This window comes from Rhinolophus hipposideros (assembly GCF_964194185.1).
Source record: "Rhinolophus hipposideros genome assembly, chromosome: 21".
NCBI lineage: Eukaryota > Metazoa > Chordata > Mammalia > Chiroptera > Rhinolophidae > Rhinolophus > Rhinolophus hipposideros.
In genome coordinates, this window is record NC_138067.1 from 44,614,634 (window position 1) to 44,733,546 (window position 118,913).

Sequence of the window (118,913 nt, forward strand, 5' to 3'; positions counted from 1 at the left end):
ATATAATTGCTGAATGGCTAGATCACCCCCTCCCACCCTTTTGAAGGTGGGAACAAGCCCAGAGAGGTTGAGAGACTTGCCCAAGGACACACAGCTACTAAGAAGTTGAACCCACACAGACTGGCTTCAGAGTCAGCGATACAGGGCATGCAGCCCTCAGCCCGAGTGCACACTAGGGACCCAGGTCCACTCCTTCCCTGGGGACTAGTCACCCTAACCGAGGAGTTCACATCACCCAGGTGCCCTCAGACTTTCCAGCGAGGGGTGTAGACAGGTACTCACCCCAAATCAAGGGGATGTTCATACCCTTGCCACTTTAATTCAACCCCTCTTGCCACTTTAATTTACCCCCAAAGCTCTCCTGCCCCAATTGGGAGACCTTCCCATCAGACAAACAGGAGGCAACTTTTAAATGAAAAGGAAACTTTAATTTTGGTGGGGAATGAGAGGGTGGGTGGGAAGGGGGCATGACACTGTTTCTTTGGGGAGAGGGGGTGACATGCGGCAGCTTCTGCATTGGGCAGTTCATGCACCCAGGGTGGGCGTGGGGGAGGCTTGGGGGAGGGATGGTGTCGACCCCTCCCTCCCTGCCCTGGGGGTGGGCTGAGAAGACCCGCCGTTAGCACCAGAGTTGGACGATTTGCAGACCTCCCCTCCCCACACTGACTCCGGACACCCGCCCCCATCCCTGAGAGCGCCCCCTTGCCACCCCCCACCCCCCACGTCGACAGGCCAGGCCCGTCCCGCCCACATTTGAGTGAGAGAAACTTATTGCTGTGTATGTGTGTTGGGGAGGGGGAGCCGCTGAGCTCAGGAAGACCCCCACCATTCATTCCTCCCCTATCGCCCCGCCCCCTGCCCCCGTGTCCATGCGTCCGGGAACGCGGGGGGGCACGACATGCGTGTGGGGAGCGCGTCATGCAGCGCATGCGTGTAGTTGCGGGCACCCGGGCGGTTGGGGGAGTGGAGGGAGGGGAGCCGGACTTGAAAGTCGTCCCTGGAGCTCCCTCTCTCTCCCTCCTGGAATTCCCACACTTTGTTGATTTGGGGGATGAGAATCACGTTTTGTAGAGGCTTATAATGATTGTGGTTATTTTTTAAAGCTGAACTAAAAAGCTGGGTACGTGTGGCAGACTGGCGAGCAGGGCGGAGACGTTGGGAAGAAGTCTGTACCCTTTGGAAAAGATCCTCACCCCCTTTCCCTGCACCATTCGGCTTCCGTGAGGGTCAGGGGAATCTGGGGTGTGGTGTTGTTTTTTTAAGAAGTTAAACCCTTTGGCAATATAATCGATCCCCACCCCCATACCCTGGTGTCTGGAGCCCCTAGCCCTTTGCCCCACCCCACCCCGCCCCCACAGAACCCACCCCATCCCTCACCCGATTCGCCAGGGTTTAGGGTCCGAGGGAAGGATGGGGGGGACTCAAAATGCCCCTTGCATAGGAATCGTTGCATCAAGAATCGTGCTCGGTGACACCCCCCCCCAACCCTTGGGTGGGGGTGGGGGCGTTCCTGAGGCTGTGGGAGCAGAGGGGGGAAGGTTGCTAATTCTGTGGACCCCCAGCTCCAAAAGGGGGGTTCTCTAAGGATTCTGGGACCGGTGTGGTCTCCGGGCTTGGGGGAGGTAGCGCACCCTTGAGCCAGGATGGGGTATGAAAGTGATTTCCCACCCGCAAGCGCGGCGGGGCTTGGAGCCGGGGAAAGGCGGGCTGAAGACCCAGCCCAGGTGCTTAGGTCATCGTTTCCCAGTGTCCCTTTATTCGGGCACAGCCTCTACTTTAAATGGAGACGGGAGACACTTCTAAATAAAGGGTGTCCTGGCCAAGCAGCAGTATGTGGCCTTACCGGCTTAGGTGCGAAGTGCCGTGAAAGACTGAACTTTAAAAATCAGTGTCCTTGTACTGCCCACAACCTCATCACATCACCAGGGGCACAATATGACCCTCTGGGAAACACTGGTGTCCATGAAGAGGGTACCTTTTGGGCACCATTTAAGGGAAGGGTCTCTTTGGGGGGTCAGGGTTGGGCATAAGAAAGGGGGTGCCCTGGGAAGGTCTGGTTCCCTGGAATTACAGACAGGTTGAGCCCATCTTGGAAATTCTAGCGGCAGGAGAACCTGAGGTGGATGTCTGATGTCAGAGATTTGGGGATGTCTGGGGAGTTGAGGCCTGAGGATTTGGGGGTATCCGGGAAGTGTCCATGTTTGGGAAGGATTTGGAGCATCCCAAAGGCTAAAAGTGAGCTGCAGGGCTGGGTCAAGTCTTGGAGGATTGAGAGGTGCTGGGATGCACGCTAGGGAGTGGGTGAGGGTGGGGCTCGAGAGGCGGCATCTGTGTGCAGAGGTTAAGTCCCTGGAGCGTGTGGAGATTTGGAGAACGCGGGGTGCCACGGTCAGTGTCTGGAAATTCTGGGTGCAGGTCTCATGTCCTGGGAATCTGGAGGGGGTGCTGGGAATTTTGTGTGCTAGGGTCAGACCATCCCAGTTCTGGGATGGGAGGCCTGAGTCCATGCAGCAAGAACAGAGGCGAGCAGATGGGGGAGGGGTGGGAGGGTGCAATTCACCTAAGGGATCCTCCTAAAAGCTGAGGGAGCAGCTGTCGCAGTCGCCACCACTCCTACCATCTGAGCTCAGCTCGAGTTTTTGGCTTGGGTGACTGTTCCTTCTTCCCCCACATTACCGGTAATTATTATTTTAAATCAATGCGTGATGGGTTGCCCTCCTGGGGTGAAGGGTAGGTGGCTAGGAGACCTTCCTGTGGCTTAAAGGCCAGCCTGACCCCCGTTGAGGTCCCCGCCCCTTCCCAGAGTGCCCCTTCCCTCAGTCGCGTGGCATGCAGCCCCTGGCGCTTATTGCTGAGGTGAAGTGGGGGGGGGCCGTCCAGATTGGGGGAGGCATGCAGAGTAGGGGAAGGTACCCCAAATGTAATTGGCGTAATTTGGACTTATTTACACGAGTTGATGGGAGGGGGTGTCCTATGGCTCATGGAGACCTGAGAAGGCTTTATTTGGGGGTGGGCGGAGAGTTGGGGGGCAGGGCTTTGGACCCTACCCCTCCATCCTGGGGGCCCAGGTGGGGTTGAGGGGCCCGGGGGTGTCTGCTGGCGTCGTCGTCTCTGTTGCATATTATTAATGACTTTGATTTTTTAAAAAACCCTTTCCCCACCCCCCACCCCCAGCTCTTTTGACCTTCTTCCCTGTCACCCCCGAGTCCCCCCACGGGGGGGAGGGGAGCGCTAGAGGATGGAGGGCAGGGTTGGGGGAGCACGGCGGGTTGCCCTGGGAGAGCCAGGGGGAGTGGCAAGGGGCGCGAGGCGCAGGGACACCCCGCTGAGGCCCGCGATGCTGCTCAGGCTGCGGGATTTCTCGTAACCTGGGGGAGGGGGGCAGAAACACGGGGAGGAAGCGCGGAGGAGGGATGCAGAGGGAGGTCCAACAGACGGACCCCAAGACAGAAGGAGGGAAGCAGGAGAGAAACAAACACAAAGGATAGGAGATGGAGAAAGAGACAGGGCCAGGAAAAGCAAGAGACGGAGAGAGGACAGAGGTCAGGGAGACAGAGAGAGACAGTCAGACACCAGGACACAAAAACGACAAAAGGCAAGAGGCAGAGAAATGGACAGAGGCGGACCAAGGAGATGGAGAGAGAAGTGAACAAATCGGACAGTCAGTCGCATCAAGGAGAAAGGTTCAGACATGGGGAGGGGGGAGAGACTCAGGGTTAGGAGGCAAGGTGGCGCCCACCGAGCCTCCCCCACCCTGTCCCCACACAGCCCATCCCCCTTCCCTCCCCCCATTGACCCCCTCATCTGAGGCAAAAAGGTAGGGGGCAGCAAGGCAGATGGTGGCAGCAGGGGCATGGGAGGGAGCTCGGGTGGAAGGCATGTAGGGGGAGCAGCCGTGAGGAAAACTTGGTAGGGAGTTGGCAGGGCTGCAGATGGGGGCTAACCTAGATGTAGAGAAAGGAGTAAGGGGGGGCTGTCAGGGGCTGAGTGGATGGAGCAAAAATCAGCAGTGCCCCTGGGGCGCCACAGAATAGCTCCAACAGCAGTCTGAGGGGCAAGGCTCACCTGAAGGTTGTAGCGGGGTACCTTTACGGGGTCAGGAAGCTTTCCAATGGGAGCCTTCTGATGGGAAGTCTAAGATCGAGGAGCATGCTTGTGGTTTCCTGAAAGCTTGGCAATGTCTTAAGAGTTATGCCAGTGTCTGGGGCTTTTCTAAGTGGTGGCAAGGGGTCTGTCTGGACGAGGGCGTCTTGACCACAGGAGAAAGAACCTGGGAGTATTGGAAGCCCACTGTCTTGGGGACACCCCTTCCCAGCCATTCCCCAATGCTAACCTGGGGGGAAAGGGCAAGGGGGGACCGAGGGTCTCTCGAGGTCTCAGGCGGTGACAAGAGCTGGGGACAGAAATACACAGAGTCATGAGGGGTGGGGGTGGCCAGAGAGAACCCCCCAATACAGCCTGACTGTTGGGGGTCAAAGAAACGCCAGGATCTCTTCTTCCTCTCTGGGGTTTTCCGGGGGAGGGGAGCAGTGAAATGGGGGCAGCGGCCAGAGACATCAAATATGGAAGGAGCTTCCGAGGTGGCTGGGGTTGGGAGGGAGGATGAAGGGAACAGGGAGAGGGCTGGGGAGGAAAGGGGAACATGTGTCAGGTGTTGGACTCAGGTGGTTGGCAAGGAAAGATGGAGAAGGGAGAGGTCATGGGGCAGGTGGGGGACAAGTCAGGAGGAAAGGTACTGGGAGGAGGGCAGGGTGTGGCAATAGTGGAGGGAGGGCCATGGAGGAGGTGGGGGGAACCCAGGACTCAGTCAGCCCCATCAGCTCCAGCCATTATTTGAGTTCAATGAATGGATTTTGGCATCAGAGGCAAGAGAAGCAGAGACCTCACATACCCACCCCACCCAGACTCCTCCCTCACCCACATTTCCAAATCCTCCCCACTCCCTCTGCCCCTCAATTCCAAGGGGCCCATCCAGACTTGGGGTTGGGGGACAACGGGTGGTAACAGGACTGGAAGCAAGCAAGGAGAGGGGTGAGATGGAGGCAGGGGTTGGGGGGGGTTGGTAATGAGATGGAAATGATGATGTGGGGGTGGTTCCAACAAGGAGAGGTGGAGGGTTAGAACAAGAGCCCGACAGTCCCCTCTGGCTTCTGTCTGAACCCAGAAGCCTGGGTTCTTGCCCCCTCTGCTGTGTGGCCTGGGGTCAGTCATGGCCCTCCTGAACTTCTGTGAAACAAGGGGCTTAGATGAGAGAGTCCCTGAAGGCTCCCCAAATCCTCCTGTAGTATCTTGGGATGTGGGCTAGGATTTAGGATGTATCTGTGTATTTCTAAGGAAGATTCCACAAATGTGTATTGAATGAGTAAGTGATGGATCACATTCCTTCAGGCGGGTTCTCATCACTTTAAAAATCAAATCCAGCCTCTCACTATGGCCAAAAATACCCTTCTGATCATTTTCCACAGATTCTGTCTGGCACCCCTCTCCCCTTGGCTGCTTGGCTCCAGCCACACTTCCCTCGTGGCTATTCCTTTAATAAACCAAGCTTATCCGACTACCTCAGTACCTCAGGGCCTTTGCACTTGCTGTTCCTTTTGCCTGGCGGGCCTTTTTTACCTTCACATCTCATGTCACCTCCTCAAAAAGGTCTTCTGCAGACCCTTATCTGAAGTGGCCAGAGTATTTTTTTTCCACTTGTTTATTGTCTGCTTCTCCAATCAAGGGTTGTCAAACTTTTCCTGTAAAGGGCCAAATAGTAAATATTTTTGGCTCTGTGGGCCACATGGTCTCTGTTGCAACTATTCCACTCTACTGTTGTAATATGACAATGTCTGCGGTCCAATAAAGGTTTATGTACAAAACAGCCAGCTGACAGATTTGGCCCACGGGCTGTAGTGTGCCGACGCATGCTCCAGAGTGTAAACCCTGTGATGGCAGATTCTTGCTTTGTGCAAAGCCAAATTTCCAGTGCCTGGTACAGTGTCCTCAGTAATTAGTTGCCGAATGAATGAATGGATGAATGGAGCTACGGGTTAGCTAGGGTGGTTTTGAGGACTACATTCCTGGCATGTGGTTAAATTCCTGGTCTGTGGTAGGTGCTGGGTTATACTCACTGAATGCTCCATTGACTAACAACTTCCTTTTCACCCCACCGCTGTCACTTCCCCAGGGCCAGTCCCCAGGCCTGTCCCTCCTGACCCCTTCTTTTCGCTCCATCCCCATAGCCCTGACCCCAGCTCAGGCCTTGTCCCCTGGCCCCTTGTCCCAACCTCCTACCAGGCTTCCTGACCTCCAGTCCATGCCCAGGGCTGACCTCTCCCCAGGTCCCTGGACAAGGTCCCAGCCCCTCAGCCCAGCTGCGCTTCCTGACTCATGGCTATCTCCCAGTCCCCAGGCTCCTGACTTTGTTTATGCTGGTGGTTCTGGTCACTATTGTCCAATGGGATCACTTCCTCACTGGCGCTCGGGATAATTATGTTATCAACTCCTTCTGAAGGCCTTCTTCCTACCCTAGGAGTTTGGCGTGTTCCGCTAATGGCATGACCCTATGCCACCTCCATGACCCAATATACTGCATATATTGCCTCAGATAGCCACTTTCCGTCTGTGTCTACCTCTCCCACCAAACGGAAAGCTCCTGGGGGCGGGGGCAGGGCGGGGAGTGTGGATTTTGTTCACTGTTGAATTCCCTGCGTGGGGGACAAGTGGGTGCTTTATAAGCCGGCCAATTCACAAGTGCTCATCCCATCTTGCACTCCCAAGAGTGTCCTGGGAGTGTACCCTCTTTTCTTGAGTTTTTAAAAAACCAAAAGGGAAGGCAGGGAGAGAGATGTCAATGGGGGTGAGGATGGGGGGTCAGTCGTGAGGGCAGGGAGGGAGGTCAGGCACATGGTGGGGATGGTTAAGGTTAGTTCTAGGGGGTTAGTGAGGGGCAGGCCAAGTCCTGGGCAGGTGGGTGTGGGCGCATTGTCAGGGCTGGAGAGTAATTTGATGGAGTTCTTCACTGTGAGAGGGAGGGAGTCTCGGTCAGTGGTGGCTGCATGTTCTCAGAGGGGTTAGTCAGGAGGGCGGGGGTGAGGGGTCCAGAAGATGGGGGCTACTTACCCCGGGGGGAGGGGTTTCGTCCACTAGGGGGATATCCAGGCTGCAGCGTTGGCGTTGAGGTCGGGCAAGAAGCTTGGGGGGCCTGGCTTACGCCAGTCTGGGGGGGGGAGTGGGGGAGCACCGGTGGCTGGGGGTGGGGGAAGAGGCCAGAGGATCAGAGGTGGGGTGGGGGAGATGGAGATGGAATAAAGACATGTGACGGATCAGTGATGAGGAAACTTGGGGATGGGGGTCTGGGAGAGAGGAGATTTGGGGCCAGTGGATGGGGGAAGGGAAGTCCAGCACCTCCTCCCCCACTCCCTCTCCCCCCTCCCCTGGGGGAGGGGAGAGAGAGAAAGAGAGGGAGGGCCCCAGGGGGCCAGTGGAAGGGGCCTCACCTTTCCGGATGGAGCCATCAGGGGAAGGGGCGAAGTCGGTGAGGAGGAAGCAGGCTCGGTCCCGGCTGTAGCGGCCCCGGCTCCCAGGGGTGATGGGGCTCTTGTCTTCGGGGGACACGGCAGGCTGGTCGATGGCTGGGCAGTCTTCATGGGCAAGCGCGGCTGCTGCAGGGTCCCCGTTAGGGCGGGGATCTGCGTCCCCAGGATCAGACAGGCACAAAGAAGAGAGTGAGGTTTGGGAACTCATGGGGCGGCGAGAACAAAGGAGAGAGTGTTGGCATACTTGGGCGCTGGAAGTAGGTGTCTGAAGGGCAGGGTGTTAGAAGGGGGCTCAAGGGTCTCAGCTGGGAGCATGATATTAGGGGTGTGGCTGGTGGGTCTGGGGAGTGGGTCACTGGGGAAGGTTGTTAAGTGTTGGAAAAGACAACAGGGTAGGGAAGGATGGTCAGGAGACGGTCGGATGGAAGTGGGTGAAGGGAGGACGTCGTCGTGTTAGGAAGTGGTGGTCAGGCTTGGTGTTGGGTGCTGGGAAGGGCATAGCTGGGGTAGGGTGTGGGGCATTTGGAGGCAGGACATGGGGAAGGGGTGTCTGGGAAACAAGCTGGCTGCTAGGAAGGAGGCTGGGACACAGCAATGGAAGGGGTGTTGGATGAAGTGAACTGAGTAGGGCAGGGCTGGGGTGGGGTGTTGGGTGGGTAGGATATTGGGTTCAGGTAGATGACTGCGGGGGTGTAGGGAATGGGAGGTAGTTGTTCGGGGAGGGGTGTTGGGTGCTGGAAAGGACACAGTAGGAAAGGGTTAGGAAGGTGACAGATGAGGGAGGGGGAAGTGGGGGTCCCCCAGGCTCTGACTCGAGCTATTTTTAATTGGTGTGAAACTGGGTCAGTGGCTGAGGGAGCAAGATGGGGGCCTGGGCGGCCCAGCTCCCTTTCTTGACCTACTTAAGACATGGGGGTGGGGCCCACCAGCCTCTCCTGCCTCCCAGACTGGTGCCCCAATCTCTGCCTCTAAGGCACAGATTCCCCTGGGGGTCACGTGGGCAGTCAGCTCTATCTCCATCTCTCTCGCTTCACCTCTTTCTCTTGGCAATATCTCTCTGCATTTTTGTCAGACCCCTCTGCAGAGCCAGAGACTGGGCCCTGAGTCCCAAGTCACTGTCCTGTCACGTGGCCATTCCACCCTCTGAGCCTCTCCGACTCTGGCTTTTTAGTTTGAAGTCTTGTCTCCTCTCTTGGTCTCACTGTTACTCAAACCTGAACTTTCTGCTGCTGATCTCCCGCCTCTCCCTCCATCTCTGTCCCCTCTCCCTTCTCAGTGACAATCTCTCAGTTCCAGACTATTGCCTTCAGACTTGCTTAGAGTCATCTCCAGGAGACTCATGCTGCAATTGTCCCTTGGCTTCTTGTCTTTGGCAGGCCCGTGAGACCCTTAGGCCTGTGTGTGTCCCTCGAGTCCCTCTCACCACTGACGGATTACTCTGCCTCCCTGGTCTCCCTGATACCTTGGCTGCAAGTCTGTCTTTCCCCAAAACTGTCTTTTACACAAAATCTGTCACGGTTATTTCTGTGCCATTTCTCTGGCCTCCGCAATTGCTGTTCCCTTTTCTCTCTCCCTTCTCTGTTGCCCTCAGCATCCATGCCCTGCCCCCCTCCTCCCATGGGTCTCCCGACCTGCACCCGCCCCCCTCCCCCAGCGTCCCCTCCTCACCTGCCCTGTTGATCTCAATCACTTCTTCCTGAGCCAATGGGCAAGGCTCCCCAGGGGCTGGCAGAGGAGGCAGCCCCATGATTCCCAGCCCACCCGCTCCCCCCCTGAGCAGCCCAGGGTGGGTGTGGGGCCCCGACGGGTAGGCCCCGGCCACAGTCACCCCCATGGAGGGCGGGGTGATAGGTGGTGGGGGGCTGATGCCACCGCTGCCATGGTGAGGGTGGGGTGGGGGCGGTGGGGGCGGGTCTGGCTTGCAGTAGTTAGGTGAGCCGGGCTGCGGGGGCCGGGGGATGTGTTTGTTTTTCTTCTTGGGCAGCTTCTGCTTGGCCATGGCCAGCGAGTAGTACATGCCAAAGTTGTTGACGATGACGGGCACGGGCATGGCGATGGTGAGCACCCCCGCCAGGGCACACAGCGCCCCGACCAGCATCCCCGACCACGTCTTAGGGTACATGTCTCCATAGCCCAGGGTCGTCATGGTGACCACAGCCCACCAGAAGCCGATGGGGATGTTCTTGAAGTAGGTGTGGTTGGAGCCCAGGATGTCATCGGGGTCGGCGCCAATGCGCTCCGCGTAGTAGATCATGGTGGCGAAGATGAGCACCCCCAGGGCCAGGAAGATGATGAGCAGCAGGAACTCGTTGGTGCTGGCGCGGAGCGTGTGGCCCAGCACGCGCAGCCCCACAAAGTGGCGCGTGAGCTTGAAGATGCGCAGGATACGCACGAAACGGACCACACGCAGGAAGCCCAGCACGTCCTTCGCTGCCTTGGAGCTGAGGCCCGAGAGGCCCACCTCGAGATAGAAGGGCAGGATGGCCACGCAGTCTATGATATTGAGGCTGCTCTTGAGAAATTCCACCTTGTCAGGGCAGAAGGTGATACGCATGAGGAACTCGAAGGTGAACCAGACCACGCACACGCCCTCCACGTAGGTCAGGAAGGGCTCCGTCTCCACCTCCACGTTGGTGATGTTCTCCGGCGGGGCCCCGGGGATCGGGGAGGCTTGCGTTACCGTCTTGTTGCTGATGTGAATAAAGCCCTCGTGGGTCTCCAGGCAGAAGGTGGTGATGGAGATGAGGATGAAGAAGAGGGAGGCGAAGGCCACATACTGCGGGGGAGCCAGAGAGAGAGGGTGAAAGGTGACCCTGGTCGACTGGCCGTCTCCACAAGACCCTCCCAGTGGCCCTTTTCCCATCCCTGAACTCTTCCCTCTGATCCTCTCCCCTCTAAAGCTCACGAAAGGGAAGGTAGGCGCTCAGAGGCAGCTCTCGCCCCGCTCCAGAGAGAAGCTGGCCCCAGTAGCTGAAGGGGCAACTTCTTTCCTGGAAAAAAACAAATTCTGGCCCCACGCTCTGTCTCCCAGACGACCTCTGTGCACCCTCCTGTTCCCTGTGTCCTATCCCCGGGCTCCCCAGCAGGGCCCAGGGGTTATGCTATGGGATCCTGGTCGTGGGGGGGGGGGGAGACTAAGATCACACACCCTCTGTGTCTCGGAGGGTTTGGAGCTGGGCTTGGAGCTGAGGGAAGGAGAAAGGAAGAAGGTGGGCAGGGAGGCGGAATCACGAGATGGCTAAGAGTAAGAAAGCTTGGATCTGAATCCAGCTTTTCCCCTGCCTAACTTGGTCAAGGCTTGGTTAAACTTTCCGAATCTCAAGCTTTTTATAGGACTATTGTGAGGATTATACTGGATGAGTAGACAAAAACAGTGCTTGGCCCAGTGTCTGGAACTCAGTACAAAGTATGAGCACTTATTAGGGTGTAGAGGCCTCAGAAAGGGGCCAGGGTCTTAGGACCTTGGTGCCAATTTCCAGGCCCCAGAAAAGGCAAAAGCCTGGGTGAGGCCCTTACCCAGAGAGGACAGAGCAGGGGTGGAACCGCAGAGGGGAGGAGCGGTGTTAGAGCCCTGAAGGGGTAAGGAAGTGAAGTATCAAGTCTGCAAAAAGGGAAAGGGATAGAGATGAGGAGAGTGGGCTTTAAGGCTCTCAAGAGGAAGAGTCAGGGGCCCAGACCTGGGTGAACAGGGCAGGACTAGGCGTGGGGGCTTGTTAGAGGTGCAGAGAGTTCGGGGTGGGAGCTTGCCTGGGTAATTTCAGGATAGGGAATCACCGGTCTTGTGGCATAATGGTGTGGGTTTTGATGAAAGCCTTGAAAAGGTGAGAGGGCGAAGTCAAGATCTTGGAGAAAGAAGGGAATGGATCAGGCCCCTGGAGATGATAGTGGGCTTTATCAAATACTAGAGGTGAGGAGGAAAGAGTGGGGTTAGTCCTTGGAAACGTGGGTTTTAATCAGATGGACAGAAGGAGGCGGAAGGGCCCGTGGTGCAGGGGAGAGGGGGGCCGGGGTCAGGCTTCAGAGAGGACCCTAGACCTTAGGGTGGGCCGGGGGCCAGCACAGTCCCTCTATGAACTCCCCTGACTCCACAGGAGTGGGGGACAGGGTCTGGACTTGACTTGAATCTGAGGTGCAGAGCAGAGAGGCGGGCCAGAGTCCACCACAGAGAGGACTCCTGAACCTTGGGAAATGCTGGGGTCAGAGCGGGCCCTCTCTGCCCCGCCCCCCTCTTCCCTTCTCCGCAGTGGTTTGAGGCCAGAGGCCGCTGCAGAGCGCATGCCCGGCGCTCCCCCGCCTGCTCAGAGCCCGGCGCGCGGCGCAGGCTGCGGCACCGCAGTGGGGGCGGGCCGGCCGGGAAGGGGGGGCGGGGCAGCGGCGCCCAGCACCACGGACAGCTCCCCCGCCGCAGTGCGCAGCCGCAGTGTTCGGGAACTGCCTTAACCCTTTCGGGGCTGGAACCGAGCCGGCAGTGCGCAGCCGCACTGCCGCTGCTTCGCCGCGGGAGGCCGCGAGCGGAAAGCTCGATTAACTCCTTCCCTCCCAGGGCACAGAAAGGAAGGTGGGCACCGCCGCAGTGCGCAGCTGTAGAGGCTGGACAGCGTCATCAGGACTGGTTTACCCCTTGCCCCGAAATGGTTCAAAAGCAGAAGGGATAGGAGGGCATGAAGTCCCTGTAAGAAGGAAAGGAGAGATTACGGGGAAAGGGGGGGGGGGCAGGTAGGTACCGCCGGACCCTTCATTTTGCATTGACCTCAGCTCCCAACTCTATCAAGCTATCTCCCTTGAAGGCTGGAAAGTGCTTGGCACAGCATGGATACTCAAAAAACATTTGTGGAGTAAATGAGTGACCCCGGTAGCTGTCCGGGACCTCTAGCCTCACTACAGCACCCTTCAATGGGGTCACAAGAAAGGGCGCCCCAGGCCATGGGGGGAGGGGGCCACTCAGAGACCTGAGGGGTCATCTACGGCCTTGTCCCTTCTGCACCTCGTCCTCCCCGCCTCCCCCCACCCAACCCGAAATCTCGTCAACTCAGCGCTTCCCGAGGACTAAACTTTATGCGGTGCCTCCGGCCCCCCTCCCCCTCACTCCCCCCCTCCCCCCCGCGTGAATGCGGCACTGCGGCTCCTCCGCGTCCTTCCTGGCTCAGGACACGGCACTGTGGGGGGAGGGGGCTAGACCGGCTCCTTAGGGTGTTTGGGTCCCCAGGAAGCTAGGAGGGGTCCCCGGAGTCGCTACTCTTTCCCCTTCTTTCTAATTCCCCCCATTTTGAACTGCCCACCTCTCTTCCAACATGGGAAGGAAGTTAGGAGGAGGAAGAGATTCAGGAGAGAACTAGGGGGAAGGGTAACTGTTTAGCCTGGGAAGTTACAAATGTTTGAGAAAAGTTTTGAGAGGGAGATGAAGGGGACTTTGGGAAAATTTTGGGATTTCGAGGGAGATAAGGCTGGGGTGTAGGCTCTTTGGTTCACTTTGGGCAGAGGAGGAAGCTGAGGAGCCTCCTGGGCTTTGGGACTGAGTGTGGGGAAAGGGGGAGCAAACGGGGGGGGGGGGAGCAGCGGGTAGAAAGATACCAAGGCAGGATAGAAAGAACTGGGAACTATTTTGAGAAGAAAGTTTTGGGGCTGATAACTTGAGTGAGGTCCCAAGGACTGAGGTTAGGTGAAGTTCTGGAGCAGGAGGGAAAGTCATTTATCCACTAGGAAAGGGGCTGGGAAGCAGGGGCGGGGTGTCCCAGAGAACGGGAGTGGGCTATAATACAGTTTAAATAATGGAAGGGAGAAACTGGAAGAATCTATGGGTGAGGAGGAAGCAATTCTGGAGAGCATATAGCTGGTTCTGGAAAGGACAAGCATATTATGGGGGCTGAGTAGTTTTGGAGACAACGAAGAGGAGAGTGAAAGGTTTTCGGGAAGACTGGAGCTCTATGGGGCAAGTCCTTGGGATGGGAGTTGGTGTGAAGGATGCAGGAAAAGATACGAAAACAGAGGGGTCTGGAGGAGCCCAGGAGGAAAGATGTTCCAAAACTCATTGTAGCAGTGAGGGGGTGATAGAAGTTTCGTAGCCAGAGCAAGTGGTTTGGAGGTTCTGGGGATCCAGGAGGCTCTGAGATTGGGATGAGGGAGTCTTCTGAGACTATGAGGACAGAAGAAGCGGGGTTTCAAAAATAGCCTCAATTAGGAGACTCAAACTTGGGGGGAGGGGGCAAAAACAGCAGCAAACGGTGAATCAGGGAGGTGTTGTGAGAGCCTTAAAGGGGTTAAGGGCTGGTGAGGGGGCTTTGGAGGGTCTGCAGGGGGCAGGGAAAGATAGGGTAGTATTCACAGGACCCGGGACACTTTGAGGATTAGGAAAGGATGTCTTCTGAGGGCCTGGGGCTGGTCCCCCCCACACAAAAAAAATGAAGGCCTATAGGGGACTTCTGAGGGTTTGAAGGGTGGCCCAGAGAGGTAAGAAGGGATTTAGAGGGGTTGGGATGATTCTGAGGGCTGGAGAAAGGTCTTCTGAGGGTCCTTGAAGGGTACAGAAAAGGCGGGGATGAAGTTTTTCAGAGGAGCCCAGGAAGAAGTTTCTAAGGGTCTAGTGTGGCCTAGAGAAGCGGAGTAGGGTATGGAGGGATTTGGGGGATTCTGAAAGTTGTGGAAACGTCTTCTGAGGATCTGGGGATGGCCAGGAGAGGGGGGCGTGTTCAGAGGAGTACAGGAGACTCAGGGTTAGGGTTAACGGGAGGCCGAGAGAGACCAGGAAAGGCTGGAAGCGGCCATGGGATTCTGAGGATTGGGATGGGGCGCTCCTGGGGGTCTGGGAGCGCGTGGGGAGGGGAGAGGGATGGGGGCTCCGACAGCTCGCTCACCCTGGCGGCCCGCGACGAGTAGGGGTCCTCGAACAGCGCCCACACGCGGGGCTGCCAGCGGCGCCACCACGTGCCGCCCGCGCCGCCCGCGCCCCCTGGCGGCCCTCCGGCGCCGCCGCCCGCGTCCTGGAAGCAGAGACGCTTGAGCTCTCCTCCCGCGCCGTCCAGGCCGCCGCCGCCTGCGCCTGCCTCGTCGTCCAGGACCGCGTCGTGGGCGCCCGCGGCGTTGGCAGCGTTGGCGGCGCCCGCGGAGTCGGGCGCCTCGAAGGAGTCGAGCGCCTCCTCAGCATCGCGGTGCTGCCGGTAGGTCATCCAGCAGCAGGCCTCCACGTCGGTCTCGTCGATGCCCCAGAAGCCGAGCTCCTCCTCGAAAAGGGGCCCGCACACGTCGGCCGGGCAGTGCAGCTTGCCCGTGCGGTAGTAGTTGAGCACGTAGGCGAAGACGCCCGGGTGTCGGTCGAAGAAGAACTCGTCGGCTCCCGGGTCGTAATCGAAGCGCGCCGCCGCCTCGGGCTCGGTCAGGCCGGCCAGCCGCGTCCCCGGCAGGGTGCGCAGCGTCGAGCGGTACGTCTCATGGCGCACGCCGCCCACGTTGATCACGATCTTGCCGCTGTCGCCACCGCCGCCGCCGTGCCGCCCCATGGCCGCCGCTGGCAGCCCGGGGCATGGCTCGGCGCGCCGGTCCCCGGGCCCGCGGGATGCCGGGGGGCCCGCCGGGGACGCGGCGGGGCCGGGCTGCGCAGACTGCTGCTGCTGCTGCAGCGGCGGCGGTGGCAGCGGCGGAGACAGCGCCGGAGGGGACTCAGGCGGCTGCGGCGGCGGCGGCTGCTTGCTGGCCCCCTGGCGCCCGCGGAAGGACGAGACGCAGACTGAGCTCAGCATTGGACGGGGGGCGGGGCTGGAGGGGCGGGGCCTCGAGGGCGGGATCTCAGCGGAAGAGGCAGACGTGATTGGGTAGGAAGAAACGATAAATGAGGAGGCGGGGCCGAAGTAGGGAGGAATCGAAGTGATTGGTCTAGGTGATAGGGGTGGGGCTGAAGCCTAGAGTGGGACTGGGACTCTTAACACCGCCTAGGTGGACGGGGCGGGGCAGTATTTGAAACACACCGATTGGATCTTTCCAAAGGAAGGAGAGGGGGGAGGTGTTAAAAAAGGCTGGACGCACGGCTAACGTCTGTCGGCCTGGCAGCACTAAGAGAGCGGAGGAGGCGGGACTAGATGAGAAAGAAATCTGATTAAACTGAAAAAAAGAGGGTGCCGGGCAGAGAAAACGGACAAGTTCAAGCTATTTAAAAAGGCCGTGAGGAGCGGAGCGATGGGCGGGGCTACAATGCGGGCCGGACCTAAAGAATAGACCAGTAGAACCTGATGCAGAAGGACAGATGGAGATGGTGGGGTTGCGCTTCTACCATTGCTCGGACAGGGCAGGGCGGATCTTAAGAAGAGGCGGGGTCGAAAAAAGTAGTTAGAAACAGCCTTGATTGGGCTGGGAGAGTGAGGGCGGGACTGAACGAGGGCTGGTACTGAAAATGGAGAGTAGAGTACTTTCACGCGAAATGGCAGTAAACTGGACTGAAGGTTTACAGGGACTGAGACCCAGTGAGAAGGGTCTGAGAATAGCGAATCTTGGAAACCTGAGAGCGTCTGGCTAGGCTTACGGGAGTGGGCGAGGCACTGAAGGAGCGAGGCCAGGGCTGCAAGTTTAGGCTGATGAGACGGGGCTGGACCGGGAAAATAAGTCAGGTTGGATGGGGCGGGATTGAGGAAAGTGGGTGGGGTCTACGAATGGTAGAAAAGTCTTGAATGGGCTGTGGGAAGGCGAGATTAAGGGAGGAGCGGGGTTTTAAGGGACTTGAAAGCAACCAAGCTAGGCGGGGGCGGGGCAGGGGTAAGAAAGGGTCAAGAAGGTAGATGGGAGTGCTAAGGGAATGGTGAGACCTGCAAAGAGTACAAAGCTACCAGGTTGGACGGGGCTGCGGGGGGAGGACGGGACCTAGAATGAAGAGTCCTGGGGACCAGAGAACCTGGGGAGAGTTCTAAGTGTCAGTCGGGACTTAGAGGGCGTGGCGAGAACTTCCAACTGATGAGGGAAAGGGAACGAGGTCTGGATAACAGCGGACTGCAGACAGGAGAACAAAAGGATGGGTTGAGAACTGGCGAAGAGGGAGCCCTAAGGAAGGCAGAGGGGGAAAACCAAAGCGCCAGGAAGCACAATCTAGGCTGAAGCAATAGGCGGGGCCAATAGGAAATAGGGCGGGGCTAGATGTCAGTCTTGGTGGGAGTGGAGAGACGGAGAGTAGCGCAGGGCTAAGAGAGGGGCGGGGCCAGAACTAGGCGGACTGCCCTGGGGCGTTCCTGCCTCGCCCGGTAGGCTGGCCGAGACGCCGGGAGGCAGGGGCCAAGGCGGGGCTAGCGGCTGCGGCGGGAGGAGGCGGTACCTGTGGGAGCGGAGGGGGCGGGTCAGGGGCTGCGGTCCTTTTCCCGCTGCTCAGTTCCTGGCCCGCTGCCTCCCTCTGCAGGTGCGGCGGCTGGTTCGTATCGCCTCCCCACCTACCCCTGATCCCGTCTCTGTGTCTCTTGGTGTCTCTTTTTCTCCCCTTTCTCTGAATATTTGTCCTTCCGCCTCTGCCCTGACTCCTCTGAGACTGGCCCTTTTCTAAGTCTCCACCCTCCCTCTGGGTCGCTGTGCCTTTGTTCTCCGAATCTGTCACCCTCCTGAGTCTTTGCCCCATCTTGTAAGCCTCAGTGTCTTTTTCCCCCCGACCATGTCTGGGTCCTTCCACCCTCTCTTGCTCTTGGTCTCTACCTTTTTGATTTGCTGCTCTTTCTGGGCCTCTGTCCCCCTCTCCCTGGGTCTCAGTACGCACCAGGTCTCTGTCCCTCCTCTTTGCGTGTCTGTCCTATACTCCCCAGGGTATAGAGGCTTTGTTCCCTCTTTCTCTAGATCTCTGCCCATTCATCTGGGTCTCTGTCTCCTCCCTCCCTGTACCTTCCCCCCTCCTTTGTCTCTTCCCTCCTCTCCCCCGTCACTGCCTTTCCTCTTTCTGCCCTTTCTCTTTCTCTTTGCCCCCGTCACGGGTCTTTGTTTCCCCCACACACTGTCTCTTTCACCCCCTTCTGAGTCTCTGTCCCCCTCTTTCTGGGTCTCTGTCGGACTTCTTTGAGATTCTGTCCCGCTGTCCTTCGGTCCGACCCTGTGTCTGGATCTCTGTCCCTTTCTCTCAGGCTCCCCCCTCGCAGCATCACCCATCACTCCCCTGAATCCCCCATCCTGGCCAGGACTCCAGGCTGCGTCACTGCAGAGAGTTGCAGAAGTGGGGCCTGTCCTGCGGACTAGGGACGTAGTATCCCTCACCCCCCAGGCCCCGGGCTTCCCGCTGCCTTTCCACTGCCTTTGATCCACTATCCTCGGGCAGTCCTCAAGCCCCCGATAGGACCCAGGAGGGCAGAGGAAAGACATGGGGGCTTCCAACTCCTGTCTGCCTGAATTCTGGTGTACCCCCAGGCAGAAGTCGTGAATCCTGAGGTGAGGGACTGGGCTTGAGTTGAGTGAGGCTCTGGGCAAGTCTGGGATGGAGGCTGGAGCAAGGGTTGGGTAGACACTAGGAGCAGGGAGTAGGAGCTAGGGTAAGGACCCAAGTCAGCCATCCTCCCTTACCCCCATCCCCAGCCCAACTATTCTTTTCTGCTTTTGACAGCAGCATCCAGGCACGAGATAAAGTTACCAAATGAGCATTTTTGCAGAGGTCAGAAGGTGTAGGAGAAAGTGTGGGCTGGGAGGGCAGAAAGGGTGAGCAGGGCTGGATAGGGGAGAATAAGGGATGAAATCTGGGATTAGAGACAATGGGAGGCGGAAGGAGGCTGGAGGCAAGGAGTAACAGGATGGTTCAGACTTCATCAGGCCCTGGGAAATTGGATGCCGTCACTCCCTCAAGGCTCTTCCCAGGCCCCACCAAGGTATGTGGCGGATTTATGAACTTGAATTCTCCACCCTTGTGGCGCGGGGGGAGGGGGAGGGGGTACCAGGGGCGGCCTCTGGAAGCATAATGAGGGCTCGGGTTACAGGACACCCAACCCTTCCCCCCCACACACCCAACCCTTTAAACAGGGGGAAGTAGACTCGATTTTTGCCAAGAGACACCAGGAGGGGGAAGCCAATGTCTATCCATGTCTTAAGATCCTTACCCCCATCCCTCCTATTTCGCATATGTCCTTTTCCAGGTCCTCAACCACAAAATTTCTGAAAGTCCCAGACTCCCACCTCATCATCCTCCGCGCCCCCTCCTAACTCTCCCTTCCCCGTTCCCCAACCCGGGGTCTTTTCTTTTCCTGAATTCTAGGCTCTTGTTCCTCCGCTCCATTCCTAGCAGTCCAAATCCAGCAAAGAGAGTCTCCCGGACACTAAAGCTGAAAGTGTAGGGACTCTGCCTACGATCCTTGATCCCCCGAGACCCTCCAAATACCTTGGCCCCAAAAAATCATTATTGAGGGGAATCTCTCCGCTGTAATCTCTCTCCCTCGTCCCCCGCCTCCAAAATCGGGATTTGGGCTGTCTTACCGCCCCCAGACCCTGAGCCTTCTCCCCCTCCCCTGTACTCACCCCACGTCGAGACGGGGCGGGGATGGGGGAATCCGGGGCTGGCGATAGGGGGAGGGGTGACCCAGCCCCGGCTGCTCTGGGCAGCAAAAGGCTGCGGAGGGGGAGTGACATCATCGTCGGAGGAGGGACAGCACAGCTTCCCCCAAACCGGGGGCTTCAGGCCCCGCCTTTATGGCGAACCCAGGGGTCCCGGAATCCCAAAAGGAGAGAGGAGGAACAGATGAAGTCTACGGGAATGGTATCCCCTCCTCTTAGAACAAGGGATGGAAAACCCTTTACGATTTCAGCCACCCCCCACTGCCACCTGTCGCTGCTGTCGCGACCTGTCGCCTCCCACGCATGTTGTGGCTGCGCCCGCCTCCAGCAGGCCGTAAACACAACCTGAACTACAATGTCCGTGATGCTCCGCAGTGCCTGGCGCCTTTGATGAGAGGAAATATAGACGAGGGGTTTCATGGGATATGTGGTATAAGACCATCGCACCAGTGTGAGCCCTGGAAAAAAGGAGCGATACCTTTCTCCTTCCTTTCCTTAACTCCAGATGCCGGACATTAATTTTTCTCCAAAAATCACGCGTTTGAAAAAAAAAATCGGCCCAGGTAGGTTAAATGGAAATAGTGAATCTTTACTGAGTAGAGGGGCCTCAGTTACCCTCCGGTGCGCAGGCGTCTAACCGAGGCGTCAATCAGAAAACTGCGCCTGCGTGGACCACCTCAGTGTCCTGCTCCGCGAGAACGAGTGCGCGCCAGCCCCACTCGGGCACCTTCTTTTATGTTCCCTCGGTCGAAGACCGCCACATAGCTACGCAAGAAGACATCGCCGAGGATCCAGAAGGGCCCTTCGGGTGGAGGTATATCCAGGGCCCTGAAGCCAGACAAGCAGAGGCGGACGCCACCCCGAGAAATCTGCAAAGTGACAAGCCAGGCCACTGGGTGTCACGCCAGGCCACTGGGTGTCACGCCCACCGACCCCGCCTCTTCCCTGGGAGCCAAAGCTTTGCCCCGCCCACTACCCCGGTACGAGCAACTTTTCTGTTGCAGCTACTCGGTCCTTCTGAGGTCTCACTCCTAGCTCCATCTTCTCAAACCCCAACTTACCGCGTCCCTCTGACGTCATTGTTACGGCTACCTACCTGGATGACGTAGTCCTGGGCCGTCAGGTTAAACCAGACGCCTCCAAGGTTGAAGGAGACTGGGGGAAGCGTTTGGATTATCGAGCACTGGATGAAATACTGAGGCAGAAAAGGAACAAGTGGAGATGAGGGATTCCTGCTCTGCTCAAATTCCTTCCGTGGCTGCCCAGTTCCATACATATACTGGGCAGTTACGTATTCAGAGCCTTATGTGGTCAGGCCCTGCTGCCTTCTCTAGCCTTACCATCTCTTCCTTCACACTGTATAATTGTTGCCACTTACCCTAGGCTCCCATTTGAACAAACCTTCTCTTCCTCTAATTGTACACCCACAGGTGTATTTAATTTGTCTTACACTGTGTCTAAAATGTTTTAAAAATTAGTTACCAACTGTATATCATGGTGGTACTGGTTGTGTCCTGGGGCGTTTGCTGCCGTGCAACCTTATAAAGTTACTTAACCTCTGTGTGCCTTCGTTTCCAATCTGAAAATATAGATGATAATAATACCTCAGGAAGGTTGTGTGAGAAAGAAATTAGCTTAGAAGAATGCCTGACACATAGTGCTATTATTATTTACAAACAGGAGCTTTCAAATAATGTTTTCAGGTTTCTCCAACAAACCTGGCTTTCCTCACATGACAATACTTGGCTGGAACTGAGTAGTTGAGAGCTGCTCTTTTTAGATTAATGAGGCATGTGCTCTCCAGTTTACCTCAACTCCCACCACTCCCAAGTACCTAACAATGTATTAGGTTGATGCAAAAGTAATTGAGGTTTAAAAATTTAAAAATAATTGCAAAAAACACAATTACTTTTGCACCAACCTAGTAATGTAAGGCCATTAGTCATAGCCCAAGAAGTTTATCTTCTTTAAAAACCAGTATTAATAACCTTGTTGGGAAGGAAAGGAATGGTGAGGACAAGGTTGAATGAGTGTATATCACTTGACAGGAGAGATAACAGCAACAACAGGCATCAAAGCATTGTTCTAAGCATCTTAAGTGAATTGTTTCAGTCCTCACAACATGCCTAAGAGGTGAGTGTCAGTAACCCTATCTTGAGGCCAAGGAATGCTAAGTGACTTGTCCAGGACAACACAGCCAGTAAATGGCAGACCCGGATTCTAACCTGAGTAACCCATGCCCATAACCACTATGCTCTACCTGGTTTCCTTGGCTCCTACAAGGCTACATAAAAGTCCTAGGCACTTGACTTGGAACCTCAGGAACTGAGTGTCCTCCACCCTCTCAAGTGCCAAAGTGCACAATGATGGAGTCGCAGAAATTCAGATCCAGAAGGACCTTGCCCCTGCCTGGACACTGCAGGACCTCCTGAGGTGGAAGTGGGTGGGCAGCTCTTAGTGCACTGCACCCCACTCCATGCTTGAAATACGCTTGTGTGGCTTCTGTGAGCCTGCACTCTCCAGGTGCTCCTCCCTGCCTCTGGCTGTGCCTGCCCCGTCTCCAGTTTCAGTCCATGGGGGTGTTCCCCAAAGCTGTTCCTGGGACCTCCTCTCTCCCAGGGAGGGCTCCCTCCTCCATGGCTGTGATTACTGTCTTAAGGGCTGACAGCCCCTAAATATGATGTCTGAGCTTCTCCCACGCCTCCCCAGACATCCCCAGGTCTCCTAGCCTCACTCCCATCCAGTCCTGAATAAACCTGCGTCATCATCTCCTCCCGTCCACTGAGTCATTTAGACTAGACACTTGGGAGATGTCCTCGCTTCCTTCCACTTGCCCCCCCCCCCCGCCACAGCCTGTCACTCACAAGGTACAGTACCTTGTGCCCTGGGATACCTCCTGGCCACCTGATTCCCAGCCTCGGGCCCCAGCGTCCTGCTCAGTGTCTACCATTAAATCCCAATCAGTCTGCCCGGCCCACACCCACCAGACACCGGGTCCTCACCTCCCCCAGCAGCAGGGGGAATGCCCCAATGGCTGCCTGCAGGGCCTGGATCTCCTCAGTGGGTCCCGTGATGAGAGATGTGCCTGTGTCCAGAATGGCAGCACAGCCCTGAGCACAAACAGTCAGCCCTGTGCCCACCTTTACACTGTGAGGTGGAATGGGATGGTCATTAGAGCCAAGAGTCCAGATCCCCAGTTCCCTTCCCCTGAGAAAACGCTGGAGGTCACTCTCCAGCCCACTCCTCCCAGACCTAGGAGGCCAGGTCCCTCACCGTTCCATGCGGATCTGCCAGTAGGCAGGGACGGTGACTGGCACGTAGGTGAGGGGCGGGATGTAGTGTGCTGGGTCTGAGCCACCCAGAATCAGCTCTCCTCCATCAACCACTTCAGGGTCCCTGTAGAGATAGAGTGCTGTCAGTGTCACCAGAGTTTCCCCTGCCAGCCCAGGAGTGACCCAGGAAGGGACTTCCTGCCAGTGCGGTGGTTTCTGTGTTCTAGATGGAGTAGTGAGATGCAGGCAGGACACAGATGTTGGGACTGGAAGCAAGGCAAGAAGTAAAGAAATGAAGCTTTCCTGGTGGGATTAGGAGTTTAGGGTCTTGAGGACTTTCTGGAGTGGGGGTGGGACTTCCTGATTTGGCTGTGGAAGTTAGAACTTCTCCTGGGGGAGATTTTCAAGTGGAGCACTGGGGTTCCTGAATTGGCTCTGGAAGGTGTGATAGTATGGAAGCGGGGTGACTTCCTGGTGGATGGGGAGACATTTTGAATTACATGTCTTGAGATTCAGAGGCAATAGACTTCCTGAGTTGGCTGAGAGTGATGGAAACGGGGTGGGACTTCCTGCGTAGGTTAGACATCAGAGTAACTGAATGGGCATAGGATTTTCTGTTTGTGGGGAATGGGCCTCCGGGAGGGGAGGTGGACACTTCCTGGAAAGCGCTGGGACTTTCTGAGCATAAGGCTGAGCTTCCTAAAAGGAAAGTGGAACTTCTTGGATTAAAATGGGCAATTCCTGACTTCCTGTGTGCGTTCTAAAATGGAATTTGGGCTTTCTTTATGTGAAGAGGGGGTACTTAAATTGAGTATTTGATTGGATAGGGCATTGAATTTCCTGGTTTGAGTTGAAAACATGGAGCATTTTAACTGATGGTGAATTTAGTATATCTTAAGGTGTTGCTTAGTGAGTGGGACTTCTGAATAGGGTTCAGGTGTTTCTTATATTGGATAGGTGAACTTCCTGTGTTGTGTGGATGACTTCCTAACTGGAGAGTAGCTCAGTGACTTCCTGAATGGAGGGTGGAATTTCCTTTATTGGGGCTTCCTGAAGGCAGGCAGAACTTCCTCCTTGTGGCTAGGACTCATAGGAAGGTAGACCCTCCCCATTACCTGCTGAGATAGAAGGAGAAGACAGGTTTATCCAGTAGACCCTGGTCAACCAGTGCATCCAGTGGGGGCCGCACTTCTTCCACAGCCAGAGTGGGAAAACCGAGGCCCAATATCCCATCGAAGTGAGCAAAAATGAAGACCAGGCTGGGCTCCCACAGAGCCTCCCCGAAAGTCACTGATGCACCCGTGATTCCCCCAATCTAGGGGGAGATTCAAATGGGGCAAGTTACTACTGGGAGGACACTTCCTACATATCCCTGAGAACTCCCCAATCAAGGCATGAATCCCAGATCTGGGAACATCTGGAAACAACTCCAAGTGCCTAGGAAGCTTTGCCTCCCCGCTTAAGCCCGCCCCTTTACCTAGGAAGCCTGCCTTCAAGCTTGGGAAACCCCGCCTCTGTTTCGGAAGCCCTGCCTCTTTACCCATGAAGCCCCTCCTCCCCACTTAAGCCCCACCCACTTGCCCATGAAGTCCCACCTCCTCAGGACCCTCCCTAAGCCAGATTATCTTAGACATTGGGGTTCTCTCAGGGTCAAGCCTTCCTGGGGCCGAAGGTTACTTACAGTCAGCTTGTCCTCACTCAGGATGCCGCTTAGCCGCCCAGTTCCATATTGAATAGCAAACTTAGTCCCATTGGGCTTGAAGGAACTAGAAACTTTGGGGTTGAAGCGGTGGTGGAACCCTAGGTCAGAAGGTCAGGAAGGGGTCATTAGGGGAGCCGAGTCTCCCATGTGAGGGCATGTCAGAAGAGAAGGATGCCTCAAAATCCCTTGGGAAACTGAGGCCCAGCCTCCCTTCTTCCTCCACCCCCAATTCAGCCTTATTCTCCCACATGAGAGCTCACAGCAGGGCAGACTGAGGAAGTAGCATCTCTTGGACGGGACCCAGAGATTGGAGGAACCAGTGTCAAAGACGACAGAGAAGTTTTGTGGGGGCGTTCCCAGCCCTATTTCCCCATAATACTGGACCTGGTGGCAAAATAAAAACAAAACACGAGAGAGTGTATGTAAATGAAGAGCTTGACTTGAGGCCAGGAGGGTGGAGGCTGTGGGGCTGTGACTCACATTCATGAACGTGGAGAGAGGTACAAAGGTGGGCTTGCCTCCAGGGGGTGGGGTCCCCCATGCCCTCAGTGGATTCAGGGTCCTGTGTCCAGTGTAGACTCGGCGAAGAGGGATCCTGTGGGGAGGAAGATACTGACAGCTAGGAAGCTACCCTTCTGGAGACACTATCAGACTTTCCCAAATAGAATGGAATGACAAAGCAAATATCCTTATGGCCCTACGTGCAATAACAGTCATTACCGGAAAACCTACAATAACAAGCTTCCAGGAAACGCTACAAAACACCATGATGATAAATTTCCCCAAGACTGTACAAGAGCAAACCATCTGAAACAGACTTTCCCCAAAACCTTTCAATAAGAGATATTCCAAAGAACATAAAATGAGCCATTCCTAGAGAATGGACACTCACAAAGTGTTCTAAAGACCCTAACATAAAACCAGCCTTTGCAAAAACCCTTGCATGCTTCAATTCACGATTTTGGAGACTATTTCTCCCACCATTGGGGGGGGGGGAATGTAAGCACCATATCCTAAGTTCACTATACTAAAATACATTCCAGATATATTAATGACTTCATGTGAAAATAAAATTGTAAGAGCACGGGAAGGAAATGAAGTGTTTAAATACCTCTGAGAAGAGGAAGCCTTTTCTAAGCATGATACCAAGATTAGAAATCATGGGGGGCATATTGATGAGTGTGACTCTCAAATTTTAAACCTCAAAAGAAAAAAAAGCTAGGGGAAAAATTACTAGCTGTATGTCAGAGTTAATATCTCTTATGTACAAAGAGCTTCTACAGATAAATAAGAATAAGACAATAACAGCATCGGGAGACAATTCTCCATGGGTCTCTTGCATTTCTGCAGAGACACTGACTGCCTGTGTCCAGATGGTCTTGTCAAGGATTTCGTTTAGTGAACAGCCCTGAGAGATAGTGTCCCCCCACCCCAGGCCAAAGGGCAGGCAGGGTTATGATCTATTATTAAAGATTCAAGTTCCCCAAGCTTACAGTTCCTCTCCTGTAATGCACCTCACTCATGTGGAGCTATCAGGCAGCCCTCTTCATTTCACCCTATGGGAACTGAGGGTTCAGAAAAATGACACAAATGGTAATAGTCTGGCTACTACTAATTGCTTGAAGTAGAAAACTATCTTTTGTCTCTGACCTGGGAGTCTTGTGTCTTCTAACTGCCATGAAATTGGGGCAGGCTAACTTCACAGTTCTTGACATTCGGTAGGAAAATGGGCAAAGGACATAAGCAAGTAATTTGCGAAAGAAGTATAAGCAGCTTCTAAACACATGGAAGGGTGATCACCTCAATAGTAATCAACAAAATACAAATGCCAAGAGTGAGAAACCCTGCAGACTGGCAAAAAACTATGAATACTCACTATTAGCTGGGGGGTGTAGGCTTGTAGAAACTTTGTGGAGGACTGTTTGGTAACAATATGTATCATGGGCCTTAAAATTGTACACACTTTTTAACCCAATTCAATTTCAGTTCTTGAAATTTCATCTACAGGAAATCATGGGACAAGCACGCAAAGATATGTGTCTAATTTTGAAAACTGAAGACCACCTAATGTCCTGCATGGGTACAGTTTGGCTCTGCTGTAGAACATGTATAGAATGGATTCCATTCAACCACTAACAAAGAGAAAGTAACTCTCTGTCAGTGGTTCTGAAACTTTAGCATGAAGCAGATCACCTAGAGCAGGGGAGATGGCAAACTTTTTTGTAAAGGCTTTTCAGGTGGTCTGTCTCTCATGCAGCTGCTCAACTCTGTCAGCTTCGCATGAAAGTAGCCATAGACAACATGTAAATGAATAAACATGGCTGGGTTTGTTCCATTCAACTTTAGTTGCAAAAACAGGTGTCAGGCTGGATTTCACCCAAGACTGAGTGTTAAAATTCAGGAGGCTTAGCTTCTGATTGAGTAGGTCTGGAAGGGAGCCTGAGAATGTACATTTCTAACAAGTTCCCTGGTCCTGCAGATGTTGGTCCCAGGGCAACACTCAGAAAATCACTGCTCTTTGCACTGACTTGGGAAATGGCTGTGACCTATTCTGTTCAAACACCAGGCTAGCAAACGTCATGTGCAGTAACACTTTCCTACCAGCCTGTAGTCACTGCTTGGAGCCCTGCCTCCCACTCACATCTTTGCTCCTTCCCCCCCTCCTGAGTCTTTGAGAGCCCCAGGAATGTGAAGTGGGGAAAAGGTTTCCTGGAAGAGTGTGCCCCTTTCCCCCATGGAGAGTTTCAGTAGGTGTGGAGAGGAGAGGAGAGGAAGGGAGAGATTAGGGGGAAGAACAGAGGCCAGATGGGGGGTCATTGAGGTTCCCCAAACTGGACTTCTTGAGACCTAAACAGTTTGGAAGATGCGAATCTGGGGGAGTCTTAGTTTAACTATTATAGACCTAGGTCTCCAACCTCTGTGAAGGTGTGTGTGGGGGTCACATGTCTGGAGACCCCAGTACCAGATCATCAGAGCTCTGGGTGGGATCCACAGGGACCTCCCAAAAACACATACCGAGAGGAGGGAGAGGGGTCCCCAGTCAAGGCTCTTGGGGCTGGAGGATCTGGGACTAAAAAGGCTGGGGTCCTAGGAGATATCAGAGTGGGGCCCTCAGGGGTGAGAACCCAGTATGGAGATGCCAGAACCCAAGAGATAGCAGTCCGGGGCGCCAGGCTTGGGAGTCACTGAGCTGGGGCGCCCCAGACTTGAAGGGCAAGAAGGGGAGAGTCTGTCCCAGGTTTAGGGGTGGTGGGGGTCCCCAGTACCGGATCAGCGTGGCCCCGGTGGGCTCCACCGTCAGCAGCGGCAGCAGCAACAGCAGCGGTGACAGAAACATTTCTGGGGACCTGTGTGTGGCCCCAGGCTTCCTGCAGCTTCGTTTTCTTCCCCTGAGACTCCACCCTGCACCCTGTTCACCGCCCATCTCCTGGTTTCGGAGGTGACCAGGACCTGAAGTCTCTCAGCGGATGACATGGGGGGGGGGCGAGGGGGGGGGAATGGGGAGTATTTTTGGAGGGTTGCAAAGTGTCATTATCGCGCCTCACTCCCAACCTCGGTGGTCGTGGTGGGGGTGGGGGTCTTCTGCGCCCCTGCCCCCATCCTTTTACTTGTAACTTTCACTTCACTTTTCTGAGACTCATTCACCACAAGGGTTTTCTTGGGCAAGCGAAGAGATGGGCTGGGTGTTGGTGAAGGAGTGGGGGAAGGGAGAGAGGGTCAGACAAACGCCTTGCGTCCCATATTCAGTGGGACCTCGAGGAAAGGACCCAAGTCTTAGTGTTTTATTTGGAAAACACTGAAGCACACACACAGATAAAAATTGCCCAGAGCCCCACTATCATCGAAAAAGCATAAAAATAATTCAGTGTTCGTGTCTTCACCTGCCCCGTCCCGCCCCTCGTCCCCATTAAGCTTCCCAATCATTAACAAGCATCAGAAAACCTAGTTAAAATGCAGATTCCTGGGCACCACCTCAGAGATTCTGATTCCAAAGGCCTGAGATGGAGCCCAAAAAACTGCATTTTTCAACAAATCCACTGAACATTGGGCCACAAGCATTTCTGAGACACTCTATTCTGTCCTTTTGGTTTTCTAGCTTAGATTTACATACCAACATCAGCAGGCACATTTTTTTTTAATTGGGGAATATTGGGGAGCAGTGTGTTTTTCCAGGACCCATCAGCTCCAAGTCAAGTCGTTTTCAATCTAGTTATGGAGGGCACAGCTCACTGGCCCATGTGGGACTTCAACCAGCGACCTTGGTTATGAGCGACACGCTCTAACCACTGACCCAACCAGCCGCTCACTGGCGACTCAGCTCCAAGCTCAAGCTGTTGTTTTCAATCCAGCTGTGGAAGGTGCAGTTCACTGGCCTATTAGGGAATCCACCCCGCAAACTTGTTGTTAAAAGTTCGCGCTCTAACAAACTGAGCCATCTGGCCGCCCCTAGCAGGCACATTTTTTAAAGTAAATAAAAGCTGACTTGATTTATTGATTAGCAACTTTTTTCCCCACTTAACCGTATACCTTGGACTTTTTAAAAAAACTATATAACTTCCATATAGTAAAACGCACAAATCTTAAGTGCAGAGCACTATGGCTTTATTTTCCCTGACATTATGATTTTTCAAGCATATAGCAAAATTGGAAGAATTATATAGTGAACCCCATGACCCACCACCTCGATTCTGCAATTAATGTATTTTCCTGGGCTCTCTTCATTACACATCTATCTAGTTGTCTGTCCCGCTATCCATCTAGCAACCCATTTTTATTATATTTACCAGGGATGCCAAAAAAGTGTATACAAGTGGATACTTTGGTCAACGTTGCTCAAGCAGTAGTTCGCCGTAATCAGAAGTGTCTGGACGCTGATGGGAACCACTTTGAGCACCTCTTTTAATTGCAGAAGTCAAACGTGACTTGTATTCATCTTTTGTTATCGGTATATATTGAGTATTGCAATTTTAATGCAGTTTTCCTTTCTGAAAATGTGTATACAGTTTTTTGGCACTCTCTGTATTTAGAATAAGTTGCCTCTAAACACTTGCTCATTTAAAGGTGGCCGGTTAGCTCAGCTGGTTAGAGCATGGTGCTAATAACACCAAGGTTGCCTGTTGGAGCATTTAAGGGTGAGCTGCACCCTCCTTAAAATCAAACAAACAACAACAAAAAAAACCACTTGAGCATTTACATAATCAGCTTCATGGATTTGTACATATGCATATACCTGAGTAATTACCATCCATATCAAAATACAGGATATTGCCAGCTCCCTAGAAGGTTCTGTCACTGTCCCCAGTCAATGTCCCCTTGACTAATACCCTGATTTCCATGACCACAGCTTAGTTGTGCCTGTTCTTGAATGTCACATAAAATGGTTCGCTTGAATTCCTTGGTGTGATTTTTATCACTTAACATTATGTTTTTGCATGTCTTTAAAAATCAGAGCATATAAATTTACCTCATTCTTTTTTCTCAAACATTTAGTTATGAAATATTTCAAACATACTGCAAAATTGAAAGAATTTTACTATGAACACTTATATACCACCTAAATTTTACAATAGCATTTTGCTATATTTATGTTATCACATTTTTAGCCATCTCTCCGTCTCTTTATCCCAGTGGTCCTCCACTGAGCAGCTCTTTTCTCTCCAGGGGATTTTTGGCTGTCACAACTGGGGTGGGTGCTACTGGCATCTAGTGGGTAGTAGCTAAGGAAGTTGCTAAACATCCTACTATGCAGAGGACATCCCCCCACAACAGAGAATTACCTGACCCCAAATGTCAATAGTGCCAAGTTTGAGACACACTGCTCTGTCCGTTCCTCCATGCACCTCATTTTCTTAATTCCCAATTAAGTTGCAGACATCAGTGTCCTTCACACCTTATACTTACATATTCCTCACTCTTTAAACAGCTGTATAGTATCCCAGAATAGAAATGTAACATCGTATAACCCACACCCCGTGTAAATTGTTCCCTCTTTTCAATATTACAAACAACAGTGTACGTATGTATTTTTTTGTGTACTTGCTCAATAATATCTGCATGTCAGTTTCTAGAACTATAATGCAACCACCAGATGTAAGTTGTGGATCTTGACACATATTGCTTAATTCCTTCCCAGAGAGCTCTTAATGATGTAAGTTTCCAACAGCAGGGACATTAATAACCCGTTTCCCCACAACCTCACCAATGCTCCATGTTATTTGATGCGTGAGAATGAAAAATACTTTTTCATTGTTGTTGAAATGTTCATTTCCCTGATTAATGCTATTGAGCATCTCTCTCTCTCTCTTTTTCGTCACTTGTATTTTCTTCCTTCAGGAATTTCTTTTATCTTTTGTATACACACATACAAAGAACCACACACACAAACACACTTTGAGACTTAAAACTCAAATAATTATACAAGATAAAGCAATCCTGTACCATTCCTTTCCCCATTTTTCCCCTCCCAAGAGGCAACCACTTGCATTTCTTTTAGTTGATAATTTTGGCATTATCTCCATTTCTCTAGGGAACACATTTGTATTACTACTTCTTGATCTATCAATTTTACACATTATCCTCTGTCTTCCCACTACAGAAAATAAGGATTTAACTCTCTTTCCTCCCTTTTTCCACACTTCTTACACACATTCTTCCCCTTTCTTCTTTTGTATACATATGTAATAATTTTGGTAAGATCAATACTCAGCATTTATTATCATTTCTCATCAGGGAAATGCATATTAAAATCACAATGCGATACCACTACACTCTCACTAGAATGGCTAACATTAAAAAAACTGACAATGACAAGTGTTGGTGAGGATGTGGAGCAACTGGAACTCTGATACATTACAGGTGGGAATATGAAAGTATAATGATTTTGGGAAAATGCTAGCAGAATCAACTATAGCTGAACATAGGGATTCTGCTCCTGGGTACACCCAAGAGAAATGAGTTTTTATGTCACCAAAAGCTAGGCAGAAAGATGCTTATAGCATATTATTCATGACAACCCCAAACTGGAAACAACCTGTATGTCCATTACCATGAGAATAAACATACCATGGTGTGTGTTCATATGGATTAATACTTAGCAATAAGAAGGAATAATTCACAGAGTAACATGAGAAACTCTCACAGACATAACAATAAGTGGAGAATACAAACACAAAAGAATATATGCTGTTGCTATGGACTGAATATTTGTGTCCTTCCGCCCCTCTCCCCATTCATATGTTGGAACCCATTCCCCAGTGTGATGGTATTTGGAGGTGGGGCTTTAGGAGGTGACTGATCATGAAGGCGGAGCCCTCATGAATGGGATTTGTGCCCATTGTGCCCATAAAATTGACCCCAAAGAACCCCCTCACCCTTTCCTCCATGTAAAGACACAGTGCAGACGGCCATATATTAACCAAGAAGCAGGCTCTCACTAGACACCTAATTGGCCAGAAAAAAAGTGTTTACATTATTACAACTATGTAAATGCTATTCCCATTTACAAGGATTGGAAAGACCTAGAGATAAGCAGTCTTGGGATGGTGTACTAGTCAGCTAGTACTTTGTAACAAATCACCCCAAAACTGATCTTGGACTTCCAAGCTCTTGAAACCGTGAGAAGTAAACTTCTATTATTTATAAGCTGTCCAGCCTGTCATATTTTGTTATAGCAGCCCAAACAGACTAAAACACTGTATGATTCCATTCATGCTACGTTCAAGAACAAGCAAAATGAACCTATAGTTACAGAAGTTGGAATTGTGGTCATCCTTTCGGTAGGGTATTAACTAGAAGGGGACACCAGGGAGTCTTCACGGGCGCTGAAGAAGTTCTGTACCTCAATCTGAGTGGTGGTTATTTGAGTGGATATATCAGTAAAAAAGTTACTGAGCTGTACGTTTAAGATCTTGCAATTTAGGTAAGTTTTACCACCAAAAAACTTAAAAAATAAATATAGAGATAGTTGCCAGAAAAAAAGTGTTTACATTATTACAACTATGTAAATGCTATTCCCATTTACAAGGCTTGGAAAAACCTAGAGATAAGCAGTCTTGGGAGGGTGTACTAGTCAGCTAGTACCATGTAACAAATCACCCCAAAACTGAGTGGCTTACAACAGAAATAATCACTTGTTATTTTTTGTGGTCTCTCTGTGTTAGAAACTTGAAAGCAGCTTGGCCATGCACTTGTGGCTCATGGGGCTGCAGATTGATGTCAGCTGAGGCTGCCATTATCCAAAGGCTTCATTAAGGCTGGAGGATCTGCTTTCCAGATGGTTGGAGCCCCAACGCTTGAACTTCAGTTTCTTTTAAGATGCTGTAACAAGAAAGTCCCTTAGGGGGATGCCGGAGGAAAGGGATCTTCAAGGATGGAGTTACAAGGGGGCAGTGCCCAGGCAGAGGGACAGATCTAAAACCCACAAGTTTCAGGAAGCATCCTCAGCAGCACCGTGAGGAATTGTGGGCATTCAGTAAAGGGGAATCCTAAAGGAACAAAGGGTCACAGGTTGTGCAAATAATGATGCAAGAGAGAAAAGGAAGTACTGCAAGAGGGAAGTTTTGAGTAGGGAGAGAAGTAAGTGGAGGGGTTGGCCTCCTTCAGATTGTCCAAACATGGGAGGGGCAGCAGTAGATGTATCCCTCTGCAGGTGGGCTAGTAGTATCCCTGGGGTAAACATAGAGAAGTGTCTTTCTGATTGCTTCTGTTTTTTTTCAGCAAAAGAAGAAATGAGAATGAAGTGGGGGGGTTGCCCTGAGGTTTAGAGAGAGAAAGTGAGAAAATGATTTCTTAGACTGGAGAAGAAAACTGTGGATTGGTTCTGAGTGTCCACTCAAATTTTGCAGTCACACATCTGAAGTGTGTCCACTCACAAGCTCTGCTGGGTGAGAGCAGGCACAGAGAAGGTTGGGTTCATTTTAACCAGGGTTGGGGTTTTGCCAGGGAAGTATAATTGAGGGAGAAAGAGCAAGGGAGTTAATATTACATGTGCAAGGACGCGATTATCATGGTTGACCATAGAATCTATGCTTCTAAAGAAGGAAGAGAGGACATGACAGGAGGTGAAGGAAATTGAGAAAAATGGATAGGATCAAAGAATCAGAGGTACCAATGGCATTACAGAATTGAAAGGCTTATATGATTTGGCATCATTCCCTCTCTGACTTCATTTTTTCCCTGTCCACCTTGCTCACTCCAATCTAGACACATTGTCCGCCTTGCAGTTCCTGAAATACTCCAGGCATGCTCCTGGCTCAGGGTCTTTGCACGGGCTGTTCTGCCTGAGTATTTTCCCTCCAGAAAACTTTACTTTCTCCCTCTCTTCCTTCAAATCTTTGCTTAAATATCACCTTCTTAGAGAACTCTACCGTGACCACCCTATCGAAAACATGGCAACTATTTCCCCCCAGAATTTCCAATCTCCTCTACCCGGATCTATTTTTTTCATAGACTCAACACTTTCTTAACATTTCATTAATTATAAGATGTCACCAGTTGTAAGCCATGCGCATGTTAGAATCAGTAATACTGTGTACACCGGCAATATTACCTTTCCCCATTAGAATGTAATCTCATCGAGGGCAGGGGTCTTCATGCGTTTCATTTGCCACTGCCTGTCCAGCACCTAGCAAATAATAAATACTTTTAATAACCCCCCGTGAGCACCCATGGCTCTGGGGGATTTTCCTGACACAGCAGATGAAGAGTCAGTTTCTCTACAGTAACTCTCACTCTAACTCCCCCTCCTCTGTCTCAATGGTTGGAATCCTCAGTCTTGACTCCTCAGAATCTCCGCACCGGATTCTGCATCATCCAGTCCAGCCTGCAAATTCCAAAATGGCCACACGGTGGTGGTGTGGGCCTATTTTCCCAGTCAATATCTGTTCTTTTCCCCACGCCCCATATGAGTTTCTTTTTCTGAGTCCTAGTTTATGTTATTCAAACTTTATGAACCATGTTCCTAACAGATATAAATGTAAAGATTTGTGATTATTCGCTATTTAGTATGGGGAAAATATTTTCTGATAAGCCTGTTTTACATGAATTCTGATAATAGTTACATTTGTTTTTTCACAGAAATTTCAATATACACTTCCTGAAAATCTTGAAAAATTAGTGTAGACCCTATGAAAATGGTTGACGCTACGCACAACGTTTTTCCATTGGCAATAATGTTTGGTGAGCTTTCTTGTAACCATGAAGAACCAGTCTCTTAGTTCAACTTAATTTGCGGACATCCAACAAGTACTTTTTAAGCACCTTCTCCAGGGTAGCAATTTTTCCTGTTAATATTTCACTTTTAAACTTTACCTCCCCAGTTTCTTGAGCTGAAATCCTGGAACACTTCAGGCTCTTTCAAGCCTCCCTGCTTTTGCCCCTGAGGTTCCCACTGCCCAGAATGCTGACTCCATGGGAAGAGAAGCCAAGTAAATGCTTCCTGCCTGACTGCCACCTGCCCAAGGAGGCTGGGCGATGTCTTCTGAACACAATCAGTAAATGGGACCCGATCGTCACTATTTTGTCACAAAGTGGTTTGTGACCAGGTCGACTTCCACCACCAGACTAGAAGGCCCTCAACCTAAGGCTCAGGCCTGACTGCTTTTTGGGTCTCCAAACTCATTCAGCATAATCTCACGACTGGATAAAGATTACTAGATTTTTCAGTCCACCATTTTATTTAATTGCCTAGCAACCTTATAAGAGAGGAATTATTGTCCACATTTTATAGAAGGGGGAAACTGAGGTGTGAGGTTGGGGGAAAGAACAGCCCTGGTGTACTCCGAGTTGAACCCCGGTCTTGAGGCTCCAAATACCTTGGAATCAGCCCAGATGCCTTGCTTTCCCTCGCGGTGATCTATTGCTTTTGCTTTCCTTCCATTGGCCAGAATGCAGTCAGGGGGTTGCATGTAGCTGCAAGGGATGCTGGGAAATGTAGTCACTTGTGGCACCAAGGGAAAGGGACCGTTTTTTGTGAATGCTTAGCCAGTGTTGGTCAAGTGTGGCCTCCAAGACCTCATTGTCTAACCGTGCTCCCTCTATGATCTTATCTAGCACTCTCACCCGACCCCTCTCCACTCTAGCCACCCTAGCTTCTTTGTTGCTTTGTAAATATGCCTAAATTATTCCTGCCGAATCTTACTCATAACTTTGACTTTGCCACAATTTTGGAAAATATCACATCACCCCTGACAATGCTGTCTAAGGCATGTGAGTTCATACAACAGTCCTGTGACAGACTGCACTGTAGCTTTCAAATTCACAGTCATTCTATATTTTGAAGTAAGAGCTGGCTGCCACATTGTGTCTTTCGTGTACCTATGTTGAAGTACATATGACTTTATTACAAATTAGCTTCTATTTTTCATCTTTTGTATTGCAATTGGTGAAGTAAGATGCTATTTTGTTGTTGGGGACATAGTTCAGCTGTATTATCTCTGTATTTCACTTCAGAATAGTAAAAGCAGAATTACATGTTATAAATTATTTATGATTAAAAGAAATAGAATTGGCTATCAGAATGCAAATTAAAACCACAATGAAATATCACTTTGCACCCACTACAATAGCTATAATAAAAAATGCAGATAATAACAAGCGTTGGTAAGGATGTAGAGAAGTTGAAATCCTTGCATATTGCTGGTGAGAATGTCAAATGATGTGTGCAGTCTGGCCATTCCTCAAAAAGTTAAACATGGAGTGACCACATGACCCAGTAATTCAACTCCTAGGTATATACCCAAGAGAAATGGAAACATATATCTACACAAAAACTCGTAATTGAATGTTCATAGCAACACTTTCGGCAAGAATAGAAATAACCCAAATGTCCATCAACTGATGAATTAATAAAATGTGGTCTATCCATACAATAGAATAGCATTCAGCCACAACAGAAATGAAGTACTAATACATCCTACAATGTAGATGAACCTTGAAAACATCATGCTAAGTGAAAGAAGCCAGACACTGAAGGACATATAGTTCAAGATTCCATTTATAGGAAATGTCCAGAATAGGCAAACCCATACAGACAGAAAGTAGATTAATGGTTGCCGAGGACTCAGTGGATGGGATAAGTGAGGGTGACTGTTAGTGGGCATGGGGCTTCTTTTTGGGGGTGGTGACAAAAGTGTTACAAATTGTTGTGTTGGTTGCAACAATTCCATGAATGTACTAAAAACTATTGAATTGTACATTTAAAATGGGTGAATTGTATGGGTATGTGAACTTTCTGTCAGTAAAGCTGTTACTAAAAAAATAGGGTTATTAGGTGAGTTATAAATGAGAATACTGGTCTACAATTAGGTTCAGATAACAAAACTGACTGGATACTTAGATATGCCAGGTACTGCTCTTCCTGAATCTTCGCACCTTTCATAAGAAAGTCAAATATTTCCCCCCATTTTACAGGTAGGTAATTGAGGCTGAGAGTGACGTGACTTGCCCCCAAACTGTTGCAATTCATCTTCAGTCTATTTCAGCCTTTTGCACTGTTCTAATAAAGTTAAAAACAACTTGAACATCTGCAGGAATAAACATAGCTCCCACATGCTGGGTTCCTTGTTTGAGCCTGGCCCAGGTCATAGTTTATACTTCATTTAATCATAATAACAATGCAATGAATTGTTGTTCCCAATTTACAGATGAAGAAACTGAGGCATGGGGAGGGTAAATAGCTTGGCTCAACATCACACAGCGAGAAAGTAGCAGAGCCCCTGGTTCAGCCATCCCCCCATGCCCACGTTAACCACTCGTTTTTATTGGTAACATCCTCAGATGGAAATTCCACAGCTTCAAGGCCATGCCTGAATGGACAAAACAAGCTACAAAAAGCAAGGATCGTATATTGTATTCCCATTTTAAAACAATGTGTATATGCTGACTATAATCTGATTATCATCATCAAGATGGGAACAATTTCCATCTCTATCCATTTAAGTATTCTGAGTTTTCTTTAAAAGCTCTTAGTTGGGGTGGCTGGTTAGCTCAGTTGGTTAGACCGCAGTGCTCTTAACAAGGTTGCGGGTTCAGTCCCCACATGGGCCTCTGTGAGCTGCGCCCTCCACAACCAGATTGAAACCATTACATGACTTGGAGCTCATGGGTCCTGGAAAAACACACTTAAACACATTTTTTAAAAAGTATTTTTAAAAAGCTATTAGTTGCATCTGTTTGGTAAGGGAAGGCTACGTTTTTTAAAAATGTTCCTCCTATTACCAAGTTACTTTTAAAATATTTTTATTCTGGGTCTATGTTTGCTATTTAACTTATTTAAAACTAACAAGTAGAGCACCTCCAAAATCAGAAATCTCATAACAATCAAGAAACGACAAACATGCGTTCAATCAGCCCAATGCCAAAAGGAACTACAGCTGAGGAGATTTATGCCAAAGAAAACTTTTCCTGGGAGCCCAGAAAAGCACACAGCGCCAGGAGGGAAAGTTTGGAATTGGCCACGATAGGGTGAACGAGTCCGGAATGCTTCCGCAGGCTCCCAAGGGGGCTACACCTGATGATACACTTCCGGCGGGTACACGACTTCCGTGCGGGGCAGCCGACCTGGTTAGTCCTAGGCGGACCGGAAGTCCGTCACCCCTGAATCTCCGCCCCTTTCAGGAAGTGACGCACAGTGGGGTTGCCGGAAGAAGTGGCGAAGTTACTTTTGAGGGGAGCCGAGCGGCGGCAGCGTGCCAGGGGATACAGAGGAGGAGGAGGAGGAGCAGAGCAAAGGGACGGAGGCAGGTGCGCCCGAGTGTGAGGAGACGCGGGAGGAGCTCCGGCCCGGAGCCTCTCGGAGTTCCCCGCGCTGCTCCGCTGAGCCCCTTCTCTCCTTCTCCTCCCTCCCCTCCATAGCTCGCGTCTCCCCCGACTGTTTCCAGGGAAACGGGAGGAGACCCCGCGAGAGACAGCCCACGAGACCCTCGCGCGCAGCCATGAGCCCCGCCCCCCACTGGTGTTCGGAGAGGGGCGGGACCTGGAGCGAGGTGTGGGGGCGGAGCCTGGTGGGAGGAGGTGGAGGCGGGGCATAATGGGAGGCGATGGGGCGGGACCTGGAGGGGAGAGGTGCTGAGGGAGCAGAGCAAAGTGATGGGGAAGCGCATTGTGGGAGGAGTCAGAGTGGAACGTGGAAGCGATTGGTCGGAACCTAGGTGGACACGATGGGGGCGGAGCATAATAGTAGGAGGTGGGGTCAAAATGAGAGCTATAATAGGTTTGTTTTCGCGTAGAGGTGGGATGTAGTAAGAGTAGGTGGGATGAAGCAGTGGAAAGGAGGAAGTAAGGGTGGAGCCAGATTGAAGCAGGAGGGGCAGTACCTTGAAAGAGAAGGTGGGCGGTATCTGGATCGGATACAGCCTACAGGAGGGGCGGGGCTTGAGGTCATGCAGAAGGTTGTTTTGGATCAGAAGTGGGGGGGGGGGGAGAACCTGTTAGAATTGGAAGCTGTTGTAGACTGGCAGGGGTTTGGGGTGAGGTCTGTGTGCAGTAAGGAAGGAGCCTGAGAGATGGAAGAAACAGGTGACCCCTTCAAGACCTGTGGCTGACCTAACCTGAACTTCCCTGGCCCCACAGACTCTCAGTCCCATTGTATTTTGCAGGCTGCTCCGTGACCCCCACCATGTCCACCCCCACCACAAGTTCCCAGGATACCCCCTTGCCAGGTGAGTGACCCCCTTCCCAGCTCAGTCCTCCGCACCATCACACACTTGTCAGGAGAAACTCACTGTGCCTCCCTCTCCCAGGAAATGTCCCCCCTCAGCCCAGCGCCCCCTCTTCTAAACCCGTTGTAAAGGAGGAGCGTCCTGAGCCGTGGCCTGGGGGTCCAGATCCTGATGTCCCAGGCACTGATGGGGCCGGCTCAGCCTGCAGCGTGGGTGAGCCGGGGTCCAGAGACGGGCTGGGAGTGGGTATGAGGGGTTGGGGGAGGGATCCAGGAAGGGAGAAAGATCAGAAATAAGGACTGGAGGCCTGGTTTCTTGTTGACTTTTTTTCTCCTGTTCCTCTTTGGAGTTCACTGACATACACATCTTTCCCTCTGAATTCCTATCTCCCTGGGTCACCCTCTGTCTCTGATCTCTCATGGGCCTGTCTCTGGCTGCTGTTTCTCTCTGTGGCTCTGTGGCTCATGGCTTTTTTCCACTCACTCCAGTCATCCCAGACCCAGCAGAGGAGCCAGAGCGCAAGCGAAAGAAGGGCCCGGCTCCAAAGATGCTGGGCCACGAGCTGTGCCGTGTGTGCGGGGACAAGGCCTCTGGCTTCCACTACAACGTGCTCAGCTGCGAAGGCTGCAAGGGCTTCTTCCGACGCAGTGTGGTCCGAGGTGGGGCCGGGCGCTACACCTGCCGTGGTGGTGGAACCTGCCAGATGGACGCCTTCATGCGACGCAAGTGCCAGCAGTGCCGGCTGCGCAAGTGCAAGGAGGCCGGGATGAGGGAGCAGTGTGAGTGTCAGGGAGGGAGCAGTTCCAGCCTGGCCTTGCCCAGCTCTCGGGCCTCTGCTGAGGCCTGTGTCTCCCCAACAGGCGTCCTCTCTGAAGAACAGATCCGGAAGAAGAAGATTCGGAAGCAACAGCAACAGCAGCAGCAGCAGCCCGTAGGGCCGGGGGTCAGCAGCAGCTCAGCCTCTGGGCCTGGGGCCTCCCCTGGAGGGTCCGACGGGGGTGGCCAAGGCTCTGGGGAAGGCGAGGGTGTCCAGTTAACAGCCGCTCAGGAACTAATGATCCAGCAGTTGGTGGCGGCCCAGCTACAGTGCAACAAACGCTCCTTCTCTGATCAGCCCAAAGTCACGGTACTGCCCCTTCCTCGGCTGTGAGGGGGTGATGGGCCTGGGATGGGGAAGGAATGGGGCTCCAGAAGGCAGGGGCTTGGAGAGGAGGGTCTTGTGGGGTGCAGGCTTTGCCTCAGTGTGCCCCCATGGCCTTGGGCTTATGGGAGGAGTCCTGAGAATGATCCTGGACCCCCGTGTCCTAGCCTTGGCCCCTGGGCGCAGATCCCCAGTCTCGCGATGCTCGCCAACAGCGTTTCGCCCACTTCACGGAGCTGGCCATCATCTCGGTCCAGGAGATTGTGGACTTTGCCAAGCAGGTGCCTGGCTTTTTACAGCTGGGCCGTGAGGACCAGATTGCGCTCCTGAAGGCATCTACCATTGAGGTAACAGCCAGGCCACCCATCCTCAGCGAGGCTCTTCCCTTCTGCCCTCAAGGAACCCCAGGAATGAGCCTGAGGACGGATGCTGGTAGCACAGGGATAAGCAAGGCCTCTCCAGTCCTTGCCCTCATGGGGATGATATTCTCCAGGGGGCTGTCAAAATACTAAACAAGATAATCAGAGTCTCCCAAGGGCCAGACAGAGAAAAAAAATGGGCTGAGGCTGAGAATAACTGAGAATTGGGCTGGGAGGACACAGTTTAGAGAACGTGACAAAAAGGCTCTTTAGAGGAGTTGACATTTAAACTAAGACATTGATAATAAGGTTTGAATGAGTAGTGTGTGCCAGGCTATACTCCAAATGCTGGGCACATGACAGTGAACAAAATAGGCAAAAATACTGCCCCTGTGCCTCGTAACCACCTGGGGAGAGTGTCCCAAGTGGAGGGAGCTGTGTGTACTGAAGCTGGAGGAGAGAGAGAGCGTGCTGTTCAACCTGCAGACTGTAGGCTGGCATGGCTGAGAGAATGGGGGGCGGGGTGAGGGATGACTCTGGTGATATCAGGCGCCTGCATTCAAGCCAGGAGAGGAGGGACTGCTGGCTAAAGGGTCACAGGGATTCCTTGCGCCCCTGCTTCTGCCCACCCCTCTCCCTTCTGCCTTCAGATCATGCTGCTGGAGACGGCCAGACGCTACAACCACGAGACAGAGTGCATCACTTTCCTGAAGGACTTTACCTACAGCAAGGACGACTTTCACCGTGCGGGTATGGCCCAACAGGCTCGGGGGTGGAGGCAGGACTGGCACCCCTGATGGGCCGTGCTGCCTGGGAAACCGCGGGTTGTCTCATTCCTCTCTGAGACTCTGTTTCATCATCTCCAAAGTGGGGTGAGAGTTGAGTCAGTTTTGCAGTGAAATAAGGGCACGTTTATTGAGCACCAACTGCATGGTGGGACACAGTGCAGGATGAGACAGGGGTCTCTGCTAGCACGTAGGACATCCTGGTAGGAATTAAGAAGAGACACTCTCTCCTCCCACAACCTGATCTCACCTGAGGGAGGCTGGATCTCAGTCCATTGTGCAGTAGACAGCCTATCCAACTGTATAGGGCAGCTCTAATCTCTGCCCTCCAAAAGCACTTGCCTGGGGATGTGACCTGGGTGGTGGGCTTCTGCGGCATCACCTAGGAAAAGGGAGGTGGGGAGTAGCATTGGCCACTGGGGATCTGCATGTGCAAAGGCCCTGAGGTTGAGAAAAACGGGACAGTGTTAAGGAATGCAAGGAGACCCAGGCAGCTGGAGCACAGAGATAAGGTTGAATAAATGTTTGCTGTCATTACTCATCCCCTCACTCAGGCAAGATTTATGGCACACCTATTTCATGTCAGGCACTCCAACAGGCAGTGGGAACACAGGTGAACAGAAATGAGGAGAACACTATAATGGCTGCCATTTCCCTCACTCCGCTGATAGCGGGCATCGTCAGGGACCGGGTGGGGTCCGGTTTTGAGCTGGCGAGTTTATCGGGCAGGCCGCCCACCCCCAGGCTTGCAGGTGGAGTTTATCAATCCAATCTTTGAGTTCTCACGGGCCATGCGGCGGCTGGGCCTGGACGACGCCGAGTATGCCCTCCTCATTGCCATCAACATCTTCTCGGCTGACCGTCCCAACGTGCAGGAGCCGAGCCGTGTGGAGGCCCTGCAGCAGCCCTATGTGGAGGCACTGCTCTCCTACACACGCATCAAGAGGCCGCAGGTACCCGAGCCCAGCCCCTCCTGGGGTCAGCCTGGGGCTGGCGTCTTGCTTTTGTCTGAACCTGACTCTGTCCACCCCCCTACCCCTGCTCCCTGGTAGCACTCAGGTCTGACCGATGTCCTCTCAGCAGAGCCTGTCTTCAGGCACCTGGCCCTTCAAAAGGAGCTGGGTGCAGGTCCCTGTGCTCTGGCCAGCCGCTCCCCCCACAGGCTCTCCTGGCTCACCCGAGAGGGCTGACCAGAGCCTCACAGGGCCCGGCCAACGCCCACCTCCCTCTTGTCCCCTGCAGGACCAGCTGCGCTTCCCTCGCATGCTGATGAAGCTCGTGAGCCTGCGCACGCTGAGCTCTGTGCACTCGGAGCAGGTCTTTGCCCTGCGGCTCCAGGACAAGAAGCTGCCACCTCTGCTGTCTGAGATCTGGGATGTCCATGAGTGAGGGGCCTGGCCATTCTACCCCACAGCCCTGCACCCTCCAATGAACGGACATGGTCACCCCTTCTTTCTCCTGGATGGGAAGGGGCCAGACCTGGGGTCCCACCTTCTGGCTTAGAGCACAGGCCCTGGCCCCGCCAGCCCTTCGCCCTCAGGATAAGCCCCAGTCAGGGTCTAGGAGGCTTCTTGCCCACCAAGTCTTCCTGGGAGGTGTGGATGGGTCACAGGTCCCAACCTTTGACGTCACAAGCACTCCCAGCTGCCCTCCCTGCCCAGCTTACACCTCAAGCCCACTGCGCAATGCACCTTGAACAGAGGGAGGGGAGGGCCCATGGCACTACCCCACAGCCGAGAGACCACAGGCCCCCTCTCCCTCTGCTCTTTTTATTTAATAAAAACTTAAGAAAAAAAAAGACAAAAAAATAAAATATGAATAGAAACCTGCCCTGAGCCAGACTGAGTCCGAGTTGGACGGGATGGGCTGCTAGGGTCTTCACTGAAACTGGCCTGGACCTGGTGCTAGGCTGGTGAGGGGGTTCAGGGTGACATGACTGGGTGCTGGGGGGTTCAGGGGAGGCCCCTGATGGCCTTGGGTCCCCTCCTTGTACAAGGGGAGCTAGATCCTGCTCATGAAAGGCAAGAAGAGGATGAGGGGACCGGGGCTTTCCCACAGTCAACAAATATAAAGTAAAATCCCTCAGAGGTGGCTACCAATCAGGGCTGGCAGTTGGGGGAGATGACGGGACAGCATGTGACTGTGGGAACCGGCGGAGGGAGTGCGACAAAGCCTCCAAGATCGTGTTCCAGCTGGGACCTAAACCATGAGTGAGAATCGGGGGCCCGGGACCCCAAGATAAATAAGGGTCCTTGCGGGGTCTGTAAGGTGAGAGGCCCTGGTGAAGTCACAGTAAGGACAGGCCTTCCTCGGGGTTCTCTTCATTCCTCTCCCCCGTGCCAGGCCCTGAGGGGACACAGGTGATCCGGAAGGGTGACCCTCAGGGTGAAAGGCGTGTTGCTTGGAGGGATGGGCTGGGTACTGAAAGGTCTGTCTTTAGGACGGGGAGAGGGGACGGCAGAAATGACTTCGTTGTAAGTGACCGCCGCGTTCCAGGCAGAGTGTTCCAGCGCCCAACAGGTGTGCCCGCCCCACGCTGGGTGTACTTTACAGACGGAGAAACCTCGGCCGTGAGCCTGGCGCACAGACCGGGCTGGGACCCGAGCGCCCAGCCTCTGCAGGGAAGGGCAGACACCGTTCAGCTGATCGCCTCGGAGTGTCGTCCTCCGGCAGAAGACCAACCGGAGCGGAGATCGCACGCGCGGGCCCGAGGCCGGGAGGGCGGGCCCCACGGCTGACGCGCCAGCAGCCTGCACGTGGCAGCGACGTAGCCACCACGGCGGGGCGTGACTTTGGGCTGATACGTCATCGGGGGCGGGGTTTGTCGGGAATCTGTCCGCCAGAGCACGAGGCCACACCCAGTTGGAGGGGCGGGGCGGGGCCCAGCCAATGTTGGGCGTGACTTGCCCTACTTGGGCGGGGGGGGCGTGTCCCTGTTCGGCGCGCGGTGCTTCTGGGCCTGCGCGCGCCGGAGTCAGGGGTCACGGCGGCGTCGGCTGTGGCGGGAAACGCTGTTTGAAGCGGGTGAGTAGAGGGAGAAGGGGCCTTGCGGTGAACTTGGCCTGGCAGGGAGGGGGTCTTGAGGAGCTGGGCGCGTAGGCCTGAGAGGGTTGTGAGAGGTCGCGGGGGGCGTGGCGGCGGGAGGGACGCCCCCCTGGCTCGGGGACGCGCTGGAGAGGGTCAGGGGCCGCGGCCTGGGCGCCTGCGGCGCGGGAAGGTGACGGTGGGGGGTTGCGGTCCCTCGGCCTGCAGGCGGTGCACGCGCTGCGCGCCTCGTCCCGGGGTGGGGAAGACGACGCACCCTGGAGGGTCTTTGGGGCCACCGGATGGACCCGGGGGTATTGGGAGACGGTGGTGCACCTGGGGGCATGGTGTCATTGTTTATTCACTACATAACGAGTGCTCTGCCAAGCATTGGCGTAGGAATGGGCTACAGGCCGAACAAGTCCGAGAAGGCCCGTGCCTCGGGAAGACGGCAGACAAGTAGTGAGTAGTAACGATGAGGCTTTCAGTGCTTTCGGACTTTGGTACGTTCTCCCAAGTGAAGGGCAGCGGGGTAGCCTGCTTCCCTGGCTGGAGTGATCCGGAATCGCCTCTCAGGGGAAGTGACCTTTGAGGAGAAGTCAGCCATGTGAAGACCAAAAGGGCAGAGGGGCCATCGAGTGCAAAGGCCCTTAGGTAGTAAGGAGCTTGGCCTGTTTGTGGCTGAAGCAGAGGGAACCGGTGAGGGTGGCGATGTGGGGAAGCAGATTCTGTCGGGCCTTGTAAACCTTGGTGTGGGGTCTGGCTTCCGTGGGGAGCCGTGGGACGTTTTGAGTATTAGAGCCACATGACCTGCCCCGGCGTTTTGAAAAACTCACCTGCTGAGTGAAAGTGGAATTGTAACAGGAGCAAGAGTGGAAGGAGGGAGACCACTTAGAAGGCAAGAGGGGACGATTGTAGGTGGCTCAGCCTGCAGCGCAGGTGGAGAGGATCTGTCAGGCCCAGATGGTTTTGGGGGGTCTAAGCCAGCGGGATGTGGCGCTGTAGGAAAGAGGAGCCCTGAATGGCTGGGGTTTGTGATTTGAGCAACATGTGGGAGAGAGGGCAGGTTTGGGGGTGCCGCTCTGAGGGCAGAGCTTAGATGGAATGAGTGAGCAGGGTTTAGAGAGGGCAGGGTGACACAGTATCCCAGGTTCCTAGCCCCACCCGCTCCAGGAACGTGTTATTGCCTTGTCCCTCCCTCTCCTCCCTGCACTTCACCACCCAAGCCTCTCCTGTCCCTTCGAGAGGCTCCTTCCCCACTCGGCATGCCACGCCCGCCCGCCCTCCTTCTATGATGCTCCTCCCTCTCGAGTCCTCCAGCCAGCTGCTCTGTGGCAGGCTTTTTGATTCAAAGTGCTCTGAACTGTGATGAAGCGACACTAGTCCTCGGGGTCTCAGGGAAGACTCAGGATTGGTGACACTCTAGAGGAGTCTAAACTGACATGGTTTGAAGGGGCCTGTGTTCCAGGCACTGTGCTGGGGACCCTAACCCTGCTTTTGAGGAGCTCACAGCCTGAAGCAGTCCTGGCTTGGGGCACATACGTGCAGTAGTGGAAGTAGCACAGGGCACTGTAGGAAGCCCGGGGACAGCGGATCAGCCTGGCAGTGTTGAGCCAGAGCTGAGTCTCTGAGGATGCAGAGGAGTTACGTGGCCAAGAAAAAGGAGGATTTCATCCAGCAAACACTCCAAGGCCAGGCCCTGTGCTGGGCCACTCTGGCGACTCAGAGAAGTCCCAGACTGTGCCCTGCTGTCGAGGGGTCCCTGTCTGGTAAAGGAGTTATTAGACACAGGCCCAGATGGTCCCAGACCTTTGACAAGGACAGTGGGAGTCAGGGAGACCCAGAGGAGGGGCAAGGCCGAAGCATGGAAAGTGTGTGTGTTTCTGGGGGCAAGAGGGAATCGTTACATTTGTGATTATTTAATCATTCCCTCAGCAGATGTGTGTGAGCCAGGATACAGGGGTGAGCAAACAGACGACGTGTCCCCAGTCTGCCTGCCCCGCAGGGCAGAGGACAGCTCACCTGTGTATGTTGCCTAACACCGTCTGGAGTGCGGGTTGACAGTGGAGCTCTGGAGCCAGCCTACCTGGGTTAGAACCCTGGCGCTGCTCCTCTGAGGTCGCTGTGCCACCTGGGGCAGGTGGCTTCACCTCTCAGGGCCTCGGTGCCAGTCATTGTATTAGAAGGTAATAGCAGCACCTGCCTCAGAAGTTTTCCTAACGATTCCGTGAGTGCCTTCATTCATTCTTTCAGAAGATGTTTATTGAGTATGTCTTCTGTCCCAGGAGCTCTTCTGGGTGCATGACGTACAGCCAGAAACAAGACAAAACCCCTGCTCTCACAGAACCCCCATTCTTCTTGTTGGGATGGGCAGTAAACAAGATAAATCATCAGTATTCTTAGACTTGAGCACAGAGAGTGCTGAACCCCATCCCCAAGGGCCAGCTTCAGTGGGTCTGGGCAGCGGCCTGACAATTAGCATTCCAGCAAGTTCCCCCCTGAAGCTGAAGCTGCTGCAATCCGGGGACCACACTTGGAGAGCTCTAAGAACTGGGACTATGCACCAGACAGCGATAAGTGCCATCAAGAAAAATCAAGCAGGATGGGACAGTGGGGCTGCCATTTTAAACAGGCTTCACTGAAAAGTGACATTCGATTAAAGACCTAAAGGAGGGGCGCGAGGAAGCCATGGAGACATCTGGGGAAGAACATTTGGCAGGGCAGAGGGAACAGCCTGCGCAAAGGTCCCGAGGTAGGACCAAGCTGTTTAAAGAACAGAGAACTGGCAAGTAGCTGGAGCCGAGTGAGCGGTGGGGGAGAGGGCGGGGGGGGGGTGGTATCCGAAAGGAGACGGGTGATTTTGTAGCGTCTTGTGCAGCACAGTGAGGACTTTGCTTTAACAGAATGAGACAGGAGATGGGAGCAGGCTCTGAGCAGAGGAGGGATGGGCTGATCTGCCATGTTTGTACAAGAGCCTTCTGACTGCCATGTGGAGACTACACTGAGAGGGGCAGGGTGGAATGAGGGACACGGGGAGGCTCTTCATTAAACATTTCTTGAGTGCTCTCTACATGCCAGGCACAGCTGTAGACTCCTGCAGTGCTGCAGTGAAGAAAACAGCCAGATCATGGCCCTCGTGGAGCTCCTCTTCCAGCAGGGGGAGACAGACAAACAGCAGTGTACAAAATAAAGATGCGAATAGTGTTTGAGAGTGGAGGGCCAGGCTGGGAGCCGGGCAGGAGCTAAGAAGCGTGGGACTTGGGTCTGTTGGAAGGCAGCTGATAGGATTTGCAGATGGAGCGAGCGTGTGGTCTGAATGGAAAAAATTGGAGTGACTCCACGGTTTTTGGCCTGATGGGAGCTGCTGTTTACCAAATGGGGGGAGACCATGGAGGTGCAAGGAGCAGGTTTGCAGGGAGATCAGGAGCCCGGCTTTGGAGTCTTAGGTGCTTGAAGAGATGTCCTCACAGTGGGCAGCTGGATCTGTCAGTCTGGAGCCCGGGGAGAGGTCTGGGCTGGAGACAAAGGCAGGAGTGGTCAGCAGAGATGGCATTTAAGACGTGAGGTTGGGTGAGATGGGATGAGAACACTAAGGGTCATAGAAACCAGCACCTGACCCAGAGGGGGCCCTCAGGGTTTTCTGCTGCAGGCGCTGGTCAGTATATGCTACTGAAAGGTCGAGAAAGGAAGCGAGCACAGCGTTTGCCAAACTCCTGTGCCTGGACAGCCGAGAGGGGTCACACGGGCGTCTTGCCTTCTGATGCTGCCTCACCTGACTGCACAAGGGACGGTGCCCGAGATAGGGAACTGGCAGAGGAACCCAGATTTTACTCCCAGTAACGGCTACACTCCCACCGCACGCCGCGGCCACAGCCCATTGACCTAGGGCAGCCAGCTGGCCCTCTTGTGTCTCCCTCTGCCAGGGCAGGTCTGACTACTCCTCTGGGCTCCTGTAAGCCCCTCAGCTTCCTCTGCCCACGTTTTCTTAGATACATTTTTTTAATACAAAAGATAACAGTAAGTACACCTGCACCTTGCTGTCTCTACCTAACAATGCGTCTTTGAGAGCCCTCCATATCAGTACAGAGTGCTTCCTCATTCCTGTATCCAGCTGCATAATATTCCGTGGGACGGAGGTACTGTGATTTATTTAAATAGTCCCCCAGGGGAGGACATTTAGGTAGTTTCCAGTCTTTTGGGATTGCAAACAATGCTGCCGGAAATAACCTTGTAAAGGCAGTTTTTCATCATGTGGTAGTATAGCTGAGGCATAAACCCCTGGATGTGAATTTGCAGCCTCCTCACGTTTATATTTTTAATTGAGGTCTAATTTACATAGAGTGAAACGGACCATCTCAAGCATACAGTGGATGTACAGTACATTTGCACCACCCCAGAAAATTCCCCTGTGCCCCTTCCCAGTTAGTCTCTCCCATCTTGGAAGTAGCCACTGACCTGATTTCTAGCACCATAAATTAGTTCAGCTGACTCTAGAACTTTGTGGAAATGGCATCATACAACATACTTGTATACTCTAATGTTTAAAATTGAGGTGAAATTAACCATTTAAAGTGTAAAGTAAGTGGTGTGTAGTACATTCACAGTCTTGTGCAGCCCCACCTCTGTCTAGTTCCAGAACGTTTTCCTCACCCCGAAGGAAACCCCATGTCTCTTAGTGGTCACTCCCCATTCCCGCAGTGTGTACTTGTGTGTCTGGCTTCTTTTACACATGTTTGAGATGCGCCCACCTGTGTGTATATCAGTAGCTGCCTCCTTTTTAATGCTGCCAAGTACTCCGTTGTATACCACCTCCAAACATTTGCCATAACATATTCCAATCAGTTCAGAATTTTCTGTGCTTTATTTGTCAGGGTCTAGGCTAAGCCGCTATAACAGAGACCCCAAAGCACAGTGACCCAGGCAAGATACAAGTTTTTTTCTTCACGTGACCATCCGAAGGTAGGCGGATGTGCTCCAGAAGGTTGTCGAGGGCCCAGCAGCATCCTTCCATCTATGTGTCCCCTGCAGTGTTGGCCTTGTCCCAGGGATCCAGATGGGCTCACCACATCCACGCTCTAGCCATCCGCAAGTGGGAAAAGGCTGGAAGCAGGCTTCCTCTTAAGGCTGTCCTGGAACTTACACGCCTTACAGTCACCCTAGTCCGTGAGAGAGAACTTAGTCGTATGACTGCCCCCAGCAATGCACTCAGGGAAATGTCTCGTGCTGGGCTACCTGTGGCAGCTCCAAGGCCCAGGGCATGTTGCAGAAAGGACCAAGGGGAGACTGGGTGTGGGGGTGTAGTCAGGGTGTAGTCAGAGTGTTCCCTTGAACCTGGGACAGCTGACTCGTCCCCTCCTGTTTCTCCCAGCTGTGTCTGGGGTCTGCTCTAGGTTCCCATAATCCCCTCTTTCTCAGCTTGATTCTGGGAGACACGTCCTGTTTTAAAATTTCTTTTTCTTTTTTAATACTTTCAAACTTACAGGAAGGTGAAAAGAATAAGAATAGTACAAAGAACCTGTGTACCCTTCACCCGGATTCACCTGTTTTCACATTTTACCCTGTGTACTTTATGATTTGCATGCACGCTTTAAAAACTTTTTTTCAGATAGCTTGCACATGCTGTGGCCATTTACCCCTGAATACTTGAGTGTGTTTAGTTCATAATCTCTTACCGAACCACAGTGAATAGGCTTAACTGGAATACAGTCTTTTGTCCAGTCCACCAGAGGATATGTACTTTTATATCCATATATCTTGTCAAAATATGCCCTCAAAATAACTTCGTATAGGTTCCTACTAAGAAAACATACAAACATATATAAAAGTCTCTATTTGGTTTTTGTTTTGTTTGCTACATTGAATCTTGGACTGAGAGGAGGTTACCATAAGGGCATTTTGGGGATGACTAGAGAAATTGGAAAATGGACTCTTTATATTATTATTGAGTCGCTGTTAAATAGTCTGGATTTGATCATTGCACCGTGCTTATTTAAGAGAATGTACTTGTTCTTCAGAGTATCTGCAGTTAACTCCCAAATGGTTCAGGAAAATAAGTAATCTGATGTCTGCATGTTATATTAGAAGGTAGAGGAGGAGTGAAAGTAAAAGGGGCAATATATTGACATTTGGGGAACATGGGCGAAGGGTATACATTCAAAATAAAAAGGGCTCCTGTTTATGTTTTGTGTTGAAATAGGATGGGAAGCCTCTGAAGTCTTTTGAGCTGGGAAGGGGCCTAGTCAGTTTTGTGTTTTAGGCCATTCCCTGGCACCCAGTGCAGTGGCCGTCCTGAAGGAGGCCCTTCCTAGCTGCTTTTTGTATGAAGGCCTGGGCTGATGGGGTGATGGGTAGGTGAGGACACTGAGGACAGAGGTTTATGGGAAAGAAAGGGCTATGCTAAGGCCCAGGTCTGTGATGGGGAGAGGTGTGCAGGGCAGGACCGGGTCTGCCAGAGACAAGTAAACAGGGATAAAAGGATGTGGGGGGCTTGAGCATGTGAGGAAAGGGTTAGACAGAGGTGGGGAGTGGGATGTAATTATATTAGCTAATGATTATTGAGCGCCTGGAATGTGCTAGCACCCCGTGAGCCTGTAGGTAGCGTGCCTTTCAGGCAGTCCAGAACATTAAAAGGCTCACAGTCATGGTGGGTGCGTGGGAGGCCGTGGAGAAGACAGGAATTCTCATCTAGCCCTGACGTGCCCAGCAGGATGGATGGTAGGCGGCGGCCAGGCCCAGGCCCAGGGCCTGGGGTGCCCCCGAAGCGGGCCCGTGGGGGCCTGTGGGATGAGGATGAGGCACCTCGGCCATCTCAGTTTGAGGAAGATCTGGCATTGATGGAGGAGATGGAGGCAGAGCGCAGGCTGCAGGAACGGGAGGAGGAGGAGCAGCTGCCGCCACTCCTGGAGGGGGCTGCGGATGGTGAGACCTGGTGTGGGAACCCCCTGCGCCCCTACCTATCTTGCCTCTGAACTGACAGTCACACAGCTGACCTATGACCCCTGGCCCACTTTGAGCACCACAAAGGACTGACCTTTGACCCCTGCTAGTATGCCACCTCTGTTGCCTGCCACTTCTATTCTGACCTTGACCCTTGACTTCGCAATCTCCAGTTTCCTGTCTGATCTAGAGACCTCTACCTGACTTTCCTTTTGCAATTCGGATGCCCCCCGGGGGTTTGTGCGATTGGCTGGGAGGGCAGTTACTTATGGAGAGGACCACGACTCTAGGTAGCCCCACTTCCCCCTCCCTACCCAGGGCAGTTCTCTGCAACAGCCTTAGATGCCCGCTGGCGTCGGCCCACCCCGCCCCGCCTGGACCCCTGCACGGAACCCCTCATCTTCCAGCAGTTGGAGATTGACCATTATGTGGGTGAGACTGGGGGAGCGCCCTGCTGGGTGGGAGGAGATTGTCACAGGCAGTCCCTGCCCAGTGCCCAGGGCTGTGAGAGGGAGGGAAAGGGATGGGGAGCCCAGGACGGGCACCAAGGAGAGTGGCGGAGGGGTTGGGGCACAGGTGCCAGGCTTGGGGTGGGAGGGACGTGTGATTGCAAAGGGGCAGCTCCAGGGAGCTCTTTAGACCGACAGAATGGTCTTGTACCCTGATTTTGGTGGTGGTTACACGAATCTATACATACGTTAAAGTTCATGATACTACACGTACACCAAGTTGATTTTACTTTTTAAAAGAAATTTTTTTTGTTTTCTTTTGCAAAAGCAGGTGGGGGTTCCCTCTAGCTGTGGGGTGGAAAATGGACTGTAGGGGAACAGGGGGAAGGAGCAGGGCTGAGTGAACAGTGCAGAAGGACGATCCCGGCAGGAGTGCCCCACGCTACGGCCATGGGGCTGTGTTCCCAGCACAGGAGAGGCTGGGGAGGGGAGCCTTTGAGGAATCTGGGGGGCAGCCCTGCCTTACCGTGTGACACTCGCAGGCCCAGCGCAGCCCCTGCCTGGGGCACCGCCGCTGACCCACAGCTCTGTGCCTGTGCTCCGTGCATTTGGGGTCACTGATGAGGGCGTGTCTGTCTGCTGCCACATCCACGGCTTTGCGCCCTACTTCTACACTCCAGCGCCCCCTGGTGAGTGGCCCCCACCCAGAAGGTCCCTCCTGGCCCCTGGCCACCTGGTGGCCCCTGTGCTTCTGACCAGCCCTCCCAACCCCAGGTTTTGGGCCCCAGCACCTGAGTGAGCTGCAGCAGGAGCTGAACACAGCCATCAGCCGGGACCATCGAGGGGGGAAGGAGCTCACAGGGCCGGCCGTGCTGGCTGTGGAGCTATGCACCCGGGAGAGTAAGTATCTTCCCCGGGGGCCGAGCAGGTGGGGGTCCCTCTGGGCCGGTGCCAGCCTCCTCTGTCTGCAGGCATGTTCGGGTACCAGGGGCATGGCCCCTCCCCGTTTCTGCGCATCACCCTGGCGCTGCCCCGACTCGTGGCGCCCGCCCGCCGCCTCCTGGAGCAGGGTATCCGTGTGGCAGGCCTGGGCACACCCAGCTTTGCACCATACGAGGCCAACGTTGACTTTGAGATCCGGTACAGCCCCTGCCTCACTTGTCCACCCTCTGCCCACTCTCCCCAGGTCGGCTTCTGCCCACTGACCTCATTCCTCCCCAGGTTCATGGTAGATGCAGACATCGTGGGCTGCAATTGGCTTGAACTCCCTGCTGGGAAATACGTCCTAAGGCTGGAGAAGAAGGTACAGGGCTCCCCAGGGGTGGGGGGCGTGGATCCAGGACCCTGCAGCCACTAACACACCCTGTCCCCACAGGCCACGCTGTGTCAGCTGGAGGTAGATGTGCTGTGGTCAGACGTGGTCAGTCACCCACCAGAAGGGCAGTGGCAGCGAATCGCACCCTTGCGTGTGCTTAGCTTTGACATTGAGTGTGCTGGCCGCAAAGGTCTGTCCCTGGGGCCTGGAGAGCATTCCCCACAGACAGAACAGCAAGTGCAAAGGCCCTGAGGCAGGACCATCCCGCTCTGAGTGAGGGAGGGGAGAGGGCGGGAGATGAAGGGCGACGGGAAGCCAGGATAGGTCGTGCAGGGCCTGCAGGCAGTGGACAGGCTGAGGGAGTTTTGGAGGTTCCGCCTCCTGGTGTGTCATGAGGGAGAGGAGGCGTCAGGTCCCCTGCATTCCCTTCCTTGTGCAGGCATCTTCCCTGAGCCCGAGCGGGACCCTGTCATTCAGATCTGCTCGCTGGGCCTGCGCTGGGGCGAGCCGGAGCCCTTCCTGCGCCTGGCGCTCACCCTGAGGCCCTGCGCCCCCATCCTGGGCGCTAAGGTGCAGAGCTACGAGCGGGAGGAGGAGCTTCTCCAGGTGGTTCCCGTTCCTCGTCCCCCCATTTTCCTCAGCACTCCCCACCCTGACGCCCACATGGCAGGTGCGGAGCCGTTTTCTGAGCTCTCGTGGGCATGGCCCCTGGATCCTGAGAGCTGTGTCCGCGGGTTCAGATCTCTTCAGCGTTTCCCCTCTGGCTTCTGCATTACTCCCAGGAGCACTTGCCCGATCTTTCTGCCATGGGCAGGAGGGCTCTAGGGCTGCTCCTGGGGACTTCTGGGACATCCTAGGAGAGGGAGGGATCCATGGTGGGGGTGACGAAGATTACCAGCACGTGACCCCACGTGCTCTCCACCCCAGGCCTGGGCAGCCTTCATCCGCACCATGGACCCTGACGTGATCACCGGCTACAACATCCAGAACTTCGACCTGCCATACCTCATCTCCCGCGCCCAGACCCTCAAGGTAGGGCCAGCGGGGGCTCGGTGTGGGTGGCTGCTACTCCCTCGCCTCGCCTCGCCTACTCCCTGGTGGCTGTCCCCTCAGAGGTCCACCTGGCTGTGTACCTGCAGCCCGCCATCCCCAGAGGCATCCCCAAAAAGCCCGTTTTCCCTGTCCCGACCCTGCTCAAAGTCCAGAAAGTTACGGTGGTGTTTGCAAAAGCAGGGAGGGCATTTATGATTAAGTAAGAAAAGGCTGTCTATTCAGAGGTGCAGACTGAAGCGTGCAGGGCTGCCTGGCCTTGTGTTCTAGGCTTTAAAATATGTCAGCAAAAAATAAGGAAAGGGGGCGTTCCTCAAAGTATGTGGCAACACCCTAGTGCTTGTTGAACTTGGGCGTGAGTGTATGGAGTATGTTAGCTTGCTACTCCTGCCATGCAAAGTACCACAGACCTGTATCGTCTCACAGTCTGACGTCACGGTGCTGCAGGGTCGGTTCCTCCTGAGGCCTCTCTCCTAGCTTCTGGTAGCCTCGGGCGTCCCTGTCTCTGCTCAGATTTCCCCTTGTTCTAAGGACACAGTCATATGGGACCAGGCCCCACCCTATGACTTCATCTTAATCACCTGCAAAGACTGTTTCCAAATGAGGTCACATTCTCATTTCGGGGGTTCGGGGGTGGGTTGGGACTTCAGCATTTTTTGGGGAAAACACAATTCAACTCATAATAGGGGGTATATTGTATTATTTTCTCCATGTGTGGCCAGTTTTGTAATGAAAGAAGGAAAACCATACTTACGGCCCCTAACAGCTCCAGGGCGAGTCCTCCCGTCAGCCCAGGCCACTGCTCCCCTCCCCCCTTGCACCCCGTTGCTCCAGCCCAGCTCAGGCCTCCTCTCCAGGTCCCTCCCAGGTCCCCGTCTCCAGCACAGATCCCTCTCCTGAACCCAAACCTAGCTCTCTGTGCTGCTGCCTGGCTGTCCCCCCGGCCCCTGCCCCATGTTCCCACTGCCTCCCCACTGAGTGGGGAGTGTCCCGTCTCCTCGTCCAGCTTCCTGTCTGGGTGCAGCCCCCCAGCCACTGGGCACCATCCTTACTGCCTTCCCCCCATCGCTGTCAGACCCCCGACTTCCGGTCCCTGCCTCCTGTCCGTCCTGTCCAGTCCATTTCCCCTCAGCCCCTGAGGGTCTTTGTACCAGAGCTGCCCCCAGCAGGCAGAGGGCTGCATTGAAGCGCATGTCATGTGTGGTCTGGTCTCCGTTCCTCTGGCACAGGCCTGGGGCTTCCGGGTCAGGGCCCCCTCTGCAGCTGCCCGCGTGCTCTACCCCAGGTGCACGGGTTCCCCTTCCTGGGCCGCGTGGTCAACCTCCGCTCCACCATCCGGGACTCGTCGTTCCAGTCAAAGCAGACCGGCCGGCGGGACAGCAAGGTGGTCAGCATGGTGGGCCGCGTGCAGATGGACATGCTGCAGGTACGGCTGGTCGCGGCGGGCTGAGTGGCCTGGTCCTCGTGTGGCCGCCGCCCAGGGCGTGTACCGACCCTGCCCTCCCACTCTAGGTGCTGCTGCGGGAATACAAGCTCCGCTCTTACACGCTCAACGCCGTGAGCTTCCACTTCCTGGGCGAGCAGAAGGAGGACGTGCAGCATAGCATCATCACCGACCTGCAGGTGCCCCCAGCCCGTGACCGCTGACCCCACCTCCCGCCTCCTGTCCCAACCTCGGAGCCGCATCCGGCCCCTGCTCTCACCCTGTCACCTACTCCTCTGACCTTAGCCTTGCTCCTGTCTTCATGGCCTTGGACTTCCACTTCCCATCTGTATTCCTGACCTTCACCTTAACCGCCTGCCCCCAACCTCTGACCTCACCTTACAGATGTGACTCCGCAGTCCTGCGCACTCACGTGACCGTCATGCTGCCCACCTGCCCCCGTCTCATCCACACCAGCCCTTCAGCCTGCTCCCTCGTCCCTCTGACCCTGTCAACTCCTTAACCTCCTCCTTCCACCCGCTCCCCACCCAGACCCTTGCCCTCTCGCTGCCCTCCTGACACTATTGGTGCCTGTCCCCAGAACGGAAATGACCAGACACGCCGCCGCTTGGCAGTGTACTGCCTCAAGGACGCCTTCTTGCCGCTGCGGCTGCTGGAGCGGCTCATGGTACTGGTGAACGCCATGGAGATGGCGCGTGTCACTGGTGTACCCCTCGGCTACCTGCTCACCCGCGGCCAGCAGGTCAAAGTTGTGTCCCAGCTCCTGCGGCAGGTCAGTGGGCAGACCCCAGGGCGGCCACCGGTCACTTGTGCAGCCCCTCCCGTCTCCTCCTCCTCCCAGTCGGGGCAATCGTGACCATGCCCACACTCCATCTGCCGCCTTCGCCCTCGCAGGCCATGCGCGAGGGCCTGCTAATGCCCGTGGTAAAGACAGAGGGCGGCGAGGACTACACAGGAGCCACAGTCATTGAGCCCCTCAAAGGGTGAGGCCCTGCAGCCGGGTGTCTGGGTGGGGTCGTGATGCGGGTCTCAGCCCTCACTCCTTTCGGCCCTCGCAGCTACTACGACGTCCCCATCGCCACCCTGGACTTTTCCTCGCTGTACCCATCCATCATGATGGCCCATAACCTGTGTTATACCACTCTCCTGCGGCCTGGGGCTGCCCAGAAACTGGGGTATGGCGCCCTCCTTCAGCACGTGGAACCCTACACTGCCCAGGGGCCCACGCAGGCAGGGTGGGGCTGGGGACCCAGATATAGTGGGGAGGGAAGGGGACAGGTGAGAGGTGGGGGAAAGTGGGGAGGCCGAGCATCACCCCCCTACCGTCTTCCGACCCAGCCTGACTAAGGAACAGTTCATCAAGACACCCACCGGGGACGAGTTTGTCAAGACGTCTGTGCGGAAGGGGCTGCTGCCCCAGATCCTGGAGAACCTGCTCAGCGCCCGGAAGAGGTGGGCTCTGGAGCCCCCTGCCCACCCCTCCTCAGAGCTCAGACTACTGAGGCTACTGGTGATCCCTGTCTTTGTGGGTCACCCAGTGGCTGCCAGGCACCACTTAACTGCCACTGTGTGTGAATTAGAACAAGACGCCTCCTCTAGGCAGCTCCTGTTCATTCCCCCACTGACTTCCTCCGTGCAGCACATGGGGCGCACAACTGTACATGGCACCCCTTTACAGAAAGGCTCCCTGACCAGTGCCCAGGCCTGGGTCTCTCCCTTCCCCCTGAGTCCTGGGCCACTGCCTGAGTGACCTGTGCTAACCCCTCTTCCCAGGGCCAAGGCCGAGCTGGCCAAGGAGACAGACCCCCTGCGACGGCAGGTCCTAGATGGGCGGCAGTTGGCGCTTAAAGTGAGTGCCAACTCTGTCTATGGCTTCACCGGTGCCCAGGTGGGCAAGCTGCCGTGCCTGGAGATCTCACAGGTGAGTGCTCAGTCCCCACAGTGGGCAGGTAGGGGACAGACAGCCCCTTTCTGGGAGAACTAGGGCTCTGGTGGTGCCACGTCTGGACGTCAGGTCGCAGGTCTCTCCAGCTCGCTGCCTTTTGGACAGGGGGTGCTTGAGTGATTGGTTCATTCAGTTGTTCAGTAAACATTGGCCAAGCATCCATTCTGGGTCAGGCTTTGTGCCCTGTGGGTCCAGCAGGTGAACACAACGAATGAGAGTTCTGCCCTCGTGCAGTGCCCAGCCTAGTAGGGACATAGATGGTGACAGCAGTAAAGGTGTATAGGAAGACAGTTGTCACCAAGGGCTCTGCAGACAAATAAAGGAAAGGTGGGGAGCAGTAGGGCGGGACCAGGCAAGGCAGGCAGAGGCTAAGGGACGTATGGCAGGGCGTCAGTGTTACTCATTCTTCCACCTGCCACACAGTCACCCTGATACCCCACATCCACGGTAGTCTCGGCCCCTGGTCCCCGTGAGGCTGAGGCAGGGGAGGGCAGGATCCTTCCCTCCTGCTGATGGGAGAACAAGGCCAGTCTGCTCAGGGGGGCTGGTGTGGGGCTGGAGCTACCCAACAGCACAGTCAGGCTCCGTCACTTGATTTGCTGTGTGCCCTCAGTCACTGTCACTGTCAGGCATGGGGGTCCCTCTTCCTGCCTCGTATCGAGGACTCCAGAAAGGACGCTCGGTGGGTGCTTGGTCAGTGCTCTGGGCCAAGAAGAAAGTGGGCCCACTGCTTCCCTCCCCACCCACAGCGGTGCCTTCAACCTCTTTAGTGGAGGCATCTGTGCTGTTCGACAGGAAAGCAGATCTACAGTGAGACCACAGAGGGTCTGAGGTTCTGCCCAGCTGGGAGCTGCGCCTGAGTTCATGGCCTACAGGAGCTTTAGAAAGGTGTTCCAGTCCAGCTTCTTGCCCTGGGATTTGGGCCCTGGCACATCCCAGACTTGGTTACCTCCAGGCATGGGGAGCTCCCTTCCTACCTGGGCACTGTGTTAATCCTCATGCCTCCGGCAAAAGGCTTGGAAGAATTGCCAGTTGGAGGGGCTTGTGCGTACTGATTCACTAGGACTCAGAGAACTTAGAAAAGCCATCACACTCATAGTTATGATTTAATACAGTAAAAGGAGAGAATAAAATCAGCCAAAGGAAAGGCACGTGGGACACGGTCCAGGAGAGACCAAGCAACTTCCGTTTGTCCCTCCCAGTGGAGTTGTGCAGACAGTGCTTATTTCTCCTGGCAGTGACGTATAATGACACAGAGTCCTGCCCACCAGGGTAACACTCACCCAAGCCTTGGCGTCCAGGGTTTTTATTGAAGGTTGGTCACGTAGGCACGGCTGACTACCGCGTAGCTGACCTTGGCCTCCAGCCCTTGTAGAGGTCAATTTGTTATCGTGTGGCCCGTGTAGAGGTCAAGCTGACACTTTGTGGCCTGTGGCCCCAGGTGAACAAAGAGCAGGACGTTTCTCGGGCTTAGACGTTCCCTCCCAGGCCTCTCTTTGGGCAAGGTAAACCCCTCACTGTGTGCCCCCCGTGCCCCCAGCCTCTTTGGGGAAAAGGAGTTGATGTGCGGCCATCAGAGTCCAGCCCCTCAGCACGGCCAGGTGGAAGGATGTGGCTTTGCTCCCCGGGGGCTCCCCCGTCAGGACTGCTGCTTCCTGGCCTTGTCGCTGTCTTTTCCCTCCCAGCCCCTACCCTCTGTCTCTCTGTTGTGTCTCTTTCTTAGCCTCTTAGTTCCATCTCTGAAGCTTATGCGGGCAGGAGAATGGAATAATTAAAAAATACTGAATTATTCCAGAAAAATAGGAGAAAAAGCAACACAGAGCAGGTGGCACAAATAGAAGGCAAGTAGTAAAGTGGTAGATTGTACCCCAGGTCTAATCAGTAATCACTTTAAATGTAAGTGGCCAAAATGCTGTAGTTAAAAGACAAAGATTTTCTGACTGGATCCAAACAAACGAAAACAAGAGTCACACACATCTCGCCTTGGTGTGTGCCCTGCCCCCCAGCCTCAGTCTCCTTATTTGTAAAATAAGACTTGGAAAGGAATGGTTTCTCCATGGGGTTGCTGTGGCCCCCTTCCCTGGGGCCATTCAAAATCCTGTAGGGTCGTTTCCTGTTGCCCAAGGACAGGGGTGGCATGCTGACTTTCAGGAATGGGGGCATGAATGTCAGAGGTCCTGCACCACAGAGCATAGAGCTGCCTGTGATGTCACCAGACGTCACAGCACCTGTGGAGAGAAACACTGAGCCGATGGCCTTTTCTGGTTCTGCTCTTTCCAACACTCATTTGCCGCAGTCAGTTCCTCCTCTGTGCCCAGAACTCTGGATCAGGGACCCACTCTTTGCAACCATTAAGAAGCAACTTAATGGCCCCATTTGGCATTTTTTGGAAACTGAGGCCCAAAGGGGCAGAGTGGCTCATGTAAGCCCATACCTCTGGAAGGCGGTGGAGGTGGGACCCTGAGCCTATGTCCACAGTAGACAGCCCTTGGGCCCTCATCGCATGATTCTGTCCCCAACAGAGTGTCACTGGGTTCGGGCGCCAGATGATTGAGAAAACGAAGCAGCTGGTGGAGTCCAAGTACACGGTGGAAAACGGCTACAGCGCCAATGCCAAGGTCAGGGGCCGCCCTGCCTGCTACCCAGAATGAGCCTGGAAATGCTTCGGTGGGGGGAGCACAGGAGGCCTCCTGGTCACATACACCCTGCCCCAGGTGGTGTATGGTGACACTGACTCCGTCATGTGCCGATTTGGTGTCTCCTCTGTGGCCGACGCGATGGCCCTGGGGCGGGAGGCTGCGGACTGGGTGTCGGGCCACTTCCCCCCGCCCATCCGGCTCGAGTTTGAGAAGGTACGTGCTCCCATCCCTGGGCTGGGAGTGGGCAGCTGTGGGTCTGGCCAGTTTCGAGGGGCCTCTGATTCTCAAGGCACCTGGGCTTTGCACGTAGCACAGTATCTATTTTTTAACAATCTTATCCGTCTTGGGAGTGTCTTTGGTTTGGGGTTTCCCAATAATGTCAGGTGTGGGGACTGCCCTGGGCAGTGGGGACCCTGATGGGCGAACCCTGGGTCAGGGCACCGTTGTCCAGCGGGCGGGCAGGCTCAGGTCGAGAGCTCTCACACTGGACTCGATCCACAGGGTTCACACCAGGGTCAGACTGTGGGGCATACCTTCTCTTGGTTTCGGAGCCTCCCACTTTTGTGTGGTGTCCCTTGAATTCCCCGTCTGCCTCAGGTCTGTCCCAGACCCAGATTTGGGGCTCTCAGGCTTCACCCCAGCATCTGGATATCATGTTTGGGTTCTGTCTCTAGGTTTATCCCAGTCTCTGTTTCAGATTTGGGGGCCCTGGTGTCCTGAGGATATTCCCAGGCTCAAGCGCTGGGGCCTCAGGGTCCATCCCCCCAAGCACCCCAATCCCGTGTCACAGGGCCCAGCGCTGTCTGTCCTCAGTTTCTGGGGGGTGTGTCAGGGTTGGGCACTGGCCTCTACAGCCTCAGAGGTTTCAGCCACAGGCCCTCCCCAGGTGTACTTCCCCTACCTGCTCATCAGCAAGAAGCGCTACGCAGGCCTGCTCTTCTCCTCCCGGCCCGACGCCCATGACCGCATGGACTGCAAGGGCCTGGAAGCTGTGCGCAGGGACAACTGCCCTCTAGTGGCCAATCTCATCACCTCCTCGCTGCGCCGCCTGCTCATTGACCGGTGTGTGGGACCCTCCATCCAGACTGCGAGCCCAGGCCCCCGGCCCCCCCTCCCTCAGACCCGGGAGCCCAGGCCCCCGGCCCCTCCTCCCTCAGTCCTGGGAGACCAGGCCCCCGGCCCCCCCTCCCTCGGACCCGGGAGCCCAGGCCCCCGGCCCCCCCTCCCTCGGACCCAGGAGTCCAGCCTCTTGGCCCCTTCTCCCTCGAGGACACAGGTGTCAGGCTGACTTCAGTGGCGGAGTGGTGGAAAGAGTGTGAGGTGGTGCAGCTGTGGGCTCAGGCCCTGTCTCTGCCACTGTGCAGCCTGTGGCTGGGCACGGCCCTTCCCCGCCCTGGGTCTCAGCCCTCAGAGCCGGTCCTGGTCCCCCAGCCTTGGGGAGGCAGGGATACCAGCCTGGCCCTCAGCAGCCACTGGTGATGCCTCCACGTCTGGCCCTCAGAGACCCCACGGGCGCCGTGGCCCATGCGCAGGATGTCATCTCGGACCTGCTGTGCAACCGTATTGACATCTCCCAACTGGTCATCACCAAGGAGCTGACCCGCGCAGCCGCCGACTACGCCGGCAAGCAGGCCCACGTGGAGCTGGCTGAGAGGTCTGCCCAGCGGGGGCCGGCCCGCCCCAGCTGTGCCCAGCACTCCCTGTGCCCCGCCCTGCCCTCACCCACCGGTCTCCCCACAGGATGAGGAAGCGGGACCCTGGGAGCGCACCCAGCCTGGGCGACCGGGTTCCCTACGTGATCATCGGCGCTGCCAAGGGCGTGGCTGCCTACATGAAGTCCGAGGTCAGGCCCACCTGGGCTGCCCGCACCGCCCAGCCCTCCCTGTTCTCACTTCTGCTTTCCGAGCCCAGGGGAGGGTGTTTCCCGCTGTGGGCTCCACGGGCCCCTGACAGCCACCCCCAGCACACCGGGAGCTCCATGACGCTTTGTTTCCAGGCCACCCTGCACCCTCTGGAGGCCCCTCTTACCCCCCACTCTCCTTCTTCTCGGCTTCCAGCCTCCCACTCCAGCCCCTGTCCACCTTCATGCCCCACCCCTCCCGCCATGAACTCCGACCTTCCTTGGTGACCTGAGGGCCCCACCTGTGGACCCCAGCATGGATCACAGAGCCCATGGCCAGGGACGCCCCATAACTTCTGACCCCATCCCAGACCCACATCTCCCCCTTGATGCCATTCCCCACAGGGCAGCTCTAGGCCCAGTAACTGCCCTGGTACCATGGTCCTATTGAGGCCCGGAGGCCCCAGGTGTGACCGCTCAGGCCCCTCTGCCCGCAGGACCCCCTGTTCGTGCTGGAGCACAGCTTGCCCATCGACACGCAGTACTACCTGGAGCAGCAGCTCGCCAAGCCACTCCTGCGCATCTTCGAGCCCATCCTGGGCGAGGGCCGCGCCGAGGCCGTGCTGCTGCGTACGCGGGCGCCCAGGGCGGCTGGGAGAGGGGGTGTCCAGGGAGCTGGGAGAGGGCAGCAGCTCATGCCTGTCCTCACCCCTCACGTGCAGGGGGGGACCACACGCGGTGCAAGACCGTGCTCACGGGCAAGGTGGGCGGCCTCCTGGCCTTCGCCAAGCGCCAAAGCTGCTGCATCGGCTGCCGCACTGTCCTGAGCCACCAGGGTGAGCTGGTCCTCGCTCTGACCCCAGACCCTGCTCCCCGCCGTTCACCCTCCTCTGCCATTGCCCGGGATCCCCGGCCCCTGCCCCACAAGCTGGCACTGCTGCCTGTGTAGGCCTTGGCCCCTGGGTGGGGGGCTCCTCTCTGCAGTCACAGCCCAAGGGGGTCCTGGACCCCCGGCCTGGGAGTTCCCCAGGGAGTTTTCCCCACACACTCACTCCCTTGTTCTCTCCTCTCTGGGGACTTTCAGAAGCCGGGATGGGCGGCGGGCGGGGAGGGACAGGGATGGGGCCACGCGGGCCCTGGCTCGGCCCCAGTGCCCCGTGCTGACCCCCCACCCCCCCCCCAGGAGCTGTGTGCAAGTTCTGCCAGCCCCGGGAGTCAGAGCTGTATCAGAAGGAGGTAAGCGGTCGGGGGGGGGGGGCACTGGGGGGGGGGGCGGAGGCTCGGGCCGCCCGCTCAGCCCCACCACCCCCAGGTGTCCCACCTGAACGCCCTGGAGGAGCGCTTCTCACGCCTCTGGACCCAGTGCCAGCGCTGTCAGGGCAGCCTGCACGAGGATGTCATCTGCACTAGGTACATACACCTGTCCGCCCCCACTGCCCCCGCCTGGGCCTGCCCAGGTCCCCCGAAGCTCCCGAGGCCTGGGGACCAGTGCCCCAACGCCTGGGTCTCAAGCAGCGCCCTGTCCCACATCCCCGTCGGGCTGTGGGGTCTCGTGACCCTTGGTGTCCTAGCCCAGCCCTCCCAAGGGTCGGGGGTGGGGAGCTGTCGAGTGGGGCAGGGCTGGGCATCTGTATCTGCCTGGGAAATGGCCGCACTGCTGCCCCCCCCAGTCCTGACCCCCTGCCTCAGGGCGGTGCCGGGCTTTCCCCAGGGAACGGGTGGGCGGGGTGGGTTCCCACGCCAGGTGACAGGTGATATACGGCTGGTGGCCCAGCGCCTCAGCGGGCACCCGCTGTTATCTGAACCCCCCCATGCCCGCTGAGCAAACAGCTCTACACAGGAGGGGGTGGGTGGGCAGCAGTCTGGGGTCAAAGTCCTGGGAACTGCCCCCGCCCCGTCACTGGGCTGGGCAGAGGGACTGCAGCCCCGGGCAACCAGCCCTGACCCCTAACCTTGCCCACAGCCGGGACTGCCCCATCTTCTACATGCGCAAGAAAGTGCGGAAGGACCTGGAGGACCAGGAGCAGCTTCTGAGACGCTTTGGACCCCCTGGTCCCGAGGTCTGGTGACCTCTGACCTCAGTGGGTTTCCCATGAGGGCCTTGGGGGTTGGGATTAGTGGAGAATTAATAAAGTTCAGGCCTTTTGTTACCTGGTGCTTTGTGGTGTCTGGGGGACAAGGTCCACTGTCAGGTCCTGACTGTGGTGGGTCATTCCCCCTCACTGGGGTCCCCTGACCCCCAGGAGGCCACCACGGGACCTCCTCTCCTCCATATAAGGTTCCTGGGCTGCTGCCTCTGCTACCAGCCCACGCACACCAAACCTGCCTCAGTCTCCCCCCGGAGGCCCTGAGTGAACATCTATAGGCACAAGCTCTTCTCTGCTCAGCCCACCCTCCCTGGGGGCCAGCCAGCCCTCCAGGTGCTGACCTGCTTCCTCCAAGCCTGGGGCAGCCCCTGGCACAGAGGCTCCCACTCCCCATAGGACCCAAGGGACTCCCCTTCCTCGTCACACACCCATGATGTTTCCACCTTGGGGTCCTCATCTGCTTCTGGCCTGGGTTTTCTTCAGAAACACCTCCCCCCTCCGTTTATGACCCCACTTCACTGACCAAGGACCCCCTGGCCCCTCCTTTATTTTTAAGGGTCTCCCAAATTCAGTGCCCCTCCCATCTCTACCCCTCAGGGTCACCCCCAACTCCCAACTGGGGATCCCCAAATCCAGGCAGTTCCTGGGCCCGCCCTCCCCACCATGTGACCAAGAGGTTGTGCAATCCAGCCCCCTCCCCTAAACCCCTCCCTGAGGGGATTTTTGAGGAGGGCTGAGCTCCTGGCACCCCTGCCCCCCAGGGGGCTGGGCCAAGGTATAAATAGGGGTGGTGGCTGCAGCCGGCAGCAAACCCAGCCCAGCACCATCATGCTCGCCCTGGAGGCTGCACAGTGAGTGGGGCCCCTAAACCTGCACTTGGGACCCTGGCGCACACCTCCCCTCTGTGGGGCTCCCCCCAGACACTGTCTTAGTCCCACTGTGGGGGGGGCACGCTGACTCCTGTCCCTTCTGGGTCTCTTTTATCCCCTCCCACCTCCTATTCCTCCAGCTCGCCCTTGTCTCCCCTGGACCCCAGAGACCTCCTTTCCATGGGGGGGGGCTTGCCTCTCTCCCCCACTGCTGATGTCTCTCCATCTCTGTCTCTCCCATGGTCCCGCTGGGTCCTGCTCACTGTGTCTGCTTCTCTCTGCTTCCTGCCTCATCTTTATGTTTCGGGGCCTCTCTTTGCCCCTTGCTCCGTCTCTGTCTCAGCCACTTTCAATTTTCTATCTGACTGTGTTCTCTCTCCTGTCCCCAATCTCTCCCCCACCCATGTCTCTCTTTCTGTGGCTCAGTAAATACTTCCTGCATCCATTTGTAAATGTCTCCACACCTTTCTCCCTTCCATGTTCTCCTTACTCCCCCTCCTTGAGTCTCCCTCCGTCTCCCCATCTCTGCCCAGGCATCTCTCCATCTCCTCTGTTCCATGGTGGACACATTTGGCCAACTGGCTAACAAAGGCTCCCTCCCTGCCCCCACTTGCCCACTGGCACCCATATCTCTCTGGGGACTTTCTCTCCCTCACTTTCCCTGCCCCCCCCACAGCCTCTGGTTATGCAAATCCCAGGGGAGGGGGGACATTTGCCTGGCCCCCACCCCTCACTTCCTGTCCCAATGGGGGAGTACGGGTGAGTGGTGGGGCTGATCTCACACATGAACACATAGCGGACAGGCTGCAGTGGTCACAGCTGCAGCCACCTCCCTCCCACCGGCCCCCCAACCACTTCAAGACAGGTGGCTGAAGGCACCCCTGACATGCCCCTGTGTCTCTCCCCCTCCAGGCTCGACGGGCCATACTTCAGCTGTCTGGTGAGTTGGGGTCCTGCGGACCAAGGAGGAGTGGGGGGGACTCACATGGCCCACTGTGACCTCCCTGCCTCAGTTTCCCTCTCTGCTCCTCCCTGTCACTTTGCCTTTCTGACTCCCTCTGTGTCTCCCGCCACCCTCCTCCGCCCACTTCCCCCCCACCATCTCCATCACAGATGTTTTTCTAATGTCTTTTTCCCTCTCTCAGTCTCTGGGTCCACTTCCTTGGGATGCGGAGATCTTTGTATCGTTGACTTTCTCTTTCTGTCTATCCCACACTCGACACATTTATTTATTCCTTATTTCCTTCTCTTCTTTGCTTTATGTTTTCAAAAATGTGATCTGTAATATATCGGATACACAGAATACTATACCTAAAACAGTCCAAACTGAGAAAAAATAACTCACTCGTGGCCTTGAAAGACACCCCTTCGGGTGCCTCTCCCTCCTCCAATGTGACGAGGTTGCTTTTTAAAAAATATTGAGGCATAACTTCCAAGTCAGTAAAGTGACACATCTTGTGTACAGCTCAGTGAGGTTCACATTATGCGCATACCTGTGCAACCACTAACTAGACCAAGACATAGAACATTCCATCACCCCAGGATATTCCCTTACGTGCCTTTCCCATCGATCCATTGATCCCCACTCTGATATTTTCTACCACGCACTAGTCTTGCCCAGTTTTGAACTTTTCATTAGGTGATCACTCAGCGTGTCCTGTTGGGGGTCTAGCTTCCTTCCTTGCTGTTTAGTATTCCGTCACAGGACAGCACCCCAGTTAGTGTGTCCATTCTCCTGTCCACTGGCGCTGGGGCTCTTTCCCCTTTGGGGCGATTAATAAAGCTGCTCGGTAGACATACGTTTTCAGTTCTCTTGGGTAAATAACTCCGGTAGGAGTGAGATGGCTGGGTTATCCAGATGGTTGTACCTAGCTTTAGTCTTTACAAGACTTTAACTGCTAAAGTGAGACATGACTCGATATGGAGGTGGATAAAGGAAGCACTGAGACTTTGCCTCTGCGAGAGTGCTTCTACCCTCTCACCCTTCACCCTCCTGCCGCCAGGCACGCAACGCTGGGGAAATTCTTCCCTACCTCCCCAGGCATGATAATGTGTCGCCTGTGTACCAGGGAGGAGCTGCGGTTCCAGGGAGCCCACAATCTTAGCAGGAACTGGCCGCTGTGTGTCTCTTTCCTTCTGACTCTCTCTGGGTCTTTGTGTGTTTCTTCCATGTTGCTTCTGTCTCTTCTCCCTGTATCTCTGTCCATCTCGCTCTTTGCCTCGTCTCTGGTGATTAGTCTCTGTGTCTCTCTACACCTCTCACTTTGCCTTTCTGTGTCTGTCTTTCTCTCTGTGTTTCTCTCTGAATTCCTGTGTCTCTCTTTTTCTCTTCCTGTCCCAGCCTCTTGTCTCCTCTCCCCGTCCCTGTTGGAGTCTCCCTGCTGGTCCAGTGTGAGCGTGGGGGCTCCCTGCAGCCTGGATGACCCCACTGTCTCCCCCTCTTCAGTACCCAGATGGAAATTTCTACGACCTGGACAGCTGCAAACATCCCAGCTACTCTGACTCAGAAGGGGCTCCTGGTGAGTGACCCTGCCTGAGCCCCCCCACACCTGCCCCTTGGGCCCATTTCATAGATGGGGGAGCTGAAGCCCAGGGGAAGTTGTCCCCTCACACAGCAGGTCAAGATTAGCCCAGGCCTCCAGCCTCCTCCCTTTCCTCTCCCACCCACCTGCTCACCCATGCAAATCCTAGGGTGAGAGATTTGCAAGACCCACAATGGCCCTTCTGTGCCAGGGGTTTCCAGTGGGAGGGGGCTGAGGCCAGACCTCCTGGCTTCTGACTCAGTGCCCTTTCCCCAGACTCCCTGTGGGGCTGGACTGAGGCCCCCGCTGTCCCTACCTCCTCCTATGAAGCCTTCGACCCTGCTGTGGCCACCTTTGGCCACCCCCAGGGTGTCCAGCTCTGTTACGGACCCTCAACCTACAGTCCTTCAGGGAGCCTCGACCCTGCACACAGCATAGAGGCCCCGGGGCCCAGCTTCCCAGCATACCCCACTGAGGACTTCACCACCCAGGTAAGGGGCAGGAAGACAATTGAAATCCCCATCATTTGATTGAGGTTTGCTGATGTCACGCCCTGCGTTAGAACCTGTGCGTGTATTAACGCCTTCCTCCCTCTGAGGCTGAGTACCGTTATTACTGCATTGCACAAACCAGCCAACAGAGGAACACACATAAGCCAAGAGGCACCAGAGACGGCCCATTATCTGTGTGGGGCAGGCTTTCATGGAGGTGGTCCAGTGTCCCTTCCACACAATGGAGATCAGCTCTGAGGCCAGGGTGCAGGCTATAAACAGAGCTGGGAGGGACCACTCCGGGCCTGGGAGCAAGAAGCCAAGGGACAAGAGCAGAGGGAGGGAGAAAAGGGGGCCTCCAAACTGCAGGTGACCTTGACCTTCCGCAGACCCTGGGCCCCCCGGCATATGCCCCGTATCCCAGCCCCGTGCTGTCGGAAGAAGAGGACCTCCTGCTGGACAGTCCCCCCCTGGAGGTCTCAGACAGCGAGTCAGATGAGGCCCTTGTGACCGGCCCCGAGGGGAGGGGATCCGAGGCAGGTATGTGGGAGCAAGTGGGGTGGGGAGACTCCAACTGTAGATGGGAGGAGGGGACTAAAGGACCAGGGCTTCCCAAGTACCTACAATACTCCAGTGCTGAGGGCGGTTCCCAAGTTGCCACCTGCTGGCTGTGTGACCTTGGGCATGGGCATTTATCTACTTCTCTGTGCCTTGGTTTCCTATCTGTACAGTGGGCATGACAGTAAGAGTATCTATTACTGGTGGTTGAGAGGATTAAGTAGGAGAATACATGTAAACGAGATAGCAGCACTTGGCACTGAGTGAGCTCTCAATAAGTCTTCACCATCATTATTCACACCATAGCAACAGAAATAATCACTAGACTCCCATCTAGTCGACCCATGGCCCAGCATCCATTATGCACAACCCCTGGGAAGTTGACATCATTAGGAACTTTATCCGGGTCTCAGTTTCCCATCTGTAAAATGGGCGTCATCACCATCACCTCGTCTCTTGGGGTTATGATGAAGATGAAATGAGCTCATAATCATAAGGTGCCTGGCACAGCGCCTGACACAAAGTCCGTAAAAGTAAAACAAAGACACACATGCATTAGTCTCATTTACAGCTGAGGAGATGCCAGCTCAGAGAGGTTAAGTCACCACCCCCAGGTCACACAACTGGGAAATGGCAGAGGTGGGGTTCTTGTATCCAGTGCCCGACTATGACCACCCTGCCCCAGCTCTGTGGGATCATTACTGCTTGTAGGAGCCCAGGAGTCAGAGCCCCTGCCTTCTCCCAGGATCAGGGTTCCTCTGGGGCTGACAGGCTGGGAGACCCAGAGCTGGAGAAAAGGCCAGGCATATTCAAACCCACTCCAGGTCTCTTTACCACCAGTTAGCCCTCTGTTATAAGCCTTAGAGGATCACTGTCAACCCATTTCACAGATTCTTTCACCCATGGGCTCAACAAATATGTATTACTATGCGCTGGCCACCAGCACAGGCTAGAAGCAGGTACTGGAAAAGAAAGCACGGAAGGACGATGAGGGTTCTGGGGAAACAGCTTCAGGGAGGGAGAGCGACTTGCTTCAGCCGGGTAGGGGCACAGACAGACTCAGGCAGCTGTATCTAACAGCCACCTTTCTCACCCCAATTCTCTCCCTGGGGAGACTGAGACTTGGCGAGAGCAGGGTGGCGTGGGGGCGGGGCCCACAGGACACCTCCCCTAACGCGCCCCCACCCGCCGCAGGGGCCCGTAAGAAGCTGCGCCTGTACCAGTTTCTGCTGGGACTGCTGACGCGCGGCGACATGCGCGAGTGCGTGTGGTGGGTGGAGCCAGGCGCCGGCGTCTTCCAGTTCTCCTCCAAGCACAAGGAGCTCCTGGCGCGCCGCTGGGGCCAGCAGAAGGGCAACCGCAAGCGCATGACCTACCAGAAGCTGGCCCGTGCCCTGCGCAACTACGCCAAGACTGGAGAGATCCGCAAGGTCAAGCGCAAGCTCACCTACCAGTTTGACAGTGCGCTGCTGCCCGCCGCCCGCCGGGCCTGAGCCCCAGGGGGGCTGTCGGGGCTCTCAGGAGCTCCCCGCCGGTGTCACGTTGGTGCCCCCACACCCTAGGTCATAGGACCTGTGGATCCCCCAACGCTGGGGTGGAGGGGGGGCTGCCATCATCCCTAAGCCCTGCCCAGGGCCCCTCTGGGATTCCCTTGTCATGTCCAGGATCCCCAGGATCCGCATGGCTTGGGTCACAGGGCCCATAGGCGACTATACAATGTGTCTGTGTGGAGGCGTAGGGCAGTGCTTCCAGAACCCCAAGAGCTCCTCTGGGATCCCCTTGTGATGTCGGAAGTCCTCGGACCAGGCTGGGGACCCCTCTGAGACCTCCTGTGTGTTTGAGACCTCCCAATCTCATCTGAGGGAGGGTGAGCCCACAGATCTTCACACCAGGAGGGCGCGCTGCCAGCAACCCTAGGCCTTGTCCAGGGTCCCTCTTGTCCAGGGTCCCTGCTCCCTTCTGGTTCCTTCCTGTGAAACCGGAGATCTCCTACTTATGTCTGGGACCTTTGGGTCACCTTTATCATGTCTCGGATCTCTGTGCCCAGCTGTGACTGTTGTCCTGTCTGTCCCCTCAAATCCCTTGGTCATCTCTGAGATCCCTTAATGCTCTGGAACCACCCTGCTATCACTTTTTTATGTCTGGAATTCTCCAGTCACAGCTAGGATGGCCCTGGAATCCTTTGGTCATGTCTGAAAACACTCTTGTCATGTGGGGGGTGAGGGGTGGGAGTACCTCGGTGAACCTTGTCTTGTCTGGGCCACCTAGGGTCCTCTCGTCTGTCTGGGATCCTCCAATCACATCTGCCCCTCTACCCCAGGATTTCCACCCGATATGCCCTTTTGGGGACCCAACCAGTAGCCCTGAGTTGTCATGGGGCCTTCCATAGGGCCATGACTGGGGTCATTCTGGCCATTCAGCAGATTTATGGGTGATCTTGCCTGCCCCTCGCCCCATGTCATTTTTAATAAGGGGGTCTCAAAGTGGTGACTCCCCACCCCATCCCCTGCCCGTGGTGGTGCAAATCAGGCCCCTCCCCCCTCCTCGGTGGGGTTGTCTTTAGTTCACTGCAACAGTTTTGTTTGGGTTTTTTTGGAGGGGGCATTCAAATTAGCTGACATTTCAGTAGAGGGAGATTTTGCAAAGTCCTTTACTTAAAACTGCACAATCCAGCGACAATGGGCAGGCTTTTCAGTGTGGAGAGGCTGGAGCAGGGTGGCACCTCCCCCCCCCACAATTGGCTTCTGTTCTCCAGTCTGTGGGGGACCCCAACGCCCCTGGCTATCATACACCTCTGGTTTCTCTCAGTTTCCTTGGCCCCCAACCATTTCCATTTCCACCCCTGGTGTGAAGTGGCACATGAACAGTGGGAGCTCTGATTAGAACCCCTGCGGGTATCAAAGGCTGTGGCTGACCCATAGTGCCAGGTCCTTGAGCCTGGATGGCTGGGGCATCTAGGGTCAAAGACTGCTTCTGGGCCTCATTTGTCCCTTCTGTGAAAGGGGAGAGGAGGAGGAAGATCGCGAAAGTCCCTTGCAGCACCGTCCACAGGCCTTCCATACATCTGAAATCCACCCCGCCACCCACGGATGGCAAGGAGGAAGATGAAAAGGAGTATCACGGACCCAGAGAGGAAAAGGTCCTTGCAGGGTGCAGAGCTGGTAGCAGAGCCCAGGCTGGGTGGGACCTGCCCTCAAGAGGACAGTCCCCTCACCTTGGGGAGGGAGCCAGGGTGGGAGGGGCTTGTGGGAGAGAAAATGTCCTCCACAGGGCCGCTTCTTGCAAATGATGTACCTTTTGCGAAAAAACGATCATCACCCCAAGTGTGGAATAAAATAAACGAAACAAATCAAGGTAGACAGATCTCCTTGGACCCTTTGTCAAGGACTGCAATGCTGTCGGTCCACCGGGGCCTGCTGGCCCTCAGGGACACTGGGACAGTGAGGGGAGAGAGAAGAGAGACGATGGAAGAGGCAGAGTCAGACCAGGCTAAGCATTGAAGGCCAGGGTAAGGGGCTTGAGCTACAGGCACTGGTGGTTCGGTTCAATTTTTGTCTCTTCCTGACGACTAGAGTTCTTCCCCGCCCTCTCCCTGCTTCCCTTTCTGTCTGGGTCTCTATCCTCCTTCCCTGGTTTTCTGTCCTCCCTCCCTGAATCTCACTCCTCCTCTCTCTGGATTTAGCTCTCGGGTTGGTAGGGCAGGGCGCTAGGGACCTGGTGTCAGCGCCGCCCTCCTGGCTCCCACAGCTCAACCGACCTGCTAGGCCCGCGGGAGCGGCGTGGCCGTCCGCGTGGCAACCCGTGACGTCATGTGGAGACTGCCTCCGGGTTGGCTTAGCGTTCCCTGGAGGCGGGAAAGTTTCCGGCTCATAGGGGGTTTTGGAAAAGGGGGAGGGGGGGAGATGGTCAGGAAGAAAACCGGGAGGGATTTGTCTTCCGTCACACCGGGTCCTCACCCTGCGACACTCCACCCCCCCGTCCTTCGCCTTAACCCCCAGACCCCACACCCTTTCCCTCCCACACCCACCTCGTCCTCGTCTCATAACACCTGGGGTCCACGAGATCCTCTCCTCCCCCAACCCCCTACCCCCACCCGGCGTCCAGCCCCCCCCCCCCATTCAGAAAGCCACAGGTCCCCCTGCCGGGAAGGGAGCCAACGTCCGGGCAGCCCTCCAGGGCCTTCCCGTCCTCCCGACCCGCCCCCGCTGGGGGCACCCACGCCCGGTGCCTGCCGCGCCCGCTCCCGGAATCGTCGCGGGGATTGGGCCGGGCGCTGTCCCAAAAGAGGCGGTGGCCAGTCCGGGGTCCCAGGTGGCTGGGGCCCCAGGCCTTCCGGTGTGCCCACACTCGGGGGCGGGACTCCGGAGTCCCCAAGCCTCAGTGCCCTCCCTGCGGTCACAGAGACCTCCCCCCTGCAGCCGTCCTGCATTCGCTGGGAAATCGGACCCTCCCTCCTGGCTCTGGTTTCTCCAAAAGTCCTGACTTGCAGATACTAAGAATGGCTTTCTAGACCCTGTCTTCTCCCACCCGGGAGCCACTCACCCACTTTAGACCCCAGCTCCTTCCTCTTCCTCCTCCTAGGACCCAGGAGTCCAGGCCGTCATCCTTGTCCTTTTCCCTGGGTCCTAGGAATCCCCCAGACCCAGGAATCCAGGCGCCCAGCACCTCCTTCTTTAGACCCAGGTGTCGGAACCCAGCCCCCTTCTCCCTGGGGACCTGGCATTCTGCCATCTCTCCATGTCCAGCTGTTATTTCTCGCCCTTTAGAACAAGCGGGGCGGACTGAGGCGGCAGGGGAGGGTGGGAAGGCCCCCCGGATGCCCCCTGAAGCCTCCTGGGAGTCACGGCACTCCTTAAAGGGCTCCCTCTGGGGGCCCACCTGTCCTCCCTAGGGCCCAGCCGGACACAGCTGCGGTCAGAGGAGCAGGAGGAGATCCGCCGACATGCCTGAGGCAGAACCAGGTGTCTTTCAGGCCTCCCTCCCTGTGTGGAGCTGGGTCCTTGTTTCTGAATAAGGACGCGGGGCTCCTGTGTTTGGGGTTGGGAGAATGGGGTGCATCCTCTGTGTGGTACAGAGTTCCCACCCTTGCATGGCATGGGGGTCCCCTTCCCTGTGTGGTCAGGGGGTTCCTTTCTCTGAGGAGAGTTGGGACACCTATCTCTGTAGGGAGAAGTTCCCTTCCCTGTGCAGAAAGGGGGTTCCTTTTTCTGTAGGGCGTTAGGGGCCCATCTCTGGGTGCAGATGGAGAATCTGTGAATTTGAGCCCCTTTTCTGGATGGGGTTGGGAGTCCTGTGTGTGTAGATTGGGGAGTCTTTGCTTGGTGATTTGGGTTCCTCTGAATGGGGATCGGGCCACTTCTCTGAGTGACGATTGGAGCCTTTCTCTGTAGGGGTATGTGGCTCCTGTCTGAGTGGTGAAGAGAACTCTGTATGAGGACGAGGGGACCTCCTTTCTATGGGAATTGGGACTTCCCCATGTTGGAATTAGGGGATCTTCTCCATAGAGGGGCTAAGCGCTTTTCTTTATGTACAGATTGGGGCCCTTCTTTGAATGGGCCTGGGGAAGCATTTCTTTATATGGGGATGGGGCTTCTTCTCTATGGGTAGTGAACAGAAGAGAGAAGTCCACGGAGAGGGCCCCCTCCTCCCCGGGTGTCCAGACCACTGGCACCAGGCCAACCACGCTGTACAGTGGGGGTCGAGCCCCTCACTGCAGCTGGGGTGGCCCACAGTGGGCCAGGAGCCAGCGGGCAGGGCAGGGCAGAGATGCTGTGGTCAGCACAAGGTGTTCCGTTTCCAGCCCAGGGGAAGAGCTAATTTTACCCCCAGGTCCCAAAAGGTCAGGGCCTGGTGGCCTGGGTGGATGAGACACAGCCTGCCTGAGGCAAAGGGAAACCTGATCCCACAGACTCTCGGGATCAGAGATAAATTTAATTTATCTGCACGGTCTGAACACCTGCCTGAGGGAGGAGGGGCCTAAGGCCTGGACTCCTGAATTCTGGAAGAGGAAAGTTGGTGAGCGTGCGCTCAATTGTGAACATCTACCTCACAGCAGCCAAAAAGGCCCCCGAAGGCAAAGATGATGCCAAACCAGCTCCCGAGGAAGGCCCCCCTGAGGAGGCTCCGGCAGAGCCCCCCAAAGGTGACATGATGTCCAATAGGCTCAGCAGAGCCTGGACCTCATCCCCAGGCGCTCGCCCCTCGGCACTGTCCCTGCCCTCCCCATGGCCCCAGAGCTGACCCATGCCTCCCCTGCTCACAGCCCTCACGGCCCCCCAGTGCCCCCAGGACATAGCCCAGTGCTCCAGTGTGGCCTTCAAGCCTCACCCAGCCGCTGCCAGCTCAGAACGCCCTAGTCCATCTTTAAACCTCTCCTACCACAAAGCCCCATCCAAGTCCCCCCAGTGCACCACCCTCCAGTTTACAGATGGGTAAACTGAGGCCCAAAAAGATGGGGTGGCCTGGCCAAGGTCACGCAGCCCCCTGGGTGACACATGGTCTTTCCCAGATCAGGAAAAGCCACTGTGCCCCATGGTCTTTGTCCTCTGAGCAGAGGGTCCCTCAATGGCTCTAAACCCTGTCCCCAAAGTGGCCTGTTGCCTCTTTCCGGCCTACCTAAGGCCCCCTAATCCTGTCTCCCAGGAGAAACCCCACCTGAGGAACAGTCCCCCACTGCTGAGGAGCCCACTGGCATTTTCCTGAAGAAGCCAGAGTCTGTGTCAGTGGAGAATGGTGAGGGGGATCTGGGGGGAGGAGGGGATGGGAACCCAGACTCCTGGGTCTGAGAGAGAAGGCGCTGGAGGACTTCAAAGTCCTCTCTATAGAGTCTCCCTTCCATCCTATCCCTCCCCCACCGCCCACCCAGGAAAGGACGTGGTGATTGTGGCCAAGGTGAATGGGAAGGATCTCCCCAGCAAACCAACCATCAAGTGGTTCAAGGGGAAGTGGATGGAGCTGGATATCAAGAGCGGGACCCGATTCTCCTTCAAAGAAACCCATGACTCTGCCAGCAATGTGAGGACCCCCGTGGGACGCTAGGGCGTGGGGGCCGGGACTGGAGGTTGCGTAGGCCTCACTTCTCAGAAGGCCTGGGAACCTCTGAGGGATAATCATGGGCCTGGAGCCCCACAGATGGAGAAGCGGAGCTCCAAGGGTGGAAGTTATTCAGGGCTGCGTGGCAGAGGTTGTCCTGGACAGGAGAGGAGAGCGTTTGGGTTTTGCATGTTGCTCTTGGGCACGGCCTGTCATCTCCAGAAAAGTTTCAGGGGATCAAGGACATGAGCTCCCAAGGTCAAGGATTGTGTAGGAGTGGGACAGCTGGCCTCTCCTGTAGGGAGGGGGTTGGGACGTGGAGAGAGAGTTGTGGGTGGGCTCTGGGGGATGTGGTGTGGCGCTGAGGGGGGTACACATGCACCCACACCCCTGGCCTCGGCCCCCAGGTGTACAACGTGGAGCTGCACATTGGGAAGGTGTTACTGGTGGACCGTGGCGATTACCGCCTTGAGGTCAAAGCCAAGGACATCTGTGACAGCTGTGGCTTCAACATCGACGTGGAGGGTGCGCTGGTGGGGGGATAGGAGCCAAGGGTTGTGGGTTTGCGGTGGGGGAATAGATGTGGGGTGAGGCAGGCACAAGGTTTTAGAGAAGCGAGTACAGATTCAGGGGCCAGGGTATTCCAAATTGGGGAGAGAGTCTGCAGGCTTAGAGCGTGCGGGGGTGTAGATTTGGGGATGCGAGTGTTCCGCATTTTCAAGTGCTCTTGTGAAGGCTCAGAAGGCAAGTTTTGTAGATTCCACAGTCACAGCATACAGGCTTGAGAAAGTATCAGCAAGGGCTTGGGAAGTGAGGGTATCCAGGTTTACAGAGTAAGGGTGTATGGGTTGAGGGTGAGGGCGTACAGGATTAATGGCAGATTACACAGACATGGGGGCACATGTATGGAGTCCTGAGGGTGTACAAGCTCTGGGGGTCTGCAGCCCAGGATGTGTGGGGGCATAAATACGGAGAGCATAGGGAATCAGTTTGCCCACACCTGAGGAAAAGGGAGTGTTGGCCCATGTGGGAGGGGGAGTAGGCTGCTGAGAGAGGGTGGCAGCCAGGGAAATGAGTCTGCAAGTAGAGGGTGTCAGTGAGGGGGTGTGCTGGTACAAGAGGTGAAAGAAAAGGGGCCTGGGGTAGGTTGCACAGGCCTGGAGGGGTGCTCTTGGTCTTAGATCAGGCCTTGCCTCCAGCTCACCTTCCCTCTTACCCTATTGCCTCTCCCCAGCGCCCTGTCAAGACTCCGCTGGGCAGAATCTAGAAGCCTTCAAGCGTTCGTGAGTAACCATGGACCCTGGGGAGAGGGGATGTCTCCCTGTGGAGGGGGAGTATGGGAGAAGGGAAGATCGGGCAATGCAAGGAGTTGGGGACCCAAGGTGAGTCTAGGGGGACAGAGACTCAGTGGAGTTCACACCCACTCTCAATGGCCACAGGGGTGAAGAGAAGTCAGAAGACACGGGTGAGCTGGATTTCAGTGGCCTGTTGAAGAAGAGGTAAGCCCACCCCGCCTTGATATAGAGAGGGGACATGGGGGCTCAAGGAGGAGAAGGACGGTGGGTGAGGACCCACTGCCCTTGTTGCTTTCTACTACCATCGATGGACTCCCTGCTCACCCCTCCACCACCTCCTCTCTCTACGCACTCCCCGCCCACTCAGCCACCTGTCCATTCACCCCTCCACCCACACCCACCCGACCATCTGCCCATCAATTCACCTACCTACCCACCCTTCAACCCTTCATCCTCACGTCTACTTTCCTGCCCACTCAGGCTCCAGTTCACCTACTCACCTACTTGTTCACCCAACCAAACATCCATCTATCCATTTGTCTACCCACCCACCAATCTCATTCATCCATCCAACCGGCTACCTATTTATTAATCAACTAATCCATCCATCCAACTCTCGGCGCATTTGTCCATCCATCTACCCGCTGTCTTCCCACATGTCCATCTACCCATCTGCCATTACACTCAGCCATCCAGTTCTGAATGAGGAAGGGATGGCACCTGACGTGGGGGTCCGAAATATCCCTCTGGGGCAATGTGGGGAACAACCTGAGGGGAAGAGATTGGATGGAGGTCAGGAGGCCAGGGTGGAGGCTGGGGCAATGCTCCAGGAAGAAGAGAACACAGGATAACAGGCCTAGAGAGAGAAAGTGACTCAGGCAAGATGCACAGCAAGTGAGCACAGAAGGCAGAGGGAGACCCCATGGTGGCCCAGCATGCTCTCCCCACCCTCAGGGAGGTGGTTGAGCAGGAGAAGAAAAAGAAGAAAGATGATGATGACCTAGGCATCCCACCTGAGATCTGGGAGCTCCTGAAAGGGGCAAAGAAGAGTGAATACGAGAAGATCGCCTTCCAGTATGGCATCACCGACCTCCGGGGCATGCTGAAGCGGCTCAAGAAGGCCAAGGTCGAGGTCAAGAAGAGTGAAGGTCAGTGCTGGCCTAAGGGGAGATGGGTCCTGCCTGTAGGAACCCCAGCTTCGTGGGTATTAGATATTTGGACCCTGGACCTATGTTTTGGAGGTCTCAATTTGAGGAGTAATAGAATCCTGTTCTCAGGGACCTCCAAGTTTGTAGGAGGCTTCTTGATCTTGACCTTGGAGAGCCCATGGTCTGAGGAGAGAGACTTGGCAGCCCTGGGGATTACCAGGGCAGTGAGAACCTCTCAGTTCCACCCACCCCTGTATTCCTCCATCTACAGCCTTCATCAAGAAGCTGGATCCAGCCTACCAAGTGGACAGGGGCAATAAGATCAAGTTGATGGTGGAGATCAGTAACCCAGACCTTCCCCTCAAGTGGTTCAAGAATGGTCAGGAGATCAAACCAAGTAGCAAGTATGTGTGTGGGGCAGTGTCTGGGTGGGTGAGATCCAGGGCCCAGAGAGAGCACCCAGAAATAATGCTGGCCACTTTTAACCAAGAAAGGGCACCGCATCACCCATATGAAAATTGCAAATACCTCAGTAGAAAAATAGACTAAGGCAAGAAAGACCAAGAATTCAGTTGAGAGGAAACCCAAATGGCCAATACGCTGTGAAGTACACATTCAACCTTGCCAATAACAACAACAACAACAATAATAACACAAATCAAAACATCAGTCTTTCTGCTCTCTAAATGGGCAGAAAGACTTTACAAAATGGTAAAACCCAGTGCTGGAGAAGACATAGGGAAGTAGGTCCACAAATGCTGCTTGTGGGAATGTAAATTGCTAACTCTCCAAAAGGGCAGTGTATTAGAAAGCCTTTAGATTGTACAATTCTAGGTATTTATTGTAAGGGAATTACTGTGGTTATGCTTATTTAGCCACGAGGATGTTCACCAAAGCATTTGCTGTTGTAGCAAAACATGAAAAGCAACCAAAAGGCACACTTTCATACTCAGGTGCTGTGCAGTCACTAAAAAAGATATTCTGAAACGTATGTACTAACTTGGGAAATTGTTCACAATTATTACATGCAGAAGGATAGTTCCCATTTCTACTTCACAAAATGTTATTTACATATGTACAGATAAAAAGATTGGAAAGGCAGAGGCCAAAATGTTTGCAGCAGTGATCTCTTGGTGGGACAGTTACGGATGTGTTCTTTTTAAATTATTTTTTTCCTTGGCTGTGTTTTCTAAATTTGTCATCATGAGCATTTTGGATAAGATAAAAAATTCTATTAGTGAAGGTACAGGTTAAGTTGAGGTGACAGAGTTCCTAGAATACATTACTTTAAGTTAAAGAGAAGTTGTGTTTCTAGTTGATGGGGGCAGGTGGGCCAGCTCTCCTCTTAGAGACATTTCTGGGACCCAGTTTTCTTATTTTTGGCTACACCATTTCCTGTGGCATTCTCATCTGCGTGACTGAAGCTGGCTTATGGGCACATCAGTGTCTGGCAGACAAGGAGGAAGGAGAAAAGGCCAGAGCAAGCAATTCAAAGTTGCAGATGACCTAGCAGTTACTCACATCATATCCATTCATATTCTATTGGCCCACGCTCAGTAGTGCAGCCATCCCAGCTGCAAAGGGGGCTGGGAAATGTAGTTCTCTAGGCGGGTTGCTGTGTGCCACTGCTAAGTGGAAGGAGAAGATGGGTATGGACAGTTAGCATTTTATCCCTGGTTATTTAAATAGTGGAAATTGGATCATCTATCCCCTCGTGCATAATTTGTCTCTGAGAAGGAGTGACTTGGAGGGAGAGGGTAGATCTACCCCAGGGCTAGGCCCTGGGTTGAGGTGAGATTTTTGCACCAGGTACGTGTTTGAGAATGTTGGTAAGAAGCGAATTCTCACCATCAACAAGTGCACCATGGCGGATGATGCTGCTTACGAAGTCGCTGTCGCTGATGAGAAGTGTGTCACCGAGGTCTTTGTCAAAGGTGAAGCCGGGATTTGGACCTGAGCTTGGGGATTAGGGTTCTGGAGAGATCCTGAAACTACTGACTTCCAGTCTCCACTATGCCCCACAGAACCTCCAATCCTGATTGTGACACCCCTTGAGGACCAGCAGGTGTTTGTGGGCGACCGGGTGGAAATGGCAGTGGAAGTGTCGGAAGAGGGTGCCCAGGTCATGTGGTAAGTGACTTTTGAGTCCTGATCTCCATACAAGTGCCCACAGCTTCTTTGCATCAACCCTGATTTTTACGGTCTCTCTTGGAGACTTTGGATCGTTACCCAGTAGCTACTAGTAGTCAGCTTTTCTCTATAAATCCCGACCTTCACCCAGGACCTCCAGAAATTCTAGAACTCCTGACTTATACGCATTCCATCCATTTCAGGGTCCTTTTCCTGATCCCTGCTATTTCAGATTCATTAAATTATTTATTCATCTATTCAACCAATCATCCATCCTTTGGTCTATCCACTCATACATCCACCCATCTGTCTCCACACCCACTCATCCATCCATTCATCTACCCATCCATCCCATTGATCAATCCATCCATCCACCCACCCATCCACTAACCCACCCATCTACCCATTTTCATTCTTCCATCACATCTACTCACCCATCCAACAAATACTTATCAAGCACCTATTGCGTGATGGCACTCTTCTACGTATTGGAAATATAATGGAGAGAAACTATATCAACATAGTACCTGCCCTCATGGAGTTTATAATCTGGTAAATTGCTGTGGTGTGTATGTATAAGAGGTGGAGACAGGTTATTAGTCATGTCACCATATGAATATATATGAAAATTCTATTTTCTGACAAGTGTTTCAGAGGAGCAGTGACTGATGCTGCAACTACTTTTTAATAGGAAGAAGGGACTCAGGAAGTCAGGGAAGGCTTCCTGGAGGAGGTGACAATTGAGATGGAATTTGAATGATGAGGAGGTAGAAGTGCAGTGGGAAGGGAGGAGTGTTCCTGATAGAGGAAACCCAATTACAGAGGCCACAATATTTGACATCTTTCTGTGATCCCAGGACTTCCTCCATGCTCTGACCTCTCTACATGACCTCTTTTTGTGCTCCATGACCTACAGCCAGGACCTTGAGGCATCTATCTCCCTGTGACCCATGACCTCCTCTTTTTTCTCCCCTTGACCCCCACCTGTGACCCACCCGTTCAAGATGACTCTGCCAACCTTAATCTCTCCTCCCTCCCTTCGGACTCCTGACCCCTGCTCAGGACTGTCTCTCTGGCCCCTGACTCGCCCTCTGATATCCAGACCCAGGGCTGTGTGGACCCCTCACTCCCCACTTCATGTCCCCTCCACCCAGGATGAAAGATGGCGTGGAGATGACGAGGGAGGATTCCTACAAGGGGCGGTTCCGCTTCAAGAAGGATGGAAAGCGTCACATTCTCATCTTCTCGGAAGTGACAATGGAGGATAGGGGTTGCTACCTGGTCATGACCAACGGCGGCCAGTGCGAGGCCGAGCTCATTGTGGAAGGTATGGGGTCTTCAGGTGGGGCTGGAGCCGCACTGAGCATGCTTCTCTTCTCAACTCAAAAGATACCCAGGCTCTAAATCTCAGAGTTGTCCCTGACACCCGTCTTTGCCTCATACCCTACATGCAATTCACCAGCAAGTTCTGGTGGCTCCGCCGTCAAAGGAGATCCTGAATCTAAGCACTTCTCCCCACCTCCACGGCCCTCCTCTCGCCCCGGTCTCCATCCCCTCATGCCTGGACTATTGCAGTAGTCTCCTTACTAGTTGCTCTGTTTCTACACCTGCCCCCCCACACACACATACCAGCCAGAATGATCCCTATAAAGTGTTAGGTCAGATTGTGAGAACTAAACACATTCTGTAGTCTAGGTGACAGTATAGTACCCACATCCATTTCCTGGATTGAATATTCGATTATAGTTATCTAAGATGTCACCATTGGGGGAAGCTGGGGGAAGTGTACACAGGTCTCTATGCACTATTTTTGTAAACTCCTGTGAATCTATAATTCTTTAAATATAAAAACTAAAACAGAAACATAAAAACTCATTATGGGCCAAACAAATGATGGTATATTCATATGTCGCCATAAAAAAGGACACTTTTTAAATTTATTGTTGTGGAAGGATTTCCAAGATACAGTAAGTCGTCAGTTAATGTCGCCGCTAGGTTCTTAAAACTGCAGCGAAATGACATATAATGAAACCAATTTTACCATAGGCTAATCAATATAAACAAGAGCTAAGTTCCTGCGGCATCTGATCAGTTATAACAAAATAACATTGAAAAAAATGACTTTCTTCAAGGACCTGCTTTTGGGTGAAAAAACAAATGTACTACTGTTTGTATAAAGGGGAAAAGAGAGGAAGGAAGGAAGGAAGGAAGGAAGGAAGGAAGGAAGGAAGGAAGGAAGGAAGGAAGGAAGGAGGGAAGGAAGGAAGGAAGGAAAAAAGGAAGGAAGGAAGGAAAAAAGGAAGGAAGGAAGGAAGGAAGAAAAGGTGGAAAGAAAGGGGAAAAAGAATGTACATGCACATTTTCTGTCATAGCTATAGACTGTCTGGATGACACCTTTGGAGAAGGGACCTAGATCTACACGATTAGAAGTGGTTGGGTGTGAGATTTCCCCCTCTGTATGTAAATCCTCTTATCATTTTATTTTTAAACCATGTAAATGCATTGGTTTTTTTGGGGGGGGGGAATTTAAATGTAAATCAGATTCCAGCTGTTTTCCCACCGCCCTCCTGCCTCACTCAAAGTCCTTTCCGTGACCTCCAAGGTGCATGATCGGGCCCTGTCTGACCCACCCATTTCATCTGCCACAGTCACCTCCTTCGTCTGCACTGGCCTGTTTGCTGTTTACATACCGACAAGCCTGCTTCGCTTCACAGGACCTTTGCACATGCTGTTCCTGTTACCTGGGGACTCCTGCAGCCTCCTGTGGACTCCTCCCTGTCTTGCCTCATGCCCCCTTCTTATACATTTATGTGTTTCCCTGTTCACTGTCTGTCTCCCAGCTAGAATGGGAGGTCCACAAGGCCAGCAGTTGTTTCTGGGTCATGGCTGTGTCCCCAGTGCCTGGTAGAGTCTTTGGCACATAGTCGGTGCTCACAAATATTTGTGAGGCGACTGAAGCTGTGACAGCCCCATCTCCTTCTCTCCTTATCCAGAGAAACAGCTGGAGGTCCTGCAAGACATTGCCGATCTGACGGTGAAGGCCTCGGATCAGGCCGTATTCAAGTGTGAGGTATCTGATGAGAAGGTGACAGGCAAATGGTATAAGAATGGAATCGAAGTTCGGCCCAGCAAGAGGATCACCATATCCCATGTGGGGAGGTGCGGAGTAGACTGGGGAGGTGGCTGGGGGTGTGTATCAGCTAGCTCTAGCTGCAGAACAACTAACCCCAGACTTAGTGGTTTAAAAGAACAAGGATTTATTTAATCATGAATCTGTGGGTTGGGGGGAGGCTGGCTGATTTAGGATGGCCTTTCTTGTGCCTCTGTGGTCAGCTGAGTGTCAGTTCTGCTGATCTTGTGATTTATCAGGACCTCAGCTGGGAGAACTAGGCTGCCTCTGCTCTGGTCCTTGTGATGCCTCATCTCCTAGTACGGCTCGTCCTGGCATTGTCATGTGGGAGAAGCAGGGGTCCCAAGAAAGTGCAAGGGAACAAGGCTTCTGTGGCCTGGGCTGGGAACAGTCCCCATGTTACTTCAGTCATATTCTATTGAGCAAAGGAGTCACAGGCTGCGAGGTCTCATTGCCAGGGCATGGATACAGGACGAGCAAAATCTATGGCCATATTTGCAGTCTACCCAGGGGCATCTAGCTAAGGAAATAGGGGCTGGAATTCAACAGGTAGCACATGGACACCGAGACAAATACCTGGCTATCTGAGGAGTGCACAGAGCCAACATGATGTCCATAGAACGTTGAGTCCTGGTGGGTTTCCTGACAAAAGGTTTTGGTGAATGTAGTCTTTCTCCAGAGATTGTCAGGAGGGGATCAGGAGGGCCCAGCTGCCCTCTTCCAAGTGTGAGAAACCCTGCCTGCTGGTGGTGTCAATAATGGCAAGACTGAATCCTAAAGCTTAAAGGGCATTCACTATATGCTTTACAACCCTGGTGTAGATTGTTATCTTTGCCTCCATTTTATAGATGAAGCAACTGAGGCACAGAGAGGTTAAGTATCTTGCACCAGGTCACACAGCTAGTAAGGGGCAAAGCTGAGATTTGAATCCAGCATTCCAGAGCCTAGAATGTGGACATGTAGATGCACTTAGGAGGGTGTTTCTCCATGGTGACCCCAGGGTGACCTGGCCTGACTCCTTCTCTATGCCCCCAACCCCTTAGGTCCCACAAACTGGTGATTGATGACGTCCGCCCCGAGGATGAGGGAGATTACACGTTCGTGCCCGATGGCTATGCCCTGTCCCTCTCGGCCAAGCTCAACTTCCTGGGTGAGGAGGCCCCTTCGTTTTCCCCCAGGGTCTGTATGCTCCCCTCAGGATTAAGTTTCCCTGACTGCACAGTTGGGGAGATAGCGGGCATCTGCTGATCACAGGGGCAGTCAGATGAGAAGATGAGGGAGAGCACTGTATATATTTCAGAGTGACCATGTGGGAGATACATGAGAGAAGGGACACTCATGGTCCTGAACCCGCCCTAGCACCCAAGGTCTCAGGGTGATGCCAGACACTCCCCTCTGCCTCTGGGGTGTGATGGTGGGATGAAGGGCCCACTGGATTCACACCTCACCTTTCAGTCTTCTGTTTCCCTCAGAAATCAAGGTGGATTACGTCCCCAAGCAAGGTAAGGGCCTGCGGCTGCTGTGGTAACCATGGCCTGGGCTCCCGGGTCTGAGGGAGGAGGGGCTGGGGGCCTGCACTCCTGGGTCTCTGTGGCTGGCTGTTGGAACCCAGCTTCTCCAGAGATTGTCGGGAGGGGAGCAGGAGGGCCCAACTGCCCACTTCCAAGTTCCCCAGAATCTCTTTTCTGCCACCAGAGCCACCAAAGATCCACCTGGACTGCTCGGGGAAGACCACAGAAAATGCAATTATGGTTGTGGCTGGAAACAAGCTGAGGCTGGACGTGGCCATCACAGGGGAGCCCCCTCCTGTCGCCACGTGGTTGAAGGGGGATGAGGTATGGTGGAGCTTCCCCTATCTGTGTCTCTCAGCTCTGCTGGGTTAATTCAGGCAAGTGGCTTTCCCTCTCTGAACTTCAGTTTCATTGTAAAATGAGGATTGTGGTTCCTTCTTCGGGGAGTTGTTTTGAAGATTGGCAATTATATTTGTCCATCACGCGGTACTGTCCTAGCACATAGTGGGCGTTCCATCCATCCATCCATCCATCCATCCATCCATCCATCCATCCATCCATCCATCTTTCCATTCATCAATTAATTGATTAATTCATCCATCCATCCACTCATCCAGTAATTAATCAACTTGTCAATTTATCCATCAACCAACACAGTTGTCCATCCATCCATCCAACAAATATTTTCACCTTGTATGTTCCAGGCCCTGGGACAGTTCAATTTTTCTTCTCTCCTCTGGGCTCCAGTTTCCTCTTCTGTAAAAGGGATAGACTCAGTCTTCATTCATTCCTTCGCTCAGGAAACACCCCCTGAGCTTTCCTCTATGCCAGGCTCTGTGCACAGGCATTGAGGATACAGCCATGAATCAGACGCAGCCCCTGCCTTCCCGGAGCCCTCACTTTGGGAGAGAGGCAGACACGTGCCCAAACAGTCACAGTCCATGGTGATCGGGGATGAGATATAAAGGGAGGTACTGGAATCCAGGGGATGGGACCATCACTTTCAGCTGAGGGCATCCAAGAGTGCTTCCTGGAAGAGGCGACTTCTGGGCGGGTTCTAAAGGATGGGTAATAGTAGAGGAGACAGAGAAGGTCAGGGCATTGCATGCAAAATCCTGAGGGTGAGCCAGTCCGGTGTTTTTAATTAAGGGTGGTGTTTGGAGGGCGAGGAGGGCAGTAGGGAGGAGTGATGAGGCTGGTGCAGGTCCAACAGGTCCTTCTGCTGGTCCTTGTGCATGGTGGTGATGGGGAGTCATTGGAAAATTCCTAGCAGGGGAGGGGCAGAGGCAGGTCTGGGCAAGGCACCTGGCGGCTGTGTCCAGGTGTTCTCAGCCACCGAGGGCAGGATCCACGTCGAGAAGCGAGTGGACTGCAGCAGCTTCGTGATTGAGAGCGCCCAGCGGGCAGATGAGGGCCGCTATACCATCAAGGTCGCCAACCCCGCCGGTGAAGATGTGGCCTCCATCTTCTTGCGGGTTGTGGGTGAGCAGAGAGAGCCAAGGGGGCTGAGCTTGGGGGTGGTTTCGCGAGGCCGTCAGGGTCCCCCTGACTCTCCTGCCTCCCTCACCAGATGTCCCAGACCCCCCAGAGGCTGTGCGCGTTACTTCGGTTGGCGAGGATTGTGCCACCGTTGTCTGGGAGCCACCCAAGTATGATGGGGGGCAAGCAGTCACTGGTGAGTCCCTGTGTGCCAGAGTTCCCATGGCCTCTGACCTCTTTTAGCCCTGATTTCTCTTTGACCTCCAAGAGTCCTTAGCCTCCTCAGTGACCTCCCCCCTCTGAGACCTGGTTTTCTCCTTTGACATCTTGTAATCCCTTCGGTCTTTGCATCAATTTTTACTCCCTGACGACCTGGGAACCCAGCCAGTAGCCTGGGATTTTCTGTGACCCCTGACCCCAATTCATGACCTGTGACTCCGCTTAATCCCTGACCCCATGACCTCTGACTGCTCTGTGATCTTGAAATCAACCCAAGATTCATGGCTTCAGGTCTCTCTGGGCCATGTAACCTTTGACTCACTGCCCCAACTGACCTGTGACCCCCTCCATGGCCTCTCCGTGACCTCCCACGCCTCTCTGCTTGGGGCAATCCAGGGTACCTCCTAGAGCGGAAGAAGAAGGGTTCTCATCGCTGGATGAAGCTGAACTTTGAGGTCTTTACGGAGACAACCTATGAGGTCACCAGGATGATCGAGGGCGTCCTGTACGAGATGCGGGTCTTTGCTGTCAATGCCATCGGGGTGTCCCAGCCCAGCGTCAACTCCAAGCCCTTCATGCCTATTGGTGATGCTCCTCTCCACCTCACTGAACCCCCACCTCTGACCCATGCCCTGCCTGTCATTGATCTCTGACCCTACACCCTGGCCTTTGACCCTATGGAATCTGCTGACTTCCGTCCTCTCTCCTCCAACAAACTAACATATTGACCGCAAGGCTCACCCACCCTCCTGACCTAGTGTATCAGCTGCCGACCTCTGTGCTCCTAGACTCTGTGCTATGGCCTGGATATCCCATTGACCTCTGAGCGAGCAGGCTAACACCTATCCCTGCCCTTGCAGACCTCACTATCCCTTGATATCTTGTTTTAATGACTCTTGTGACATGTCCTTGCTCATTGACCTTTGGCCTACCATATTGATGGATTTTCTGACCAGTAACTCCAACTCTGACCCCTGATCCTCCCTGCTGACCCCTGACCCCTTATTTACTCCCACCTCCCCTTTCTCTGGATCCTTACAGCTCCCACAAGTGAACCCCAACACCTGACCGTGGAGGATGTCACAGACAGCACCACCACCCTCAAGTGGAGGCCCCCAAACAGGATTGGGGCGGGCGGCATCGACGGGTACCTGGTGGAGTACTGCCTGGAGGACTGTGAGTGGCCCTGTCTGGCTTGGTGGGGGGCAGCGGCTCACATGGACCCTAGTGGGTATCCAGTTCAGGGGACTGAAAACAGGGCAGTGCAGGGACTCATCTCTGGGGCAGTGTGCTGCCCTTGTGGTGTCTCTACTGAACGTGAATTCCTGGGCTGGGAATTCCTGGGCTGGCCCCCAGTGACCAGCTTTCCCTCTCCTCTTCCCTTCGCCCTTTTTCTCTTCCTCCCTTCCCTACACACATCCTCCACACAGCAATACTTTTTCATCTATCCATCTACCCTTCCATCCAAGTATTTACTACCTACATTCCTTCTTCTCATCCATCCATCCATCTTTCCTTTCTTTTCCCCTTCCTTCCCCGCTCTTTTATTTCTCCTTCCCTCCCTCCCTCCCTTCTTTCCACTGTCCACCTAGTCATCCATCCAATCATCTCCCTAAAAATATTTTGGATCATTCAACTGTCCATCTCTCCAGTAACATTTTTTTAATCAATAAATCTCTCTTCACCATCATCTTTCTCCACCCCCTGCCTTCTCTCCACCCATCCATTTATCTGTTTGACCATCTAACCATCTATTGTCTCTCCATCCATCCATCCATCCATCCATCCATCCATCCATCCATCCATCCATCCACATATTCATCCAACCACTCATCCATATTTCCACACATCCAACTCTCCATCCTCCACTGACAGACCCAGTGCTGTGGCTATGGGCAAATCTCCAACATGGTCGTCCCACTGGGAACACAGACAAGATCCTCTTGACACCACATCCCAGGCCTTAAAGTCAGACAGATGTGGGTTCCAATCCTGCCCCTACGCTTTCTAACTGTGTGACCTTGGGCAAGTCTCTGAGCCTCAGGTTCTTCATTTAAAGATGGTGGGCAGTTCCCATCTTGACAGGGTACAGTGATGACTGCATTCAGTAATGCAAGTAGGTGACGGATGGTAGGACTCTTGTCAGCTTTTTTCCTTTTTCCCTTCACATTGCTCTTTACCCCATTCCTATGCTTGGCAGCCCCTCCCCAATCTGTCATCACCACCCCGATGCTTCAGAGCCTACTCTTGTTAGACTTCACTCTGTTGATTGTTGGTCTGACTTACACTGGTTCACCAACCCATGGCAATAAATTCAAGATGGAAAGGCACTTGTCACAGGGGCAGGAAATTGAGGAGCTGTCTCTAAGCACTACTCCCAATTCCTTTCCCTCTCTGAACCTCAGTTTTCTCATCTCTAAAATGGGAACAACATCGCGTGGAAGTGGGAATGATGAGCTAATGTGTGCGCCACTCTTCGAACCTGGTCATAATAAGTGCTTAATAACTATCTGGTGCTAGTTCAAGGTGCGGGATGGGCTAACAAGCTGAGGGGCGTGCAGAAAGGTCTTGAGGGAAGGTCGTCAGCACCCCTCCCCTCCTCTCATAGCGGAAGACTGGATCCCGGCTAACACGGAACCCATCGAGCGCTGTGGCTTCACCATCAAGGATCTTCCCACGGGAGCGAGAATCATCTTCCGGGTAGTTGGGGTCAACATAGCAGGGCGCAGTGAGCCGGCCACCCTGGCTCAGCCGGTCACCATTCAGGAGATTGTGGGTGAGCAACCCCTGCCCCTGCCCCTGCCCCCCTAAAGACCAAGTTGGTGTCATTCAGCCTGCCCGTCCCGTGCCGTCGTTAGGGCGCCCCCTACAACCTCGTCACCGTCACCGTGGTCTCCCCATCCCTCTCGCAAGCGTCCCCAGCCCAGCGCTGAGCCCTCCCTGTGTTTGTGTCCTCAGAGCAACCCAAGATCCGACTCCCGCGCCATCTCCGCCAGACTTACATCCGCAAAGTGGGGGAGCAGGTCAACCTCCTCATTCCCTTCCAGGTGCGTGGGTTGGTGTCGGGGTCAGGGGTCAGCTCATGCGGGGCGAGACCCCAGCTGACCTCTGCTCCCTGCCCCCCCCCTCCCGCAGGGAAAGCCGCGGCCCCAGGTGGTGTGGAAGAAGGCCGGGGCGCCTGTGGACTCCTCCCGCGTGAACGTGCGCACCAGCGACACGGACACTGTGTTCTTCATACGGCAGGCAGCGCGCTCGGACTCCGGGGAGTACGAGCTAAACGTGCAGATTGAGAACATGAAGGACACAGCCACCATCCATATCCTGGTCGTGGGTGCGCCGTGGGGGCAGGGCGGGACTACCATGTGCCAAGTGGGGATGGAGGGAGGGAGGTGAGAGGAGGATGGCTCAGGAGAAGGGAGGGAAGAGATGGAGTGGGGTGTGTATGAGGTGAGAATGGAGTAAAACGGTGAGGAAATGGGAGTGGGGGGAAGGCCTAAGAGATCAGAATAGGGAGAGGAGGCCAGGAGGTTGGCATAGGAGAGGAAGCCTGGGCTGGCATGTAACAACCACCCCCCTTCCAGAAAAGGCAGGGCCACCAATGAACGTGATGGTGAAGGAGGTGTGGGGCACTAATGCCCTGGTGGAGTGGCAGCCCCCCAAAGATGACGGGAACAGTGAGGTCACGGGGTATGTCATCCAGAAAGCCGACAAGAAAACCATGGTGAGTCCAGAGGGGCCTGGGGCAGAGTGGGGTGAGCCAGGGGTGGGAGGAGAAAAACTGGCCGATTGTCAGAGCAGATGCTGCTGTACTCATTTCCCAACTGGGGAAACCAAGGCACCGAGAGAATGGGAGGATGGGCTGAGGCTGGGAGGGAAGACTTTGGGCTGAGATTTGGTGCACGATGGGTTTTCTTTTTCTCTTTTTATGGAGGTAAAATTCATATAACAAGATTACGCATTAACCATTTTAAGTGGCATCTAATACATTCCCCGTTGTGCAACCACAACCTCTATCTAGTCCCAAGACATTTTCATCACCTAAAAGGAAACCCGGTACCCACTAAGCAGTCACCCTGCCATTCCCTGTCCCAGGCCTGGCAACCACCCATCTGCTTTCTATGAATTTGCCTATTCTGGACATTTCCTCTGAAAGGAATGACAATAGGTAGCCTTTTGTGCCTGGCTTCTTTCACTCAGCCTCCTGTTTTCTAGGTATCAGTGCTACATTGTAGTAGGTGTCAGTGCTTCCCCCTTTTCATGGCGGGCTAATATTCCATGGCTTGTATCTACCACATTTTGGGTCTCCCTTCACCGGCTGCTGGGCTCTTACTTGGGGTGTCCCATCTTCCAGTCACGTGAATGGTGCTGCTGTGAATCGTGGCTTTTCTTAGCTCTGCTCACTTTGGTGTGCTTTCCTCATCTCCTGACCCTTCTTGTGTCTGTCTCCCCAACTGTCCCGGCCCCTCCGTGTCTCCACGCTAGGAGTGGTTCACCGTCTATGAGCACAGCCGCCCCACCTGCTGTACTGTGTCCGACCTCATCATGGGCAATGAATACTATTTCCGCGTTTTCAGTGAGAACATTTGTGGGCTCAGCGACTCTGCTGGCCTCTCCAAGAATACAGCCCAGATCCTGAAGACAGGTATCACCACGCACCTCCGTGGGTTCCAGTCCCCCTTATTGGCTGGGGTCCGACCGTGACTTCTCTGCACCCCCCGACACACACACATACTCAAGGTTAATGGCACCTGGTTGATGGTGGGGGGCAGTCAGGATGAGCTGCCTTACAAGTGCATCTCCTCCAGGTATCAGCTGGAAACCACTTGAGTATAAGGAGCATGACTTCCGGACGCCTCCCAAGTTCCTGACGCCACTGCTGGACCGGGTGGTCGTGGCTGGTTATGCTGCTGCTCTCTACTGTGCCGTCAGGGGCTACCCAAAGGTGCCGTGTGCGCGTGCGCGTGCGTGGGAAATGTTCGCCAAGATGAAGCCCCACTCCTCCCCGCCATACTGGCTCTTCCTCCCCGACTTCTCTCTCCTTTTCTAACCCTCTCTCCTCTTCTGACTAGAGCCCAGGTCTCAGATCATTGCACTCAATTTCCCTCCAAAATAGAAACCTTGGGGGGTGCAGGGCAGAGTGTCTAAACCTCCAGGGCCCGTTGTGTCTTCCTGTGCCACCAAGTTTCATGACTGCTTTTTGGGAACACGGACACTTGTGGCTCACCTGGACCAGGGGTTGGCAAACTGTACCCGGTGGGCCAAAGCTACCTGCCACTGGTTTCTCTAAATAAAGTTTTATTGGAACACGGCCCTGCATACTTGCTTGCATATTGTGCATGGCCACAGAGACCACAGGACCTAAAATATTGACTACCTGGCCCTTTACAGACAGCTTGCCACCTGCTGGTCTAACATTCTAAGATTTTAGCTTTGGCCCCTGTAACCACACTGTGGATTCGTTAGTTCACCTCCTCCATTTCTATTTATGTGCATCATTCTCTAAATCCTCCACTTAACTCATTTACTCCACTTATTTATTCATCTCCCAATCCATTCATTTACTCAGTTCATGCATTCATTGCATTTGTTTATTTACATCATTCATTTATCATTCACTCCATTTATTCTTTCAACACACATTCGGGGGCTTTGTACGTGCTGATGAATCAGACAGGAAGACCGACACTAATTCAAAGTCACACAAATGACTACAAAATTATAAAGGGTAGCAAGTGTGCCAGAGAAGTGCAGGCAGTCATGAGTGTGTGAAAAAGGCCTTTGGGCTCCAGGCCAGGGCCCAGGGAGTGACATGTGAGCTGAGACCTGAGACAGGAGAAAAGAGGAGGAGAGAGCAGAATTAGAAGAGGGAACAGCCAGTGCCAAGGTCCTGAGGTGGGAGCCTGTCCCGTGTGTTTCAGGAACAGCGAGGCGGCCTGTGTGGTTAGAGCAAAGGGAGGGAAGAAGGGGAGTGGGAGGTTAGACCAGAGGAGTAATGTAGGGCCCTGTGGGCTGCAATGAGGAGTGAGCTCTTCCTCTTACAGAAGAGACTGAGGGTCAGAGAAGTGACTAGTCCAGGGTCATCCAGCCAAAATTACGAAGTGGCACAGCCAATATTAGACTCCAACTCTCTCTGCCAAGGCCCGTTGGAAATGACCCAGGGGACACTTTCTAAACTGGCCTCCTCTCCCACTCCTCTCAACAGCCGAAGGTCGTCTGGATGAAGAACAAGATGGAAATCCGTGAAGATCCCAAATTCCTGATGACCAACTACCAGGGAATCCTGACACTGAACATCCGCCGACCATCCCCCTTTGACTCGGGGACGTACTCCTGCCTGGCTGTCAATGAGCTGGGGGAGGCACTGGCTGAGTGCAAGCTGGATGTCCGAGGTGAGGAGGTGGCGTCCCGGCCCCTCTGCCTGGCTGACCTTCACTCATGCCCTTTACAAAGCTAAGTGGAGGCCCTGCTCTGAGCAGAGCTGAGGTCAGAGCTCTCAGACGGGGCCCGCCAGGAGGAGTGGGAAACCGGAGTCAGACCCAAGAGGAATGACGCAGGGTGACGGGCTGGAGTGGAGGCAACACAGGGCATCAGAGTGGAGGTGGAGGGAGCACCTGACTCGGCCTGGGCAGCTGTCCAAGGTTTCCCTTGGAAAATTTTGGAGTTGAAGGACAAATAAGTGAATGAGGAGAGCTTAGCAAATGATCGCTAAGGCTTCCAGTGGGCAGATATGCGGACACAGCGTCAAAGCAAACATGGGTGGTGGCCCAGGACCGGGAGCCATGGGAATCCCGTAAAACCTCTTCCCCCCGCATAGCCTGTCCTCAAGCTCTGTTCCTCCTGCCTCTGCCCTGTCCCCTCCTCTCAGCCCCAGCCTTGTTCATCCTTTCTCCTGAATTCTTACCCAGCCCCTCCCTCCCTCCGTGTCTCTCTCCAGTCCACCACATAGGGCTCTACAGGGCTCTCTCTATGCAGGGTTGGCCTGCCCTGCCTGGACAGCCCAGCAGCCCTGCAGCCCCTCAGCCTCATGTCAGCACCCTGCATCTGGCACCCCCGCCCCTCTCCAGCCTTACGAGCTCCAGTTTTCTTCCACACTGTTCCAGTCACACCAAGCTGTTGGCAGTTGGACAAACTGGCTATGCTTCCTCCTGCCCCTGGGACTTTGCATATGCTGTTCCCTTTATCTGGAACACTCTTCCTCACCTTCCCAACCCTGGGCTCCCATCCATCAAATATTTGCCACTAACCAAGTCCCTCAGAGGTGGCTTTCATAGTCCCTCCCTGACTGTGACTTCCCCTGGCCCTGATGACAACCTAGCAGATAGAAGTGGCCGCAAAGGCTCAGAGGGCCCACTCTCCCAGTCTTCACGTCTGTCATTCTTGCAGGATGACTCAATTTCTTATGTACTGCTGTCCCCTTTATCAACAATTGAATCAGCAATTGAATATCCCCGTTTCAGGATTCCAGAGATGGCTTGTTGCCCACAGCTGCTCAGAAATCCCTGATCAGAATGTTCAAGTTTGGGGTTCAAAACGACAGTAATTCCTGGCACCATGATGTAGTGTTGGCCACCCATGTGGGGGGTGGAGCAGAGTGGTAAAGGGGAGACTTGCTCCCCCTGCTGGTCAAGTGGACCCAGCCTGCCAAAGGGCCTGGCAAGGGCACAGGCATTGGGGAAGCCAGGTCCCTGCGGTCCCCCTTACCCACCCTTTTCTCGGTTCCTCCACAGTGCCGCAATGAAGCTCTCTTTCACCAGTCCAGATAATTGGCTGCTGAGTTCTAACCTGGACCTCCCAAACAGGATTTCCCTTTTCTGAATTATCACTGAGAAGATAGTCTTGTCTGGAGTTGCACTTGTCTGTTCTTGAATTTGTAGCTCTGCCTTCCTCATCTGTAGGGGTTTGTCACCTGGGGATGGGTAATGGGGACAGCCAGGTTGGCGTGACAACCTCCATAAGGCCACCCCCTGATGGAAACAGACCACATGGAGGCTGCCATCTTGGAACAGCTACTTTAGTGAGGCAGCTGTGCTGTCATGGCAACTACAGAGCGGAGGGGAACCCATGACTGCGGGGAGGCGCCTGCCTGGGCTAGCTACCCACGGGGAGGAGGCAGGCTGGCTGCTATGGCAAATGCAGTGAGGCTGGGAGGAACCAAAGGCCAGGCTGGGAGACTACTCTAGTGAGGGAACCGGGATGGAGTGGGGAGTCACAAGGTCTCAGGAGTGGCCCCAAGGAGCCAGACGCGATGGACTGAAGACCACATTGAGGTGACCATACTGGAAGAGCCACTTCCGCCAGGTGGCCATGTTGTACTGGTGATGGTGATGAAACTGTTCGTGACTTGGTTGGTGGTTCTTAAGTGGCCGGTCTTTATTAACGTTAGTAATTCATCTGTTTGGCCCTGAAATTGGGTACATAGATCTCTGGCCCTTTGGTGACCTCAAGGGTGTTGGGGGAATCACAGTCCCCAGAGTTGAGGCCTGTGGGTTCAGTCTGGCTTCCATGGTTCGAAGCTGGGTACAAGAGATAATTTGTCTCAGACGCCTTGACTGCTGATGTGGCCACGTTTGGGGGCGGGTGGGGGACTTGGTATTTACTGGGAAGGCAGGAGGAGCAGGTCTCCAGAGGAAGAGGCCCCACAGGTTCTAGAGCCACCACCTTCAAGGACAGGCGTCCCTCCCCTCCCCAGGCCTGACAGGGAACTGGGCCTCTGGCCTGGTGGACCTCAGCCTTCAGGGCCAGACATTCCCTCCCCAGATTCCACTGTGGAGGGAGGCAGGGGCGGGTGACGGCCAGTTAGGGAACTACAGCCACCTTACACTGGGGTACCAGAGCCCGAAGACCCTGCCTTATGCTGAGGTCCTGTTGTCCTCTACGCACCGACGGCAAACCCTTTCAGGACGCAGGAGTCCAGGCCTCGCCCCGCGCCGCACACCCAGGAGTCTGGCCCAGCCCCTCCCACTCGCTGCCCTCCTCTCTCCTGGAAGCCCCGCGCTGGCACCACCTCCTCCTCCTCCTCCGGGGTCAGATCCTCGTGGCCGTCGTCCTCCTGCGTGAAGGGCACGGCTCCCTGGGCTGAATGGAAGCGCAGGCGGTAGAGCAGCCGCACCCACTGGCCAAACTCCCGATCGAGGGTGTCGCGTGGGGCCCGCAGCTGCAGGTAGAAGGCACGGCCGGTGCGGAACTTCACCTTGAGCTGCCAGCGGCTTTCGTTGTGGACGAAGAGCTGGACGAACTGCAAGGGGAACAGCCTGCTCGGGCGGAAGGGGCGGCCTCAGACTCCGGCCTCCCTGGCTCCGCAGCTCCCCCGAGCCGCTGTGCCCTCGGGGTCGGGGGTCGCCCACCTCGCCCACCCCTCTCTGCCAGGAAAGGAGTCCTTTGTCCCTTCCTCTGCCTCTTGAATCTGATCCATCCCCAACTTCCATCCAGAGAGCACTGTCTCCTGCTGGTCCTGTCCCCTAATCCCAGACTCGAACAGACAGCCGCCTCCTTGAAAGTTCCGTCTGGATGTTGCACCGATGTCGGACACCTAACAGGGCCAGCAACCAAATTCCTGACCTTACGCCCCTACCCCAAACGGGCTCCTCTCCGACCCGGTCTTAACTACCTTCTGCCACCTGCTCGGTCGGAAATCGTGGAGTCGCTCCTGCCTTGACTTTCTCACATCCTCATCCAGTCCTGCCACCGAATGCTGACGGCTCCACGGTTAAACTGTATCCACAGTCCGACCACTTGTAACTCCCTCCACCGCGTCCACCCCGATGCAGCCGACGCAACTTCCCTGCTGCGCTCCCTGCCTCGGGCCCTGGCCCGTCTGTTCCCACGCGGCCGCCAGATGGCGCGCGTTAGCACCTGCGTTCGCTCCCGGCCCTGGCGGCCCAGAGTAAAGGCAAAGTCCGCACGTTGACCAGGAGGCCCTGCAGGATGTGCCTCCTTCGTTCCTTCTGTGCCCTCTCCTCCTGCCCACTCCCCTCGCTCACGGGCTGCAGCCACACTTGCCTCCTCATTGTTCCATAAACCTGCCAGGCTGTGTCCTACTTCAGCACCTTTGCACAGGCTGTTCCCTCTGCCTGAAAACTTTCTCCAGACACCCCTATGGCCTGGTCCCTTCATTTCTCTCTAGTCTTTCACAAGAGGCACCTTCTCAAGGGGGTCTGTGTACAACCTTGGCCTACTTACAACCATGACCACGCTTGCAGACCTCCCCACTGGCTCCTGTCTGATATGTTTCCACAGACCTTTTACTCCATCAGACAAATTGTCATTTATTCTCTCTGCCTTCCCAGAAGGTGAGCTTGAGGGCAGAAATTTTGGCCCGATTTTGTTCACTGCTGGTCCCCCAGTACCCAGATTGGTACATAGTAGGTGCTCAATGGATGCTTGTTATTTGAATAAATGAATTCCTCAGGGTCGTCCCCCCCTCACCCTCCCCCAGGCCTGATTCAAGGTCCAACAAGGCAGCAAACAATCCAGAGAGGGTGGGTAACTTGGCTTAGGTCACACAGTGGGATTTGAACCCAAGCCGTCCATGTTCTGAACCACAACACTGGGGAGCCACATTGCCTCCTGGGGACCAGCAATTCTACCTCCTGGAATTGATCTTACAGACAGCCTCACACTTGTGCACATGGACGTCCCCTGCCTGCCACACAAGCTGTAAGCCCAAGAAACCGGACACAACCTCAGTGTCCCTCATCTATTATGTCCTGAAATGGAAGAATAACATCTGACATTTACAGAGTGCTCACTCTGTGCCAGGCGCTGTTCCAAGCATTTTATACACATTTCCTCAGGGTATCCCCCAGCAGCCCTGCATGTGGGCTTTCCTCTTATACTTATGTCCCAGATGAGGAAACTGAGGCACAGACAGGTCGGGAACTTGGCAAAAGCCAGTGAAAAAGAGGTGAAGCCAGAATTTGAACCTAGGCCATCTAAAGACAGACATTCATTCAAGGGTTTTCCCTACTACATTGTAACAGCAAGAGGACAGATGTAAGCTTGGTATCCAAGGGACAGTTTGTTTAATCACGTATGTCCAAAAGAGGACCTGGTGGCTATCTACACCCATGTTGCTATGACATGAATATTGATATCATGCTGAGGGAGTGAACAGAGGGGAAAGAAGCATATAGCATTTCTCTGTGGCTGTTTTTTAAGAAAGGGCCAACACACAGTAGATGCCCATCCGAAATGGCCCAGAATAACTCTGGGCTATAAGCTGGTTAGAAGGGAGGGGACAGGGGTGAGTCCTCAGGTTGAGTTTGCAGAGCAAGCTCAATATTATTACTTCAATGGTATGTGTATTTGGGGGGAAGAGAATGCTGAAGGAGGTTACAAGGGGCAAAGCCCCCTCAGCATTGTCCTTAATGTCCTTCAAGCTGTAGGGCATGACGCAGTGAACCGTAAGATCAATGGGAGGGATATACCAATTAGCACTGAAAAGGAATACTGTAGAAGAGAAACTATCCAGTACACCACAGGGCATCTGAATACCACTTTGTGAAATGTTTTAAACTTATAGAGGGGGATAAATAAAGGCTGTAGCCTTAAGTTAGTACAGGTCAGAAGCAGATTCTGCCACTATCTGCGTTACAAAACCAACCTGCGGATTTCAGAACTTAAAAGATTGTGGTCGTGTGTGTGTGTGTGTCAATGTGAGTCAGCCTTCCTTTTTTCCTTCCTTCTCTCTCTGTGAGATGTAGTCAAAAAAGTGAAAGCCACTGGCAGAATATTTCTATACACGATACGCACATAAATGTTTTGGTATTTGCAGCGGGAGTTGGAGGCGGCTGAAGGGCAGTGTGTAGCATGGCACAGGAGCTCAAGAAATGTGAGGCTGGCAATTACAAGGAGCCTGAGGTTCTGATCCCAGCCCACCTCTGACCCACTGGGACCTTGGACAAACAGTTCCTCTCTCTGGGCCTCAGTTTACCCCTTTGGAGGATGGGGGCTAAGGGCCCCCACTGCATGAGAGTATGACGTCAGAGATTATGAGCATGGCCAAGGGGACACCTGGCACGCAGTACTTGCTGTCTGAAAGGTCCTTCTCTTGACCCCTGCCAGGGTGTGGTTGAGGACTGTCCCGCTCATGTTTATCTATCCCTGGTTTCTGGTCCCTGTGGATTGCCCTGTCCTCATTCTCCTGGGTGGCCAGCATCCCAGAGAGGGCTGGTAGCCATCCAAGGCTCCTGGCCCTAGGGGTCGTCGGGGTGAGAGCAGGTGCTACAGGGGGCCCAAGATTCCCAGAGCTGGAGAAGAAGGAGGTCCAGGCTGGGGCGGGAACAGTCACCCAAAGAGCTGCAGGTGTCCGTTCTCCTTGGCAGGGCCTGCCAGCAGCAACAGGTCTGGGAGTTCCAGGGCTGGACTGGAGGCTGCCACCCCCATGGTGACCTTATTGGCGACTTCTCCTAACCGGGTCACCTGGGGTCAGGGGACAAAGGTTAGAAGCTGGATAGATGGAGGGGGCAGCTTTGGGGAAGGATCAGAAGTCAGGAATCTTGGTAGGATTAAGGGTCATGAAGCAAGTGAGTTAAACACCAAGTAAGGGGTCAGATCTCCTGGGGTCAAAGGTCAGGAGTCACACAGGAGTTAAGTCACAGAAACTGAACAAAGGGCATCAGAGGCCAGGTTTCACACAAGCTAAAGGTCTGGAGGTGGGGGGGATTAAGGCGGAGGGACTGGTTAGGAATCCCGAGAGACGGACTTTTCGGGGAAGCGGTCACAGGCAGGGCGAGCAGGGCTTCCCACGTAAGGAGGTCGGAGCTCAGGTCCAGGCTCCGGCTCCGCGGGTCCTGGGGCTCCACACCTGCACGAAGTCGCTCTCAAAGATGGGGAAGTCTCGCAGCTGGTGGAACTCGCCGCGCAGGTGGCGCTGGAGGCCTCCCGGCCGGCCCGTGGGGCAGGCTGGCACGAGGGCGCGCTCCGGGTGGGCCAAGTTCGGCGGCCTTTCCCAGGAGGCTGGGCAGGGACCCCTGGCCGGTGAGGTCCGGGGCACACCCCCGCGGAGGACGGGGGCTTCCGCGCGGTCGGCCTCCGCGTCTCCGGCCCCCTCCCTCCGTCCCCACCGGGTCTCACCCTCCAGGCCTGATTCCGCCTCTCCCCTGCCATCCCGCCAGGTCCCGCCTCACCTGCTCCACCCAGGGCCGGCTGAGGCTTGTGCACCCGCTTCATCGCGACATCCCGCCCCTTGAGGAACTGAGGGCGGTGCCCGGGGAGAAAACCCGCCGCGGGGCCGCAGGCTACGTGACGTCACAATACGGCGGACCGCGAGACGCCAGTGTTGTGACGTCACCCGAGGGGCGGTGCCCGGAGGGAAAGCAGCCGCCCGGCTTCCCGCAGGCTCCGCAGCGGGCAGGCGCTAGTGCGCAGACGCCAGGAGCGGGCACGGGCTCCTGGGCGGCGAGAGGCGTCCGTTCCTCCCGGCGTGCTTTGCGGCGCGCGGCTCACTCGCGGGTTGGCTGGTGGCAAGAGGCCAAAATGGCGGCGGCCGGAGCCGGGACCACTAGGCTGCTCCTGCTCTTACTGATGGCGGCCGCAGCCCCCAGCCGGGCGCGGGGCAGTGGTTGCCGGTCCGGGGCCGCTGTGCGGGGGGTGAGTACTCATTGGCTCGGCACAGGGGCGGGCTGATGGAAATCGTGGGTCTCGGGCCTTGAGTTCGGTGAAGGAATGAACGAAGCTGCACAGGGCAGAGAAGGAAGAGGTGAAAGAACCGTGGAAAGCGAGGCTGCCGTCCTGCACAGGCAGAGGTCGCATGACTGGGGGAAAGCGAGAGGATAGCTGGGAAGGCTCGGGGTGAATATGCATAAGGGGGCGGGGCGCGGATGGAATCTTGGCACCTGGGCGTTGGGTGCAGTGCAAACGAGGCGCTGAAACCAAGGAGAAGGTTGGGGCCCGAATGTCCTCTCATCGTTCTAACGCTGGGGATCCGCAGTCGTGAATGTGCAGAAGGAGCTGTGAGCCGGATGGAATCTGGGGCAATGAGAGAGAAGTCGGCAGCTAAAATGAAAAAAGCGAGGGAGGTTCTCCTGAAATTGGGGAGGAGTTCTGCCTCCTGAATATGCATGAGAGGGCGGGGTCTTCATCTCTAGAATTAAAATCTAGAAACGAGATTGCGCAGGTGCGGGACGGTAGAGTGGAGGATGCAGCAGAGGTAGAAGAAACTTGGAGATTTGGAGAACAGCACGGCGTGGAAGCTTGCTTATGTTTGATACGAGGCGGAACTCGGGTGGCATCGTGGCTATGGGGTTCCTCAGGTGAAAACAAGGCCATTTGGATATTAGCTTGGGAAGGAAGCGCAGGGTGCCCTTTAACTCAGGAATATTTATGATATTAGGCATCAAAGTGACCTGGAGGCAGTTACCTTAGAAACGAGGTTATGCTTGTTTGTAGGCTCAGGTTTTCTGGGGACAATCCAGATCCTGAATTGTCATGAAATGGGTGGTTTCCGGTGGAATCATAGGCACGTGTCAGTGTTTGGACATGAGTATGAAAATGAGTCTCATCTCTCAGCCTGCCGGTCTGTCCTGGGGTCATGCACTGCTAAGGGCTCTGTGGGTCCTCACTTGGGGCTCTCTCTGTCACCTACAGGCAGGGGCTGAAGGTCGAGAGGGCGAAGGCTGCGGCACCGTGGGCCTGCTGCTGGAGCACTCATTTGAGATCGGTGAGTCCAGCAACCTCCTCGGCTGGACACTTAACCCAGCACCCAGTGAAGTCGGGAACTCAGGTCTGGGTGCTGTACAGTTTTGAGACTCACCATCCATTTACTGTTAGCTTTGCCCCTTGGAGTGTGTTTGCATTACACTGGGGAAGTGAGGGGGAGGGACAAGAAAATAGCAACTCTGCTTTTGGCCAGTCCTGTACCTTTAAGACACATGTGTTTCAGAAAGGTCAACAAAACAGTAATAACCTCAGAGCAGACTTTTCTGACCAGTCGCCCATGCCCTGCATAAGTTATTAGATGCTCTGTATGTAAATTCAAACATTTCACAACAGTCATGCAAGGTTGTAGGTGATAGGGATAATCCCATTTTCCAGAAGAAGAAGCTGAGGCTCAGAGAGGCACCACACAAGGTCCTTTTGTAAGTGAATGGCAGGGCTGGGACCCACTCCAAAGCCCAGTTTAAATTGCAACAATTCAGGTGTCCAGGTTCCCAGAGCACAGATGTCAGTGCAGCCCTGGGGTTAATCATCGAGTCTGAGGTCCCAAACTCTGGGACACTTGTTATAAACACTGAAACCAGGAGCCTCTGAAGACCCTCTGAGTCAGAAGGCATCTGCCCGAGAAAGCCCCACTAATTGTGATGTGGCCCGGTGCCACTGTTGGGAGCCCCTGAGCCCCACAGCCCCGTATTTTGCAACTGGGGAAACTGAGGCTCAGAGAGGTTATGTGACCATCCCTGGGTCACCTGGCAAGAAGCTGTGGGGTTCCGTTGTCTGCTCTGGGTTGCTCTGTGAGGATGTGGTAGTGTGTCCCCAATTTGCAGGTGGGAAAATGGGATCTCAGATTGGGGAAGCAACGTGGTTACTGCAAGGGTTGAAGGCTGCTGTGGTGGGGTGCTCACTTAGCCCAGGCTCCCTACAGATGACAACACCCACTTTCGGAAGCGGGGCTCGCTGCTCTGGAACCAGCAGGATGGCACCTTGTCCCTGTCACAGCGACAGCTCAATGAAGAGGAGCGGGGCCGACTTCGGGTGAGGAGGGGACCTGCATCTTGGCAAGTGGGGGTGGGGGGCTTGTGTGCCCTAGAATGTGACATGCATGCCTCAGGGCCTTTGCCTGTGCTGTCCCTCAGCCCAGCATACCCTCTCCCCCCACGCTTACCACACGATCAGTTCCTCTCACCCTTTCAGATCCAGCCAAGATGCGTCATAGTTGGTTAGAATGAGACTTGCCTGCAAGGAGAAAATATCCCCACAATAGTCATGGGCGAACAAGAGAACATTACTTCCCTCGTAGCTTTGCTTCACAGCCTCAAGTGCCAGGCTCCTCCGTCCTCCCTACGGATGGTGTAGGGAGTTGCTGGGGCCTTGGTGGGGCTCCAGGCAGCAGCATAGAGGAGATAAAGCAGGGGCTGAGGGAACAGACATATTTTAGGGAACAGTGAAAACTGCCACAATCCACTTCCACTCTATCCCTTTGGCCAGATAGAGCTGCAAGGGAGGCTGGGCACAGCCTATTTCGCATGTGCCCTTGGGCACCCTCCCTGTGGGAGATGTCGGGGTGAAGTCCATCCCATCCTGCTTTCCTATGTGGTGCCCACATGATTCTCTGTCACAGCCCCCTGCTAATTGTTGTTGCTCGTGTAACGGGAGTCTAGGTGTGGGGCGGGCACCAGGTGTGGCTGGATCCAGGTGTGAGAAAAGTGTCTTCGGGACTCACTCCATTGCAGGGCTTGGCTCTGCTCTGCTGGTGGCTTCTCACCCAGGTGGGACAACCCAGCAGCTCCTGGCCTTACCCACCAGCAGGGGCACCCCTGTGGGAAGTCTTGGGCAGACTCAGCGGGCCAGCCAGAGAGTGGGGGACGCTGGCTGGGTGGGACTGGGGAAGGGCAGTGTCACCCAGCCGACTGAGCAAGAGTGCCCTTCCTGGCTGTGGGCCCAGTGGGGCGCCGGGGCCTGGCGGGGCCGGGCATCACCCTCTCACCAGCACCCACTCTGCCTGTCTCCAGGATGTGGCAGCGCTGAATGGCCTGTACCGTGTCCGGGTCCCGCGGCGGCCTGGGGCCACTGATGGCCCAGAAGCTGGTGGCTATGTCTCCTCCTTCGTCCCCGCAGTGAGTCAGTGACGAGGATGAGCCCCCATCCTTGCTCCTCCTGCCCGTCTCAGCCTGGCTTCCACCATTCATGCCCCAGTGTTTATGGACAGGGAAAACTTGCACCTGGCCTTGCCCTCAAGGGTCTCCTGGGCTGCAGGGGGACAGTCCAGGTGGTTCGTGCTTTGAGGGGGCAGCACAGGGCCTCATGGGCTTGCGCTTGTGCCCGAGGGGGCGGGCAGCCATGGAGACTTTGGAAGGTGCTCTGGGCCGTGGGAGGGGCAGGAGGGGCAGGCCCCAGTGCTGGCAAGGCCTGTGCCTCAGCCTCTGCTCTCTCCTCTCCTGACCCCTCTGCCCTCAGTGCTCCCTGGTGGAGTCGCACCTCTCGGACCAGCTGACCCTGCACGTGGACGTGGCTGGCAACGTGGTGGGTGTGTCTGTGGTGACGCACCCTGGGGGCTGCCGGGGCCACGAGGTGGAGGATGTGGACCTGGAGCTGTTCAATACCTCAGTGCAGCTGCAGCCGCCGGTCACGGCTCCAGGGTGAGGGCTCGAGGGGTTGGGCGCAGGGTGGGGGGCACAGACAGCCCCGGCCTGGCCATTCCCTGCCTTTGCCGGTTCCTCGCTTGCTGACTCCAGCCCCTCACCTGTCTCCTTCTCCAGCCCTGAGACAGCGGCCTTCATCGAGCGCCTGGAGATGGAGCAGGCCCAGAAGGCCAAGAACCCCCAGGAGCAGAAGTCCTTTTTTGCCAAATATGTGAGTGGGGTTCCGCCCGCCCACCGTCTTCCTGACAAGCCCCTCCCCATCCTCATGCCTCCACCCTGCTCCTCGTCCTCTGGGCCTCCTGTGTGTGGGTCCTGCTTGTCTCTGGCGGCCTCCATGCATGTGCCCCTGGCACCTGGGCTGAGCCCTGCGCCTGCCCTGCCCGTGTCCACTCAGATGGTCCCAGAGCTGGTGGTGCTGGGAGCCGGGGCGCCCGGGGTAGGGGCAGATGCGGCACAGGCAGTGTCAGTCTTGACCTGAGGCTTGCTTGGAGGAAGTGCAGTGAGGAGGGCTATGGTCGGAAGGGACGGACGGCCCTGGAGGAGGCTGGGACCAGGGTCTGAGAGAGAAGATGAGGCCTGAGGTGGGCTGGGGCTAGGGCACTGGAGAAGGGGGGTGGCAGAGGTTTCAAAGGATCAGGGTGGTTTGGAAAGGAGGGGCAGGTGGGGTCCTCCAGCCAGGCTCAGGAGGCGAACAAGGGGCATTGGGTGTGGCAGTGCTCTGGGCAGACGTGCCCAGGAGGCCGGTCTGGAGCTGAGGGACGGGCCTGTGCTGCGGAGAAGCACTGAGGAGCTGGAATGCTGGGGCGGCAGGAGACTGGTCCGCCCAAGGCAGGGCCAGAGGCGGTGGAGGCCAGTGTGGCTGGGGCTCTGGGGCTGTGGGCAGGAGCCCTGTGCTGGGTGCTGTGCCTGCCAGGCCTCCGGCCTCAGGATAGCCTAACAGCTGAGCTGTGGGGAAACTGAGGCCCAAAGAGGCCAAGAGCTCGCCTGCCCTGCCTTGCCCTCCCCAATGGCTGTAGGACCCCATGGCCACCGCTGGCCCTGACCCGAGCACCCTCCCTCCTCAGTGGCATCTCATCCTGGGGGGGGCTGTGCTGCTCACAGCCCTGCGTCCTGCCGCCCCTGGGCCTGCATCGTCACCGCAGGAGGCCTGAGTGAGGACTGAGCCCCCTCCCGCCTCCGCCCTCCCTGCACCCCACCGGCCCTCCCCCAACCCGTAGTGATGTAGGGGACCTGGGCCCCCCTCCTCACGTGGCCTCCCCTCACGCCGGCCCCCACCTCCCTGCCCTGGGGGGGACATTGCTCATACTCACTTTCCTTCTCTCTGTCTCTCTGTGTCTGTCTGTCCATCATCCCATCCTCCTGTCCGGCCCACAGTGGATGTACATCGTTCCTGTCGTCCTATTTCTCATGATGTCGGGAACGCCAGACGCTGGGGGCCAGGGGGCCGGTGGAGGCGGTGGTGGCGCTGGTGGCGGTGGGGGCGGTGGTCGGTGAGGGGCCCGGGCACAGTCAGCGCCCCACTCTCTGTCCCAGAGGACTCCCTTCCTGCCCAGAGTACCTGTGTCCTCGGTCATCCCACGAAGGAATCGCTGGCCACCCTCCCATGAGGGGGACACTTTTCCCTAGGAGTCCTTTCCCTATGGGCCTCGGTATTCCTGTTGGCAGAGGGGCAGCCTCACCCTCCCTGCCACAGTGGCCCCCCTATAGCTCCAAAGGCTTCCCTTTGCCCACAGGATGGAGCCCAAGCTCCTGGGACCCCCTGTCCACCTGTCGGTACCCACCCCCCCACTCCCAATCCCTGTAGCCTAGGAACATGCCAGTTCTCTAGCATCTGTGCCTTTGTTCTTGCCCTGCCTGCCCCTGCCGGGCTAGATGGACCCCTAACTCCTAGATGGTCCCTAACTCGTCTGACACACTCCCCTCTGACCTCAAGGGCACTGAACAAGCCTGGGCTGGCATGGGCGCCCGGCTCTGTTCTTCCCACAACCCTGTGGCCCTGCTCTGCCCTTTATCTGCCCAGGACACCAGTCCCTCCACAGGCTTCTGGGCTCGAGAAAATGTTTAAAAGCAGAACAAAACAAAGTGATAACATTTAGTGGAGTTCAGGGCCCAGCGATGTAAATAGAATCTCTTTCCTGCATGGACCATCTTCCCTGGGATACAGCACTAGGTGAGGACCGCTGGGCCTTTGCTATTTATCCCCTCCCCCTCGTCTATTTAAAAACACTGATGAGAGAATATATTGAAATATATGAAGTTTTGAGAAGTTACAACTTCCAGCCAAATATACCTGTTGACGTGGCTCAAGGCGGTCCCCATGTGTGTGTATATGTATATATAGTTAGTGAATCCTGCTGTTCCCTTGACGAATTAGTCAGAAACTCAGAAACGTGGCGTTCATCGTTGTTGGCATGGCTGTATGACACGCTGCTCCGTCGGGTGGCAGCCTATTAAACTGTTCCCCAAATGTTGGACATTTAGCTTGCTTCCTACTCTATGTGGTTGTATAGCACTATAGTCAGCGTTATTGGCCAGCCGCCGTTTGGGGTGAGTGAATTATTTCCTGGGGACGCAGGACTAAAAGTGGGATTAGAAGCATTCGTATGAGCAGGTAATGCATGCGTGCGGCTCATCTGTCAAAACAACACATGAAGGGGCATGGTGGAAGGTCTTGTTCTCCATCACTTCTCCTTTATTTTCCTCCTGGAGAGTATTTATGGAGCACAAGCAAATAGGGAACGCTGTTATTCTCCCCACTTTGTAACATAAAAGTCACCCGTTCCGCACAGCGTCTCACAGTTACTTGCCCCTGCACAGTCTTGCTCCTTGCCAGTGCCTAGTGGCCTGGCCCTATGCTCTCCCGCAGGCAGGTGCCCTGCAGCTCAGTCAGCCAGGGCCATTGCCATGAATTCAGATGTAACTAATAAAACCCCGGAACTGGCATGGCCGGAGCGGAGGGAGACGGCCTTTGCAAACTGGAGCCAAGTTGCTAAGTTGCCCTCCACTGGACAAACTCCCACCGTCCTCGATTCCCACGGACTGTGCAAACTTCCCCGTGCATTTACTCCATCTCAGGTGGGTCGTGTTTACGCTGTTGGTATCCTCTGAGAACTGGCCTTGGCCTTTGCTCAATGGTAGTGTTTATGTTTTTGAATGCCTCTTGGGAGTCATCTGATGTTTCTGAGACCTGACCATGCCCTGTTTTCTGATGTCCTTGCACTTGCCTGGCTGTGGCCCTTCTCTCAACCCCAACCCTTCCCTGGGCAGGCCCTGCGAAAGCTCAAAACCCACCATGCCCGCTGCACTGTGACATATGGCCTGAGAGTCCTAGATGGTCCCACTGATTTACATTTCTTTGGTGTCTTGTGTTAACACACCTGTCAGCATTGGGAGTTACGGTTTCACCGATTTTTTAAAAAAGTTTTTATACATAAAACCGTGTTCAGTTGTCGCTCTGACTGGCATTTCTTTCTCTGCCAGCATGAGACTGCACGTGTTTTTCCTGTCTGTGCTCCACGTGAATTCTATTGCTTTTCCTAGATGACCCCAGAGGGGATGTTTTCTTGGACAGTAATCGCAACTCTTCTTAACCCTTTGTCTGAGTTGCAAGTGCATTCTCTCCCCAGTCATTCGCCTGACCACTTAGTTGTTTGTTTTAATGGATTGTGATTTGAAGTCTATCTGATTACATTCTTTTTCTCTACAACTTTTTCGATCACTATCAAGCTGGCACAGTTGTGGCATGTTCTAGTCATTGTCTGAGCTAGTCCAGGCTCCCCAGGGCTCTGTCCTTATTAAACTTCTAATTCTTGCCTGTCCCTGGTGAGCTGATTCATGGTTTCATTTTATCGGTTGGTACCCAGGGATATAGCACGAACCTCAAAAGATACAGGAGGGTCCAAATCAAAGCCTTTTGCTTAGCCCGGCCCAACACCCTTTCATCAGGCGCCACCTGAGTTTCAGTCTCAGGTGCATTGCTCTGGAGGTGTTCTCTACATGGACGAGCAATTGTGTATGTTAATAGTTTTGCAAAAGTGTGTTGCTTTTGCTTTTCACCTCCCACTTGACATAAGTTGGAGAGGTTTCCACCTCTGATAGAAAGTGCATCTTCGTTTGTGACATGACTGAATCCGAGTTGATTTCATTGGTCCCATCAGTGGACCTTTGGGTTTCCTGCAGGAATCGCCAGGGGCCTGCATCACTTTGCACACATGCGTGTGTGTCTTCAGTCCACACCACCAGATGGTGACTTGCTGGGGATGGTCTCAGCCCCTGCCCATCCACACTGGAGGTTCCGAATAGCTCCGCTTTATTGATGATTCCCAAACCTATCTTCAGCTCAGATGCCCCTGCTTGTCTCCAGACCCATGGCTCCTGCTCCAGGAAGTACCTTAGAGACCACAGAGGAAGTCATTGCCACCCATCTGCCCCCAGTCAGAGCTTCTATAGAAATGACTTATTCCACTGAGTTGTGCCACCACCTACCCAGCCTAACTGACCAGAGTGCTGCTTGGCTCTACTTCACTGTTCCTGCCTTGTCCCTTCACCTCTGTCCCCATGGCCCCAGCCCCGTTCTCATCCTCTCCCACCTGGCCTCTCGCCCACCCCTCTCCTGATCTCCAGCATCCCCCTCTCTAGTCCATTCTCCTCATGGGGGCTTTCTGACGTAAGCCGACCCCACTCCTCCCCTGCTCACAGCCCTCCCATGGCTCCCCAGTGCCCTCAGGACAAAGTCCCAGCTCCTCAGCCTGGCCTTGGCGGCCTGTTAGTTTCTATTCCTTGTTATTTACCTCTCCTCCCTGGCCTTTATTGATGAGTCATTTAGATACCACCAGGCCAGGCCACAGACACCGTGCTCACCCTCTCCATTTCCCCACAGCCCCATCCCTCTTCTTTATGCCATGTCCCTTCTTTTCTGTCCCCATTGAGCTCAGCCCTCATTCTCCCTCTTGGACCTCCTCCCAGCCTCCTGACCTCTGGTCTAAGATGGCAGAGCACCTACAAGGCAAATGTTGTTATTGCCCCCATCCTGAATTTCCTGCCTCACCCCTTGGAAGCCCTTCTTTGCCCTACAAAATGTCACCTGCTCCCTGGCATTGAGGAAACCCCCTTTCCCAGCCTAGGGTTTTATATTGGCATTTAGGTGTCCTTAGCACAGAGTTGTATGACAATTTAAAAATACATAAGGCTAATCTGAGTATCTTCAAAAGCTTCCTTACTAGCCCAAATTGTGCATTGTAGCATGTGGCTTCTGGGAGCAATTGTAAAGCCTCCTTTATTTAACCCATCTGAGATACTCCATGGTGAGGGTCATGGACCAAATATTGGGGCCCCTGTAGCTGTCATTCACCTTTGCACCCACTTTCCATTCAGTGAGGCATAATAGTGTAATTACAAAAGGAAACAAACTCAATTTGGCCAAATTCCTAGAAATAGGCTCCCAGGCAAACTGTGTAAACCAAATTTCACCTTCCTTTGTTTCCCATAACAGTCCCATATATATTTCCATGGCAGCACAGGAGAGAATCTACCCGCAGAATGACCTGGAAATGTGATATCCAGAGGTTTAAGTTGGCATACAAGAAGTTTGCTGAGTATGGTGTACACATATATTGACTAGGAGAATTTTTTTTCCATTTTTACAGAAATTTGCAAATTTCCCTTCCCCTCTTTCCCTACCAGTGACCCCCCCGCCCACCCCCCCCGCCCCAGCTTTCCCCACAATCTTAGTCGCTGTCTTTTGCTGGGACCATACCCAGTGTCTAATACAACTGGGATGCAGTTCCATCCTTCGCCACCAGGGGGCGATAGCGGATTCCACCCCATCTGAGAGTCTCAGGCCTCATGCAGACCCATGTGGTCCCCATCCCTGGAGACAAGCGCTCTGCAGGGGCACTGGTAGTCCTTCCTGAAGGTCGGGGCTCCCAGGAAGCCTATGTCCTAACGGATGCCGGTCCTCAGGAACACTGGGCACCTATTTTCTCATCTGTGAAGTTGGAGTCAGGTGAGGTCCAATGCTGATGTGCTCCATACTGCCTAAGGAAGAAAAAATGGTGGAGGCGTGGGGACGAGAAGAGAATGGAGCTGGGAGGGGGTGCCCCCTTCTCGCTAAGCTCAGACAAGAGTTCAGGAATCAGCAGAGTCAAGAAGAAGCCAATTCCCGACCACCTAGGGAGGCCCGCCCAGAACTGGCCCTGCCACTCACCTGCTGTGTTTCTGAGCGCCTCGCTCCCTGTCTCTGAGCCTGTCCCTTGTTCCCTCCTTCCTGGGCCTGGGGCAGGCCTGATTCCTCCAGGCGGTGTACAGAGTCCAGGACAGACAGAAAAGAGAGAAAATGGGTGTCACAAAAGTCCTCCCCCCCTGGTGCCTCTGGCTTAGCAGCCCTGCCCTGGGCTGTCCCACCTCCTGCCACAAAACCTGTGAGGCTCCCTGGGTAGACTCCCGCCTCCTGCTCAGAACTTGGAAACTTCAGAGCACCAGGGGCTTGAGAGGGAGGCACAGAGTGAGAGAGGAGCCCTCGGGGTGAGGATGCAGGGGCCAGGATGGCAGGCCTCTAGACAGGGAGACGGGGAAGACGGGTGCAGAGGGAGGGAGGCCAGTGAAGGGAGAACCTGGGGGCCTGGAGAGAGAAGGGGTGATTCGTTGAGGAAGAAAAGGAGAGACTGAAAGAAGGGAGGGGGAGATAGAAGAAAGAAACTGAAGAGCGATGTCAGTGAGTGGGAAAGGAGTGATGAGAAGAAAAGGAGACATTCAGAGAGGAGAGAAATCAACGGAAGAGGGAGAATGAAGAGAGATGGGAGTGAGAATAGAAGGGGGAAAAAGAAAGGAGGGACGAGAAAGTGCAGGAAAAAGTAGAGTGAGGAAAGAAAAGGGGAGAAGAGAAGGAGGGCCACTTGGGAGAAGAGGAGGAGAGAAATGAGAGAAGATGTGGATGGAGTCCCAGAGAGGAAGGCAGACGAGGGAGAGAAAAGGAAGACGGGCGGGAGAGAGACATGGAGGGACGGGGAATACAGGGGACGGGGTAAAAGATGGACGAAATGGGGAGAAAAGGAAGAACAGAGGAGGAGGATAAAGAGGCAAGGCAGTGAGACGGGAAGAGAAGAGGAAGGGGGAGAGGATGACAGGAAAGGGGCAAGGAAGAGAAGAGAAGGAAGGATGACCAGCGAGAGGGATTAAAAAGCAAGTGCTTTCAAAGGAGGGAGAGAGCTAGAGAGAGAAGAATAGGGCAGGGGAGCTAGCAGGAGAAGTAGAAAGGGAAAAGGAGAGGAGAAAGCGTCCAGAACGCAAGATAGAAAAAAAAAGTGAGAAAAAGGGAGAGAGGAGTATGGAGAGAAAAAGCAGAGAATGCCAGGAGATGGGTTGGGGGCGGGGAGAGAGAAACGGGAGGGAAAGGAAAAGGGAGGCAGAGAAAGGAGAGGAGAGGGGAACGGAGGAGGAAAAGGATGCTGAGGAAGTCACAGTGGGGAGAGGGAAGGAGGGGAGAAGAGAAGACAGGCTGAGGAAGAAGCGGAATGAGGGAGGAGAGACTCAGAGAGAAAAGAGGGAGAGACGGGAGGAGAGGAGAGGAGGTGAGCAAGAAGTGAAGATCTGATGGGGAGAGATGGGAAAAAAGGATGGAAAAGAGCAAAAAGGAAAAGATGAGAAGAGTGTGTGTGTACAGTAAGGAGAACAGGTGTGGAAGACAGGTATGGGGAGAGAGAGAGGTTCAGGGTACAGGGAGGCGTGGAAACAAGTGGGAAAAGAGGTCCTTCCAGGGGCATACACATGCGCACGTGCCCCCCAGAGGCTAGGCGGGAGGGGAGGTCCGGACAGGATGGTGAAGGGAGGATGGTGGGGGGCGTGGGATGGAAGGAAGAGAGGGGGAGACTGAGGAATCAGGCCGGAGAAAGTGGACCATGAGGCAGGAATAGGAAGCAGCCTGAGGCTTGGGGGTGGGGGTGGGGGGGAAACAGGGTGGGCAGTGGGTCTGCTCAGGTCACAGATGCCTCTCTCTCCTTGACCCGCGGCAGCCACCCCATGGGCATTTCTGTGACCAAGGGAGAGAAAAGAGTGACAACTGGGAAAACAGATTGTGCAAAGCCAAAGGTGTGACAGAAAAAGCTGGTGAATAAAGGGGGAAGGGAAGGAATGGGACTGGAAAAAAAAGAGGGGAGGACAGAGACAGAGAGACAGAGGGGAAAGAGGGGAAGAGGGAGAGAGACAGAGAGAAAGAGAGAGACTTGGAGAGATAGAGGAAGAAAGAAAGGGAGAGACAGAGAGTGATCGAGAGGGAGAGATAGAGAGAGGGAAAGTTTGAGAGCCTTAGGGAGAGAGACAGAAAAGGAGAGAGGGAGAGACAGGCAGAGAGAAACGTAGAGATAGAGGAAGAAAGAGAAAGGGAGAGACAGGCTGAGAGAGATAGAGATGGAGAGAGAGATGGAGAGACTTAGGGAGAGAGACAGAAAAGGAGAGAGAGAGGGAGAGACAGAGGGGACGGAGAAGGAGAGAGACGGGGAGAAAGAGAAAGGAGAGAAGGAGCGAGAGACTTAGGGAGAGATAGAGGAAGAAAGAGAGAAAGGGAGAGACCGAGACAGAGGGAGGAAGACCGAGAAGAGGGAAGGGAAGATGAACGTGCCCTTCCAAGTAAGGGGGAGTGTCCCTGTGTCCCCTTGTCCCACTTAATGACGAGCTGCAGACAGATGAAAATGTGCAGCTGCAGGGCCTGGCGAGCTGATGGTCCCTGGACCGGGCAGGACATGCTTTTCATAAACTGGAACATAAATCACAAGGATGTTTGTTCTGAGGCAGATAAGAATGTCACCAGCACACAGAGATCCTGCCTGCCCTATCGATTACCCAGTTATCCGGTTGTACGTTGCGGTCTCCCAGCTGTTGGAGTAACAAGAAGACGGGGTACGGAGGACAGGATGGGGATGGGGAGGGCTGAGGTAGGGCAGGGGTGTGAAGGCCTCAAGGGGAGAGAGAGCCACTGCAGATACCAGGTGTGGGAGGAAAAGAGACTGCGAGAGAGATGAGGGAGCCGTTCAGGGAGATTGGAAGGGGGAGACATGGAGGGAGAAATGGTGGGGGGTGGGGTAGGGTATAGCTGTGCAGGAGAGAAGAGGGGCGCAGAGAGGGGGTGGGACAGGATGGCGGCAAAGGCAGTGCTGGCAGAACAATGGGGGTGAAGAGCAGGGTTGGAGGAAAGACAGGAGGAAAGAGTGAGGAGTGAAAAATCAATGAAAAGAAGGTACAGGGGAAAATGCGCAAGAGTGAGGATAGACAGGAAGAAAATAGGAGATGCCCTTGGCAGGGGGAGGGAGGAACAGGCATGGTGTGTGTGTGTGTGTGTGTGTGTGTGTGTGTGTGTCAGAGACAGAGGGACACAGAGGGGAGAATTGAACAGGGAAAGTGAAGAGCAGCAGGCAAAGCCGAGCTCCCTGAGTACAACCAGTAGAAGCTGCGAGGCTGATATGAGATGAAAACAGAAGGGAAGGAACCGCAAACGAAGGGACAGGAGGAGAGAGAGGAGAGACAGAGAAGCAGATGGAGGAAGGGAGGGTGTGGAGGACAGCCTCACCCGCCCTGGGAATCCCCTCCCCTCATCCTCTGTCCTCTGTGGAGCCTGGGCCTGGGGACACGGTGCCTCCACACCTCCTGGGGGGCCGGTGGACAGGCGGACAGGGAGGAGATGAAACACAGAGAGAGGCAGGGCAGGGAAAGTCAGGAGGAGGGGAGAGAAGCTTCCAGAGAGGGTGGGGTTGGGAAGAAGGTTTAAAAGGACAGGAACATCGTTGGAGGAAGAAAAATGGGGAGAGGTGTGTGTAAAATAAAGAGGAATGAACAGTGAGGGTCAGTGTGAAAGACAAGGGTGAGAAGAATGAAGAAAACCTGTGGGATGGGGTGTGGACAGACAGACCGACAATAGAGAGATTCACAGATCAGGAGGGGAGCGGAGTAGCAGCACGAAGAGAGAAAGAAAAAGACACCGTCAAGGTGTGAGCAGAGGAAAGTAGAATGAAACGTGAGGTAAATTGGTGCCTGGTGGAGAGAGTGTGTGTCAGACAGACAGACGGGGCAGAGATGAGACCGTGTGTGAGAGACCTAGGAACGGAGGAGAGAAGAAGACAGAAGTGATGGGTACCCAGAATGGGGGAAAGAGGGAGCAGAGGCTCATGGAAGGAGGGACAAGTAGAGAGACAGAGGTTGATGAGTGACAGGAAAGTTCTCTTCTTCATCGGAGCCCCCGTTTTCTCACCTGCTTCTCCAGATGGTGGGAGAAGTAATAAGGCAGGACCTCTAAGGACCAGAGAACCAGTGCCCTCTGGTGGGCACCCCGCACACAGTTCTGGCACTTTTCTATCTTTCTTTGAGGTCTCATTCAGTCCCCCTCTCCCCCCACCTCCCCACACTGGGGAAGTGGCTATTATTATCCACGTTATTTTCCCAATGAAGAAATAATATTGGAGCCCCAGTCTGTTGTCACTGTCACCGTGAGGTGAAGATGACTGGCTCCCTCTACAGTGGTGGTGACTGAGGCTCTTAGAGGACACCCAAACCCTTCTGTCTGAAAAATGCAGAGCTTCCACTGCTGAGAAGGAAGAAGAGAAACAGAGGAAGCTGGTGGAGTGGAGGGACAGGGAAGAACAGAGTTGAAGGAGCAGCTTCAGAATGTGTAAATTACCCAGCACACAGTTGGTGCTCAATTAGTGCTCCTTCCCTTTCCTGAAGGAGAGCAGGAAGGAAGAGAACAGGCAGCAGAGAGGAAGGGAAAGGGGAAAGAGAGAGTGTAAGGAGGGGAGGCCGTGCTTATAAAGAGCCTGGCACACCATAGGTGCTCAATACATGCCCATTCCCTTCTTCAGGAGAGAGGAGGCAAGTGATAAAGGAGGCAAAGAAACCACCGAAGAAAAATGGGGGGAAAGACAGCCTAAGGAGAGAGGGCTGTGGGTGGAAATTGCCAGGCATACAGTAGGTGCTTGTTAAGTGTTAGTTCTTTTCCCAGGATAAAGAAGAGAGACAGAAAAGGGTGGGAGGGGAAAACTCGAGCAGAGAGAATGAGTAGGAGAAGCTGTGAGGGAAGAACATATGTAAAGCAATGGGCACACAGTAGTTACTTGATAAATGCCCACTGACCTCCCTGGTAGCAAGCACAGAAAGCAGGTAGGAGGAGGAGGCAAGCAGAGAGGAAAGGAGAAGGGAGAAGAACCTGTGAGGCAGGAAATGACAGGCAATGTATATGAAGGAGCAGTACACAGCAGGCACTCAATACATGCCTATTTCTTCCCCCAGGAGAGAAGTGACATGGCAGAGAGGAGGAAGAGAAAGAAGCTGGAGTTGAGAAGGAGCCAGGGAGAAGAGAGGAAATGGGAAAGAGAGTGTGCAGGTGAGGTGGTGGGCACACAGGAGGCACTCAATAAATGCTTGCAACTCTTCCCCAGAAGAGAACCCGGAGAATACAGGGAGGGAGAAGCTGGCCGAGTGAGAGGGGCAGGGAGAAAGAGGCAAGAGGAGATAAGGTGGGGTGTTAATTGCCTAGCATACGGTAGGTGCTCCAAAATTGCTTGTTTTCTTCCCCAAGAAAGAGCAGATGGAGAAGTCAGAAAAGAAGGAACAGGAAGAATTGAGGGGGAGGGAGTGTAAGAAAATTGTCTGGCACACAGTAGGTCTTCAATAAATGCCTCTTTCCTTCCCTGGCAGAGAGCAGAAAGAAGCATAGGACAGCAGAGACCACAGAGACAGGAGGGAGAGAAGAGGGTAGAGAAAACACAAGCAATTGCTTGGCATACCACAGGTGCTCAATAAATGTGTGTTCCTTGCCTTGGAAGAGAGCAGAGTGGCCAGAAAGAGAGGATAGAGGAGACAGGAGGAAGAGGAAGGGAGAGAAGAGGTGTAAACTGCCTAGAGCACAATAGGCGCTCAATATGTGTCCATTCCCTCCCCCAGGAGGGAGCAGAAAGTTGGAAGGAGAGGACATGAATAGCTAGGGCAGAAAGGAATCTGGGAAGAAAAGAGTGTAATGAGAGGAGACAGTGTAAATTTCCTGGCACACAGTAGGTGCTCAGTAAATGCCCATTTCCTTCCCAGGAGAGACCAGGCAGATCAGGAAGAAGTGAAAGGAATCAGGGTGGAAGGGACAGTACGAGGTGCAGAGGCAGTGTGTGGAAATTGCTTCGCAAACACTAAGGAACTTAATAAACGACCATTTCCTCTAAGGAAGGGAGCCAGAAGCACAGGAAGAACAAGCGGAGGGCATGGGAAGTGACAGGGGAGACGAGAGAGTGCCAGGAGAGGCAAGGGGGCATTTCTGGTACACACAGCAGGTGCTCCATACATGCTGGGAGCAGGCAGAGACCAGAGACCGGGAAGGGAGGCCAGGGGGAGCAGGGAGAGTCTGAGGGCAGAGGCCACAGCCCAGCCTCCTGGTGGCTGCCCCTCCCCCCAGGGCCCAGCCGACCCTCCAGCTGCCTCTACTGGAGCCAGGACAAGGGTGCGTTGTCCTGGGCCTGGCACAGCCTGGTAGGAGGGAAGGGGCTGCCCTTGTCTGCTGTGTCTGGGGCAGAGGATGGGGCTGTTGGGGCACCACCTGGTCTCTGAGTCTCTCTCTGGCTCTGTGTCTCCGTCTCTGAGTTATCTCCCATATCACTCTTTGTCCTGCTGTCCCACGGTCTCTTCCAGTCTCTGGGGCTCCTGCATCTATCTCTCTGTCTCTCTTTCCCATCTCTCCATCTGTCTCTTGGGCTTCTGTGTCTTGCTGTCTCTGGGAGGAAGGACCCCCAACCCCAGCCCTAGTTCCGGCCCCCCCCTCACCTGGGATCAGGGCAGGGGTGCTGAGCTCAGAGCTGGAGGAGTGAGGAAGGGAAGAAGGAGGCAAGAGGAGCAAGAGAGGTGAGGACAGAAACAGCTTTATTCAGCAGAAACCACCGCCGCAGAGGGTCGGGGCGGAGCCTCCATCGGAGAGCTGGAGAGAGGTGGGGTCGGGGAGAGAAACCAAGAGAGACAGAAACAGAGACAAGGAGAGAGATAGAGACAGGGAGAGAGAGAGAGAGAGAGAGAGAGAGAGAGAGAGAGAGAGAGAGAGAGACACGGGCAGAGAGAGACAAGGGAGAGAGAGAGGGAGACGGGGGTGGGGTGGGGAGAGAGAGACAGAGAGAGACAGGGACAGAGACAGAGACAAGGAGAGAGAAAGAGAAAGGGAGAGAGACAGAAACAGGGAGAGACCAAGAGACAGGCGGGAAGGAAGAGTCAGAGATGGTGAGAGAGAGATGGGAAGACGGGCCGGAAGACAGAGGCAGAGAGAAAGTCAGGAAGAGAGAAATGGAAAGACAGTCAGTGACGGAGACACACAGAAAGAGACAAAGGCATAAGAGACATGGGAAGACAGACAGATAAGAGAGAGATGGTGGGGAAGAGAGAGGAAGGACAGAGGCAGACAGACTTAGGAAGGAGAGGGGGAGGGATGGAGACGAGACACAGAGAAAGCCTGAAGGAGAGACAAGAGGTAGCGACAGAGAGAGGCAGAGAGCCCCGGGGGCTGGAACCGCTGTGCGGGCAGGATTCAGGGAAGTCGAGGAAGGACGCGCCCCTCTCACCTGGCGTCAGCGTCGGCAGTCAGCCCAGGCCCGGCCTGCTGATTTAAGGGGTGCCCTGGGGGCGGGATCACTCCCTCTCACTGCCTTATCAGGTCAGCCCCTGGCTCTGCGAGCTAAATCGGGCCTCAGCTGTCAGCACCACAGGACGCAGGACAGCTGTCACTCCGCCTGCACCTGCCGTGTGACCACGGGGGCGTCCTCCCCTCCCCTCCTGCGGCTGGGTGGGGCTGGGAGCGCCCTGCTGTCTGCATAGGGCTCTCTTGGAGTCCCCTCCACCCACGCTCTGGGACCAGACTGGCTGGGCATTCTTGGGTGAGGGGCAGCTTGAATCAGGTGTTGCTGCTATTCGACGTGGGGGCCCCAGCAAGTGGGGGTGTTCTGTGCACCGTGGGGCAAACCATCAGCGCTCAGTGAGTGCGCAGGCCCCATGCGTGGAGGGTTAGTAGCGATGCGTCTCTGGGACCCAGCCCCTTCCCCTCCTGTCCCTGGCTCCTCCAGGGCTCGGACCATATTAGGCCACAGCTGCGAAGGCACCTGGGGAGGTCACTCAGGCCCCAGAATAGAAATAGAAACACTTAGGGAGTCTGCCAGGCTGTCTGGGACAGGGTGGGACAGGCGACAGGCAAGACGGAGGAGGGGGCCCCAGAGGGCCCAGGGGGACAGGAACAGAGAGAGACAGGGGCCCAGAGGGACACAGAAACATCCAGAAAGAGAGACTGACAGGGACACAGATGGGGACGACGGGGGTGGCGGCTGTGGGGGGCGGTCAGAGACCCAGACTGGGGAGAGAAAGCCAGCTGGAGAGGCAGAGGGAGGAAGACCCTAGGAGGAAGCCTGGGTTGGGCAGAGTGGGGAGTGGGGACCGCCCCCAGATTTGGGGTGTCCAGGGACCCCAGCCATTTTCCCCTTATGTGCTGTATGACTTTTCACTTTACAAGTTGCCCTTTGACCTCTGGAAGTCTTGGGAACCAGAGCTCACCAAGCCCAAATGCCGGTATTCCCAGTGGCTTTTATGAGAGCATCTTGTTGGTGTCTGCTCTCCGCCTCCTTTGGGGTGTCGGAGTTCAGCTTGTGTGCTCCTTGGAGGAAGTTACTGTCTCGGTGGAGCCAAGCCTAAGGCCTAATGGGAGACGTGCCCCAGGCCGGGCCCACCTGCCTCCCCCATTTCAACCTGGCACCTAATGGGGAACCCCACTTTTGCCCAGGCTCCTCTCTACCTGCTTCCCTCCCTGGGCTCACACACACTCAAGGCTCCTAGGACAGGCCTGTGAGCCCTGAAGCCATCTCCCTAGTCCCTAGTCCTTCTCCCCTGATGTCACCTGGCCTGTCACATCCCTTACGTCCCAGTGAGCACAGCGTGTCCCCCAAACCCACTCCTCCTCCCAGGGTCCCACCTGTTGAAGGTGGTTCCACTGTCCCCTGGGTCCCAGGGCCAGACCCCTGGGTCCCTTCTTACTCCCCCTCTTCCTCATTCCCAGAGCCTGCCAGGCCCAGAGCTCTCCTCTGTCACTTTGTCTGTCCCCAGGGTGGCTCAGGCCTCGTCCTCTCCCATGTGGACTCCACAGCCTCCCTGACCCCCAGTCCTCAGTCTGCCCCCACACAGCCCCAGAGGGTCGCACCCAGGACTGACCTGGTCCCCCTGCTCAGAGCCCCCTCACCTCCCCCGCCTTAGCTGGCTCTTGGAGGCACCATCATCTCTCATCACCTCCTCAGATAACTACAGGGCTAATGGCTTCCCGCAGTGTTGTGGGTCTCAGAGTTGTTTCCAATTCTGGAAAGGCCCCTCCCCTTCCTTACCCTCCATTCCCCTCTCTACCCCACCCCTCCCCTTTCACTGGCCCTCTGGAGAGCTCCCCTCAGCCTTCTAGAGCCAGCCCCCCAGGTCCCCTCGCTTTCCTGTGGCCCCTGGAGCACCCAAAGGAACCCATGGAACCTGTTAAAGCCCCCCCCACAGGGGGTAATCGTGTCCTCTTGTGTTTTCTTCCCCACCTGAGCTGTGGAGGGCAAGA

General features: G+C 54.8%; 7 protein-coding genes across 22 annotated transcripts; 4 read left to right on the top strand and 3 right to left on the bottom strand.

The window, feature by feature from the left end:
* Window positions 1-403: 403 nt before the first annotated feature.
* On the bottom strand, window positions 404-15,254 carry KCNC3 (potassium voltage-gated channel subfamily C member 3). Of its 6 annotated transcripts, XR_013992129.1 has the most exons (6): window positions 14,372-15,254; window positions 9,189-10,296; window positions 7,482-7,673; window positions 7,105-7,231; window positions 4,334-4,393; window positions 3,290-3,368 (listed from the first exon to the last, which is right to left on the bottom strand). XR_013992129.1 is itself a non-coding variant. In XM_081031148.1 (5 exons), the coding sequence occupies exons 1-4, from the start codon at window positions 15,251-15,253 to the stop codon at window positions 7,128-7,130; spliced, it is 2,286 nt and encodes a 761-aa protein (XP_080887274.1). In that variant the 5' UTR covers window position 15,254; the 3' UTR covers window positions 3,229-3,368; window positions 7,105-7,127. The 6 variants fall into 6 exon arrangements, 5 of the variants coding, with proteins under 5 accessions (XP_080887271.1, XP_080887274.1, XP_080887275.1 ...); XM_081031148.1 differs by lacking the exon at window positions 4,334-4,393 and having other exon boundaries at window positions 3,229-3,368; XM_081031149.1 differs by lacking the exon at window positions 7,105-7,231 and having other exon boundaries at window positions 3,233-3,368.
* Window positions 15,255-19,562: 4,308 nt separating this feature from the next.
* Window positions 19,563-27,620, bottom strand: NAPSA (napsin A aspartic peptidase). Its single transcript, XM_081031209.1, has 9 exons — window positions 27,248-27,620; window positions 24,462-24,576; window positions 24,242-24,365; window positions 23,961-24,079; window positions 23,395-23,594; window positions 22,281-22,403; window positions 22,010-22,154; window positions 20,104-20,202; window positions 19,563-19,876 (listed from the first exon to the last, which is right to left on the bottom strand). Exons 1-9 carry the CDS (start codon window positions 27,403-27,405, stop codon window positions 19,685-19,687), a joined length of 1,275 nt encoding a protein of 424 aa, XP_080887335.1. The 5' UTR covers window positions 27,406-27,620; the 3' UTR covers window positions 19,563-19,684.
* Window positions 27,621-37,587: 9,967 nt separating this feature from the next.
* On the top strand, window positions 37,588-42,757 carry NR1H2 (nuclear receptor subfamily 1 group H member 2). Of its 7 annotated transcripts, none has more exons than XM_081031183.1 (11): window positions 37,601-37,721; window positions 37,859-37,963; window positions 38,576-38,638; window positions 38,720-38,851; window positions 39,127-39,417; window positions 39,499-39,764; window positions 39,947-40,126; window positions 40,789-40,888; window positions 41,668-41,876; window positions 42,166-42,610; window positions 42,671-42,709. In XM_081031183.1, the coding sequence occupies exons 3-10, from the start codon at window positions 38,596-38,598 to the stop codon at window positions 42,310-42,312; spliced, it is 1,368 nt and encodes a 455-aa protein (XP_080887309.1). In that variant the 5' UTR covers window positions 37,601-37,721; window positions 37,859-37,963; window positions 38,576-38,595; the 3' UTR covers window positions 42,313-42,610; window positions 42,671-42,709. The 7 variants fall into 7 exon arrangements, with proteins under 7 accessions (XP_080887304.1, XP_080887309.1, XP_080887308.1 ...); XM_081031182.1 differs by having other exon boundaries at window positions 42,166-42,596; XM_081031180.1 differs by having other exon boundaries at window positions 37,607-37,721; window positions 37,833-37,963; window positions 42,671-42,757.
* A 1,127-nt stretch (window positions 42,758-43,884) lies between these two features.
* LOC308489672 (DNA polymerase delta catalytic subunit) lies at window positions 43,885-71,448 on the top strand (the record flags this gene model as incomplete). 4 transcript variants are annotated; one of them, XM_081031140.1, is made up of 31 exons in its annotated part: window positions 43,885-43,947; window positions 50,651-50,865; window positions 51,202-51,315; window positions 51,875-52,021; window positions 52,107-52,232; window positions 52,304-52,472; window positions 52,554-52,635; window positions 52,708-52,837; window positions 53,087-53,253; window positions 53,575-53,679; window positions 54,983-55,123; window positions 55,210-55,320; window positions 55,722-55,913; window positions 56,036-56,124; window positions 56,200-56,316; window positions 56,480-56,593; window positions 56,915-57,062; window positions 59,609-59,704; window positions 59,801-59,938; window positions 60,612-60,787; window positions 61,227-61,379; window positions 61,466-61,568; window positions 62,063-62,195; window positions 62,288-62,401; window positions 62,749-62,801; window positions 62,878-62,975; window positions 63,529-63,625; window positions 66,968-67,040; window positions 67,320-67,534; window positions 67,924-68,074; window positions 69,287-71,448. In XM_081031140.1, the coding sequence occupies 30 exons, from the start codon at window positions 50,655-50,657 to the stop codon at window positions 69,583-69,585; spliced, it is 4,062 nt and encodes a 1,353-aa protein (XP_080887266.1). In that variant the 3' UTR covers window positions 69,586-71,448. The 4 variants fall into 4 exon arrangements, with proteins under 4 accessions (XP_080887266.1, XP_080887267.1, XP_080887268.1 ...); XM_081031141.1 differs by lacking the exons at window positions 66,968-67,040; window positions 67,320-67,534; window positions 67,924-68,074; window positions 69,287-71,448 and having other exon boundaries at window positions 50,654-50,865; window positions 63,529-63,714; XM_081031142.1 differs by lacking the exons at window positions 43,885-43,947; window positions 50,651-50,865; window positions 51,202-51,315; ... (22 more) ...; window positions 62,878-62,975; window positions 63,529-63,625 and adding an exon at window positions 65,302-65,461.
* A 947-nt stretch (window positions 71,449-72,395) lies between these two features.
* On the top strand, window positions 72,396-94,576 carry MYBPC2 (myosin binding protein C2). The gene is made up of 28 exons (XM_081031144.1): window positions 72,396-73,053; window positions 74,145-74,234; window positions 74,735-74,824; window positions 74,958-75,106; window positions 75,532-75,649; window positions 76,359-76,407; window positions 76,564-76,623; window positions 77,374-77,567; window positions 77,839-77,971; window positions 79,377-79,501; window positions 79,592-79,697; window positions 80,852-81,024; window positions 82,691-82,856; window positions 83,871-83,977; window positions 84,300-84,329; window positions 84,523-84,662; window positions 85,661-85,820; window positions 85,909-86,013; window positions 86,433-86,621; window positions 87,078-87,212; window positions 88,645-88,812; window positions 88,995-89,083; window positions 89,172-89,367; window positions 89,618-89,757; window positions 90,519-90,678; window positions 90,842-90,978; window positions 92,239-92,425; window positions 93,764-94,576. The coding sequence occupies exons 1-28, from the start codon at window positions 73,035-73,037 to the stop codon at window positions 93,772-93,774; spliced, it is 3,426 nt and encodes a 1,141-aa protein (XP_080887270.1). The 5' UTR covers window positions 72,396-73,034; the 3' UTR covers window positions 93,775-94,576.
* On the bottom strand, window positions 94,386-99,303 carry GARIN5A (golgi associated RAB2 interactor 5A). 2 transcript variants are annotated; one of them, XM_081031236.1, is made up of 5 exons: window positions 99,164-99,303; window positions 98,842-98,993; window positions 98,326-98,456; window positions 95,041-95,287; window positions 94,386-94,549 (listed from the first exon to the last, which is right to left on the bottom strand). In XM_081031236.1, the coding sequence occupies exons 1-5, from the start codon at window positions 99,204-99,206 to the stop codon at window positions 94,424-94,426; spliced, it is 699 nt and encodes a 232-aa protein (XP_080887362.1). In that variant the 5' UTR covers window positions 99,207-99,303; the 3' UTR covers window positions 94,386-94,423. The 2 variants fall into 2 exon arrangements, with proteins under 2 accessions (XP_080887362.1, XP_080887361.1); XM_081031235.1 differs by having other exon boundaries at window positions 94,386-95,287.
* Window positions 99,304-99,330: 27 nt separating this feature from the next.
* EMC10 (ER membrane protein complex subunit 10) lies at window positions 99,331-105,807 on the top strand. The gene is given in 8 exon segments (XM_081031239.1): window positions 99,331-99,626; window positions 100,623-100,695; window positions 101,617-101,726; window positions 102,704-102,808; window positions 103,149-103,330; window positions 103,451-103,544; window positions 104,708-104,806; window positions 104,809-105,807. Coding segments are annotated over 8 exon segments (909 nt in total). The 5' UTR covers window positions 99,331-99,512; the 3' UTR covers window positions 104,941-105,807.
* Window positions 105,808-118,913: the final 13,106 nt, after the last annotated feature.

Bases quoted from the DNA above. Each gene is read 5' to 3' on its own strand.
- NR1H2 (XM_081031178.1), top strand. From the start codon at position 38,596: ATGTCCACCCCCACCACAAGTTCCCAGGATACCCCCTTGCCAG. The intron at 40,889-41,667 runs GTATGGCCCAAC...GCCCACCCCCAG, and splicing joins GGACGACTTTCACCGTGCGG to GCTTGCAGGTGGAGTTTATC. The intron at 41,877-42,165 runs GTACCCGAGCCC...TGTCCCCTGCAG, and splicing joins CACGCATCAAGAGGCCGCAG to GACCAGCTGCGCTTCCCTCG.
- MYBPC2 (XM_081031144.1), top strand. The intron at 77,568-77,838 runs GTCAGTGCTGGC...CTCCATCTACAG, and splicing joins CGAGGTCAAGAAGAGTGAAG to CCTTCATCAAGAAGCTGGAT. The intron at 84,663-85,660 runs GTATGGTGGAGC...GGCTGTGTCCAG, and splicing joins CGTGGTTGAAGGGGGATGAG to GTGTTCTCAGCCACCGAGGG.
- NAPSA (XM_081031209.1), bottom strand. From the start codon at position 27,405: ATGGGCGGTGAACAGGGTGCAGGGTGGAGTCTCAGGGGAAGAAAACGA. The intron at 24,366-24,461 runs GTGAGTCACAGC...TTTTGCCACCAG, and splicing joins CTCTCTCCACGTTCATGAAT to GTCCAGTATTATGGGGAAAT. The intron at 24,080-24,241 runs GTGAGCTCTCAT...CTTCTGACCTAG, and splicing joins CTTCCTCAGTCTGCCCTGCT to GGTTCCACCACCGCTTCAAC.
- KCNC3 (XM_081031145.1), bottom strand. From the start codon at position 15,253: ATGCTGAGCTCAGTCTGCGTCTCGTCCTTCCGCGGGCGCCAGGGGGCC. The intron at 10,297-14,371 runs GTGAGCGAGCTG...GCTCCCCCGCAG, and splicing joins ACTCGTCGCGGGCCGCCAGG to TATGTGGCCTTCGCCTCCCT. The intron at 7,674-9,188 runs GTGAGGAGGGGA...CTGGGGACGCAG, and splicing joins GATTGAGATCAACAGGGCAG to ATCCCCGCCCTAACGGGGAC.
- GARIN5A (XM_081031235.1), bottom strand. From the start codon at position 99,206: ATGAAGCGGGTGCACAAGCCTCAGCCGGCCCTGGGTGGAGCAG. The intron at 98,994-99,163 runs GTGAGGCGGGAC...GTCCCTGCCCAG, and splicing joins GCCGGCCCTGGGTGGAGCAG to CCTCCTGGGAAAGGCCGCCG. The intron at 95,288-98,325 runs GTGACTGTTCCC...CCGCCCGAGCAG, and splicing joins GGACACCTGCAGCTCTTTGG to GCTGTTCCCCTTGCAGTTCG.